This window comes from Pongo abelii, chromosome 4 (genome assembly GCF_028885655.2).
Source record: "Pongo abelii isolate AG06213 chromosome 4, NHGRI_mPonAbe1-v2.0_pri, whole genome shotgun sequence".
Lineage (NCBI taxonomy): Eukaryota > Metazoa > Chordata > Mammalia > Primates > Hominidae > Pongo > Pongo abelii.
In genome coordinates, this window is record NC_071989.2 from 77,356,423 (window position 1) to 77,500,601 (window position 144,179).

At 40.3% G+C, this 144,179-nt stretch overlaps 1 protein-coding gene across 4 annotated transcripts; it reads left to right on the top strand.

The window, feature by feature from the left end:
- Window positions 1–24,113: 24,113 nt before the first annotated feature.
- PIK3R1 (phosphoinositide-3-kinase regulatory subunit 1) lies at window positions 24,114–109,561 on the top strand. 4 transcript variants are annotated; one of them, NM_001133121.1, is given in 16 exon segments: window positions 24,114–24,291; window positions 34,586–35,305; window positions 81,487–81,579; window positions 82,024–82,098; window positions 87,735–87,866; window positions 88,669–88,870; window positions 89,068–89,147; window positions 100,396–100,498; window positions 101,246–101,344; window positions 101,448–101,628; window positions 101,854–101,979; window positions 102,680–102,822; window positions 103,047–103,223; window positions 103,319–103,387; window positions 104,070–104,240; window positions 105,306–106,644. In NM_001133121.1, coding segments are annotated over 15 exon segments (2,175 nt in total). In that variant the 5' UTR covers window positions 24,114–24,291; window positions 34,586–34,971; the 3' UTR covers window positions 105,496–106,644.
- Window positions 109,562–144,179: the final 34,618 nt, after the last annotated feature.

Here is a 144,179-nt window from a genome sequence, read left to right on the forward strand (position 1 = left end):
GGGAGGCAGGAGTCTATGCTTATCTTCCTGTATTTTTCCTCTGATCACCAGACCAGAAAGTGTTTCACTGTGGTTACAGTAAATAAAGACTCAGGATAACTTTTTTTTTCAAACAAAAACAAAAAATTCAGTTGTCCTGAAAAGCACTGATAATGTGAAATAAGACAACTGTAGCTGTTATTTAAAGGGTCATCTTGGTTTTATTTTTCTTAAATTGAATGTTGTTTTTTCAGAATACTCATGTTCCATGAATATATTTCTAGTTTGAAGAAACTTAAGCTACTTTTCAAGGTTATACTTAAAAAAAAAAAAAGTCATTTTAAACACTGCATGATCCAGTTTATGTGGTTCTTAGGTCAATTACACCATTGTTATCTTTCTCTTGAGCATAGTCTATAACCATTGGGGAAAATAATTAAATATAAATGTTTCTGTATTAACTTTGATTCTGGATGACTTATTTTTTTTTTTTTTTTGAGACAAGGTCTCACTCTGTTGCCCAGGCTGGAGTGCAGTGGCATGACCTCAGCTCACTGCAACCTCTGTCTCCCAGGTTTAAGCGATTCTCCTGCCTCAGCCTCCCAAGTAGCTGGGATTACAAGATGCCTGCCACCACACTGGGCTAATTTTTGTATTTTTAGTAGAGGTGGGGTTTCACCATGTTGGCCAGGCTGGCCTTGAACTCCTGACCTCAAGTGATCCGCCCTCCTTGGCCTCCCAAAGTGCTGGTATTACAGGCATGAGTCACCGCGCAGGGCCTGACTGAGTTATCTTAAGAATAATATCACTGAAGATACCGTACTGGTTAACAATTACTACATAATAAATTACTCCCCCAAAGCAGTAGCTCAAAACCTTCATTTTATTTTGTTCACGGTTTTCTGGGAATTCAGGAAGTACTCAGTCCAGGCAGCTCTCTGTTGGGTTCTCTCATGCAGTTGCAGTCAGATGTTGACTCTGGCTCCAGTGACATAAGGATCAACTGTCATAGGTCCAGCAGTTGAGGCCCAGCTCTGCCATAGGTCCAGCAGTTGACATGTCTGCTGTGAGCTTGGCAGAGGAAAATAAGGGTATCTACACCAGCATGGCTGTCTCAGGGTAATCAGACTTTCTACATGGTGGAAGACTTTCTCCAGAAAGGCTCAAGAGAATCAGACAAGGGCTTTTTCCAGCAAGCCTCAGACATCACACAGCATCACTACAAGATTCAACTGTATCCTATTGAGTCATTAAGATTGGACCCCTCTAGATGGGAGGAGTATCAAATAATTTGCAGATACATTTTTAAACTGCCATACATGTGCTTTTGTGTTTTTCTTCGCAGACAGCTCAGCATGTATTCTCTTTAGCTAAAGACCCCAGAAGTTTTTGAGTTCATTTGGTGCTTCCAGAACCTAGCACAGGGTATGTGTTACAGCAAATGCAGCCAAATACTTGTTAAACCGAACCAAAGGCTGACAAGCCATGAACTCCTGCCATCCACATGAAGGAGGGATTTTGTGGCTGCCAAATTTTTCCTTTGATAAGTTAGATGGCTTATCATGCTGATAATACCACTATATATATAGATAATAGAAAACCTTGGGTTTTTTTCCAAGGTAAAGGAGTCTCAGAAATCCTGTAGTCCCACCCTTTACCTTGTACCTCCCAGCCCTCCTCACCCCACCCCAGTTTCATAGCTGAAGCCCAGAGAACTTAAGTGACCTAACCAAGTGATAAAGGTATGGTCTCTAGTTGTATTATGTTGGTGCAAAGTATTTGCAGTTTTTGCTTTCAAAAGCAATTCCAGGCATTGTTTCTTGTCCATAACAAAATATTGTTTTCTCGCTTACTATTTGGGGTTATGACTTCATCAAAAATTGCAGGGACATTGTGGGGGTTAGGTCATTTTTATACATGAGGGTGAGGAAGTGATACTTCTGCCAACCTGTTGATCTCAGCAAGAATTCTTTTCCTCCCTGACCTTTCTATTTATTCCATCAGGCAGATAAAGAAAAGACCCAGAAAGATCTCACCAGGAGGCTGTGGGACTCCAAGTTGCTCTCTTCAGATATAGGTCAAAAAAACTAACTTCTGACCCTTTCTTCATGCCTTGCAATAAGATCTTGTAGTTTCTATGTCTGGGGCAGTGCTGAGTCTAGAAGGCTTCCTGTGATTTACAAAAAGCGTATGAGGAAATGGAGATGTCCCTGAGCCTGCCTAAACCTGTAACAGTGATCCATTGTATTTCCAGGGGGTGACCCATCATACTGTGATGTAAGACATCGTTCCAGCCCTTTGGGGTCAGGAATGCAAAATGCCAAGTCATCTATTTTGCATCACAATGATGCAGTTTTGTCAGGAAGGATAGTATTTTTAAAGTGATCACCCAGTTGATTAACAAAAGGAAAGAAATCACACCTTCTCCTTTGAAGTTTGCCAGGCTTCCCTCAACTAAGGAAGGCTCTTTCCTTAGCTTGTATCAGGACCATATTCAAGACTTTTTCAATTTAGAAAATTTCATATTTATTAGGAAAGGTGAATAATAGAGCTAGTATATGGAACTAATTTCTTAGGTCAGTCAACATTTCTTTAAGCCAATTCATTGAATTGATGTTTGTGTGAATGTCTGGCTTATAGTGAGCACTCAGTACATGCTAATTCCGCTTCTTTTCCCAACACCATTGTATGGGGAATGACTCAGGTTCACAATATTTAGTATTTCTCCAAAATACTCTGAGTCTTCATTACCAAAAAAAAAAAGTTCAATAACATTTGACTTTCTGTATTTACTAAGGCAGAAAAATCTTCTAAGCTCCTTGTATTAGTCAGTGTTCTCCAGAGAAACAGAACCAATAGGATGTGTGTGTGTGTGTGTGTGTGTGGTGTGTGGTGTGTGTGTAGGGGGCAAGAGAGTTATTTTAAGGAATTGACTCATGTGATTATGAAAGCTGGCACATTACAAGAGCTGCAGTGAGCAAGCTGGAGATCCAGGATACCTGATTGTATAGTTCCAGTCTGAGTCCAAAGCCTGAGAACCAGGAGAGCTGATGGTGTGTCTAGTCTAAATGCTGGCAGGCTGAAGACCCAGAAAGAGCCAGTGTTTCTGTTAGAACCTGAATGCAGTGGGGGAAAAAACTAATGTTCTAACTCTAGGTAGTCAACCAGAAGGAAATTCCCTCTTAAACATGGTAGCACCAGCCTTTTTGCTGTATTCAGCCTTCAACTGACTGGATGAGGCCCGTCCACGTTAAGGAGGGCAACCTACTTTACTGAGTCAACTGGTTCAAATGTTAATGTCATCCAAAAGAACCCTCATAGAAACACCCAGAATAATCTTTGGCCAAATACCTGGGCACCCCATGGTCAGTCAAATCAGCATATAAAGTTAACTATCACACTCCTTTTCCATTGAGCACTAGTGAAATTGAAATTTCATAGAATTTGTGTGTTTGTAATAGAAATGATTTTCTGGTTAACCCTGTTTTACCAAATATGTATGGTGTATCCAGTTCTCCTTAGGTTTTACTATTTGCTCAGACTATTTCATTTTGGGGCATGCAAATAAATGGGATGCCCCCCTTATCCCTGCCCCATTATCCCTTATCCCTGTCCCTGTATGGAATACAATGTACACTCATAACATGAAACCAAAGGGAGGATGTTCTATGTAACATTACTGATTCTGTGACCATCCTAGGAAGGAATGCTGGTGCGAGCTCTCCATCTTCACTTCACGAGTTAACAGACTTGTCATCGGAGGTATTACAGGGCTTGGAGTTACAGCAAAGCTTCACAGACATTCTCAGACATCAATCACATTTTGGTGTTTGCAGCTCAAAGGCAAATCATCTGCACAACTATGATTTATATGAAATTCAGGAATCATAAATGTGCTTCACTTTGGTCTTATTCAGAAACCAGTAGCCTTTACTCATGGATGGTAGCAAGTTTGGCTTGCACGGTGGAGGCTGTGTGCTGTTGAGGTTAATAGCATGCAATTACCTGGGCTCCAACTGCAGTTCTACCAACACAGAAGCAAAAGTGGAAAACATGGCAGAGTTCTTAGAGTAGAAATAAAACTATAAAAACAATGGTTGAAGAAGGATCTTTGTGCTTGTTTTAGATAGAAGTCATTAAATTTTTAATTGCTATGCCAAAGAGACTATATCTATATAATCTTTAGACATGCAGTGAGGTAGGTACTGTTATTATCCCCATGCTAGAATTTGAAAACAGAAACATAGAGAACATAAGTAACTTGTCCTGAGGTCACTTTGATTTGAAAGTAGGGAGTGTGGTTCCAAGGCTAACTACCAAACTAGGTGTTTCTTTGTTGGGTGAGTCCTCTCTCTGTCACCCAAACAAACACACAGCCTGGCCCAGTGATCCCATAGAGGTGCTGCCTTGCACTGCCAAGTCCTATGGGAATACTGGGCAAAGGTTCTTTTCTGCTTTCAGGCCATACCCCTTGTGTCTCAGGTAGAATACTACGTGGATAAATGGAAGACCAGATCCAGTTGGGTCAGAGGCCTCTCCTCCAGATCTTCCGCTCTCCAGAGCCTTTTTCCACCCTCTCCCCTACCCGTCAACCACATGTCCCTTAGAGTTTCGTACTGTCCATTCCACTCAAGACTTGGGTTTCCCTTTAACATTTTTATTGGTTTTGTAATAAACATCTTGGTACTGAATTTTTTTTTTTTTTTTACCGAGTTTCACTCTTTCACCCAGGCTGGAGTAAAGTGGCACAATCTCTGCTCACTGCAGCCTCTGCCCCTGCCAGGTTCAAGTGATTCTCCTGCCTCAGCCTCCCGAGTAGCTGGGATTACAGGTGCAGGCCACCACGCCCGGGTAATTTTTGTATTTTTAGGAGAGACGGGGTTTCTCCATGTTTACCAGGATGGTCCCGAACTCCTGACCTCAGGTGATCCACCCGCCTTGGCATCCCAAAGTGTTGTGATTACAGGCGTGAGCTACCACGCCTGGCTGGTGCTGAATTTTAATCCTGCAACCAGCTGGGCTACCCTCGGTAATACCCTCAGTAATCATTACCCTCCCCCTCACGAACTGCTCACTTGATCACTCAACACATAGAGAGAGTCTCCTTCATTCCCAATGTAGACTAGAGAGCAGAGATAACAGTGGAGAGCAAAGGCAACATGGTCCCTTCCCTCACGGAGTTTATAGTCTAGTGGGGAAGACAAACATTATTCAAAGAGTTACATGTAAATATAAAACTATACTGTGACAAATGCCACAAGGGAAAGGTGCAGAGTTTGATGACCCCAGGACCTGGAATTGACCTAGCCAGGGAGGTCAAGGAAGGCTTCCCTGAGGAAGTGGTGCAGAGCTGAGATCGGAAGAAGCAGGGTTGTGCTCCACAGGAAGAACATGCTCAGAAGCCCAGTCAGCAGCAGGAAGGAGTGTGGTGATTTTGAGGAACCGAAAGAAGACCAGCATGGCTGGAGAACAGAGGATAGGGCTGTGATATGTGACGAGCGAAGAGAAGTAAGCGGGGGCAAGATTGTGTAAGCCTGTGATCAGGATTTTGGCCTGTATGCCTAGAGCAGTTATTTTCAACTTCGGCTACATGTCAGAACCACCTACGAAGCATTTTAAAATACTGATTAAAGGATCCCATTCCAGAACCATCAAATCCAAATTTCTGGAAGTGAGAACCAGGCATAAGTATTTTTTTTAAAGCTTTCAGGTGATTTTATCGTGAAAACAAGGGTGAGAATCATTGACCTATAGCAATGAGAAGTCACTAAAACGTTTGAAGATAATATGTATGCTATGAATCTTTAGAGCGAGTTGGAAGCCATCTCCAGATTTACATTTCAAAAAGCATCCTCTGGCTAGAACCATGGAGTTATCAATGCTAGTGATTGAGAGTTCAAAAAGGAGACCAATTCAGTGACAACTATTTTTTTATTTTTATTTTTTTGAGATGGAGTTTCCCTCTTGTCATCCAGTCTGGAGTGCAATCTCGTGATCTCGGCTCACTGCAACCTCTGCCTCCTTGGTTCAAGTGATTCTCCTGCCTCAGCCTCCCAAGTAGCTGGGATTACAGGCGCCTGCCACCACGCCCAGCTAGTTTTCGCATTTTTAGTAGAGATGGAGTTTCGCCATATTGGCCAGGCTGGTCTCAAACTCCTGACCTCAGGTTATCCACCCGCCTCGGCCTCCCAAAGTGCTGGGATTATAGACATGAGCCACTGTGCCTAGCCAGCGACTACTATCGATAAATGGTGCAGGTGAGGATTAGGGTAGCATCAACGGAGATGAAAAACATACATATATTTACAAGATTTTTAGTTGGTTAAACCACCAAGACTGGCAGAATGATGAAATGATGGATTCCAAAGTGGGAAAAAAGAGAGCGAATGACTACCAGGATTCTGCTCACACAATAAGATGGATAATTGTGCCACTTGTTGATACAGGGACAAGGACTAGAACCAGAAATGTTTAGAGTGAGGGTGCATTTTCATTTGGGTATGTGAGGTTTGCTTTCATTTTGTCATGCATGTTCTTTACCTCTCTTTTCTATAGGTCATCCATACTTCATTTACCAGTCCTTGCTATGGATTATTCATTAAAACAAACAACAGCAACAATAACCACAAAAGCAATAATAAAAATACCTTTGAACTCACTCAATCTTGAACTATTGAACACGCTAAGTCCGTGTCATTGGCCTACTTAATCAGCCCTCGATTGTAACTTGAAGAAGCTTATTGATAAGAAAATAAACTTCTCATAAAGTGTAACTACTTTCTTAGCAAAACTATTTGTTTCATCTTCCTTTAAAATTTTTGATATTATGTATTTCCTTTTTTTTTGTTTTTTTGGAGACAGAGTCTTACTGGGCTGGAGTGCAGTGGTGTTATCTTGGCTCAATGCAACCTCCATCTCCTGGGTTCAAGTAATTCTCCTGCCTCAGCCTCCCGAGTTGCTGGAATTACAGGCACCCACCACAACCCCCGGCTAATTTTTTATATTTTTAGTGGAGACAGGGTTTCACCATGTTGGCCAGGCTGGTCTTAAATGCCTGACCTCAGGTGATCCATCCACCTCAGCCTTCCAAAGTGCTGGGATTACAGGCGTGAGCCACTGCACCCGGTCTATTATGTATTTCTTAAGTTATTTAATGCCAAGTAACAGAAACCACACTCCAATGAGCTTAAACAAAAACAACATTATTATAGGAATATAAAGGTATCTTATGGAATATAAGAATAAATCTGTGGCTACAGTTAAGGAAAAGCTAGAATCACAAACTCATGACTTCACAGTTCCCTCTCCCCAGCTCTTCTTCTCTTGTGCATCTGCTTTGTTTTTCTTTCTCTGTTCTCAGAAACTAGCTCCCATCACTTTTCTTCTTAACATGAAGAAAAATATGACAAGTGACAGCTCCTGAGGTTTAAGCCCTAGAGCTCAGACATCAGAGGGAAACAATCTTAACTCTTTCAGTACAAAATCTAAAATCCTGGGGTAGAAACTCAAGTAGACTAGCTGTCCTTCTCCAGACCAATCCACTGTAGCCAGGAAGTCGGAGCTGGGGAAAAAGCTGTGACTATCCCACTTTGATTCATATATGTTACTGAACTGTGGCCAAAATGGATACCCTCTTTGATAGTCTGAGGGGATTCCTTTAGGACTTGATTTGCAAGACCCAAAAGAGCAGGGGCTGAACAAAACACGCAAGTTTGCCGTTACATCCCAACTGAGTAAATTAACATATGTGATCCTCAAGACCTAACTGAAGACAATCCTAAAAAGGCTCATAGTTATGCAAAATATTTCATCTCCCTGAATTAGTGGTTGTTTTTTTTTATTATTATTATTAAGGCACCTGAAATTTCCAAAATTTTAAAAATTTTATATTTGATAATGATGTATGCCAAGAGATTTGCATTTGTCTATGATATGAACTATGATGTTTGAACTGATTCTTTCAACAAAGCAATGCACTAGTTCTGAAATTATCCTAATTTTAAATATCATTTGCATTTCTGTAGATGTAAAATTATATAACAATGCTAGTTCTTTTCATTTTCATTTGATTAACACTAAGACTCCAAAGCTCTAAAAGAAATAGCAGGAGTTGAAATTTCAATTGCATTTGAGAAAATATGTACTTTGTTCCTTTAGAAATAAAGGAGAACATGTGAGATGACAAGTCATAAAGAAGCTGGTCTCAATATGTATTCTTTTGAAGCTCTAAGATGAAATGAGGGCTATGCACATTACTGGTGATGAAAATGATCACAAATAAAAATCTCTTATGAGCCTTCTTGTGGAAGGACATTGAAAAATGTAAGGAAATAATCAGGCCAACACTTCCCTTCTGACTTCCCAGTGTACAGACTTCTCCTGCAGGAAAGAGAGACAGACTATACCCCATGTGGTCATGACTTACGGACTTTCCCTCAAGGAATTTATAATCTAGTTAGGACTGAACATATATATGGCTAATGACATTTATAAAATAATCCATTCTTAAGTGTCCAGTAGGCAACGCACATTAGTGTAAACAGAAGTCAGAGACTAGGAGTCCAAGCAGGCCTGAGTGGCCCTGCCAGGGCTGGCCCCTGACGAAGCTGTGAAGCAGATATAGTTTGTCTTGGGGGCTGTTGTGCCCCAGTTATCAGCACAGTCCCTGTTTCCTTCCTTTTGGCCCCTCTGTACTTAACTTTAACTTCATTCTTCATCCGCTGGATGGTATCTATCATTCTTTCCAGTTTTGCTCCTAACTCATTTTCGACAAATCCCTGCCATGGTACTAACTGAAACTTGAAACTGAAACATAACAGATCTGTGGGTTGCAGAATTGAGTCCTAGTCCTGGCCTGCACCTCTCATTCAGTGTAATCCGTCACTGTACCTAGCGAATTTTTGTATTTTTAGTAGAGATGGGGTTTTGCCACGTTGTCCAGGCTGGTCTTGAACTCCTGACTCAGGTGATCCACCCGCCTCAGCCTCCCAATGTGCTGGGGTTACAGGCATGAGCCACCACACCTGCTCTGCATTTGTATTTTTTAAAGTGGGAGAAGGACAGTCCCTATTATTTTCCGGTATAATTTACTGCAAGAGTCAGCAAACTTTTTCTGTAAAGAACCAGATAGTAAATATTTTAGGCTTTGTGGTTCATACAGTTTTTGTTGCAATTACTCAGTTCTGCCGTGGTAGCAGGAAAGCAGCCACGGACAACTTCAAAAGTCATTTAAAGGACAGGTGGTGGTCCAGAGTTGGCCTGCAGAGTGTAGTTTACAGACGCCAGGTTTAGAGGATGCTGTCTAGAGCCGATTTGCTTGAGTTCTAAGCTCAGTTCTACCTGCTTACTAATCTCTTTGTGCCACAATTTTCTTACCTGTAAAACACCTACCTCATAGGTTGTTTGTGGGGACTAAATGAATTACTATGTATAAAGCACTCCTCTATTCGTGAACTTTCTACCTGTAATCATAGATATTGTCAAATCTTTTTACCAGAGCAAAAACACACAAACTTGGCCTGCCTCAAACGATTGACTCTAGTGGCCACTTGCATGGTGTTACTTTGACTCTAAAGCCAAATGATTTTGCAGCCTTCTGCAAGGTAACTTGTTGATAAGCCAAGAAGTTTCTGAAGGAAGCATGAAAAAGAAAAACTTGGCGAAGTCACCTCTGCCGAAGTACTGAGCCTCATGTTAGGGAGAATGCTAGGTTTTGGATATTTATTTATTTATTTATTATTATTATTATTGTTATTATCATTTTTTGAGATGGAGTTTCACTCTTTCACCCAGGCTGGAGTGAAGTGGCGTGATCTCAGCTCACTGCAACCTCCGCCCCCACTAGGTTCAAGCGATTCTCCTGCCTCAGCCTCCCGAGTAGCTGGGATTATAGGCACCCACCACCATGCCTGGCTAATTTTTTATTTTTAATAGAGACAGGGTTTCGCCATGTTGGCCAGGCTGGTCTCAAACTCCTGACCTCAGGTGATCCACCCACCTCGGCCTCCCAAAGTGCCAGGATTACAAGTGTGAGCCACTGTGCCCAGCTGGTTTTGGCTATTTAGTATGTAGTAATACTAGGTTTATAGTATTACATGGAAATTGGTATGGGAATTAGGGAAATATTAAGATATCATTTTAATGGGACCCAATATGGATTGGAGAATGGAGGTGGTGATGGTGGTGGAAATGATGGTGTGTGCAAACATTCCCAGACAGGTAAAGGGCTTAGGAACAGATGTGTATTCTCTTTTCCCTCCAAATTCAGTGACTGAAAAAAAGAGCAGTAATTGCCAACTCCTCTGCCACAGTTGTATGGTAAAATTATGTGATAGAGTATTTTATAGCATTTCAGGTTTAAGTGAGTTTTGCCTTGGATTGCAACATCAACCTGCCTGGTTCCTCCTGTTTTTCATGTGGCGTGGTGCCCAAATTTTGTACAAGATTATTAATCTTTTACAAGGGTATTGTTGACAGTCCTGTAATCATGTATACAAGTCATAAATCTTTTCTTCAATAAGTCAATGGTGCCTGCCATATTTGGCAGGTATTTCCCAGGCATTAGCTAAACTGGAATGATAACAGTGAGGCTATGAGCTAGAACAATGAGGCCTGGATTTGTCTATTTATTTATTTTTTCGAGATGGAGTCTTGCTCGGTCACCCAGGCTGGAGTGCAGTGACGCAATCTCGGCTCAGTGCAACCTCTGCCTCCCAGGTTCAAGCAGTTCTCCTGCCTTAGCCTCCCGAGTAGCTGGGATTACAGCCATGCATCACCACGCCCAGCTAATTTTTTTGTATTTTTAGTAGAGACGGGGTTTCACCATATTGGTCAGGCTGGTCTCAAACTCCTGACCTTGTGGTTGCTCACCTCGGCCTCCAAAGTGCTGCTATTACAGAGATGAGCCATCATGCCAGGCCCTGGATTTATTTTTTATTTTGCTATATATATTTTTTTCAGATACAGGGTCTCACTCTGTCAGGCTAGAGTGCAGTGGTACAATCATAGCTCACTGCAGCCTTGAACTCCTAGACTCAAGCCATCCTCCTGCTTCAGCCTCCCAAGTAGCTGGGACTACAGGTGTATACCATGGACCTGGATTTAGACTTAGGTTCTTGTCATGGTTCTGTCACTAACTAGCTGTGTGACTTGAAGCATTAACTAACTTTGTATTATAGAGATAAGTATCTAGCTTCCCTGGGTCTTGGTTTTCTTATCTGAAAAACAGTTAAACTAGATGTATGTAGCACTTGCCAATTCTATAGTTCAATATTCCTGAAGTAGAGAGATTAGGTGATCCCAGAGGTCTGAAACTCCGTGTTAATTATCCCAGAGACTTTTTGGTCCCTTTCAAAATTTATTCTAGGTTTGTGGTAATGATAGATCAGTTAATAATTACAGAAGTTAGACTGAAAGTTGCCTGGAAGGGACACAACATGGATTTAGAATAAGGAGCACATTAACCCAAATGGAAGAATCATCAGACAGTGAGGCAGCACGTGCTGCTCTAAGAGTCAGAAGACCCAAGGGGAGATTTGGTTCTGTTGCTTCCCACCTATGGGACCTAGGCCAAATCATGGAGTTTTCCCAAGTCTTTTTCTTCATCTATAGAATGAAAATCATGATACATGCTCTGCTTACCACCCAGGGCTGGTGCGTCAAATAAAACAATTCATGTAAAAGCCCTCTTTCTTTTTTTTTCTTTTTTTTATTTTGAGATGGGGTTTCACTCTGTCATCCAGGCTGGAGTGAAGAGGTGCAATCTTGGCTCAATGCAACCTCTGCCTCCTATGCTCAAGTGATCCTCCCACCTCAGCCTCCCAAGTAGCTGGAACCACAGGCGCATGCCACCATGCCCAGCTAATTTTTTGTAGTTTTGGTAGAGATGGGGTTTTACCATGTTCCCAGACTGGTCTCAAACTCCTGAGCTCAAGCAATATGCCCACCTCAGCCTCCCAAAGTGCTGGGATTGCAGGCATGAGCCACCGCAACCAACCCGTAAAAGCCCTCTTTAAACATTAAAATTGAATACAACAACCATCGTAAGCATGGTGCCCTTCTTAAAACAGAAAACATAAGCTACCTTTTTCAAACACACTAGTATTTAAAGAATCTAATAACTTCTGAAACATACTAAATTATCCATAGTCACTCTTTCCAAAGTCATTCTTCCAAATAGAAAGTTGTTGCTTTCTATTTATAACAGAAAGGAAATCCTTATTAACATTGTGATGCATCTACCAACAACGAGTTTAAGTGTTTAAATGAAAAATTCTAACCCTTTTAAAAAAAATCAGTATTGTCAGAATACAGCCTTGCCTGATCTAAAGTGTTTTCTTTACACACAGCTTAGCAGGATTCAGAGAAAAGTCTATACGATAGGAGCTGGACTGGGGAGGCTGATGGGAATGTGTCTCTTTTATTCTGTGAGCTTGTCTGAATGCTAGGGGCCAGGTTCTGTCGGCAGCACTGACATCTCTGGGTCCCCTCCAGTGGAGGGAACAAAGGCTGGGGTTTCTTTTGAAAAATTCTTTCTGAGCAGTGAGATTGTCCAACACAGTTTCCTTGATAAAGGGCTCATTATCTATCAGTGTGACTTTGCCCTTAATTTTTACACCAGCAGTGCCAACATGAACATACTCAAGCAAATCCTGTTACCCAGACAGTTGTAACAGCACCCTGATAATTTGTGCCAGTGCTCAAGGCTTGGGTGTGGAATATAATCAACCATGGGCTAAATTTCCTATTAGTTGAATCTCCAAGAAATATAATTTATTAGCTTGCTCTTCACCATGTTTACGCTCCTTGTCACTTTTCAAACACAAGCTCATTCTCAGATAAGCATAGTAGAATGTTTCAGAATTGCATCTTTAGTTCAACTAATACATTCCTTATGGATCTAAGAGAGTTGCTTTTGTTGGAGAAAGGTAGGTCCAAAACTTTGGAAAAAGTGACCTTCTGAGAAAGAAATCAATACAACAATGAACACATGATGAATCAGTCTGACAGAGTCTTTAAATGGTGGAGAAAATCTGGTATCTCCCAAATCTGAACATAATGATTAAGTTTTAGTCTTTAAGAGGTGGGACTAGAATATTATGTTAACTGAAGAAGCTGAACGCTAAGTGTACTGTAAGTGTTGTAACACAGTTGTAATCTAATGGAGTGACTGTATAGAACCTACACAAAAGGAAGCCAGAGAATAAGAGTGAGTTCATGTTTATCAAGCAGTCCAGGGGAGAAGGTTCCTGGGATTGGGGATGAAACATTCTACTTACTAGGAAGATGGACTCGATTGAGTGACTGGGAGACTTCAAAAGGGTTTTCCAAAGCCAAGATGAAATATCCCTCAAGACCCTCCACCATCATTTACTCTGAATCTATGCTCTTTAAAAACAACTTATCAATGAATAATTCTGCTTCCAGGTTTTCCTAGTATTGGGAAGGGGGTTCTGTGAACATGATTTCAGGCTGCTATTCATGGAGGAACTGGCTGTGCACTGGACAAGAGCATCATATGAAAGGGATCATCAGTCACAAGACAAACCTTGTAGATTTGAATATTTCTTATGACACCTTTCTGGCAGATATTAGAAAATTCTCATTGTACTTAACAAAATCAGTATTTCCTAATAATTTTCTGACTTGATGAAGTTAGAACATCATGAGGAAGAAGAGCCTTATAGTTTTCTATTTTTCTTATGACTTCATTGAGATATAATTGATATATAATAAACTACACATATTTGAAGTGTACAATTTAATGAGTTTTGACATATGCAAATACTCAGGAAACTATAGCCTTCACCCCCAAAAGTCTCTGCGTGCCCTTTATAACTCAACCATCTTTTCACTCCTGCCTCATCCCTGCCAGGCATCAGAAACCCACTGGACTGCTTTCTGTTACAGATTAGTTTGGATTTTCTAGAATTTTATAAAAAATAAAACCAAGTTGTACATATACTGTTTTTCTTGTCTTGTTTCTTTGTATTAACATCATAATTTTGATATTCATCCATGTTGTGTGTATCAATAGTTTGGGGTTTTCAGGGCTGTGGTTGTGAAGAAGATCGAGACCCACGATGGGAAGCGGGTGTCCGAGTCCTCTGACGTCCTGCTCAAGTGAACAGCCACAGCAGCCTCTCCCAGCCTATCCTTCCTGCAGCTGCCTCAGAGCCCATGAGAAAGGCCACTGTGCAGGGGAGCATAGGGAACAGGAGACCCACCTGAGGCTCAGCCCTATCCCTAAGCACACATAGGGGAGTTTACTCCCTGGGGCCACCCCCCTTGCCCATGCCTCCAGCAACAAAACAATTCAATTGCTTTTTTTTTTTTTTTTTTTTTTTTTTTTTTGGTCCAAAATAAAACCTCTGCTAGCTCTGGGGAAAAAAAAAAAAAGTTTGGTGTTTTGTTTGTTTGTTTGTTTTGTTTTGCCAAGTAGCATTCCACTGTATGGGAATACCATAATTTGTTTATTCTTTCACCTGTTAATGGACATTTGGGTTATTTACAGTTTAGGACTACTAAAAATAAAATTCTCATGAATATTCACCCACAAAATTTTGTATGGACACATGTTTTTATTTTTCTTGGGCAAATACACAGAAGTGGAATCACTGGATCTTACAGTGGATGTATGTTCAACTTTTAAATAAACGGCCAAACTGTTTTCTTGATTATATCATTTTACATTACCATCACCAGAGTTATAGAGTTGCACCTGTTCCATATCCTTGGCAACACTTGGTATTATCAACCTTTATAATTTTAGCCATTCTAATGGATATGTGGTCATATTTCACTGTGTTTTCTTTTTTAATTCAGAAAGTATTTATTGGGTACCTAGAGAACACAAAATAATGTCCCTAATATGGTTTGGCTCTGTATCCCCCACCCAAATCTCATCTCAAATTGTAATCCCCGAATGTTGAGAAAGGGACCTGATGGGAGGGGATGGGTTCATGGAGGCAGTTTCTCTCATGCTGTTCTCATGATAGTGAGAGAGTTCTCACTAGATCTGACGGTTTAAAAGTGTGGCACTTCCCCTTCATTTATGCTCTCTCTCTCTCTCTCTCGCTGCCTTTTGAAGTTGTGCCTTGCTTCTCCTTCACCTTCCACCATGATTGTAAGTTTCCTGAGGTGAGGCCTCCCTAGCCATGTAGAACTGTGAGTCAATTAAACCTCTTTCCTTTGTAAATTACCCAGTCTCTGGTATTATCTTTATAGCAGTGTGAAAATAGGCTAATACATTCCCTTTATATATATTTGGCCTTTAATTATTTTTTAAATTTTTATTGAGTTAAAATATATAAGATAAAATTTGCCATTTTAACCATTTTAAGTGTACAATGTAGTGGTATTAATTACATTCACAATGCTTTTAAACATCACCACTATCTATCCCAAAATTGTTCATCTCAAACAGAAACTGTACCTATTAAGCAATAAGTTCCCATTCCCACCCCCCCAATCCCATAATCTCTATTTTCTGTCTCTATGAATTCATCTATTCTAGATATTTCACACAAGAAGACTCATACAATATCTGTCCTTTTAAGACTGGTTTATTTCATTTAGCATAATATGTTCAAAGTGTATCCATGTCGTAGCATGTGTAACAACTTTCTTCCTTTTTATGGCTGAATAATATTCCTCTGTATGGATACACCACACTTTGTTTATCCATTCATGTTAATAAATACTTGGATTGTTTCCAGCTTTTGTCCGTTGTTGAGTACTGCTGCTGTGAACATTGCCTTACAAGTATCTATTTGAGTCCCCTCTCATTATGATTTTAATTTGCATTTCCCTAATGACTAAAGATGTTGAGCTTCTATACATGAACTTGGTTGCCATCCATATATCTTTTTTTCTTTTTTCAGAGACAGGGTCTCAGTCTATGGCCTACGTTGGAGTGCAGTGGCTGAATCCTAGCTCACTGCAGTCTTGAACTCCTGGGCTGAAGCAATCCTCCTGCCTCAGCCTCCCAAGTAGCTAGGACTACAGGTGCATACCACCACACTCAGCTAATTCTTTCTTTCTTTTCTTTTTTTTTTTTTTTTGAGATGGAGTCTCGCTCTGTCACCCAGGCTGGAGTGCAGTGGCGCGATCTCGGCTCACTGCAAGCTCCACCTCCCAGGTTCATACCATTCTCCTGCCTCAGCCTCTCGAGTAGCTAGGACTACAGGTGCCCGTCACCACGCCTGGCTAATTTTTTGTATTTTTACTAGAGACGGGGTTTCACCGTGTTAGCCAGGATGGTCTCAATCTCCTGACCTCGTGATCCACCCTCCTCGGCCTCCCAAAGTGCTGGGATTACAGGCATGAGCCACCATGCCTGGCAGCTAATTCTTAAATTTATTTTATTTTTTGGAGATACAGGATCTTGCTATGTTGCCTAGGCTGGTGTTGAACTCCTGGCCTCAAGCAATCCTCCAGACTCTGCCTCCCAAAGCTCTAGGATTATAGGCTTGAGACACTGTTTTTGTTTGATTATTTGCTTTGTTTTTTTCCCCTGGACCTGGAGGGCAGTGGCAAGATCTCAGCTCACTGTAGCCTCTGCCTCCCTCACGCAATGCTCTTACCTCAGGCTCCTAAGTAGTGAGGACCACAGCCACATGCCACCACTCTCAGCTAAGTATTGTATTTTGTGTAAAGACAGGGTTTTGCCATGTTGGCCAGGTTGGTCCTAAACTCCCAGGCTCAAGCAATCTGCCCACCTTGTGTTCCCAAAGTGCTGGGATTACAGGCATGAGCCACCATACCCAGCCCTATATACCTTCTTTCACAAAGTATTGTGCAAGTCTTTTGCCCATTTAAAAAAACTGTAGTTTTTTTTAAAAATTAAGTTGTAAGAGTTCCTAATGTATTCTAAATACAAGTTCTTTGTTGCATATGTATTTTGAAAATATTTTCTCCCATTGGGCGCGGTAGCTCATGCCTGTAATCCCAGCACTTTGGGAGGCTGAAGTAGGCAGATCATGAGGTCAAGAGTTTGAGACCAGCCTGGCCAACATGGTGAAATCTTGTCTCTACTAAAAATACAAAAATTAGCCAGGCATGGTAGCACGTGCCTGTAGTCCCAGCTACTTGGGAGGCTGAGGCAGGAAGACTGCTTGAACCTGGGAGGCAGAGGTTGCAGTGAGCCAAGATCGTGCCACTGCATTCCAGCCTGGGTGACAGAGTGAGACTCTGTTTCAAAAAAAGAAAACATTTTCTCCCAAGATAGGGCTTTTCATTGTCATAACAGTGTCTTTTGAAGATCAAAATTCTCAATTTTAATGAAAGGCCAATTCACTGATTTTGTTTTTTTCTTAAGTTCAAGCGTTTTTGGTCCTGATATTTAAGAAATCTTTTCCAGACCTTTTTTTTTTAAATTTTTTGAAGTATTGTGTTAGCTCTTAAATTTAGGTCTATGATCCATTTTAAGTTAATTTTTTATATGGTAGGATATAAGGGTCAAGATTTATTTTGCCTTGCATATGGCTTTCCAGTTGTTTCATGCTCACAGATGTTTTGGCACCACTTGCAGACTGGCATAATGGGTGGTCCTGTTGATCTGTTTCCAGATCTGGCTCTGACTTACCAGACCCTCAGAAGGATAATCTAGACAGCATTTGCATTCTATTGTTTCAACTGCCACAAATGTAAGAAAATGGTGTCAAGTTTCCTTTCACCCTTCAGACCTTTCTTCCTTACTGAGTGCCCATGACGTACCAGGAAGTCTGTTAGCTGCTGTATTTTATACAAAAATAAAAATTAGCTCTTGCTTTCAAGAAAATAGCACAGAAATCTGCTTCTACATTTCATGTTTTATCAACTCAACTGGGATAATTGTATTTTAATTTTTTTAAGGGAGTTTTTTTTTGCAGGTGATTTTGGAATCAGATATTGAATAAAATTGATCTGAAACTATAACTCAGGTGGCTCATTTACTTCCATTCTATACTGGTTGACTTATCTTCAGAGTCTTATTCCTGAAGTATGAGGATTGAAGAGCTAAAAGAGACAAGAATCCCTAGAACATACATTATGATCAGAGACCTTTGAGTACAGGTGATTACAATCTGACTTGCTCTCTGGGATACATTAAAGTTCTCTCTCCTTCTAATGCTTCAACATGAATAACAGCTTGTAAAAGCTCAGAAACAACAGAATGGGAATTATAGTACTGTTGGTCTTCTGAATTCTTACTCTGGTAGTATATTAGTCCATTTTCATGCTGCTAATAAGGATGTACCCAAGACTGGGTAATTTATAAAGGAAAAGAGGCTTAATGGTGTCAGAGTTCCACATGGTTGGGGAGGCCTCACAATCATGGCAGAAGGTGAAAGGCACATCTTACATGGTGGCAGGTAAAGGTAGAATGAGAACCAAGCGAAAGGGGAAACCCCTTATAAAACCATCAAATCTTGTGAGACTTATTCACTACCACGAGAACAGTATGGGGGAAACCACCCCCATGATGTAATTATCTCCCACTGGGTCCCTCCCACAACACGTGGGAATTATAAGAGCTATAATTCAAGATGAGATTTGGATGGGGACACAGCCAAACCATATCATTCCACCCCTGGCCCTTCCCAAATCTTACATCCTCACATTTCAAAATCAACAGTGCCTTCCCAACAGTCCCCCAAAGTCTTAACTCATTTCAGTATTAACTCAAAAGTCCACAGTCCAAAGACTCATCTGAAAGAAGGCCAGTCCCTTCCGCCTATAAGCCTGTAAAACCAAAAGCAAGTTAGTTACTTCCTAGATTACAATGGAAGTACAGGCATTGGATAAATACATCCATACCAAATGGGAGAAATTGGTCAAAGCAAAGGAGCTAAAGGCCTCACACAAGTCTGAAATCCACCAGGGCAGTCAAATCTTAAAGCTCCAAAATTATCTCCTTTGACTCCGTGTCTCACATACAGGTCATGCCGATACAAGAGATGGGCTCTCATGGTATTGGGTAGCTCCACCCTTTTTGGCTTGGCAGGGTACAGCCTCCCACCTGGCTGATTTCATGGGCTGGCATTGAGTGTCTGTGGCTTTTCCAGGTGCATGGTGCAAGCTGTCGGTGGATCTACCATTCTGGGGTCTGGAGGACAGTGGCCCTCTTCTCACAGCTCCACTAGGTGGTGCCCCAGTAGGAACTCTGTGTGAGGTCTCGAACCCCACATTTCCCTTCTGTACTGCCTTAGCAGAGGTTCTTCATGAGGGCCCCACCCCTGCAGCAAACTTCTGCCTTGACATTCAGGCCTTTCCATACATCCTCTGAAATCTGGGCAGAGGTTTCCAAACCTCAATTCTTGACTTCTGTGCACCCACAGGCCCAACCATGTGGAAGTTGCCATGGGTTGGGGCTTGCACCCTCTGAAGCCACAGCCTAAGCTGTACCTTGGCCCCATTTAGCCACGGTTGGAGCAGCTGCGGAAAAGGTCTCTGGCAGGCCCTAGAGACATTTTCCCCATTATCTTGGTGATTAACATTTAGTGCCTTGTTACTTATGCAAATTTCTGCAGCCAGCTTGAATGTCTCCTCTGAAAATGGATTTTTCTTTTCTATCACATCAGGTTGCAAATTTTCTGAACTTTTATGCTGTGTTTCCCTTTTAAAACTGACTGCTTTTAACAGCACCCAAGTCACCTCTTGAATGGTTTGTTGCTTAAACATTTCTTCTGCCAGGTACCCTAAATCATCTCCCTCAAATTCGAAGTTCCATAAATCTCTAGGGCAGGGCCAAAATGCCACCAGTCTCTTTGCTAAAACATAGCAAGAGTCATCTTTACTCTAGTTCTCAAGTTCCTTGTCTACATCTGAGACCACCTCAACCTGGACCTTATTGTTAATATCACTATCAGCATTTTTGTCAAAGCCATTCAACAAGTCTCTAGAAAGTTCCAAACTTTCCCACATTTTCCTGTCTTCCTCTGAGCCCTCCAAGCTGTTCCAACCTCTGCCTGTTACCCAGTTTCAAAGTCACTTCCAAATTTTCAGGTATCTTTACAGCAGCACCCCACTGCTGCTGTAATAATTTACTGTACGAGTCTGTTTTCATGCTGCTGATAAAGACATACCTGAGACTGGGTCATTTATAAAGGAAAAGATGTTTAATGGACTTAAAGTTCCATGTGGTTGGGTAAGCTTCACAATCATGGCAGAAGGAGAAAGGCATGTCTTACACGGTGGCAGGCAAAGAGAGAATGAGCGCCAAGTGAAAGGGGAAACCCTTTATAAAACCATCAGATCTTGTGAGACTTACTCACTACCATGAGAACAGTATGGGGGAAATTGCCCTCATGATTCAGTTATCTCCCACCAGGCTTCTCTCACAACATGAAGGAATTATAGGAGCTACAACTCAAGATGAGATTTGGGTGGGGACACAGCCAAACCATATCAGGTAGTAAGTATTCCAGTCAATAATTTTTTCATGTTTCTCTTAATATGTAATTAACCTGCATAACTCACAATAGGTGCAGATTTTAATGTAAGTAATGCAAAGATTCATTACACTTTCCCACTCCCAACACATCAGTTAGCAGGCAGGAGAAAGAGAAAATAAAAATATTGCATAGAAGACCATAGTGTTTTGCCCCAGGGTTGCAAGCATTGATATCTCACCCATTACCAATTCCCAGTCATTGAATGCCTACAGTGTTTGGTTCTGTTAGAGAACAGAACATTTAAAACACTTGACTCTTCAGATCATGAGGCTTACATTCCAAGAAGCCAGTACTCTTCTTGGGTGAATTTTTTTTTCCCCACTTTATGATGTGCAGCACCATAACATCACACTAACCTAACTCACATTTCACAAAATCACACGAATGTGGCCTAACCTATATTTCAAAAAATGTTGAATTCATTGCCAGCATTCAATAATTGGAAAATTGTCCATAAAAATCTGGATTTCCAGCTTCTCTAGGAAAATTGGAAAATTTGGGCTCACATTCTGGTGTGGTAACAATTAGCTAAATCCTAGTTCAGCTGCCCCCTTTAAGACCAGCCATTTGTACTCTACTGTACCCAGAGGGCTTTCCTAATGGCGCCTTTAAGTGGCTCCTCCAAAGCAGTGGTTCCTAAAACCTGGCTTCCCACTGGAATAATGTGAGGAGATTTAAAATTTACTAATGCCTGCATTTCACCCCAGAGATTTTGATGTAATCCACCTGGGGTGCAGACCAGGTACTGAGATTTTTATAAGCTCCTCAGGTATCTGCAATGTGTAGAGAAAAGTGAGAACCCCTGTCTAAGATAGGGCTTCTCAAAGTTTAACTTGCGTAGGAATCACCTGAAAATCTTGTTAAACTGCAGATTGTGATTAAGTATGCCTGGGATAGGGCCTGGGATTCTGCCTTTCTAACAAGCTCTTACATAGTGCCAAAACTGCTGGTCTATGGGCCTCACTTGAGAAGTAAGGGTCTAAGCCATTTGTATTTCACATTGGCTTTGAACCCTAAGATATATTCTTAGGTTTCAAGTCTAATGAAAGCTAATTCTAGCACTCACAATATTGATGTAGCTGGAATGATAATGCCAAATGAGAGTATCCTACCACACTTCGGGGAGAATTCTTTCTCAGCCTGTGGCTACTCAGCCTTTCTTGACACTGGGGGGTCCTTGACTTCTTATGCCTTGTATGTGACACCGCTGTATCACCCCTTTTGTTGCAAATTGTACATCTTCTGCTATTTCGAGCTCCTTGCTGGTGTCGCTACCTGCCGGCCAACAGTTTGGCCATTACTGATTGAACCGTGGTGTTTGGGTACTTATGTGAGTATTTTATTGCAGATGTTTTCAATCAGTGTTTCCAGAAGCCCTAGAGTAATAGTTCTGAAACAATAGCATGCATCAGATCACTTGGAGAGCTTATTAAAACACAGAATGCTAGGCTCCACCCTCAGCATTCCTGATTCAGTGAGGACAATTTGAATTTCCAACAAATTCTCAGGAGATGCAGATGTTTCTAGTCCAAGGACCCAGAGGTTCTAGACAGAAGGAAGGGAGGTGGTGCAATGGGCCTCTTGGCCTTGTTACATGACTTCTTACCTTATAGTTGTATTTGGGGATTCTAGACTAGATTTTATTAAATAAAAAGATTTTTTTTAAAAAGCTTGAATACTGCTATTTTGTTGCCTTTGCTTTTGTTTCATAGAAATCAATTGAAGGTGAAAATAAATAAAAATGCTAATACTAGTGATATGGGGAGATATCATCAGTTTAAAACAAATGAAATACTGAATTTATTTAGTATATGAAAAGAGAGCCTTATTTTCTTCCCTTGGGATACTCTTTAGACTATGATGAAAAAACGTAAAGGAAATACAACGTATGCTGGAAATAAATTACTGAAGACTGTCTAAATGAGGAGGTGCATTTGGGAATTTTATTGTTTTTAGGTTTGCGGGTGAACAGAATCTCACTGTAATAGTGCATAAGACTCTTTCCAGCTATCTCCAGAAGAAGGAGATAACTAGCAAGGTTTTCACTGTTAGAGTTTGTTCAGAGCGGAACCTAAAGGAAATACTGGGAAGATCACAGCAGTTTCATCTCAGCTTATTGGATTGGATCAAAGTAATTCTACTGCAAGGCAAGGTACATCATTCCATTTACAGACAGAGAATGCATGAACTCCTTCGTTTCACACAGTAGGTGTGAAGAAGGTATCTTGGTAAATTTCACATTTGCTTTTAGATAAAGTGTATTGTTAAACATGATGTGGGTAGCTGCCTGTTTTTGTGTCGCCTCTTCAAGAGACATCTTGGAATAATAGAAACATCAGTGTCTGAATAGCCTAAAGTGGAGCTTACTTTTCTGTTAGGTGAGTCACCTTTAAAAATGATATTTTTTAAGGATAAGCGATGAATTTTATGACGTTCTTTCCTCTACTTCCAACGCCCACAAGAATAAACCACCAAATTCAATGTTTTACAGAGGCCAAGTACTTAGGTTTTGTGTGTTTGTTTTTAAAAGAGTTTTCTTGCAAGGAAACTGGGAGGGAACTATAAAAGGGCTTTAGGCAAACAGGGTGGGCGGGTGCAGGGCTTTAAGCTGCGGAAAGGAGAATCTGGAAAGAGCTTTTAGGAAGCAGATTCTCACATGTTTTAATATGAAATAGTGGCACACGCGGTGCTGGCATTCCATCTTACCATCAGTGGAGGTTTGAACCAACATCAAATTTTTCTGGAGCAACTTAGGTAATTATTACTTGAAGAATCTGCATTTCAAAACTAACACCTTTAAGGAACAATGTAATTCACCCGAGCTTCCCCCACCCCCGCCAACCCCGCCCCCCGACCCCGCGAACGCCGAGAGGCCCGTGGTCTGCCTGAGTGATCTCCATTTGCTCTGTCATCTCAGGACTAGAAGGCATCAGCCAGCGTACGCCCTCAGAAAACTCTCTTCCCTTCTCGCGGTTCCGCCTGGCTCCCGGAGGCGGCGGTGCCAGGCTGCCGGAGTTAGCCAGCGGCAGGCTGCGGGCGCCCGTCCCTCCTGTTCACCCTTTCACCCCTCCTTCACCCCCTGAGCGCCAGGCGGGTGCCGCGGGTTTTCCGCCCACTCGGAAGGCTGTGCTGGCGAGACCAGGAATTGCAGGGCCTCTCCGCTTTGGCGAGCTCTGGAATCCGAGTCTTCCCCACTCCAGCCACACTGCTGGGGCGCTAGGGGCTCGAAAAAGCCTGGGGTTGGCTGCAAGACACTCGGATTAGAGACGCAGCCAGCCTCCAGGGAGGTCTGAACTTGTCTTCGACCTCCCCGAACCCCTCCGCCTCTGCGCTGGGAGACGCCCAGCAGCCGGGCGGGCCCGGGACGCGCAGAGCCAGAGCCCTCCGCAGCGGAGGCAGCGCGCGGCACGGCCGCCCGGGGCATCCCCGCGGCTGGGGGCGGAAGGCGAGGGCGGTGGCAGGAAGGGTCTGCCAGGCCGGAGCTCGCTCCCCCACCGCCCGCCGCCGGCTCGGAGGCCGGAGCGGTGCGGGCGGAAAGGGGCGGAGCGGGGCGGAGCCGCGGGCGGAAAGGGGCGGAGCCGCGGGCTCTGGTTGGTGTGGGCTCGGGGGCGGGGCGCGCGGGGCCGGGCCGGAGGCGGGGCTAGCGCCGGGCGCTGGAGCTGCGGGCGCACGGAGAGGAGTCGCCAGCAGCTGGAGCGGAGTTGGAGGAAGCAGCGGCAGCGGCGAGGGCGGCAGGCTAGCTGTCGGAGACGGCAAGCACGGATCGGGCACAGCCGGCGGGTCGCAGCCGGGCTGGAGGAGCGTCGGAACCGAGCGGGCAGGAGGCCACCGCTGCAGCGCGGGCCCCGCAGAGGAAGGAAGCCGGCGGGCGGGGGAGGTAGGCAGCAGCGGCCCCGGGTGTGTGTGCTCGGGCGGGGGAGGCGGTGCATGTGTGCACGGCTGCCGCGGCTCTCTTCCTGTCACTGGCACCCGCTTCTCCTTCTGCAGAGCCCCGCCGGGGGGAAGCGGGCTGGCCACCGGCCCTCCCCGCCTCCGGCATCTCCTGGCCGCCGGGCAGCACTCACCCCGCGCGCGGCCGGCGTCCTGCGAGATCCCGGCCATCCTGACTCCGGTTTCCCCCGTTCTCCTGCGAGCTGGTCTTGCACGCCGCCGGTCGCATTTGCCCCCGGAGTTGCCGACGAGCTCGGGCTTCCTCCCACCCTCCGTCACCGCACACTTCCGAGGGTCCCCGCTGTCGCCTTGCTGCAGTTTTCCGGGGCCCCTCACCGGAGGAGAGCGCCCTGGCCGCTGCTTTCGTGTTGCGGGAAGGAGCGCTCCCTTCCCCCGTGGCCCTCCAGCTGCAGCCAGGGTCGCTGCCCGGGCCCTTCCCGGGGCGGGCGAGGCGGCGGTGGTCCCCGGAGCTCGTCCCCTAACCCCCGCCTTCCGAAGTTTGCCGCCCTCCTCTTCCGGGGTGGGGGAAGTGCGCCTCGGGGCGGTTGGTCGCTGGGGCCCTAACTCAGCGTCTAGTGCCAGCCAAGCTTGGGCAGGTTGTTGGAGGCATATTTAGTGGGGTCTTGGAACCGCCCGGAAATCCAGCTTTTTGGAACGTGGGGCGAGACGGGAGGGACCTGCCCAGCAATATGGAGCCGGCTGGGGAGAGCCAGGGAGCGTGCAACCCGGAGCTAAAATATCGTGGGCAATTCTCTGGAAACCACAGCTCTAACACTAGTGAGCTCTAACCACAGCTCTAACCTAAGCTCAGAAACTGCCCCTCAGATCACAAGACAAAGAGAACAGAAAACCTCTGGCCAGGCACTCCTGTACAGAAATACACTCTGGTAACCAGAATTGGAGCCTGAAATGCAAGGGTATATGCAGAATGGCTGTTACATGTTGAATGCAGAATGTGTGTCAACTGGGTTTGGGGGAATTCTTCTGTTTCCCAGGGCGCTATTAATATCGGAAAGGTCTCACTTCCACCGTTAATCCCTTGAGCTGCAGCGCTGTTGGTGTCCGAGTGTGAGTCTGCTCTTTATTTGGGGGTTTCATGATTTTAGGTGTTTTTTTTTTTTTCTGTTCTTTTCCCCTTTGTCAGCCAGTGCGAAGTACCAATGGATAAAGCAGTTCCGGGTTTTGAATGCAACATAAGATTGTCATTTTGGTGTGATGAGGCTCAAGTTTTAGTAATCGGGAGGGATATTCACAGAGCTTATTGGTCAAGGCTTGATGTGGAGTTATATTTTAATGCTTCATTAGTTCTGTTACGTTTTGGCAACCTTAAAGATGGTTAGATATTTGCCAGGAAGGGTTGGAGTGAGCAGACAGGTTCATTTCTTAAGCAGGCTATTAGAGTATTAGATCGTCACAGTTTGAATTACCAGGAATTTGGTGACTTCTGCACAGAAGGCCACAAGTATCTTTTAACATTGAAAAAGGAAGAAAAAGCAACCCACTAGCTATATAACTTTTTGACAGATTACACTGTTCTTGAAAAACCGTTTAGAAGAAAGCAGATAATAGTTTTCTTAGGTGCAAAAGTTGATTAAACTTTGGGAAGCAAGTGTTTTTGACCAGTATAAAGAAAATAAGAGTAATATGTGGGGGGGCGGGGGGGGGGGTGTGTGCGCGCGCGTGCGCGCGCCTGCGGCTAAAGTTTGGGAAGAAATGTTGGTTCAGAGTTAAGGTTTAAGTTGGAAAGGCCAGTGGAGGAGGCTCCCTGCCTTGCAGAACTGCTGGGTATTGTCACTGCTTGCCTCTTCGGCTTTTATATGCAGGTAGGTACTAGACAGTCATATTACTTTTTCCAGAGACGTGTATAGATTTTTATGATTGGGAGAAAGTTTAATGTATCTGATACTAGCTTGCAAAGTGTAATATGCATTTACTTTTAACTTTCATCTTGACTTGGGACCTGTTCTTAGTTGCATAACAGAACTCTGCAATGTACACACTGCTATTTGATGTTTTATCTGCTTTTTAAAAATGATGATATCAGTGAGTCTTTTCATATCCATGATGCTGTATAGTCAGTGTAAAAAGCATTTTGTTTCCCATTTATTAAATGTTTTTTCTTTAGCGATTTCTTGAGTTTAAATGTACTAAGCGCAGGAAATCCTCACAGAATAAAGTTGGTTTTGGGAAGCAGAAGTGGAACAATAAGTTACAGGAATACATATTTTGATTATAGACAGTGATGATGGAGGTGTGCGTTTATCTTCTGGTAATGTCAGTTTCACCTAAAGTGATTTTTGAAGGACTTTGAATTGTAAATGCAAACCTACTCAAACTAACCCAAATTTTGTACTGTTAAAAGTGTTGGCCATTTCTTTACATTTTTCCATGAATGTCATGTAATTTTTAGGTAGATATGTTGATTGAAATTTCCTTTTTTCTCTTAGGTCGTTCAGGAGAGTGTTGTAAAAAGGCATCTACTCTGAAAGATTGTTCACATGATCATTAAAATAGGAACGATTCTAGTTCAGCTTTTATTGTGTTTGCATTTTGTGATTTGCAAAATACATGTTTTATTGAATAAAGAGATGGTGAATGAGAAGGCTGAAAAAAAATTGATTTTTATGCTCAAGTAGAATATAGCCAGTTGAGATAATGTTTGTGTTGGGTTTTTAGAATTCTCTCACGTCAAGGCATACACAATGCAGAAGATATCGTATGTTTCATATGAGTTCCTCCAGCTCTCCCTCTTGCAGGGCACAGGGTTTGCATGTGAAGGCAAGAGAATGAAGCATTTTAATGAAGCCCTGGAAGACTAGAAAGTTAGTTATCAATGGAAGGAATTATCAAGTTAGTTTTTACTTTAGAAAGCCGAATATAAATTATATCACAGCTTTTTATCAAAAACCTAGGTTGTAATTAATTTTCAAAGTATTCATATCATTTACTGCATTTTTCCATGCCTCGTTTACGTACACCCTAATGCCCTAGTGTGATTACTTGCCGTGATTCTGCCAATACTTGCATGGAGTTACTTGCTTAAAAGAGTGGCAATTAACGACCATTTTATGTACACTAAGCCACATGAGCTGAAAAAATGGACTATATAGTTACTTATAAACTTGTCTGTTTGGCCTTTATTTATCCCCTAGGTGTTAGGTGTTTATTTTATATTTGAAAGGCTAGAGTGATTGTAGTATCGCGTTATTGGAAAAAATGTCTACTGTAGAAACATCTTGGGAGATTTTATTCTGCTAGCATTGTTTTCCTTAAAGTAAATCAAATACATATCCACAGGCACCTGTAGTCAAAATAGTTGTCAGGTTAATGATCATCCAAGAGAGTACTGAAGTCACAGGAGTCTGGCCAAAGTGTGAGGAGACTCAACCAGTGAGTGTAGTGAGTTAATAAAGCCAAGGCATCTGGACCAGCCGTTCCTTGCCTGTTGTCTTCCTCCCTGGATGTCCCAGTGTCCCAGCCTGGGCTTCTGCCCCAGGATCAAGGGCTGTACCATGAGGACACAGCTACTCATCTCTAAATCCTGGGGATGCACACACACATGTACACATCCCTTGGCCTCTCCCAGGCCTCCTTTGTCCTGACCTCTGTAGAGCCGTCCTCTACCTCAGGTAAGGAGAGAACTACATGGGCAAAGTCCACACTCAGCCTTTATCTATTTACTCCAAAAGAGGTTTAAGACAGCGGGAGTTTTATTTTAGCTAGATTCGGGATTCAGTTAGAACTGTTTGCAGAGTTAAGGCGCAATGAAGAAGAAAATTCCTCACAAATGTTTGTTCCTCTGTTAAATCTGAATTGTATAAATGACAGTAGGTGACATTCAATACTAATACAAATAATAGTAATATAATAGTTGCAATTTACTAGCTATGTAACTTTAGGCAAAATATTTAACTTTTATCTGCTTGTTTTCTCATCTGTAAAATAGGGATAATTGTTGTACTTAGAGTGGTTGTAACGGTTAAATGAGTTGATATATGTACAACTCTGAGAACTATGTGCCTGGCACATAGTAAGTACTATGCTGGCATTAATTATCCTAAGCTCCTATTATCAAGTATGGAGCTAAGTGCTTTATATATGTCATTTTGTTAATCCTCATAATGATTCTGTGGGGTATAGGTTTGCTTATATCTGTCTCACAGATGATAAAACCGTGCCACAGAGAGGTTTAAGTAACTTTCCTGAGATTACATACTTAGGCACAATCTGATTGGGGCAGCTGCTTGAATCTGAAGCTCAGTATTCATACTAACCTTGCCAAGAAGTTTACAGAATAGCATCTTTTTTTCAGAAGAAGAGAGACTTGAAATCATCCCCTTCAGTCCTCTCATTCCTGCCCCCTCAGGTCCTCTTCATTGTGATGATGCAGAGAACTGGAATGGTCAACCTCATGGCCTTTTCTGGGTGATAGGATCTGTCCCGCAGGTCCCAGAAGCTACGTCACCCTTTCTCCCAGCCTCCGCGTAGTGGCTACTGCGTGCCTAAGCGTTGCCGTCACCTGGGCCTGAGTCATTCCTCCGTGTCTCCTGCAGTACCTTCCCCTCATGTTGGCTGCTTTCTGAAGAGCCCTGTCTCCTTGTTGTGTTACCTGGGCTTGTGCTACCTGTTCTCCTCTCCCTCGCCCCACAAACATAACACCAAAAGGGCTTGTAGGCGAGAATTACAGCCTATACAGCCTATTTACCCACACCATGCACCCAGCCCTGAGCATGGCAGCATGCAACACATTCTATTTAGTTGGTTGGTATGGAAATGAATTTGATGTCTATTATTTGGGGTTAATCTGAGCCCATTATTTTCATTTTATTTTAATTGATATAAAATCCACATACCATAAAATTCACCCTAAATTCATCATTTCAAATTGAAGGCAATTTATTGTGTTTACTAGGTGCCATGGGTTGAATGTGTCCCCCAGAGTTTACATGTCAGAAATGTAATCCCTAATGCAACTGTGTTGGGAAGGGGGGCCTAATAGGAGGCTGTGCTCTCTTGAATGGATTCATGTCATTATGGCAAGAGTAGATTAGTTATCTTGGGAATGGGCTTGTTATAAACTTGACTTTGGCCCTGTCTTGCTGTCTTGCCCTTGCAAGAGGACATAGGATGAAGGCCTTCACCAGATGCCAGTGCCGTGCTCTTGGACTTTCCAGCCTCCAGAACCAGATATACTTCTGTTGTTTATAAATTACCCAGTCTCAGGAATTCCATTATAACAACACAAAATGGACTAAGACACTAGGATATTTTAATTTTGTTCATCTTGATTTTCATGATTTCTGAGACACCATGATTTGGAAGGTAAACCATTTTTAAATAATGATTTTTTTAAAGACTGTATGAATTTAGGTGAGGAGCTTGACCTAGACTCTGAACTAGCACACTGAAGTTAAAAAGATGGAATGTAGAGAGATATGGGCTGTGGGCCCAGGAACCCTTCCATACCCTCCTGCCTTGGTTGAAGACCCATTGCCATCCAATGCCAAACTGCTAATTTCACTGGGAGATAGAATCACATGACTTGGATATATTCTTGATTAATTTAATGTGATTTAAAAATATCCTGTATTCCTGCCTCTCCATCAAGTTTTCTAAATTCTTGTCATTTCTAAATGGGGAATGGAGTAACTCAACAAAGTCAGAGAGGGCTTTTTTGTTTGGCTCTTTGCCAAAATGCCTATAGGTTAGAGGGTTACACAGAAAATCTACTTTACAGCAGTTGTACGTTAAGTAGCTGTGGATTGCTATTTGTCAAACATCAGAAACAATTTTATTTTGGTGAATAGAAAGAGAATTGCTCTGTATCTTAGCAGGGACAGAAAATATGCTTCTGATTAATGGGATTGCAGGCAGTCATTAGAAGGATTGAAAGACTGGAGAAAAATTCCTTAAACAAAATTTTGAACTGTTGCATATGATGTTATATAAGAGTAAGTTAGTTTACTTGTTCGTAGGATTCTTTTATACCCTTTGTTACAATAACTTATGCATGCACTAGCTTGGAGCCTATATCACAAAACTGCCTTGGTTATTTGAAAATATTACATTGTAGATAATGTTATCTACATATAAAAAGCCTTTGCTATGTGAATAATCATGTCAGAACTGGGTGAAAATAGTTTAGTGGGCAGGTATATGTAGCGAAAGAGAATGGAGGCATGATAGAGTGAATCTGAGGAAAAATCCTGTTGATTTGGATAGTTTAGGCTCCAGGTCGATCTCGGTAGGGGGGAGGTGGTTACACAGGTATTGCCAAATACCTCAGGCTGCTGGGTCTTCTGCAGTACTGTGAAGAATTTGAGGATGAGAGAAAAGAGAACTTCTCAGTCCTCTAGATGTGACAGTCCTTGTGGCAGTGCCATATCCCCCCAAGGAGGAGCTGAGTTATTGGAAATTGTTCAGTGGAGGGGCCTGGGATAGTGGCAGGAGGCAGAGGTGCTAAGAAGGATACAGGTGGCAGAAGCTAAGCTCATAGAGCAGAAATAGGCAGGATTCCAGAAGTGGGCAGCCTTCCAGAAGTGGTGTGCCCAATATTCTTTTATTCACTAGTTTATGGACTTCTTTGGCAGGGACACATTTTAATGAAGTCTCTTTGGAAGAAAATTGCTGGGTTTTGGAGTTGATGGAACTGCGGAGTTAAAATAGCTATTTTGTGTGTGCAGGTAGTGTGAAAGAGCCACATACAGTATCAGTAAAGCCACTGTCTGAGAGAGTTAAAGAGGCAGACAGACAGTTAAGGTTAATTGAAGTGATCAGCTTGTGCAGGCCAGGAACCTGCATCATCGACACCAAAGCAAGTTGAGTTCAGGCAGTAGATACTAGAGGTGTTAAAAATGGGACTTATGGAGCCAGACTGCCTGGATCTGAATTCTAGTTCCTCTTCGCAATTGCTGAGTATTATCATGACAGAGATATTCTCTGTCCTATGTTAAGTGAGACTACTGATAGTACCTGTTTTTATATAGTTATCTACACACACACACATATACATATATGACTATATATATGACTATATATATATGACTATATATAACTATATATAGTCAGCATCATCATATTATCTAATACTAATTGGGAGCTATATGTGTACAAACTCAATCATCATCATCATCATCATCATCACCCAATACTTAACCGGAGTTTTATGTGTATTAACCCATTCAGTCCTCAAGAATGACAGACATCAAAATGGACATGGCAGTCAGGAGAAAGTGTACAATGTGCAAAAGAGTAGGGGTGGCTGCCTTCTCTGTCTAGCTAAGGGCTCTCTACATCTTATCACCATGCGGTCCAGTCCCCACCCCAATAACTTGACTGCTCTCCCTTTTTTTTTTTTTTTTTTTTACAACGTTGCCCTCAGACCACTTAATTGACGCTGACTAATGGCTGGCCTTGAATTAACGTCTGCATCAATGGATGGATGCCCTGTTTGTATCCATCTTCCTGGCCTTGCTTTGGGGTCTCAGAAGACAGAAATGGTGTGTTCTATTTACCATCCTAGAGTCATAGAAGATTTGTGGTTCTTTTTATCAGATGAGGACCCAGAGTTCTGCACAGGGTTCTTCTTACCCACAAAGTAAGGTTCTTCTTACTGGTGGCAAGGGAGAGAGAATTTGTAGAGACCTTTAGTTCTCTGTCACTTCAGACAGGGATTGCCTCTCTGGTGTCTGGCCTCTAAAAGTCATCATGTTCCTTAGGTTTCTATTTCCCTTTGCACAAATTTAGCCTCAGGCAGACTCAAGCACAGCTTTTAGGTTTGTAAAACCTTGAGAAGTCCTGGAGCCTTTTCTTAATACAGAGCTCCCTGGCAAGCAACAGCTTCAGCGGTAAGCTGTGAGCAAGGGCTTGCTTGATGCTTCCTGGAGGATTGAAGATGGGGAAGAGTTTGTTCATTATACTTCCCATTCTATTAAGAATCCCACCAAACTGGCCCACTGGGTGGCTGGAATAGAGGAAGTGTTAGGAAGCAGCTGGCATAAAGATCTACCCAGCCTACTGGTTGAGGATTTTTTTTCCCCCTAAAAGACATACATTGCCAGGAAAAGCTAACAAAAATTTCAAGGCAGATTTGGAGGAATTAAATTATTCTTAGGCATATTGCCTGGTTTCTAAGCATTTAGGGATATGTAAATGTTCGTGTTCTTTAGAGGTCTCTGTCTCTTTTGTACAGAGTACATTACTACTAAAAATGAGATTTGCTAGTTCTACATTTTCATGTGAATTTATGCAGTGAATATTCAATTTGATTCTGGATCTTTCAAAAGGAAAGGCTTTCTTTAAACAAATAATATAGCTTATTTTTCTGATATGCTCTATTGGTTGCTTTGATTTTTTTCTCCGACAACTGAAATGCAAAGTAGAGTACTATCCCCAATTAATATTCTTGCTCCACAAAGACTTCCAGTGTTTGTTTTTGCTTCTTTTAATATGTAACTCTCCTAAGTGTGTTATTGTATTACAGCTAAGAGGCTTTAACCATGTAAAGTTGAATACTTTACACTTCTGAATGCCAACATAACAATTAATCTATGATTAGATTTTGCTTCTTAAGATGCCTCCACTGACGAGTGCCTGTAATATTAAACTTCTAAAGTGTTCCACTCTTTAAAACTTATAAAAGCTCTCTTTGATATAGCCCACTGAAATTGTGTGGCTATTGTTTTTATTGCTTTATTGTGCAGCCAGCTTAACTGAAACCTCTGGGTGGCTTTTACTCTTTATAATAAAGATAACATTGAGAAATGCCTGGAGTACAAAGTGTATATGTGTACATGCCGTTCTCAGCCATCTACTCTGACTTAGCAACTCTCTAATTCCCTTGCCTCCACTATGTTTAAGAACAAAAAAGAAAAACACTTCCATTTCCCATTTCCTCCATCAAGCTCTCTTTATAGAGTGGTCTGCAGCAACCATTGCTACTTCCTCTCTGGTATTTTTTAACTCCTTAAGACGTTGTTGCTGTCCTCACTGCTGGACTGGAATCTGCGTGATGATTCCATCATGAGCGAAGCCCCAAATTATTTAGCCTTGACTCAGTCTCTCCTGTCTGGATGCCTTTGTAGGATTTAGTCTTAGGGATCACATTTTCCTATTTGAACTCTTCTTCCTTGTTTTTGGGACGTCTCTAAACCTTGACTTTCCTTCCTCAGTTACATACATTGAACTTCACTATTTGGCCCTTGGATCATTTTTTTTTTTTTTTTAACTTTTAATTTGTCCTTGTGAGCTCTTCCATTCCATTGAATTCAGCCTTGCCTAATTGTGGCTGATTGCCAAATCCCTAGCATGTTTCCTCTTCTGAATCACAGACCAGGGTTTCATCAGCCACTAGCATACTTGCACAGGGGTGCCCAGAATCACCGTCAGCCCATCAGGTCACCTGGCTTCTCTTTGCCTGATAGTGCTACAAACTCTCATTAATGCAGGATCAGGCACCCTTTGCTCCTCTCGTTCTCGCTGCACATTTAAGCATTTGCCACATCCCACATGTTCTTTCTCTGCAGTGTTTATTTCACTCCTCCCCTTTCCACACCTGCTGCTGCCACCCTGGTTTGTGTCCTCACTACCTCTTGGCCAGACCTCTGCAACGCACCTTTCTCACACATTGTGGTTAGATTGATATTCCTCAAGTGCAGCTCTGATCCTATTGGTCACTTTTCACCAAGCCCTTTCAGTGTTCCACATTATGGGCTGAATTACTCACAAACTCAGCATGGGCATGTGTGATGTCCTACAGCCCCTACCTAAATCTCTAACCCCAATCCCCCTGCTCCCTCTTTGGCTTCAGACAGATTGGACTGCCTGTTCTAGCTCTTCTCAGAATATGATATTTTCTTAGTCACTTCTGTAACTAGTGTCCCACCACACATTCCATTCTGTCTTCAGATTCCTGCACAGTTAGTGTGCTTTCTCCCTCATTTGAACCCTGTAGTGTTTAGTTTCTGCCTCTCTTATGACATGTACTAGTGTTGTGGCTCTGTGTACTAGTCTTATCACTGAGACATTGCCTCATGCCGACACTGCTCCCCTCTGCCCCCGCCCAGTGTTCTTAGAAGGCAGGGACTGCCTTTACTAATCTTTGTTGTGTCAAGCAATAGTACACTGGCCTGTGTCTGTCTGCCAAATCGATTAAGTACTTGTTGAATGGAAGTAGAAATTCCAATTAACACAGATGGCAAAGTGTGTTGTTCATTCTTAAGTCTCGTTTTCTTCATTCCTAGGTGAAGCTCGTGTGTGGAGTGCCACGGTACAATCAGTCGACAGATGGACAGTGTGACAAAAGTGTCAGAAAGGATTGGGCCTCGCTGTGAGAGTCAGCCTGGATTCAAAGTGTTGACAAGTTGCTGAAAAGGAAGCCAGTGAGAGGACTGTGGCACGCAGAGGAAGTGGAGCCCTGTCTTCGGTCACACCATTGATGGAGGACAGATGGACAGCCGTATGGCCAGTCACCTCTCCTCTTAAACCTTTGGAGAGTGGTCCTTTGTCCTCTGCTGGACACATAATAGGGATTCGAACACACTCTCTGAATTCACTTTTCATAAAAACGTAAAATCGGACTGCTCTGTACAACCAGGCTCAACTGTTGCATGGTAGCAGATTTGCAAACATGAGTGCTGAGGGGTACCAGTACAGAGCGCTGTATGATTATAAAAAGGAAAGAGAAGAAGATATTGACTTGCACTTGGGTGACATATTGACTGTGAATAAAGGGTCCTTAGTAGCTCTTGGATTCAGTGATGGACAGGAAGCCAGGCCTGAAGAAATTGGCTGGTTAAATGGCTATAATGAAACCACAGGGGAAAGGGGGGACTTTCCGGGAACTTATGTAGAATATATTGGAAGGAAAAAAATCTCGCCTCCCACACCAAAGCCCCGGCCACCTCGGCCTCTTCCTGTTGCACCAGGTTCTTCGAAAACTGAAGCAGATGTTGAACAACAAGGTCAGTATTGATAAGTGGTTGCTTAATGACTCCCTTTCTTTTTCTTTTTAAGGAAAAGTCTTAAGTTTGGGTTGAGTTGTTATGTTCTGGGCAGAAGTTATCTTGGCAACTGCACCTGAATTGATGTGTGGTGCATAAAAGCTTGGTCAATCATTACACAACTAGAAATTTGTGTTTGTGGGGTTGGAAGTTGTTATAAAAATAGGGACACAGTATCTGAGAACCTGTTTAGTGAGTGTCTTTGAACACTATTATTATAGTTGTCATTGAATTAAACATCTACTATATTTCTTATTTTTGTAATTGGCATTATAGGTGGAGTATTCCTAGTCTGAAAATATGAAATCTAAAATGCTGAAAAATCCAAAATTTTTTGACAGCCAAAGGAAATTCTCATTAGAGCATTTCAGAATTCAGATTTTCAGATTAAGAGTGGTCAAGGGGTATAACGCAAATATTCCAAAATCCAGAACAACATGAAATCTACAGCACTTCTGGTTCCAAGCATTTCAGATAAGGAATACTCAACCTGTGTATATCTAATAATAATTTTGGGAAAGTGGAGGGTAAGTCTAATATTAAGTATATTTAACATGATTTGTATGGAAAAATGTAGAGAGTAATAAAATGACCACGGAACTCGGCTGAGAAGAAACCATTGTTTTTATAACCCGGTATCTACCTCTTGGTTTCCTCTCCAGGATCGCTGTGGCCAAAGCTGAAACCCAATCCTATAGTTAGTATAAAAGTAAAGGGATTTCACTTCCTTTGTGGGTAGTGTCATTTGTAGCATTAATGCCTATAGTCTGGTTTGCCTTCATGAGGGGGAAGAAAAATTCACTGAATACTTTTCTTAAATGGAAACCACCTTCATTCAAAAACCACTTATTGCTTATTGGAGATGGTCCATACTTGCGCTTCAGGCACAGCTGTGTCTTTAAGGTTTATCTTCTGTTCGGTTTCACACAGAGACAAGCCTTATGCTCAGCTTTGCTGTTATCAGCTTTGTCAAATACCGGTTTCCTCACTAGTAAATCACACGCATTTTTCTTTTTTTCTCCTGTGTAGTCTTCTTTCTTAGGGTCTAAGAAGGGAATGGGAAGGAATGGTTTGAGATGGGTGGGCCTAACTGCAGTAGTTATATATTGAGGAGACCTGACTGGCATCACAGGATATTTCTGGAAGAGATTCTGATACCACTAGTAAGCTATTATACCTTCTTTAATGTTGCCTTTTTCTAACACAAGTGAATAAGACAATGAGAACAGAGAAACAGAATGCAAGCATAAGAGCTGCCTTTCAGTATTGAGTAATACTAGATTGGGAATATTGTGTTAAAGTCAAGGAATTTATTAATGATACCTGAAGGGAAGCCCTTTTCTTTCCCATACCCAGCCCAAAAGGGATACTTATTTCATAAATGTTATACTTTATAATGTTCAAATAATATCTTCTATTATATTGTTCAAAAGCCAAAGTTAATTTTTCTTTGCAGATCAATCAAAAAACCATGACTCTCCTCACATACATAAGTGATTTTGTCAACCATTGCAGCACTTAGCAGATTGAAGATACATACGTAATCGTTTTTCTCCACCAAGTTATGTATTTTCACCTTTTATTTTTTTAAGTTAAAAACACTTTCTTCAGCAGCCTAATTCCAAAGGAAAAGTGGTTTAATTTTTCCGAGAATACAGAGCTTTACAGAATCATAAAAATATCTCAGTTGAATTAGAGAAGATTATTTAAAGGGTGGAATAAGGGCACCTTGTCAAGATTAGTTACAAAACAATTGTATAAAAGCAGTTTCTAAACAAAATTCGCATTTGATAATTGCTATCAGGTGTAAGTTTCTTTGGCTCTGGTGTACAGAAAAGCAAGTCTTTCCTTATAGGAAAAGTCATTTTCTCTTTTTATATCCTAAACTATTTTATAATGCTTGCTTTCTCATGTAATGTGATGACAATTGAGATTTTTAGCAGCTTTTTCAGTTTTCTTTAATACATGGAAAGATGGAGTGAAATGAAAATTTTTAGCAGAATTCAAGAGAGAGACCCGTGATAATGTGCATAAAAGTATTAGAGCCTGAATATAAATGAGAAATTAGGAATAACTGAAAGGTTGAAAAGAGAGTGTGTGGGGGGGTCATGTGGGGAGTATAATACTAAACATTCAATTTTCTAGAAATGTTGGTCTTGTATTCTCCTTCAAATATTCCTATGAAGTGAGAATTCAATAGTTCCTATGAGTTGCATGTTGAATTGATATGGAAAGTAGTTATAAGGACAAATTTTATATGTTGGAACCTGTGAGACTGGTTTCTTTTGCCTCCGTTTGTATTTCTTTGAAAAGCTTTTGCAGTGACAAATTGTGTGAAGGCAAGAAATGATAGTTCTGTTCTATTCTTACTGTAATTGAATTCTTTAGTTCTTTTCTTTTTTTTTCCTTTTAACACCCTCCACCTCCACCTGACTTAGCCAGTTTTTCATGTTATGCTGTGTTTATTGCATTTAGAAGGTTATTCCTCACCAAGCCCCCGCCCCAGGTCTAGGAACCACATGCAGTTTTGTTTTGTGGACTTGGCACACCTCATTAATGGGCAGCAGGGCAGACAGAGGGTGCGAGGACAGCCTGCATGCCAATTGTGTGTCTGTGTCCTGCTGAGCCTTGCTACCCTCTCTGTTTTTAAAAGGAAATTGTCATTAGACTTTGGCCAAAAGTACATTCTGTGAGAGATTCCTCCCTGTATGATAGAGTCTTACTTTTCCATTTTGCTTGTATGTTCTTGGAAATAAAGCTGTGACATTTAACTTTTTGAGAGAAAGAGTCAAAAACCCTTTAGGAAATCTTATATACAGCACTGTACTTTCTTCCAATACACTTTGCATGCAGTTTTTTAGGAAGCCCTGGCATATAGATTGAATGAATTGTTTTAATTGGATAATCTTAGATGTTTTTGGACTTACATACATTCAGTAAGCATGGTCTGAGTCCTTATTTTGTGCTAGAAAGCAAAGATAAAAGATGAAATCAAGGCTTAAGAGCCAGCATGCCCTGAGATGCTCTCTCATGCCTCTCTTCCACCTTTGGAGCTGTGCTTTTTCTCCTCTGCTAGTACAGCTCTTCCCCTAGACATCTGCCTGACTGACCCACTCTCACTTCTCTGCTCAAATCTTTCTTCTCATGGAGTCAGGCTCTACTCACACTATTCTATGCTGGGATCTACCTCTCTGCTTTTGCAAATCATTGATTACTTAACCCACGATATCGTTTACTTATTACGTTTATTGTTCATTGACTGTTCCCTCTGTTAGATTTTAAGCTCCATAAGGGGAGAGATCTTTGTGGTCCCCCATTATCCTAAGTACCTAGGACAGTGTGGTAGTTTCCCAACATGCTGGTAAACATGTGCTGCTGCAGCTCATCATCCAGCTATTTCACTTTCTGCATTGCTTTTGAAATTGACCACGTGCTCTGAATGTCATGTGCAGTCATACAAAGCTTAATGGCCCATCTTGTTTTAGAAAATAACAGCTTATTTGTTATCCACATCCTCCATCTGAGGCATCCTGCCTTGGCCTTAACCATTGCCTGGTATGTCTCCAGAACTCTTTATTTTCTTCCCAGGGCCTGGGACAGGTAGTTCTGCTGGTGGGAAAGTGCATTAAGCTGATAGTGCCTTCAGTCACTTAAGCCAAGTGGGTAGAGGGTCTGTCATGGTCGGCGAATATCCTCAGGGCAAATTCCGTGCCCTTTCTCCCATCCTTTTATCTCCTTCCCTTTGCATGGGGGCTAAAATTGCCAATATGAGGATAACATTTTATTTCATTTTTCTACAAGCCAGTAGAGCCCTATGTTGTGTTCTTTGGAGAGAACCTCTTCCATGTTTTGTTTGGATAAAGAATGTGCTGGGTGTGCAAGGTGGGTGTTACATGCCCTTGGGTGAGGCAGCTATTGAAAGGCAATCTTATGGCTCTTTCTGCTTTAGCTTGCTCAGATCCTGGCATCCCATCCCCCTACACACAACCCCATTCAGCTAGGGTCCTGTATTTTCTCTTGTACACAACGAAATGAGTTGATTGAAAGTGGGGATATAGGGATATGGGAATAAAAATATATTCCTCTGTGATATGTAAGCCATCCAGTGGGGCTATTTCTCAAGACAGTGGTTTTAACTCATACTTTGAGATCCTTTAATTAAAGTCATGCTAATGCAGAATATTTGGACGGGTGAGAGTCTGTGCCCATGTTAGTTTGTGTAGTGCATTGAAACCTGCTAACACAAGAGATTACTTACTGCATACCTACCTCCATCCTGACCTACACAACCCTCCCTGGCTCCTCCTGCAGACTCTGACAGTGGATTTCAGCTGGTTTCAAACCTAAGACATAAAGCATGCATTTGGCATGGCTTATGTTAAATTTTGATCAAAATCCCTTTTAAACAGAAAGAAAAAGGCCGCCATTGGTGTTGGTTTTCATGGTTTCCCAAGGCATGTTATTGTTAAATTTTTCACGTTCAGCATTTGAGTGTCCCTTCATGGTTGTTGTTCCCTGTCCAGAAAGCAGGGCTGCAATAAATCACAAACATTGACTACACGGTACAGAGAGCACAGAAAATAGTGACCTGATCCCAAATTACACACCTCTGCTGAGCCCGTTGGTCATAATCTACGCTGTCTCCTTGAGGCAAATAGTGCTTGTGCAAGTCATTTGCTTTGCTTCACAAATTCCTGCCTTTGTGAATTCTGTTTTCTTTCAGAATATACTTTCTCATAACATTCTTCACCTTCCTTCCTACTGAAGCCTTTGCTGTGAACTTGGAGGTTTGTCTTGTTAAGCCCAACTGATGAGGAAAACCACCCAATTTATGGTGCTGACTGCTCATTCTGCATCTATCAACCACTCTGTTTTTGCGAGAAAGTTGGGTCAGTTACAGGATCTTAGAAGATAAGGGCCTTTGAGCTCGGTCTCTAACTTCTGACCATGAGAAAAGTTCATCAGGACATTATGGAGATTTTTACCCAGGCATGAAAATTTAAGTGTTTGCCCTCTGTGTTTCAGTAGGAAATGAAATATATTTCTACTGAAATATAATTGATTAAAGAGTGTGTCTGGAAAAAACAAATGTGCTAATTATTTTGAATAAAATCAGATTAGCCTAACCACTTAGGGTCACAGAATATGTCATTTGCATATTAAATTACTTATTGCAACACAGTTCACCCTCTCATGAGCATTTATATTCTCAATACATTCTTGATTTTTTAAAAACATTTTTTCTGTTAATTTTCTTTCCCTAAAAATGTATAAGAGAAAGGAAAGTAGCCCTAATTAACAATTTGTGTATCCGTGGTTTTTTGAAAATGAAATCGACAAAAAGAGACAGGATTCTCATTTTCACTGCTTTTTAGCAGGAGGGTTCTGACCCTGAGCTGGCCTGGCCACTTTAGGAATTCACAGGCACGCTCTGAGGGGCCTGTGAGTAGGGAGGCTCTCTTACCCAGAGAGGAGACGAAGGCATTTCTCCCTCCTTCCCCCAGTCTGTTATTTGAAGGGAATCACTTGAACTTCTCTCCTAGAGCTGCGGTGACAGTTAAGTCCAGGGTTGCAGAATAAGACAGTATTTGAGGAGAAGAAGCTTTCTGCCAGGTGTCCGTTTCTGCCTCTGTCCTTTAGAATCACAGGGTTATGGTAGGCAAGTTATATTTTCTTATTTAAGTGAAATGTTTGTTCGATGCTTTTGTTAAGGCTTCTGTTCTATACATTTCTTTCTGTGTTCGTTTTTCAAAAATGGGAAAAGGGTCCAGTGTCCTTATATGTACATCCTAAGTAAAGCCCTCACACACCTCTGATTCAACTAGGAGTTATTTAACTAGAGGGAGCATATTTTGTTTTCTGGCAACTAAGTTAATGTTGATATTCGAATACAGTTTTCTTTGTTATAAATATGGAACTCTCTATTTAACTTGTCAATAGACTCTTTGATAAATTTGATGTCAGTCTTCTCTGGTTTCTAGGTGAATGCATCTTTGTCTACAACAGGAGACATTCTGATTAGTAAGAATTTCTTCTCTGAGTTAGAAAAAAAATGAGAAATTCTGAAATTCAATGACAAATGCTGACTTACATCTGCTAAGTAGCACCCAAAAAGGGGAGAATTTTTTACCTATGGCAAATAAGAGTGCCAAATATGACATCATTTACATATCCATGTTTTGATTAGTAAAAACCAAACAGATGTTAGCAGTACAGCTGGCTCTTGCATATATGTGTATCTTTGTTGCTAACATTTCCATGGGGAAGGATGTAGCACTGGTCTGAAGACTCAGATAGGAGAAAATAACATGGTGTGATAGCTTGAAATGAGAAGCATAATTGCATGATGGATTATATCTGAATGTTTTGAGGTCTTGAGTTTACAGCATTCGATATCAAAGCGGTCCTTAGGCTTTCAATATAGGAGGACACATGGAGAGGGACAAAGTGAACTAGAAATGGGCTTTATTTCAATTACTTGGGTATAGTGTACCTAAAATGTCAAGTTGTTTAACAGAATATCAGACTACTTTATAAATGTGTTATTCCTTCTTACCAATTTATGTAATATTTTATTTTTACTATGAAAATTCCGTGCAGTATACAGTGTGTGGAATTATTGTAGTAGAAACATTGTTAAAATATAACTTTGAATTAAAAACAAAACTTGGTATACATTGTTATATAATGGATAACATAGTGTATACTTTGTTAAAATATATCCTTGCAATTAAAAACAAAACAAATCAGCTGCAAACCTTTGTTTAATTATGTATGCAGAACTTTCTCCCAATGGCTTTATACCACCTAAGGCATGGCTGTGATTTTCAGGAATACCCTCTCTGGGCTGTTTCTTGCTTGGAGGTGTTTGCGATGTATTTGTATTCATCTATCTATCTATTCTCATTTGGTAGATTATGTAATGCCTGTAGATTATTCTGTTCTGTCACAGTTTGATTCATATTGAAGTTATAACTGTGAATTTATTATACCGTATTGCAGGAGACGTAATTTGATGATCAAATCTGATATCCAAGATCGTAAAGAATATAGATATAAATGAAATATAAATCTGTGATATATTATTTGAATCAGAAATTGCACATTGCTTTGCTTTCTATAAATTCCTTAACCTTCTAGTTCCAGTGTTCTCTAATTGTAAGATGAAAAGCTAAATGCTGTCTCTTTTGAGTTTTGGCAGTTTTTGTTTTAATCCTTCTCTTCCTAATCAGAAGAATTGTCAGAGAAATAAGACCCAGAAAAATTGGTTCTCACTAGTAGTGTTTCCCCAATAATGCAACCCAGAAGCCCTGTATATGAGAATAAGGGAATGTAGTGAGAGGATTTATTCAGAGAAACAACCTAGGATGGTTGGAAAGATGTACTTACATGACCTCATTGCACGATCTGATTGGAGACTGGTTCATGGATTGTATGGGATTATTGCTTATGAAAGTGCCCACCTGGTATCCAGTTTTTGCAAATGCACGTGGTGTATGGTTTTAAGACATGTTTCACCAGTGTGAATATTTAGGCTCTACCTCTGTTGGTGGGCAGTTAGCAATTGCTGGTATCTAAACTGGTTTGAGACTTACTGCCTCCTTTGAACGGTATCTGTGCAGTAGCGCTAAACTCATTGACGTGATCTGTGCTGAGAGTTCCTACAGATTTGTTTCATACATATTTGTTAAATTTTCCAAGGTAAGTAGAGAGTGATGGTTATAACATTTGTTTATTCAGACCCCTCTAAATCTACCTAAGAGGTAACACGTTAGCATAGGCATTAGACAAGGCTGCATTGTGAAGTCAGAGTGACTGTCTCGGGTTGTCACTGTCATCTTCCAAGCTTTCTCCTAAAGAAGAAAATTGACATAATGCTCTCAGACTTGGCACATGGGACCAGTGCCACAGCAAGCACTGGTTCTAGCCTGCTACTGGTTTTTGGTAAAATGCAGTTTTCAGAACTACTCAAGGGTGTAATAAGATTAATTTTTATGATATTAGATATAATATGTTAACTTTTTAGCTATTGTTAATCTTAAACACTGATGGCTTTATTTTTATTCTATTTAAAAAAATAATTTTTGAGGCCAGGTGCAGTAGCTCACACCTGTAATCTCAGCATTTTGGGAGGCCAAGGTGGGCAGATCACTTGAGGTCAGGAGATCAAAACCAGCATGGCCAATATAGTGAAACCCCATCTCTACTAAAAATACAAAAGTTAGCTGGGTGTGATGGTGCATGCCTGTAATCCCAGCTACTAGGGAGGCTGAGGCAGGAGAATCGCTTGAAACTGGGAGGCAGATGTTGCAGTGAGCTGAGATTGTGCCACTGCACTTCAGTCTGGGTGACAGAGTGAGACTGTCTCAAAATAAATAAATAAATAAATAATTTTCAATGCTTAAGAATTTTTTATCAGTAAACAGTTCATTTGAATTTTTTTTTGCATTCTTGTGTCCCAACTATAGAAACATAGCTGAATATTTGTGGCATCATTAATGCATAATTTCAAAGCATTTTACACAATTAATTAAATCTTACCATGTTCTTTCAGGTAGCAAAAAGTAAGTTTATTTTTGATTCAGAAGTATTTGAAGAAGTTAGAACAAGATGATTTTATTGCTAAATAATAAGGAATATCTGTGGAGTACCAAGGACTGAGATATAATGAATTTGGTTAGAGTATATCAAAGTACATATTATAGTTTTTGTCTTACACTTCCCTGTGGGTCTGTTTAACTATTGAAAATGTCTTCTTCAAAATGAACCTTAAACATTTGCAAACTTACTCTTTGTTAATTATTCTGCCAAGCATTTTTTTTTTTTTTTTTTGAGTCTTGCTCTGTCGCCTAGGCTGGAGTGCAGTGGCTCAATCTTGGCTGACTGCAACCTCTGCCTCCTGGGTTCAAGCAGTTCTCCAGCCACAGCCTCCCAAGTAGCTGGGACTACAGGCACATGCTGCCATGCCTGGCTAATTTTTGTATTTTTAGTAGAGACAGGGTTTCAGGCTGGTCAGGCTGGTCTCGAACTCCTAACCTCAGGTGATCCACCCACCTCGGCCTCCTAAATTGGTGGGATTACCAGTGTGAGGTGCCACACCGGCCCTGCCAGGCATTTTATAGACATTTTTCATTTGATGCTCACAACCACCCTGCAAAGATGGCATATTATAACCGTTTTTTTTGTTGTTGTTTTTTTTTTTTTTTGAGATGGAGTCTCGCTCTGTCGCCCAGGCTGGAGAGCAGTGGCGCAATCTCGGCTCACTGCAAGTTCCGCCTCCCAGGTTCACACCATTCTCCTGTCTCAGCCTCCCGAGTAGCTGGGACTACAAGCGCCTGCCACCACGCCCGGCTAATTTTTTTGTGTTTTTAGTAGAGACGGGGTTTCACTGTGTTAGCCAGGATGGTCTTGATCTCTTGGCCTTGTGATCCGCCCGCCTCAGCCTCCCAAAGTGCTGGGATTACAGGCATGAGCCACCATGCCTGGCCCTATAACTGTTTTTGAGATTTAAAAACTGAAGGTCATGTGATTGTGTAAATATTTAAAAAGAAAGGGGACTTCATAGTGATGGTGCATTGACAAGATTCAAGAACATTTTGGGCAAGGCAGGCAATCGTGGGGATCTCCTTAAGTAGTCCCTTGGGAAGTGATTGGTAACTGAATTCTGCTTTTTGGGTGGTCTTCAATTATGTCTGCTTTATCTGTTAAGTTTCACTAGCTGTTACATTCATGCAACTTCAGAAATTTACCTCCAATTTATATGTGACTTACAACATTTTCTTATGTCTGGTAAGTATTTGAAATGATTGAATTACAAAGAGACGGATAAGGCCTTGAAGCTAAGACAAAGTTTTGGGTATGTGCATGTAAATGCAATTTTTCTCAGGAAGAAATACACCATGATCAGATAACTCAAAAGTTTTATAACCTTGATAAATAGATTTACCTTCATTTCTGTTGTTTTTGAAGAAGTCAAATGTCTGCTTTAAATGTTTCCCTGAGTTTCAAGTTTTCTTATTTCAGACTCATAATTATATCATTTTGATTAAAATGTAGCACAGACTGGAGTTATTACTTGCTTAAAAGCCAAAAACTTGAGGGTATCCAGCATAAGAATTATGTGTTTTGGTCTGTGGATAGCAGCTGCTTGAAGTCCATAAACACAAGAAACCTGAAGTTGACTCAGATGAATCTGAAGTCTTGTACCTGAATTGTGTCAAGGTTAGCAGTAAATGCCATTTAAAAAGACTGAGTACAAATTGCCAAATTCCTTTGAATGCCAAACCGTATTTCTCAGGAAAGTTGGCCACTGCCAAATTTATAACATTTGTGTTTCTGTTACCTGAATTCCAAGGGCAGAGGGGTGATTGAGGGGTAAGGGAAAGGCGCAGGTGAATTTTATTTTCAGATGTCTAATAGGACAGTGTGACATTGCCCAGAGATGGTCTCTCAAAGGTAGTGAGTGCCAGCAGAACTTCTCGAATGCATTTATTTTTGCTTATTTACTTATTTTCCCATAAAAAAAAAAAAAAAACTTTAAATGTTTTCTGAGTTAAAAAGGCCTCTGACTGGTAGTCCTGACACAGCTTCTTAAGAGTCTCCAAGAGAACCTCTTCTCAGTACAATTCCTAAGAAGATAGGAAGAAAAAAAAAATATTCTTAACACATAAAACTAGAATTAGTGGGAAGAAATGCCTACTGTAAACTCAACAGAACCAGGGTTAAAAAATATAGGATAAGTTTTGACTACCTAAAAGTAGCAGGGCAGACCCATCTCTTCCCTAACTCTGTCCATAATTCAGAAAGGGCCCAGGGAACTGTCCTCAGGAATGCTCTTCCCCCCTCTTCCTTGTTAGCCTTTCTATTAGCCTTTCTAATCAGTAGGAGGTCACAACTTAGAAAATAACCAGAGAGAGCTGGAATGGTAAGTTAGGGGCTATTACTGTTATATCCTGAGAATCCTAATCCATGAAAATAAAGTGCTGAAGGTGGGGTAGAGTTAGAAAGACCTGTGTTCACTGAGGGTTTTGAGTATTACAGGCTCTCCATCACTCAGAGCATCAGAAAGCCAGGCGGTGAACGCAGGAGATTTTTCTCTCAGGCTAACCAAAACCATGTTGAAATGAAAACCACTTTGAAATTGGCCTGTTTATCTCAGCCTGCCAACTAACTAGCACCCAAGTGGATCCCTTGGCTCAGAGCAGTTACCAGCCATGGGTAGATCTTTCCTTGTTTAGTGATAAACAGGAAAAACCTAACCGAGCCTACTGAACCATGTCCATCTATAAAAGAAAAAGGGAGGTCATATTGGAGATTTGAAAGAAGAGTAGACCTCCAGAACTGATTGATTATAATTTATTTCTGTTATAATATTTCTGCTTAGTATTATGATTTATTTCTGTCCCTCATGAAAGGGACAGAAAGTAGTCAGGCGGTTATGAGATGAAAAGACAGTAAGATAGGATGAAATCGGAGTGAAACAATAAAAAAAGACTAAGTTAAAAATGTAATAGCATATTAAAATTCATGTGTAAGGGAGTAATGAGCTGAAAATAAAGTCTGTGTTGTGAAGGAGAAACAAGATAAATCTCTTTGGAATCCAAAGGATAAAAACATAAAATGAGGGAGAACATATATAGAGAGAATATCTAACAGGAGAATTACAAGTGTTGATAAACAGGAAACCACTTCAAGTGAAATAGAACAACATCATTATAATAAGTTTCATGCACGTGTGCAGATTTGAAAGTGTTGCCGTATTTTTCAGGTGAAATCAATGAAAAATATGTTTGGGCATTTCTTTTTAAGAATAATGTTAAAGTACCTTGCCAAAATATCTGGCAAGATATTAGCTACCAGGGAACAAAATTGTTTTTCTTCTCCTTTCTAGCAATAAATGCCAAAAAAAATAGTGCATTGATTTTAGTAGAGTTTTGAGGAGAAAAGATGGTGACTTAAGCTTCCTCCTTATATTTTATGTGGAAAGGCAATTGAGAGGTATTCACTGATAAGCAGGAGCTCAGGAAAGATACACTAAACCTCTTGTTCACGTGGGAGGACCAGGACCTAAAGGTTGCCTTTTTATTGTTAAGCTTTATAATTTAAAAAGGTGTAAATTTAAATAATTCATTTTAGTTAACTTAAGTAATTATCAAAATAATAAAACTATGAAGTATGTATCTTCTAAACACCTAGAAATATATATTCCAAAAGATAGGCAACAAAGAATAAAAATATTACAGGGAAAATGTTTACTATATATGAATACTTTAAAGAAATACAGACATAAACATATGTATGCATGTATAAACACATACATATATACATATAAAATTGACCATATATATATATTTGTGTGTTCAACACACACATTGTTTTTCAGGTACTGCACTAACCTTTTATTCCATTGACTTGTTACTTTTCCTAAGAACTCTATGACACTGGCCTTATTATACCTGTTTTAAAGATAAACAAGTTTAGTTAGATGATGGCCCAAGGTCACACAGCTAGTGGAGGAGCTGGGATTTGACTCCAAACAGTCCGACTGTTGACCCAATGCTCTTAAGCAACTGTGCAATACAGCAAAAGGGGCGGCGGGGGTTAATGTTCACACCGCTTGATGCTGCTGACTTCCGACCAGCCACAAGGCACCCCGGAGCCAAAGGCAGATGACTCCCTGGCTTGCCAGTGACGTATGATGCGGTCTGATATGACAAAGTGAGTTAAACAAGCAGATTTTTCCTCTCAGGAAACAGACCCAAGAACAACTGAAAAGAATAAAGCAGATGTGTGAGTTACTATCCCTTATAGCAAAAGAACCTCATCAGAACCACAGGCTGGAAAGAGGTGATTACTTTTAAAGGGCAGTTCATTCCTTCTGCATGTTGGAACCTGTGGCTCTTAACTGGCTAAAATTTTAACCTTCAGTGTAGCCCTCACTTGGCTTGTGCTTCTTAATGTTGTAGATAACATTACAGATTTATGTAATATTCAACTTTTATATATATATTACTTATATATAAATGTTTATGTATAAATATATATTTGTATATAATATGTATTCATATATGATATATAGTAAATGTTATATTTAAACCATCATATAGAAAAGCCATTATTGGGTACACTGTACAAATCTGCCTTTATAATTGAGTGTACTGTTTTACTAAAAGCAGCTTTAGAGAAAGGATTGAAAGCCAGCTCTAACTTGCTACTTCACTAGCCTTCATTGTTTGGATTGGCGTTACATGTACAGTTATATTGTAACTGTCACTTGTGGTCTAATCTTCCCCTTAGGGGAAACTTGAGAAACCTGGTCAGCTTAACATTTAGAGGAAGTTTAAACATATTGGAGCATAAAATTCACAGTTGTTTAACTGAAACTCCAATTCTTGTCAGACCACATCTCTCCAGCCCTTCTGTGATTGGAATCATCTAACTTTGGCCTTCACTAAGGAAAACTTTGACAAGATGCAAAAAATGTTTACTCTTGTTTCCTTTGCCAGGAACCTGTGTCTGTGCAACAGACTCTGAGACCTCTTTGCCTACCCCAAATAAGTGAATTGTCACTGTAACTGTTTTTTATCCCCATAACTGCTTTCGGTGAATGCCAACCTAGTTGTTACATCCCTTTAATATTTTGGGTAATTATGTTCTTTAAGAATGAAAATATTTTTTCCTTCCTTCCTTTCTTCTTTCCTTCCTGGTTTTGTTATAGTCTAGCTGTGAGACCAGTTGCCTTTCATATATTCTAGAAGAGAAGGATGAGGTGAGTTTCACAGTGATCTTTTTCCAAAATACAAAACCACTGTCACTCTTCACTTCCCAGGCAACCCCACTCATTCTGTTTTCTAGTGAGGGTTTTGCTTAGATGATGACGAGTCTCTTGATTCAGTGGACTCCTAAGGGACCATTTTTCACCAGCACCAAATGCTGTTTAGTTCACATATTGAAATGTTTTAAATTATAACTTAGCAATTGTAGTTAGTAATCTTCACATTATATTGTCTCACATTTAATGTATAATTTCCTAAGAGAAGGAAATGGTCCTGGTGGGGGTTAATAATTATAGTAACTATTAATAATACTGATGACTACTAGTTAATAGTAATTAAAGCCTCCTAAAATGAGAGGAAAAAAAATCTTTTGTTTATAAGGGTTAAAAAGAAGAGTTGATACTTAATATTTTTAGTAAAACCCCAGTGCATGTTCGATTAATTTTGTTACTTTATTTTGGGCATGTAGTTGAATAATTACCTGCATTTTTGATTTGCTGAAAAGGTGGTGGTTACAATGTTTTTTGGTGGTGGTGTTTGTTTGTTTGTTTTACATTACTGTTTTTAGTTCATTACATCGAGATGCTACATTTTCCTTTTCTTAAATACATGCAAGATGAAATGTTTTACCACTAAGATGAAAAATTTGAAATTTCTTTAATGTGACTCCTTACTAACACAATTGCAGGCAAGCATTGAGCATTTGCTTTGTTCCAGGCACCATGTGCTGTGTGCTCTATCTACCTACCTAATCTCACTTAGTCCACTTAGTCCTGTTTGCAGGTTGAGGCTTAGAAAGAAAAAGAAACTTGCCCAGAGTCCAACACTAGTAGCTGGTAAAGAGCTGGTCTTTGCATGCAGCCTCTCTCACTTCAGGATGGGTGCTTCCCAGCACCACACTGTACCACCCTCAAGACGAGTTGCAGGAGGAAAGGAACCTCTAGTGGTATTAACTAAATCTTAGCAAGTAGTTGCCTGTAAATTGTAGACTTTTAAATACAATCTCACATTTCTGTGATCTTTACCTATACACCAGTTACCTTCAAACTAATTTAAGAATCTTATAGATATTAAAAATGCTTGATTGGCCAATATCTCATTTCTGTCAAAATCATGTACTAGAAGCATGTATCAAATCAGAGACTTATTTGTGACAATTTGCACACACATTTGGACAAATGCATCAACTTCTTTCAAAGTTTACTTGAAATAAAAAGGGAAGAATATGAAGTATCACAGGTTAAAGCAATGCCCTCATTCCATTTAGGCAAAAGTATTGTGCTATTTGAATGTTGTTAGTTTGAGAATATGGAGTTGTACTCCTTATAGCAATTCCAGCCTAGAAAAATGTTTGTGTTTTAATTGATGGGTTAGGCAAAAAGTTAATCTTTGCATAGAGGAAAGAAACAGCTCTGACTTAAAGGTCTTGGGGCTAGAACATGGATCAAGTGTCTGAAGTTTTTCATGTGGCCTCAAGTTGAATCTTGGTCAGAGAATACACGGTGGTCAAACTTTACACCATAGTCATAATGTATGAAGCCAAAAGAAAAGTCCTAGTTGCTGGGTGGTTCCATTATATCATCAACATGGGTTTAATGATTTTATTGGAAGCACGACTTCCAGTGAGGCAAGGCAGCAGGCCCCGGAAGAGAGGTCTTCCATGGGTAGATAGGAACTCAAATGCTTTCCCAGGCTGGAGACAGGAGACTGTGTCAGCTACTGTGATATGGCTTGCCACCAGGACAGATCATTCTACCCGTCTAAGGAGTTAAGGTATCCCCAAGAGCTGTGATGGGAGGTGGAAATTTACACCTGTGAAATGGGAGGTATGCTGGGTTGAACGGGATAGCCCAAGGCCTGTCCATGAGCTGAGCCATGGCCAAGGATTTCTTAATTCTAGAGGCCTCCTTCTTGAGCTTGCCTTCTTTTGAACTTGGCCCTCAGTGTCTGGGTAAGTTGGAGCGTGACTATCCAGGGAAAGCCCCTGGTTTGTGTTTAGTCAAGTTGGCCAGAGAAAACTGGATCTAAGCGGGAATAAAATTTGCTGACCCCCATCTCAGAGGTTAACATTTTCATTTGTGTTTTGCATGACTCATTTTAAATTACAGTGCTCTACAAGTATAGAAAGAAGCCTTCCTCTTCCCACCCTCCCCCAGACACCACATAATGGAAAAAGCAAGAATTTTCTGCATAAGCAAGGCCTTAAAAAAAAAAAAAGCCAGCCTCTGATGGGACTTCTTTCCTGCCAGAAATCCCACTGGTCCACTGTCGCAATTTTTACAAAAGGCCACGATGAAAGAGTAAGGCCCGTTTTGAGCCCTTTGCTTCTGTATTATGTGAAACATAACTTGTATTTCTGTTCTTGGTATCAGAAGAATTGTTAGTTTTTGAACATGTAAAATCTACTAGGGTCTCTGACTGTTAAAGTATAATTTTGATTAAGAAAAGATTTGTTCCACTGCTTTGATTAGACACATAAAACTTTGAAAAGTTTTGATGTTTTGTTTCCTGTTTTAAAAAAAATATGTCCTCTCCTATGAACTCTAACTAGATGAGAGGATTTTCCTCAGAGAAAATTCAGCCCTGGGAAGAACCATCTATGGAGGTCATAACCTAGAAAATTCTTCAAGGGAAGTTGCAGTGAATTAAAAGAGGGCGGAGTTAGAAAGTCCTGTTCTACCAAATTTGTGCTAATAGTTGCACCTTTCTTTCTTTCCCAGAATGGTCACTGGAGAATGTGTAAACCAACTGCAAACAAGTATATCCATTGCAGCCTTTCTTTTCCTTTAGTGACAGTTCAATTTGTTAACCTGAAGAAGCTACTGTACTATCAAGGCTAGCTCTCAGCCCAGGGCTTCAGCATAAAGCAGCTGCTCAGTTAATTTTGGTGGATCACGGGTAGAAACAAGTTACCTTTGGGATGCAGATTCTGAATAGTCTGCCATGAAACGATTAAATGAATGAGAGTGATGAGGGGCTACTTAATTGGACTATGTAAAATGGCTCCTTAAGCTTCGTGGACAATTGAGTAATTTCAGTTTCCTCTCTTCACTCTTGTTTACTTCCTGCTCTTCTAGAATCAAGTGTTAGGTATTCTGTTCTCTTACAATGAGAAGATTAAACAGCTGTAGTTTAAATTAAAGCATTAATTTGGAGTGTTCTGTGGCTACATTAATTATATTTTCTACTAAGATTAAATTGCAGATGGATATAAGCAGCAATATATTTTTATCCAGGGCAAACCAAAATTCTGTTAACCAGCCATCCTTGGTGACTTTTTATATATAAAAACCTTTTTAAATGGAAATAATTTAACTTGATTTTTTCCCCCCAGTTAGGTAGAAGAAAAAATAATTGGATGCAGAAAACAGTTGTATGGAGCATATTTGCATAGGTACAGGACTTGAGTGACAGAAAATTCCTTTTTTTTTCCCCCAGTGGGATTTAGCAAAAAGCATGTGTTGAAAGTCTCTTGACTAAATGGGTCATAATTAAAGACTTTGGGATTTATTTATGGGTATTTTAATTAGAAACATTGAGTTCACTCAATGGTCCTTGTGAAAACTTTTTTCTAACTGCTTATTTTATATCAAGTAATAAATAAAATTTCTGTGGGTATGAAGATGAGTTTTAGGGCCGCCCATTTCTCTGGGATCCCCCTCTGCTTCAGAGAGCTTTTCTCTTTCTTTCGCCTATTAAACTTCTGCTCTGGACCTCAAAAATAAAATGAGTTTTAGCTGTAACCACATTGTAATTCGTGCTGAATATATGAATGCTGCTGTTCACTGAATAGTTAACTGGTTATATCCCTTGTTAATTTGAAGTTTTCTTCCTTCGTTTTGGAATGATACTTATAAGGCAACATGTATTTTAGAAAAATGCACTTGTTTGAACTTCTCAGATCTAATGTGACTCTGTGGGACTAGATGTTAAGAAACCATATCTTTAACTGAACATCATCTATGATATTCCATCTCATAACATGTTCCATGAGTTTTATGGACAATTTCTAAGAAATCCAAAGTAGCATGCAGTTTTATCAACCTCTCTGCATCCCTTGGCACAAGGAATAATTTTTCTGTTATTGAGGGGCAAAACAGAGGGGTAAAGGCACTCATACAGTTAGTTGCCAGATTAAGTCAGGCATCCAAGTCACTCTGCTTTGGGTTGATTCTCTGAGAGTCAGCTGCTGACTTCAAAAGGATGAAATAGATTTCAACATTGGAAAAGAATACAGTGTAGAATATATGATGGGTCTTGTTAGCTATCTCTTATTTTCTAATCCAAAGAGCCTCCTAGTTGGAGGAAAAATTTGAACTACATAAGTATATCAGCAAATCTTCATTATATTTTATAATTCTTTATTGCATTATACATGAATATATTTAGCAGTGGTTGTACATCTTGGAAAGTTTAAGAATTTAGACAAATATGCGTTTTTTTAAAAAAAAAAGCTAGTTGAGTTTTCAATATGCTGTTTGGGTCCTTATGAGCATGTGGGAGATACACAGGAGAAAGAGTTTGTTACTGATGTTATAGAATCACCAACGCAGCATTGCACTTTTGTTCTTTTCCATTCATTGTTCTTGCTTACATGGAGCACTTGCAAACAGGCTGGACGTCTCAGAGTTCTGAACAATGCCCTTGGCTAACCGTTCGTCCTAATTGCTGTGACTAATGTGCTGTGTGACCTAAAGACGGTAACATACTTAACCTTGGTTTTCTCATCTGTAAAATAGAATTGATGACCTCTACCAAGCCAAGGATTTCAGTGAGGCACTCAAAAATAAAAATTAAAAAATACATTTGGGACAAACATGAAAAAAATTACTTTTTAGACTTAAGCGATGCATTTAAACCTGACGAAAATGAAAGGAATTGAAATTGTTTAGCCACAGAAAATGAAGACCAAGGACCAATTTAAACAGTTGAAAATTATATGAAGCAGTGTTTTATGGAGAGTAGTAATGAACTCTTCTTTACCTTTTTTGAGGCTGCCCGAAGAAGAATGAAGTTAGATTATTGCAGAATTACATAAGTTAGTAAGCATGGACTGACCAATTCTTTTTAAGACACATATTTGAGTATTCTCTTCAGTTGCAGTGAAGGTGACAGTGAATTTGCTGAACAGCTGTACATGTTTCCCCAAACAGACCACTAGAATAAAGTTTTGTTTCTTGGGACAGAGTTTCCATTGCATTTATAAGTCTTGTCCTTTGAAGGATGTATGCTGGTAAACACCTGTATTCTTTTTACATTATATATCTTCATTACTTGTACAAGTTGGTTGTGAGCCATTCCAAAGTCTTTAGTGTGCTGTATGGGTGTATTCTATACTTTATGTCAAAACCATGCCTAGCCATCCCCTCCCCTGCGGAGTCTCTTTTGCTTTGTCCACTTGGTATCTTTTTGAGACAGTTTCACTCGTCGCCCAGGCTTCAGTGCAGTGGCGCCATCTCGGCTCACCGCAACTTCTGCCTCCCGGGCTCAAGCGATTCTCCTGCCTCAGCCCCCCAGGTAGCTGAGATTACCGGTGACCGCTACCACACCCAGCTAATTTTTGTATTTTTAGTAGAGACAGGGTTTCACCATGTTGGCCAGGCTGGTCTGGAACGCCTGACCTCAAACGATCCATCCGCTTCCGCCCCTCAAAGTGCTGGCATTACAGGCGTGAGTCACTGCGCCCGGCCATGTGTGTCTTTTTTTTTTTTTTTTTTTTTTTAGACGGAGTCTCGCTGTGTCGCCCAGGCTGGAATGCAGTGGTGCGATCTCGGCTCACTGCAAGCTCCTCCTCCCGGTTTCACGCCATTCTCTTGCCTCAGCCTCCCGAGTAGCTGGGACTACAGGCGCCTGCCACCACGATGTGTGTCTTTTTAAAAGATTTCCGGGACTTCTTTTTCCTTTACAAATCCAAAATTGCAGTAGCTTAATAAATAACGAATATTTTGGTTTTATGATTACTGTCAAATAGCTCATTAGTAAGAAAAAAAAAATGCTGAGCCTTAAGGGGGAGAGGAAAGGCAGTCTTTCTGAAGCTGAATCCTTTGCCGAAATTGTCTTAGCGATAAAGCTTGCCACCTATTGGTAAAAAGGAAGAACTAAAACTAAAAGGTGTTTGCCGTTCTTACAGGTAGTTAGTAGTGTGATCGAAATAGAATTCTTTCAGTGGTGCTCTTGGATAAGGGACTTGGAAATATGTGATTTGATAAGGAACTTTTCCCTGTGCTTTGAATTTATCATGGCTCATCTCTAAGTCATAATAGTTTTTTGAGTAGAGGAGGTATGCTGCTCTCATGGTCTCTTTTAAAATTATATTTTTTGAGCTAGAATTCCATTTTAATGGATAAGTGGATTTTAATTGGACACATTTTAGAGGCTTGATTGATTTTGAAATCATTTTTCCTTTTTCTTTCTTTCTGTCTTTCTGCCTTTCTTTCCACCACGGCTCACTGCAGTCTGAACCTCCTGTGCTCAGTTGATCCTCCCGCCTCAGCCTCCTGAGTAGCTGGGACTATAGGCGTGCGCCACCATGCCTGGCTAATTTTGCTGTACAGATGGGGTTTCACCATGTTGCCTAGGCTGGTCTCAAGTGATCTGTCTGCCTCAGCCTCCTAAAGGGCTAAAATTATAGGTGTGAGCCACTGCACATGGCTTTTTTTTTTTTTTTTTTTTTTTTTTTTTGCTTGAGACAGGGTCTTGCTCTGTCACCCAGGCTGGAGTATAGTGGCATCAACATGGCTCATTGTAGCCTTGACATCTTGGGGTCAAGTGATCCTTCTACCTCAGCCTCTGGTGTAGCTGGGACTACAGGCTGAAAACATTTTTCTAACTCTGTTGTTAGTTTGGGCTTTCCTTCATTCCAGCCTCTGAAATCCATTATTTCCTGCCCAACTGAAATGGGACAGGCCAGTGGTGACATTGGCCTTTGGTGCCAGGGCCTGTTTTTCCAGATCATGGGCACCATACAAAGACGACTGCCCTAAACGGCATCATTGCCCCAGAGTCATTGAATGTCCTTAAGGTGCATTTGATAAAACAAAAAAAGTTTTTTGTTTTGAAAATTCTCAAGTATTTCCATACTGGGAAAATGTTCTTCTTCTTCTTCTTTTTTTTTTTTTTTTTTGACAGGGTCTTGCTCTGTTGCCCAGGCTGCAGTGCAGTGGCAGGATCTCAATTCACTGCAACCTCTGCCTCCTGGGTTCAAGCAATTCTCCTGCCTCAGCTGGGACCACCGGCCCATGCCACCAAGCCCGGCTAATTTTTGTATTTTTAGTAGAGATGGGGTTTTGCCATGTTGGCCAGACTGGTCTTGAACTCTTGACCTCAAGAGTGACCCATCTGTCTTGGCCTCCCAGAGTGCTGGGATTACAGGCATGAGCCACCATGCCTGGCCAAAAATGTTCTTTTTAATGGTGTTTTCCCCACTATTTGGATGGATATATAAATTCAATTACTAAGATGACTTAGATTTAAATATAAAACACCAGCATAGCAGTTTTTGATTCTTAATATTACCTTAAATCCACCTCCCCTCATTGTCCTCTGTATCTAAACACCCTTCAATTCTTGAGAAAATTAAGATTTCCATAGATTAGTATTCTATTTGTGATTGTGTGTGTTGGTGGACATCCTAACAAATTTATGAATAAAGCCAATACTGTTTTGTATGGTGTCTTTATTTTTTCTTTACATCTGTTCATATTTGGAATTCTAAGTTTTTTTATATGAGGCACTACCCAAATAATCATTTGATACCCTTTGTTGGCATGACATGTTTGGTCAGTTGTTTTGGCAAAAATTATTTATCCACCACTGAGAACTAAGCACTGTAACAACTAAAGAAAGAGGTCATACAAGGGAAATTGGAAGAACTATATGTTATTTGTTTCAATTTTTATGTAGTACACCTATATATGTGTGCAAAAAAATATAAACTGTTACAAAGCAACATATTGATGAATTTAAATGAGTAGAGCATAATAAAAGCAAAAACCAAGCAGAAGAGTGGTTGGAGTGAGGCCATAATAAACCAAGAGACATTTTCTGAAGGAAATGAACATGTTCGCATTTTCCAGCATACTGCTATGGATGTCAGCATTAGGCTCATACATAGTATTGCAGCATGATTCGAAAAGGTGAGATAGAGGGGAAATAAGATAACTTCATAAATATTACCAAGGAATTTAAGACATGAGCATTTTATGTAGGGAGGTTGAAATGCATTGTTATAATCAGGCTGTGTAGTAATTTCCTTCTGTCAAGACCTACCCATTTACCAGTAATGATACCTTGTTTCTCTTCTATTTTTGTCTCTTCCTTTAGGAAAAGGAATCTATGCTTACTCATTATTTAAAATTCAGAGTCATTTTCCTGTTCCAGTTGGTTTTGTTCCTAGAACTACCGAAGAAGAGTAGAATTAGGTGCATGTCAAACTTTTATTTCTGCTTTTTCTACTCAATCAACTTTCATCCCTTTTTAATTTTTACTCTCTCAACCATCACTTCTATATCATGGTATCTCTTGTTGGTCTTTTTGTGTTATATTTCCATAAAACCAGATGTATGGGGTTGTTAAAATACTGCTTGGACATATTATCTACCCTGCACTAAGTGGTCCTGTCACAAAATCCAGTTAAACACACATTGAAGTATTTAAATTGTTTCTTTTTAAAATAACATCATATTGGGCATTGGACTTCTTAACTAAACTATTTCTTTCACTAAATGACATTGGTTAATTCAACAAGCCATTGTAGGAATTCTGTTAACCCAGTAGCTTCTACTACTAAGCTACTATGGTAATGACTTAGCTTCCCATAAAGCTGCATTTTAATAGGTGTTTATAGTCACCGATTACCAGGTATTTCAAGTACTCTTTGAAAGGAGACTGCTTGTGGTGGGGTGGGGGGCGTTAACATAGATACTTTCTCAGTCAAGTAGCCATTTGAAGTTTTTCAGGTAGAAGACAGTTGATAGACTATTTGGCGAGCAAATGAATAACTGGATGAATCCCCATCTGGGAACCCCTAAAGAACTGAAGATAATTCCCTGGCCACCCCTGTTCACAGTCATCTATTATGTGCTTACTCTATGCCAAGTGTTGGGCTGGATTCTGGGGTCACCAAAGGGAAGAGAAAATTTTCACTGCCTTGAGGGTAGCTAAAAACTTAATGGAGGGAAGCTGAGAGCATGAGTGAGCGTGCCACCCCAGCTGGGTGAGCAGCACACCTTGGGAACAGCTGGGAGACACCCAGTGGTGTGTGTCTTCCTTCGCCCTTAGCACTTGCTCCTCTCCAGCTCACTATGTTTCTTTTCTCTCTGGGGTCTAAGGAGCTTAGGCTTCACTGCCTGCTCCTCAGATTGTTGGAGCAGGAGCAGGGAGTGGGTGCCTGCCATAGGGCATGGGGTCCTAGAGACAGGCCCCAGCATGGGAAGGCAGTGGAAACCCATGCATTGCTCTCTGGCATTGCCACACATCTTCTGCTGCCTGCCTTCCAGCCCTTTGCTTTTCCCCAGCTCCGTCAGCTCCTTGCCTCTGACATCAATGATGAAAGTCAGGGGTGGGGGGATTAGATTATTTCCATTGGCCTTGATAGACTTAGACATACAATAGAAGCTATAATAAGTGAGTTAGTTTTCCATGTTTGTTTACTGAAGTTTATATTACCCTTTATGTCACCGAAACATGCCCGTTTGCAGTCATCGCCAATGTAGTCATGCAAAATCACTTGAGTGAAATAGACTTTGGGGATCTAATCTCAGGACCTAACCACCATTTATAATGTTTTTTTGGGGAAAATGTGTTCTGGATTTCGCACAGCCAGCTTACAAATGAGCTTTGGAAACACAAGCCACATGTAAGTTGGAGACTTCCTATTATTAGCATTCAGCCCTGCGAGGAGAGCCCTTGCTTTGTTAGCAGGCCTATGTGTCCTCAGCCCTAAGTTCCAAAAACCAACACTACTTGAGGAGCTTGAACTGGTGCTCTTGGAGTTCTTTAGATTAGTTATGAGACTTCAGAACCTGCTTACCAGCAGTACTGAGCTCAAGGAAGCCTAATTCATATCCTTAAGAAGATTATTTTGAATCAAGAGAGTGTGTATGTTTTCCTTTTGTGAACATAGGAAAGTTAATCTAATCTGGTGCTCCGTGCCTGTTTTGTGACTCCCCAAGGGAGAAGGAAAGGGAGGGACATGATTGATTTCCAGATAGGATAAAAACCAGTCAGCACACAATGGGTTACTGCCACCGTTTTCTGATAAGGATCCTACTTCAACTATCTGAAGAGATTCTTCAAGGTGGCGGATACAGTGGTTATATTAGTTACTCTCACCCTTGTTATTATAGAAGGTAAAATTCCTGGATCCTAGATTTAATTTTAAAATAGTAATTTAATAATGTCTGGTGGAAACCTCTTAAAAAACACTTTGCAGCACATCTCTGGTAGCCCTGTGCTTGAGATGACTTTTAGGCTGCCAGTTCAGAAGGTGGAAGATGTAAACTGTGTTGATGAGTTGGTTTTTCAGTGTACCCTGTTAGGTTCCTTTTTTAAAAAAATAATAATTTTCATAATGAGTATGTCTTTGTGAGCCCTCACAGCCCTTGAAGTTTTTACTTGTTTGACAGAACTAAGGGCACTGGACGTTTGTAAGCCGTTCACTAACACTTACAGGAAGGGCATAAAAGGGTGCTCAAGTCAGTCTGTAGGTGGTGGGGGCGGGGTAGAAAGAGGGGATTCCTGTAGGCCTGGATGAATCAGCCACTGATTTCTGATGGTAGCCCCAGCTGCAAAAAAGTAGGAAGCTTTTTTTATGGACAGAACTACAACTCCTTTCTTTGAAGTTTTTCAGCCTTTTCACACTTTTCCATTCTTCAGACTTTGCAAGTTTTTAAACAAAATGTTTGTATTTCCACAAAAGAAAGCACACAGTTGACTGCATTATGAGAGGGAAAGGAGCAAACTCTGTCTTATCTGAGGAGGGGCTCAGATCAGGAGTTGTGTAGGGCCCTCGCCCGGTTGAGGGTGGTGGAGCCTTGGCTGTGTGCAGGAGTGACTGTTCTTGGAGATGTTCTGGTTGGATCATGAGTTTGGGCTTGGAAAGCACTGCCTCAAGTTCATCAGCAGGAATGAGGTAGAATTCACTACTTGCTGTCTTAAGACCTTTCTGTCTGCCAAGTGTTTGAGCAATCCCTCACATCTCCCCCTTGAACTAAAGAGCAACGACTGGTCAAGAGCCCAGCAGGGATGAAAAAGGTTGGCTCCTTGCATCCTTCATCTGCTGTTTAGACTAAGAGCCGCATTCTAGACCACTCTCGGCCATGCTGTCCTGAACCCGAGGATCAGCAGAATTACAGGCCCAATTTCAGGCAGACGTGAGCTTGCATCTGATGACAGGCAAGTACCTACATGTGTCTTTCTTTTTTTTTTTTTTTTTTTTTTTTTTTTTTTTTTTTTTTTTTTTTTTCCTACATGTGTCTTTCATTATTCCGTTGCCTTAGGAGATGCTGTTTAAGTTGGCAGATATACTTATTGAAAGCAAAGCTTGTTGCTGGTGAGATTACTGAATTTACAAAAAAAAAAAAAAAAAGAAAAGGGGGATCGGATGCCAAGGGAGAGGGAGGGGAGTGTGTAGCATTTAAAAGTGTGGTGAAGCCATCAACTTAACAAGAAAAAGTAGAATAAAATGTGGTTCCAATTTGTTGTACTGGGCTCAAGATGATAATATTGCAATAGCAAACTGTAGGGATGTGTGCGTGCAAATGTGAGCACATGTGTGCTTGCTTTCTGAATTTCAAAATCGTAGAAGTTATTAGAAGTTCTAATTTTAGTTCCCAATTTAATTTACTCTGATAGTAAATTAGTAATTTTCAAGGGATTTACTGATAATCAGAACAAAGGTTTGCAATTTCTAGGACAGATCCCCAATTTGGGGGGTGGGAAGGAGCTACTTTGTATTTCCCTGAAACCTTGAGTTACTGGGGCCGAACGTGTAGGGGAGATATTGAATGACCAATCCTAATGCTCTTAGCAACTTTGCTAAGTAAAACCCCGCTGCCATCCAGTGGCAATTGGCTATACGGCATGGTAGCTGTAAAATATGCCCTTTTCTGCCTTTTCTCCCTCAGATTCCACCTTTCTCAGATGCTCCCAGTTTTTTTCCCCAGATGGCACCTGACACAGTACTTGACAGGAAAAATTGACTTTATGTCTGGCTTAAGTAATTCAGGGCAAGTGTGCATTTATTTACCTTGTCTCTTTTCCTAGCAATACTAATTTTTATCTGCGTTGCATTTTTATTTTCTCCCCAGATTTGTCATAACACACATACTTTTTCCTTGAATATTTTTGTTACCTTAGCTAAAGAATTAATGCATGGTGGTATTTCTGCTTGTCATAGTTTTACTTTAGAGTAGATTTCGCTTATATCTTTGTATTTATGCTTTGAGCTGTGGTTTACCAATTTCCTAGCATGTTTCATGACACTTATCCTACATTTCAGACAAGGATTTATGTGTCCCATAGGATTCAAGCTGGACTTGGAGAAAGAGCCAGCTAGCAAATGGAATTATTCTGACTTGTGAAAGGTTCCAGCCTTTTAAAACAAGGCTCTGAGAAATAAAAAAACAAATATTCTTGGGAAGAAACTGGGTTTGTGAGTACTTGGCTAGAAATTTTAGGAAAGGAAAGAACATTTCCTCTGGCCTCAGGAGCACATTCGATGTGAAATATTGCTGCCTTTAAAAGAGCCAAACTTAAATTTCTATTTGGATCATTTATTTGACTTAAAAATAAAGGGATCTATTTTTTTTTTAAGGTTCAAAATCCTATTTTAAATAAAATGACATTCTAGTAAGTCAGGCAAGATGCCCCCAACATGAGCTATTAATTAAAAACAGCCGGAACTTCTGGAGGTGTTTGCAAGTATCTACCATGAGCTTGGGGATTGGCAAAATCTGGTACAAGTTAGTTCCAGCTGCGCACATTCGCCTTATTACAGTTCTTTATGATAAATTAACTGCATGCTTCATACATCCTTTGGTGTAGTCATATTCTCTCAGAACTTGACTAAGCAGGAGGAAAGCTTATTTAGTCAGAGGATGACTGAAAACAATGAACTGTAAACTCATCTGTATCCACTCCAAGAAAGAGCTAATAAATGTCATGTTTTTTATTTTCCCGTGGACCCCATTTTTTTTTTTTTTTAGTATTTTATAACCTTTCCAGAATCTTGAGTGATTTTTAAATGTTTGCTCTTTGGTCATAAATGCAGCAAGTAAATGTGAGTCTGCATACTGGAACGTTATATAAGTCAGTTGACCAGTCAGTGTTGGAGCAAACTTCTTAGGATTGCTCTATGAACTCCATGTTCTCTGGCACAGTCGCCAAATACAAAGATAAACCAGGAGAGACTTATTCCCAAGAAAAGAGTGATTCTGCATCCTTAACTTACATATAAACTGTTGAGATGTTTCATTGTTTTGTATGGTCAAGCCCCTTCTCTTGTTCTCTCTCTTCATCAATTAGTATGGAAAACTGGAAGTTTACTGAAAAGAGTTTCGAATCATGGGATTTTAGATTTGAAAAGGACCAGAGGGATCATCTACTCCAACTTGCCAACAAATAAAAAATAAAACCCCCTAAGGAATGAATGATCCATTGCTGGGACATTGGAATCTCTCTATAAAGGAGAAATCATATTAAGGTATTTTCATCTTAGGCCTCTAACCCCAAGGGTATCTTTACAAAGACTTTATTTTAGTGAAGCCTTCAATAAAAAGTGACCTCATGTCAAGAATTCTAAAGAGAGGGTTATGGAATATGGGTTTGATATTAAAGTCATTGTTATCTTGGAGCTGGCCTGAATGGACTGATAAGTGGTCCATCACCAGTTGTAACTTACTTTTACAATTTTAATGTGATTTAAGGGAAGACACTCGGAAATGCTTAGTTACGGTTCATACCCATAATTGTGTTTCTTTTCGGTCTTAAAATTTTATATAGTACAGGGGAGTAGATTGCATCAGTACAGTCTTTTTCTTTTTTTCTTTTTTTTATGATGCAAACAAAGCAGTATCTTAAATTAAATCAAGGTTTCTTAAGGTTCCAGATTCTTATTCCTAAATTTTCCACTGAGTAACCTCCAAATTCTTCTCCTGCCTTTGTCCCTAGTTGACACAAGTCAGGCCACATTTTTTTTTTTTCTGCAAATGGACGAGCTGCTGCTCAGAGGCTGCACTTACTGGTGAGAGATCCTTCAAGGGAAATGAATCTGGAATGGCCTGGAACATTTGTCTTTGGGTTGCTCCAGAGCTTTATTAGAGCTTCTGAGATTTCTAAGTAGGTGATGAAATTTAGCAGCATCTGATTTTCTAAAATTACCAAAGGAGAATTGTTTCAGTCCCTGATTTGCAAAGTACTCACTTTTTGGTCCTCTCAAAATTTTTGTCAGATAAAGATTTTTCCGTGCCATGGATGTAAGAAATAGCCCACTCTTACTGATAAAGGGAAGTTAGTGTTGTAAAGGAACAAATGGTGATTCAGGGCTCTTGGGAGACTTTGGAGGTATTCATTCTCCACTAAGCTATATCCCAATACCATCATTATCTGGGTCAGCCTCCGATTCAGCCTCATCCTGTGCTTCAGCAGTGGGGTAAAACAAATGTCACTTGTTAGCTGCTTCTTCATGACCTTTATAAACTATGCATTAATTTGAAGCCCTGCCCCCAAAAATAGTGCTTGGGGGGGAAATGAGTTAGTGATTTTATGAAGATAATGGGAGTTGAGGAAAACACTAAGTTTGCTTTTCTGAGCTCTAGCTTCATTTTACTTCTCAGTCTCACTATTTCATTGTCTCTACTGTTTTTTCTAACTTGGAAGGAAATCAGATGGCGAAAGTGAAACATATTGGCTATCAATGTGAAAAAGCTGCTCCCTATAGCGCTGGAATTCTCTTGTCATTAATAGCTCTTGTAATCGACAGATTATAATGTACAGAGTCATAAATGTTCTTGTTGTCATTTGGAAAATTACAAATTCCCAAAAAGTGGTGATTATTTGGGGCTTTGGGTCTGCAAGACGTTTCACATTAAAATGCTGATAATATCTTCAAAAACCACAGAGCCATGGGCCTTGCAGTCTTGGTAACTGACTGCCTTTGTGGTGTGGTTTTATTCTTTCTACTGAAGCACCTGGTTGAAAGGAGTGGGATGCTGAATTCATAGGGGCGTGTTCACAAAAATCTTTAACATCAAGTATCTGTTTATTCAAAATAGTGCATAGTTCAAAGCAACCTTGATTCCTTAAACTAGATGTTTTTCTGTTCTTTAATGAAAACAGCCTGAACGTGGTTGTTAATCTGGGTCTTTCTCCATTCTGACCACCCCACTCTGCTTTTCTCTTTCAGTATCAAAAAAAAAAGTATAAAAACATTTTGTAATTTTTTATTTATTTATTTTTGTTGAGACGGAGTCTCACTCTGTCGCACAGGCTGGAGTGCAGTGGCGCCATCTCGGCTTACTGCAAGCTCCACCTCTCGGGTTCACACCATTCTCCTGCCTCAGCCTTCCGAGTAGCTGGGACTACAGGTGCCCGCCACCACGCCCAGCTAATCTTTTTGTATTTTTAGTAGAGACGGGGTTTCACCGTGTTTGCCAGGATGGTCTCGATCTCCTGACCTCATGATCCGCCCGCCTCAGCCTCCCAAAGTGCTGGGATTACAGGCGTGAGCCACCACACCCGGCAACATTTTGTAATTTTTTAAAGTGCTACATAAATTCAAGGTATTATTGCTATACTTCTTTTCTGTTACCTTATGAAGTTGATTGTTGTTGAAGCACCAACAGTATGCATGCATGGGTATCCAGAATTACCATCTAGTCTCAGTAGTGCAAAATTCACTATTCATGCTGGGCACAGTGGCTCATGCCTGTAATCCCAGCACTTTGGGAGGCTGAGGCGGGCAGATCGCTTGAGCTCAGGAGTTTGAGACCAGCCTGGACAACATGGTGAAATTCGTTCTCTACAAAAATTAGCTGGGTATGGTGACACATGCCTGTAGTCTCAGCTACTTGGGAGGTTGAGGTGGGAGGATCACTTGAGCACAGGAAGTCGAGGCTACAGCGAGCCATGATCTCATCACTGCACTCCAGCCTGCGTGACAGAGCAAGACTCTGTCTCAAAAAAAAAAAAAAAAACCAGCAACAAAAACAACAAAATCCACTATTGACTGGAGCATTTTAATGATCTTAATTAGACCCATTCCAGTGATTTATTCATAGCAAAGTACTAAAGAGCTATGTTTTCAAGAAAAGATTGTGCCTGAAATTCTACAATTAGAATTTGGCTTGAGGCCCTGTTAAAATCAGCAATATCTTTGTGATATAACACATAAAGCTTCATTGGTCATTTTTCCATTTCATTTTTGTTTTTTCATTTCAGTGTGATTGAGTTTAACAGACTCTTCTCTAAGAGGCTAGCTTTTGAGTGGGGCAAGACTAGAGAAGACCATAATGCACTATGTAGTCTCATGGATTGAGAGGGGTAATTACCAAGAGTGTGAGATAGTGGAGAACAAAAAATAATGCCAAGCTGGGTTAAAAAAAATTTTTTTGGGAAAGAAAAAATAGGTGCTGAAGACAAGCCTCATATTTTTCAGTTTGGCCTAGCCCTAGCCCTATTGAAGAAGGTTAGTACATTCACCTGGCCAGTTTTAGCTAACTTGGTTATCTGGCAAGTGGCGGGGACGCAGTACATAGTACTTGTCCTGTGGTACAGAGCATGCGCCTCAGGGTGTGGCCACTCCAGGGAGAGGGAAGACGTGCTTTATGGGGCCTCTTCAGCCATCACTGTGATATGTGCCACCAGGAACCCAGGACCTTTCATGGTCCAGTCTGAGGTGGGAGCACCACAGAAGCAAGAGCTGCCTGGCCCAGCCAAGCCCAGATTACCCTAAAATCTTACTGCTTTTTTCCCTTCAGCATTTTAAATTATAGGAGCAAGTAAAAGTGTACATAACGCAAGACAATCTGAATAGGTGGCTGATAGCTGCTCCATCCAGAGGAAGAGCCATGAAGTTGCCCCTACCCACACGTCTCACCCTGGCTTGTCTACCAGAAATCGTGTGGAAATGCAGACATAACCATGGAATGCAGACATAACCCATGAACAAAGGGCTGGTAATTACAATTTAATGTTGTTCTTTTTACCCCTTTGGCTGGCTGGCTGTGCAAAGGCAGGCCCCTGGTAATTACAGTTCAGTGTTGTTCTTTTTATCCCTTTGGCTGGCTGGCTGTGCAAAAGCAGGCCCCACAGGGGAGTACCGTATTTGTGACAGCCAGTTGGGGTGGGGAGAGATGGGCTGTACTACACTTTGAATTTATTATGTTCTGCTAATACTTTTACTCCTATGCTGGAAAGTTATGTTTTCCTTCCTTTGTTAAACAATTTTTGCAGAGTAGTTTAACATTTTCAAACATTTACTATATATAGCACTTTTAAAATCCAGGAACTGTCATTTCCAAAGAAGATTCCATGTCTATAATATTAATTCCCTGTCCTGTCCTCATTGCCTTTTTCAGACATCCACTGTAGATAGCCTCTGTTCCCCAGGAACTAACATTTCCAAAGGAAACTCCCTTGCCTATAATTCCCTGTTCTCTTCTTGTTGCCTCTCCTGAATAATAATTTTTGATTCAGTACCTTTTAGCTATTTATAATGTTATCGTATAATCTGAGTTTGGGAACTGCTTGCCGCTTCCAGTTTCTGACACCCAAAACACATTTTATGCTTAGAGAAAACAATAGCATCCTGACTTTTTAGAAGACATAGTTTTCCCTTGGGGATCCAAACTGGAAGCAGATATTTGAGCTGTGAACACATTTTTTCTTAGAAGAGTCAATTAGGAGCTGGGTTGAAGCTTCACAGTCTGTGCACTTAGAGTCAGGTTTTAGGACTAAGAGCAAGCACTGTGGGCACCTGTTGTAAGAAAACATCTGACAGCACGAGGTGCTAAATTGCTTCAAAATCCTCCAGAGCTCGTGGGGATGCTACCTTTTTAGTAGGAGTTTGAAGCCCAGAATGCAGTTAATATTGTAACCAGCACAGTTGAAAAATAGGTTCCATGTTCTATAAGAATGGATTCATTAAACTGCATGTTCTGGAAAAAGGATGTATTAGAGACTTTGAATTTGAGGATCCTGTGTTATATACATCTCTGAGCCATCTTATCAGGAAGAAAAGCAGTGCCTTAAGGTGCCTGCCTCTTCTCTAATACTATGTACATATTTCGACCTCTGCCCTCTTTAAGTTATTTTCATTTGTCTTGTAGCCAGTATCGGACATGTTAATGACCACTAACTTTATAAATGAAATTATTGCACCTCATAATGTCAAGATGTGAACCTAAGCAGGCCTTAGGTTTTCTGACTTAATAGCCGAACTATACCAGTCTTTCCCTGATCATTGAACCTTCTGTCTTCTGCAGTCAGCAGACCGTCTCTAATGAGAGGTGCACAGACACTTTTGATGCTTATTTTAAGGGAAGTCAGTGGCAGATGGAGAGCCATCAGATGAAACTGTTATTAATCACGCCATTTCTGAAGATGTTCTGACTCCCCACCCTGCATTGTGACAAATGCCAGGATGCCAAGTTCCTAGTATTCCAGCAGGTTCTTAGTATATAACAAACACTATCAGTGCCCCCAGCTCCCCTGTCAACTTCGACTAAATGCCTTCCAATAGAGTTAAGCTGTTTTTATCTAATACATGCTAACAGTAAAAGGACACAGACCCTCTTATTTGACCCGCTTAGCATCTAAGGAATATGATACTTTTTTTCTTTATACTTAGCTGTGAATTCAAAGCTAACACATTCTCTAAGTAACCAAGTTCACACTAAAGAAAAATTGAAGGCCATCCTCTAGAGCCATGCTGCTCAGTGTAGGAGCCACCAGCCACATGGTCAAAGCCACACAGAGCCACTGAAAGGTGGCTGCTATAAATTGAGATGTGCTATGAGCATAAAACAAGAGAGAAATGAAGACTAACATATCTGCTTAATAATTTTTATATTGATTATATGTTGATTATATTTTGGATATATGGGGTTAAATAAAAGATTAAATTTCACCTTTTGTTTTTGCTTGTGATGTGGCTACTAGAAAATGTAAAATTACATGTGTGGCTTACAGCGAGACCCCACTATTTACAGAGCACTGAAAGTCATTCTTCTCTTAATTCCTCATCTAAACTCTACTCATTGACTATTTTGTGTATCTGCATCTTTTCTTCCAAAATGAATGATCAGCTGCTAGAAGGCATGACTATGGAAACAGTTTATCTTCTACTGTGATTTTTCAAGAGTGAGGAAGTTTGGTTGTCACCATGGGCTTGGGGGGAGGGGTTCTGTTCTCATTTGGTAAACATAGACCAGATATGCTAAACATCCCATAGAATATCTTAGACAAAGAAAATTACAGTGAGTAGAGAAATGGATCAAAGAGTGGCTATTCTTGAACTCTCTACTTTCCAGGTCTTTTTGGCTAGAGAACTCTTTTTCTAACTTTGTTGCCTGGCTCTTGGCAGTCGATGTCCAAAGTAGTGCACTGAGCTGCCCCCCAAAAGGGGCACAGTTTGTAAGGAAACCATATGCCCTGTGGGACCTCATGGGATGACACTCAGTTAGTACATAAGGATCTCTTGGAAGGGAGCTGCCTTTATGTCCTCTAAACTAGGTCATCTCTTATCAGTTAAATCCTGGTGCTGACTAGTACAGCTGTGTGAGCCTGGACAAATCACTTCTGAGCCTGTTTTTCCTCTCTGTACAATGACAATGATGATAGAGCCTTTCTTGTAATGCTGTGAAAGATTATATTTTCTGAGATAATTTTAGTAAAGCAACTTAGCATAGAGCCTGATACATGTTAAGTACGTTGTGTATATCGGCCATGATTATTATTGGCTTCTTGGTAATGAAAGCATCAAATACTAAGGGCAGCTTTTAGTATATTATTTCTGATCTTGTGTGATCAGAAACACCACATTTTTGAGAATGTATTATTTTCCAAAGAATTAAATGACTCTCAGAGGGGAATGGATAAACCCACAGAGGTTCTGGAAATGGAGCAGTTTCCTCTAAGTATCATGACTTCTAATTAAGCCCCTTTATCTGTTTTATCCCTGACATTTGTACTCACTGTGTAGATCATGAGCTAATTTTGCATGGACTCTCCCCTCCCGCCATCTCTTAGAGCCCAGCAGTGCTATGCATGCATTGGGTAAAAATTTCAAACTGTCCAAGTGAATTGCATTTATTGGCAATTTAATGCTGAAACTCAAAGAGGGAGAAGAGGAGAAAAAAAATCAAAGATGAAGTGGAAAGACAAGGGCCCTTGGATGCAGCCAGACAGAGGTTGTAATATCTGCTCTGCCAAACACTAGTTAAGTGATCTTGGTGTAGTCACCAAACCTCTTGAGTCTCTTTCCCACATGCAAAATGAGGATGTATTTCACAAGGCTGTTATCATGACTCAAGGAAATAACCTAAATGACTAGGGCAGTGACAGTTCACCTCTCTCTCTTCATGTTGCTCTGAATTTCATGATCTCCTCCTCCCGCAACCCCATGATTTATAGAAGCCAAGTTACATTCTCTGATTTATAGCTGCTGTAACTTTGGAATACATTGAAGAACATGGAATTAGTTGTCTTTTGTTAGATCCACATACAGAAGTCACAGAAATGTTTTCATCATTTTGAATTTTACTGTTCATTCTGGCAAAGTGAAAATGTATACCAAAACACTATTTTAAACCACCTATCCCCTGGGTTAGAAATTATAAGCTAGTGTAGCCCAGTGAAGTAGAATTAAATGTTGCCATTCTCCCATTTATTTAACTTCCTTCCCTCCATATTTGAAGTAATTTTCGCTTGGTGCCAACTCCAGTCATTCTCCAGATGCCTGTGATTTCTTCCAGATTTTCAACACACAGTGGCTAAAGATAATATAGAATTATTTTTTAAGTAATTTGTGATTAAATGTAAATTTAGTAATTTTATGTTGGGACATGTGATCTCCTTGACATTTTCTCCAAAACACAGAATTTAAGAACTAGAAATGATTTTAGAACATCTAGTTAAACCATTACCACTTCACTGTTATGACAGTGAGGCCCGAAGACATTAAATGTTTTGCCCAAAGTTACCAACATGTTGTTGGCAGAAAAATCTGGAACATATGGCCTCATCTATTGTTTAAATTTTTTCTACTAGTGCACAGTGCCTTTTCAATTGCTTTTTATATGATATAGTGACAATCATAAATAGGGGATTTAATCAATACTCTTTTTTTTAAAAAAAAGTCACAGAAAGCAATTGTATTGAAAACCCCTTTCTAGTTTTTCCAGTAGGTTACATTAAATGGCCCCAAAAAGTAATTTATGGGCTAAAATGAATGTCTTCAGAAGGCTAACATAAAAGATGACCAACAGGGGGAAACCTGAAACAGCCTTTTAGGTAATTTGCTTAACTTCTAGCCCTTTTTAAAAAATTACTCAAGCTCCTGTTAGAGCCAACAAAAAACATCTGTTGTTTTATTTATAGCCACAATTTCTAAGAAGCATATTCTATAGCAGATGAAAAAGTAGTGGACAGCTTATAATTCATAAAGTTACTGAGGCCTAATCTGATAGAACAAAATGTACAAACTCCCTCCCGTGTTTCAGACCCTATCACTTCCCTTTCGGCTGAAGGCAGAAATGGTGCAACAGAGAAGTGGAGCATAGGTTGTTAAGGAAGAGGCAACTCTGAGATGATAATGCAGAAAAGAGTACCCCGCAGTGATAAATGATTGCTTTCACCTCTGGGCCGTCCACCAGCCTGAGTCACTGCTACTTTTTCATTAACATTGTATGGACTTTCATTATAGGAAGCCAACATTTTGCTGTGTTCAATCTACAGATTGTTAACAACGTATTTCCATCAGGAATCTAAAGTGTTAATTAAAATGACTGATTGAATAGTTCCCTCTCTGAGGGAAGCTTTTAGTTTGCCCCTTCCTTTCACCAGTTAGCTCTAGTCTATATTGACATAACTTTCTCCCTGCTGACTCTTAAGCAATTATTAGAATTCACTCATTACTCAAATATCACCTGTCTGTATCTGTTGGCTTATTTCTGAGAATCTTTTTGAGAACATGACCAGGCTTCTTTCTATAATTTATATATATATATATTCTACATTTTAGTTCTGCTACATCTATAGGGCCTTCTGTATATCACAGTTTTGTGTGTTGTTGTTTTTTTTAAGTGCATTGGTTTGGCACAAATAACTATAGTACTATTTATTACCCTGAGCTTTTTTGAGAATGTAGTGATAGGGTTCAACATCTGCCCAAATTGACCCATCTAAAATTATAATTCTAAAACCATAACGAGAAGAAGCCCGTTAATTTCTTTAGCAGAGAGGTGAGTAGCCTCTTGTTTATTTCACTACTGATCATAGTCTTTTGTGAGATATGAAGATGTATTAGCCCACCAGAATTAATCACCTTTGTCTGAAGTAGTGAAAGTATATTGCTTCATTTTGTTAAACTCTGATTCCTTACACAATTGTTAATGATTGTGTTTACTTTTATCTCAAAATTGTTACCTTTTAATATATATAGTCTTAGGGATCTTTTCAAACTTTTAAAATGAAGTCTGAATAAATATTATCTTATTTTCTTATGCATTTCTTCTGCGCCAGCTGATAGGGAATTTTCTGTACAATATTTTCAGGCCTCTTGCCTTTCTTGCCTTTATTTTTTTTTGCAATTCCACACACAGGTCGTTGCTTTCCCTTTCTCTCCCTTTTTGATCATGGGTGCTTCAACTCCGTTCATATATTTGTTAAGCATATTTTACTAAGATTTCATTTTGGGATGCTTGCAAATATGCATTACAATATACAATAAAAATATTTTTAAAAAGTGATTTGCAGGGCCCTCTGTCCATCTGATGATTAACTAGAAGAGTCTTTTGTACCTTGCTAAAAGTGATAAGTTAGCCAGCTATATTTAGCTGGATAAAACCCATTACATCCTTGGGGAAGAATGTGCTTTGTTTAGCTTTATGAGAAAATATTTAATAAATGCTGTCTTGAAAATATTTAGCCTGGCTGAGTGGGCTGGCAAGGCTTCAATACTGATAAAGCAGAGGTGATGGTGAGAAGCTGGCCTGCCAGTCCAAGCTCAAGTTGAAAAAACGCACCTCTTGTCACTAAGGGTTGCAACTGTTGCCAAGTGCTTGTCCATCAGTGTCACGTAAAGGTTTTTTAACCTCACATATGGCGTCATGCAGTGTGTCTGCCTAAAAAGGCAACCTAGATTCACAGAGTGATTACAATTGGCTTTGAAGTCCCATCTGTTCTGTAAAATCCTAGCTTTATTTCTTACTGCTGGTATGACTTTAGGTAACTTGTTTAACTTTTCTTAATCTCAGTTTTCTCATCTGTAAAATGGGGACAATGATAACTCCTTAGAGCATTGTACAGATTAAATGAGATGAAACGCTGAGCAGAGTTTCTTACACTAAGTGTTCGCTACATGGGAATCATCAGCAGTAGTAGTGATTTGTAATCAGCCTAACATTTTCTGTCCCTCCCTAACTCCTCCCCTCCCACAGGAAATACAAAGAGCAAAGTCCTCTTGAATGTGGTGAGGTGGGAAAGGCTCTGGCATGGGCATCAGGAGGCCTGGGTCCTCGGCTTGAACTTCCTGTGGGACCTTGGGCAAGTGGTGGCTCACATTCATCTCTCCCCACTCATCAGTACACAATGCACAGGGCAGCAGAGCTCCCAGCTGCTAGTCTCTCTTTTGATACCTAATTCTTTGTGGTATCAGACCAAATTTGATATGATAGCTAGACCCTCCGGTCCGTCAGTATCATTTGAGGTCTGGTGTAAGATCAGCCTGCGAAACTCAGGCATGTAGGCAACAAGTTATCAGTAAGAAGGTCAATCATTGGGATTCTGTCTTTCACAGTGGTCCGGATTTTCTCTCTGTGGCTGGTGGGCTCAGCCCCAGTCCTTGCTGCTCAAAGTGTGATTGTGGTCTGAGGACTGACAGCATGGGCATCACTTGGGAGCCTGCTGGAGATGCAGAATCCCAGACTGCATCCCGACCTCCTGAATCAGGCTGTTAATATGTACATTAAAGTTGGGGAAGCACTGCCTCAAACTACTGCCCTTGGGCATATTCTGACACGCAGAGGATATTTATTTACTAAATACTTACAGAATTTGTGTTTGACATCGACATTTTCTAGACAAGGTTCCATTCCTCTCTTTGGGTGTAGTGTACTGATGTGTTAGGTCAGGATTACCATAACAAAACACCACAGACTGGTGTTTATGTCTGTGCCACCATAGACATTTAGAAATCTATTTCTCACAGGGTGCCAGTGTGGTTGGGTTCTGGTGAGGGCCTTCTCCCTAGCCTCCAGGCTGCGGCCTTGTCACTGTGATCTCACATGGGAAGGGTGGGGAGAAAGGTCTCTGGTGCTGCTTCTTATAAAGGCACTAATCCCATCGTGAGAGCACTTGCCCTCATGACTTCCTGTAAACTCAGCTGCCTCCCAAAGGCCCATCTCCAAATATTATCACATTGAGGGTCAGGGCGTCAACATGAATCTGGGGGGAAGGGACACAATTCAGTCCGTAGCAACTGACTTCCACATCTGACTTTAAAATGCATCTTTAAAAAAAAATGTGCTGGCAGATAAATATGTAAATAAAGCAAATATGATAAAATGTTAATCTTAGAATCTAGGTGAAAGATAATGCGGGCGTTCAGTAAACAATTCTTTCAACTTTTCAGAATATTTAAAAATGTCACAGAAAAAACCCCCTACTCTCTGTAGTTATTTAAAAGGAATCTGGTGCTGCTTTTTTCTCCTTATTTCCATCCAGGCTTTCTTAAGAGTGCTTGTTCGGTCTGGCTGGACAAACTTGCCTTTTTGGCAGTTTCTCTCTCTCTTCCCACTCACTTCTCCTTGGTCAGCCAGTGGCTTGCTTCTGCACTGTCAGTGAGGTCCCAGCCTGGATCCAAAGCTTCTTTCTGGTCTCTAGTCTGCCAGTAGCATCTTTCTGTCCAGTTCCTCTCTATCCCCCTGCCCTCTCCTAATACTAATCAGGGGATCCTTCAATTGCTTGTGACATCGCAGCTTCTCAAGTTACATTTTACAACTCTGCTTTATTATTTTTAAGCATTTCTAGCGTGACATTTTATAAGTTTGACTCTGAAATTTATCATCACATGTAAGTAGGAAAGAAGTGTCTCCACAAGTTTACCCTCAGCCAGAGATAGTGTGGTTTATCTGGAATGCCCCTGCCTTTCTCTGGTTATTAATAGGGACTCCTGTTGCTTTTACATTTACAGTGTTAATTATCTGCATTTCAAAGTAGTTCATAATGAGAGAGAATATATTAACTTGTTATTTGGGGAGGAAGTACAAAAACTGCTATTATCAAGATCATTTAACTTGAGCATAATCAGAAAGTATTAAGGTTATTCCCTTGTGGGATTGAACATCAGGTATCTGTGTGTTTCACAACACCCTTATTGCAGATACCTTTTAAAGAAGGGAGGCTTGCGGGAAGTGTTGGGAAACTTACTATAAGCTTCTTTCCTTGACTGGCACTTGTATACTCTGGCGCAGGGAAGACAAGCCCAAACTAAATACATAGGCACAACTTAAGAGCTTTGTGACATTGGCCAAATAGTTTCCTTGCCTTTAAATTGGGGATAATACAGACTATACACCTTTGAACTGCTATGAAAAATAAATGAAAATATTTCTGTAAAATACTTACTGTGGGAATGTGGCTCCTAGTTGATGTTCAGTACTAATCATTCATTCAGCAAACAGCCTACCGCCCACTGCATGGTATGGCCTGTGATTTGTCTTTTTTCTTTTTTGGGGCTTCTGGGTCATACTTCATATGAAATCTTTCTTAGCACACTGAAAGACCAACTTTCCTTGTAAATCGTTGGCTTCAAAAATCCTGTGGACTCAAGTGTAAATTATTTTTCTGGTGAGGAGAGGAGGAAGTCCCTTTCTTCCCCATTTACACCCTGCCTAGCATTTTAATTTGCTATACACTGTAAATTGTAATCTTAGAATCAAACTCCAATTTAGGTGATAAGGATCACAATTAATTAGACTAGCCTGTCAAAGATTAAATGTAATCTTGCATTTCAGTTACCTCTTAATTCTGAGGCTTTAGCTAAGGCCATCAGAAACAAAGCTGTTAGGTCTGCTTAGGTTTAATAAGATCTTTGCCTGCTGTTTGTTTTCTATACCAGTCTGTTGTCTAGAAATAAAACGAATGGACAGAGGATCTCAAATCCCTTTCGTTTGTTTTTAGCTGTGCAGCAGGAGAGATAAATGGGAGAAGATAAACTTAACGATATTAAAGACTAATCTGAGGAGATTTGCAAACTTCTAGTTTAAATCTGTTGGCAACTCTTTTAATTCCCTTCTGCTAGTTATCTCTGAAAATAATGTAGTTATCGCTGAAGATTTATTTCCACATCTACTCTTTGTACTCTCATTTTCAGTTGCGCATGCTTTTTTTCTCCTTCTTCCTCCAAAAAAAAAGTTCTTGTTTCAGCCACACTCAATATAATTTAGCACACAGTCATTCCAACTTCATTTTGTCTTCACATTCAGAAAACTAAAGTCTAATATCTCAAATATATTAGTATTGTGGTCCTTTTGGGGAAAAGTGTGATAAATTGAAAATATTTTGGTTTTGACTTCTGAAGATTTTGAGTATTGTTTATATATACAAAGGCAAAATGCAAATATATACAAGGCAAAATGCAAATATGCTTCCAGCTTGCTTCCTTAGAAAAGTATTGAGAAGAGTCTGTCTAAGTATGATAATTTCTGGTCTTAAAACCTGCAATTGCAATCGGGTATTTCCATAATCTAAACAATAATAAAGATTACATGACTAATTCTAACAATAATAACTACCTATTAGTTTGTGCTTTCTACATACTGGGCACGATGCCTGTCATGTTTATATATATACATTATTCATTTAATCCTTATTACTGCACATCATTACTCCCATTTTACAGGTGAATAAATGGGATTCAAGTTAATTAACTTGCCCAAGATTACTGAATTCAGTAAGTGCCAAAGCAAGGATTAAAACCTAAGCCTCTTTGGCTTTAAAGCTCTGCTTCTAATCACTTTTTTTACTACTGATTAAACAGATGTGTCCCAAAATTAAGGAAGTCATCGTTGGATTTTTTGCTTTGTTTTTGCTTAGTCAAAGAGCACAGGCCATCATTTGTTGTAGTGTCGCCTATAAAGATTAATAAGTTTAAAGTTCAGGGTGTTAATCATTACAAGCATCAAGTATGAATATGCTTTAAAGGTTTATTTAAGAAAAGAATTGGGATTAGATTTGTCCACCAGAATATACATTTTTCACTTGACGTCCTGAGATAGATTCAGACAGAAATAGCTTTGACTCAGCAGCAGGTAGCAGACAAACATCTTGATATAATATTGATCCACACTTTGCATATATACTTTCTTTTCTTTGTATTACATTTTTAGAGGTAAGTGGCAGTTTTTCACACACTTCCAAACTGCTTCCATCAGTAATGAAATATTTGACTTGGGCAGCCTCTGGAGTCCCAGTGTTTCAGCTTAAACTTTCCACTGGGCCCTGCCAGGCACTAACTTCAAAATATCTTTTTTTATGGTGAATGCCTCCCGAAGGTGCAGCTGTGTGGTGGTTTCATTTTGCACTTCATAACGGTGTTGGCACCACTTAATGCAAAGAATGCCACTGTCTCCCACACACCGCTGGTGCCCAAGGACTGTCGAGGCCTGTCCATGTTCGTGGTTTGGGAAGGGCTAAGTTTGGAGAGAAGGCTTTTTTTTCTATTCCATGTGATTGGCTGTCACCAGGGCAAAGGCGGAAAACTAGAACTAGTGGAAAATGCAGCATCGGATGTGTCATCAAAATTCTTCCTACAACCTGGGACACCTAGTTCATTGGTGTTCTGGTCAACATTGAAGGCTGAATCCTCCTTTCTTTTGAAATAATGCATGTCTTGGATTCACTACTTTTAAACCTTTCTGCTGATCTTTATCCTTTTCTTTCTAAGCAATACTAATTTCTTTCAATGAAAAATGATTTAGCTAGTGAAAAACTGGGATTGGATTGTAGTAAAGGAATCAACAAATTTGCCCAGATTCTTAAGAGTGGAGTTGGTTCTCCAGACTTATACACTGTGCTACAGCAAGCTTCACAACCAAAACCCATTACTTATTCAGGTATAAAAATCAAAAGCTGAACTGTAATGAGAATCTATATGTAAACTGTTGGAGGATGGTGCTCTGTTAATTTGTGTTTGCTCCATACCCCACCTTATATAATTGATAATATTTGCATCTTTTTGTTTTTAGTCCTATTATTTTTTGGTTTATCAAACTTTGTAACATGGTGCTTTATCGTGGACTTTTCAAAGAACAACTTGCCAAATTTGGTAATTCCTAGCAATTGTTATTTCCTGTTGGAATTTCTTAAAGTGGAATCTAATGGAAAAGTAATTCTTGACCTTGTGTATTTAGTAAAATTAAAGGCATAGTTGATTTTAGGATTGTCATAAAAATTAATATTTTGTTTTAAAAGACTTTTTAGACTTTCAATGGTAATTGATCCTATTGTTGGAAATAGATGATATAAACTTTAAAGCTTTTTGGGTAGAACTTTCACATTTCCTATGTCTAAATATTTTAAAGAGGAAATGGATTGACTCACAGACATTTTGTACTAAGGAATAGAAAATCTTTGAATTGCTATTTAAAAAAAAAATCCCTGTAAAATTTACCATTTTAAATTCCAGTTGCAAAATCCTGATCAGCTATGATGATTCATACATTTGAGCGATAAGGCTTTTTTCAATATTAAAAATTCAGTGGGGAGTCACTCAATACATTAGAAAAAGAGTACTTACACTTCCTAGTACCTATGTGTATTTTTTTTTCTTTTTAAAGCAATCTGGTGTGCATTTTGAGAAAAGTTCCAGTGTTCTCACAGATCCTGACTTGGTGTAGCACAGTGCTTTTCAGAAACTTCGTCCAACACCTGAATGAGTAATGTGTAAAACATCTAATGTTTTGTAGCTCAGGATACTGCAGATAAACTAACACTTTTTGCCGAAAACACATTGAAAAGACAAAGGAAAGCAAGGAAGTTTTGCTTTTTTAAAAAATTTTTTCAAGCTTAATGAAGAAAGAGAGCTGGAAACCCTTTTGTATGGAGCATTTGCCAGCCCAGCAATATAACAACTTTTAGGTGCATATTTCAATCACAATTAGATGAAATCTTTAATTATCATTTAATTTGACTTTCATATTTGCCTGCAGAAATGATTGTGTTGATAAGACTCTGGAATGAGACAAACCTTTATTAAGTAATTCCATTTTCAGAGCCAACATTAAAGTTTTTTTTAATTAAAAAAAATGCCTGTGTAATTTATGAGAAAAGGGGAAGAGGAATTGGCATGTTGGTTGCATGAGAGTTGCATGGATATGTATTTACTATTTAATCTTTAGCTTTTTGAGATTTGGGGTGTGCTAAGTCTTGTTAGTTTGAGAGGCCTAAGGAATGACACAATAATGGATCTTAATAAATAACACTTTTCTACATCATTTCTCTACCTTTATATTTCCCTTCTATTATATATGCTGATAGGATGATATTTCATTGTATTCAGTGTAGAAGGTGTTTGTGAGAGAGGATACTTTTGTGAGTTGATATTAAGGCAAAGGGAAGTGGTTTATAATTTATCAGAGGAAATGAAATGGTGTGCTCTTTCATTTTATAATATTTCTTTTAAAATTTTATAATGCTTTTAATAGGACTATGAAACCTTTAAGACATTTGTATTTGAAGTGCTTTTCAGATATATTTACATTTTAACATACAGGGATTTGAGAGATGTCATTGCTGGATTTTTTCATAGGATCACCCACACGAATTTTCCTATCAAAAGAGTATGTCCTAAAGCTTATTTCTAACCTCAAACAGATTACTAGCCCATTCCTGGATGTTCTGATTCTGAAGATTTAGGATGGTACCTGGGAATCAGTATTTCTAGCATGTCCTCCAGGTGGTGCTTAGCTCTGGCAGGTGTGGGAGACACTGGAGAGAGGTGAAGTTCCCACCCAGCCCTCTGCACAGTGATTGGAAAGTTAATGGCCAGTCGTTTGTGCTTTTATGAAACCTAAGATGTGTTATAGTGATGTTGCAGTAGGACAAAGTCACTCAGGAAATCGAGTGGTAAACATTGCAGGGCTTTGAGTTCAAATATTGATTAGCTCTATGTTAAGATGCCTTGTCTTCAGGGATAGCTTTAGAGTGGGATCTCTAACACAAAGCTGACTCAGGAATCTTTCATCTGCCATTGACAAAATTTGCCCTTGTGCAGGCAAGTAAGACTATACTCTCTAATTGTGTGGGCACTAGCCACCTATGGTTGTTTCCATTTAAATCAGTTAAAATAAAAAATTCAGTTCTTCACTGGGAATGGCTGCATTTTACTCAATAGCTGCTGTGGCTAGTCATTGCTTTATTGGAGAGCACAGCTGTAGAACATTTCTATCATCACAGAAAGCTCTAATAGTGCTACTGTAGGATTTTCTCTCATAATATAGCTCTTCTCTTTTTATCCTGGGTAGTTGCAATGGCTAATAGAATTAGGTGGAAAGATCATGCATCCATCTATGTCCTGCACATTGCATACTGCAATCTGAAAGAATGTTGTTGCAAAACGACTTAATCATACTTCTCTGAGATCAAAATTTAATAACATTACTTTCATAACGTGAATTTGTTCTATGTTGACTTTTAGTACTTGAAATACAGGCTTAATTAAAAATTTGTTGGCCAGGTGCAGTGGCTCACACCTATAATCCCAGCATTTTGAGAGATTGAGGTGGGTGGATTGCTTGAGTCCAGGAGTTCAAGACCAGCCTGGGCAATATGGCAAAACCCCGTCTCTACTAAAAATATACAAAACATTAGCTGGGAGTGATGCTGTGCACTGTAGTCGCAGCTACTCAGGAGGCTGGGGTGGGAGGATCACATGAACTCAGGAAGTTGAGGCTGCAGCGAGCCATGATCACGCCACTACACTCCAGCCTGGGTGACAGAGAGAGACCCTGTCTCAAAAAAAAAAAGAAAAAGAGAAAGGAAATTTGTTTACCATAGTATATGGCTTCTAATAAAGAGCTATACTGGTAAAATCTCACAGAAACAAAATTGCAAATATTTAGTCTTTCTCAGATTATATAAATTATTCCTAGAAAAGACTGCACGCGATGAGGCTAATAAACAGGTTGTACTTATATTTTCATAATGACTTTAATTTACCTTTATTTTGCAGTTTCACAAATTTAAGATGATATATTTAGCTCCCTCTTCTGGCATAATTTGAGAATTTTTTTGCTTACAGTGGTTTTATTTATTTTTTTTGGACTGAGAATAAGGTTATCAATATAATGTTGAAGAATGTTATTTATGAGCGTCATCCAGCTAGATTTTTTGGTATCATTGTAAATGGGTAAAACGCATGCAAAAAGTTTATGAAAACACCACATTTTAAAAACTACTAACTGACCAAAAAATAAACAAAGGCTTTGACAAAGTTACACATAAATTTAATTTGATATCAAGTGGGCAGTGATCATTCATATTAGCTTCCGGATCTGAGACTCAGCCCATACCTGGCATTTGTGAGGCTTGGGGCAAGAATGCAAAAAGAGGCCCAAGTACCCCGTACCTAAGTATTTTTGTTATAAATCATGTCAACAAACTGTTCAATAAAATCGTCCCATCCTTTCTGGGCAGTTATTTCTTCCTAATGACCAGGAGGAGAGATCTGAATTCAGATTTTTGGGCTCCTGAGAGTTCTGCCCTGGAGTGTGGTATTATGGGGAGAGCTGGATCCTGGTTCATCCCTGGCTTCTCCCTGCCTATCCAAACTCCCATCCATCCTGCCACTCCCCTCAACTTTGGTGCCCAGGGGTGTACCTAGACAGGGGGCTTTGCCCTGGGGAGGGTGGACCTGGGGGAAAGGCCATAAGAGGCCATTTAGCAGGAAATCCTGGAGCATTACTCTGAGTAGACCCTAGGTGAGAAGCAGTGGGCATATCACTTTGGCCTGGAAAGTGCAAAAGCCCAGAGCAGGGGTTCTTCTTGCTCGGGCCTGATGTAATTAAATTATTTTGTGCGTCCTTCATTGTGGTCTAATGCATTCAACTATCCAAATTAAATACAATGGTGGGATTTTGTTGTTTGCAGCTTTGACTCTCCCGGATCTTGCAGAGCAGTTTGCCCCTCCTGACATTGCCCCGCCTCTTCTTATCAAGCTCGTGGAAGCCATTGAAAAGAAAGGTAACCAGACTGCTAGAGGGCATCAGTTCCTTTGTTCTAACCTTGTTTCATGGCTGTTATTATTTGTCTCTTGTGCATTCATTAAGTAAATTTCCTACTACCAGCTATGTCCAGATACTCAAACTGTTTGGGGCTAAGTACTGGGAAAAATGTCTCAGTCTATAATTTCTAACTCCAGATTATCATGCAGTTTCCATATGGAAACTATTAAATTCTTCATAATTTAATAAATATGATTAACTTTCTTCTTAGAGGCCAGATGGTTTTGCCAAAATTATCGACATGCCAGATAAGATTAATAGTAGGAGTTGACTTCCAAGAATATTTGGTACACATCTAGAACAGATACTGGATGGAAACTGGAATGTCTCTGGCAGCAGCCTCACAGGTTCTCCAGAGAGCTGTGTTTTGCATACATGGTCTGTGGTCTGTTTTGTGTCCTAGGTCTGGAATGTTCAACTCTATACAGAACACAGAGCTCCAGCAACCTGGCAGAATTACGACAGCTTCTTGATTGTGGTGAGTGTCACAGAGCTGGAAATGCAAATGGGAAAGACAGGTCTTAGCTTTCTGTTTCAGGTAATGCACACGCACAAAATTGAATTTAATCTATGCAGTGTTCTAAATTTAAAGGGAACTCAAATCATGCACAGTTCTTCCTACCCTGTTATGGTAACAGTGCAAACCTTTGAAATTTTTCTCCTGAGTTGGGCTGCAAGTGTGTGCACGCCTCCCTGCAGGCATGTTGGTCATCATCATAGCCATCAGGCCCTGGGTCCTGCAGAGGAGAGAAACCACCTCTTGGTGTTTTTCTCGCTCTGTGTATCTACCATCTTTCCTTGACCCTGAATTTGGCTACATCTAATTCATCTGAATCAATTCAAAAATATTTTTAAGCCGATGTCACTTAAGAAATGTCTCTTCTGACATCCTTTTTCTTTTATTACCTTTCCCTTCCATTTTCCTTTTCCCTTTCCCTTTCTTTCTGGCTTGCCTTCTTTCTTTTTTTGTGTTGAGTACATTAAGTAACATCATGATATTGTTATGTTCAGTGGTGTGCTGGTAAACCAACTCTCTAGGAAGAAAAAGGCCCTGGTTTGTAGCATCTGCCCATTTTTGTGGCATGAATATTCCCACCGGGGCTTATTTCAAGCTAACCAACATGATGTCACTGGATGTGGAACTGGGAAGAATTGAGGACAGTTTGTTAAATAACACTAATTAATTTAGCCAAGAGGGCTTTAGTACCCCAAACACCCACTCCCTCCTTTGGCATAGAGGAAAAACTACAAATCAATTTACTTGCCAGCATTCCAGCAAGTCATCTTCTTATAAATCTCTCAAGATCCTTCATTCCCTCATAACACTCAAAAAAATATATATACTGCCTCACATCATTTTAACTGAAATTAGGTGTTTAAGCCAAAAAGAGTGAAACCCAGTTTTGGGACTCCTTCAGAGGTATAATGGTACAAAGAATGCCCACATGATAGTAAATGAGAATTTGAAGCATGAGGCAGTTTCAAAATGAGGCAACTTCTGAGACTTTTAGAAAAGAGGTTTTTTTGGAGAAAAGGAGGAGACTAGACCTTTATCAGTATCAGTAAATTCTTACACTTGAAATGTTCTGACCAGATGTTTTAAAAGTAAAAAAAAAATGTTTAACTTCATTTTTCCTTTGTACATGGAAATCAGTTGCATGCGAACAGAGCATATCCTCTTTGCTGCTCTGCCTCCTGCACTTCCCACAGAGCAGGTCATTAGAAGTTAACATGCAGAACACTCAAGGTGAAAAGGCTTGTTTTTTGGTATTTCTGACAGCTTTATCAGGGCGTTAAGGAAACGCTGAATTTTGTCCTTAGCCAATTGAAATGAAGACACATGTTTGGGTCAGAAAATTGGTCAAATTATGAACATGTTTAGTCACAGGAAGAGTTTAGACATCAGAGCCTGATGAAGTGGAAGTTATTTGAGAAATAGTGATTAGGTTTATAATGTGATCAACACAAAATGATGCAGTTTAGTTATTAAAAAAAAAAACTCTTCACACCACTCGTGAGATAGTCAACAACCAAGATTCACGTCAACGGTACATTTTGACCAACAGGTTTCCTTCCCCAGTGAGATCAAAACACATAGAAAACTGGTTTCATCTGGAGTCTGTGCTAAAAAAGTGAAATTTGTGCCCCACCCCCAAAAATATAAATAAATAAATGATATCCAAACTTGGGAGTGGATCTGCCAGATCTGTTTCCAACTCAAAGATTTTTCAGTACATAAAAATATTATATAATATCCTGGAGGAAGCTCCAAAATAGTCACTTACACCTAAAAAAAAAATTATGACTTTTAACTAACCTTGTGAATTACCAGTGTTTGAAAAAGACAGACATGGCAGACAATAGCCCACTTTTATTAGCACCTGTTATGCTAGTTCATCCACACATTAACCTTGTGATGTGTTACAAGGTTAACACCTTCACAAGGTAACTTTAACTCACCTAGTAACTTTAACTAGTAACTTTAACTAGTCCTAGTAACTTTAACTCACCAGAAAAGCAAGCTGACCCTCAGGTAAAGAATTTCTTTCACATTTTTCAGTGGCTGAGTGGCTAATTTTTCTGACTCCAAAAGTCCTTGATTTTTTTCTCTTTTTAAATTTTGCCCTAAAATGAATTGTTTCTTTGTCTCATGCGAGTTTTAATGATTCAGATTTTCACCTGACAGTTTTTGGTTTCATTTAACCTAATTCAGGCTTTCTTAGCCTTGGTACTGTTGACATGTTAGGCTGGATAATTCTTTGCTGGAAGAGTGGGAGCCTGTCCCGTGCGTTGTGGGATGCTTAGCCACATCCCTAACCTCTACCCATGAGGTGCCAGCAGCATTCTCCCCCACTTGTGACAATCGGAAATGTCTCCAGACATTGCCAGATGGCTCATGGCAGAGGTCAGGATCCCACTCCCACTGGGAACCACTAACCTAGGGAGAGACCTAAGGAAGAGGGGACTCCATTCCAGGGGGAAGGAGAGGGGAGTGAAGGGTTGGAGAGTTTACTGGGTACCTGTCATGAGTAGACTCAGTGAAAAGTGAGGTAGGAGAGAATGCAAACTCCTCCAACCCAGACCTAAAGATTATGTAGCTCTTCAAAAGTCATCGCATGACAGGTGGGAATAGCTAATGGAAGAGCACGTTAGGCCAGTTTCAATGCAGAAAAGGATTCTTAGATAGCAGAAATCAGATAAATAGAACAGACTTTGTCACTAGCTCTAGTAGAATTTGACATAAGATAAGGTTACCCAAAGACCTGCATAGGATAATTTTATTCATATACTATAAAAGTTCTTTTGATATACCTCATGTGTTAGAGAAGGGCTTTGACGAATTAACTTCACTCTAAGAGCCTTCTAGTTCAATCCACAAACATTTAACACGCTGTATGTGCTGGACACTGAGGGATGCCAGAAGAGCAGGTGACAGCCACAGTCCCTGCCCTTGACGTACCTCGGTCTAGTAGGGAGACACATAATCCCACACAATGATTATGCTCCTTGGGAAGTGTCTTGATAGAAGGATGGCTCATTAGCACTGCAGAAGCACAGAGGGAAACCTGCCTGAGGGAGGGATGTATGCATATTTATTATCTTAACATTTATACTGCATCACCAAATGTTTTATCACATATTATAGGATAAGCAAATTCGGTAATATTAATTTTCCGGGCAAAGAGATATTAGATGAAACACGTGGGGCAAAGTGTATGGGAAAGCAGAAGCACGGCCAAGAGTGGTGACCATAGAGAATTCCTATAGCGACACACACACAATTTTATTTGACAGTATTTAATTATGCTCACAATTGCATTACCTTCAACGTAGATCCTTTATGCAGAGCATCTACTACAATGGTATTGCCCCTCCCACACTTGTTAAACATGTGATATGTCTCTGGTTAGTTGTTTGTAGGACATTTAAGTGATTTAACACTTTGCTTCTTCACCTTTTAAATTTAATAATTCTTTTCCTCAAGTTGACCTATCCATATCCTATTCCAGACTGACTTTTCTTAGAGCTGTGTGGTTGTATGACTCACTTTCGGAACGTCGGCCTACTTAGTGGGGCAAGTTTGGTTTATGATGATATGTCCAAGGAATTTTTGTAGTCTTAGGCTCAACCTAGAATGATTTGTACTGTCATATTTCATTCAAGGTTATCTAGGATACCACCTTCTCCCACTCATTTACACTCAGACACTTTGCAGTAAACTTTCATACTTCCTCATTCTCTCCTAGGCCACAGCCCAATGCAATCACTGAGTTATATGAGGTCTTAATAATATTTTGTACATTTCTAACTGCATTAGAATTCAGATCCCCATCACCTTGATTCAGAGAACTAAAACTGGTAGTTTTACTTCTAGCAGCACTCCTTTCCAATTTATTCTTAACACTGTCATTAGTAAAGCTGTTACAAATGTAGTATCTTGCCCATCAGCCCACCTTTGCTCCACTGAGTACACAAGTCCCCAGATCACTTTCCTCAAGTTATCCTTCGCATTGCTAGTGTACATCCTTCAGCAGCAGCCAAAGTCCTCTCCTTTTCTAGAGGCCAATGGTCACCCCTGCCCCCAGATCTTTGTTTCTAGCATCGCTTTGTTCTGCTGGGCATTGTGTCTTTTCCCAACCCAAGTACTTAGAGTGCCATGCGTAGTGAGTGCCTGGAGGGTGGTTTTGATTAGTTTTACCCCCGTTATTGGATCGCTTGACCTGTTTCCCAGCTGAGGGATTTACTGGACAGGTATGCTCATCTTATTTTCTGAGATTGTCTGATGTCCACAGGTTAGATTAGTAATACTCATCCAGAATTAGGGAGGAACATTCTAAAAATGTTCAAATTATTTTCATGGATATTCTTGAGATTGGTTGCTAAAAGTCTGTAGTATCTTACTGTTGAATCCATCACTCTGTTGGTGACATTTACATGAATTCTGAGACATATCAACTCAAGTCTTAGGAAATCTGGGAATATGCATTTTTAAATTTTTCCTGTTGAGGTTTTAGGAAACATTTACTTATGACTAACCATTCCTAGTTAGAACCCTTTTCAGTCAGGGCAGAACCACCCTCAGAGGATGTTAGGAAATGTTTGGGTTCTGTATTCATTTGCTCAGGCAGTTATAACAAGTTACCACAGACTGCGTGGCTTAAAACGCAGAAACTTGGCCAGGCACAGTGGCTCACACCTGTAATCCCAGCACTTTGGGAGGCTGAGGCGGGTGGATCACGAGGTCAGGAGTTTGAAACCAGCCTGACCAACATGATGAAACCCCGTCTCTACTAAAAATACAAAAATTAGCCAGGCGTGGTGGTACACGCCTGTAATCCCACCTACTCAGGAGGCTGAGGCAGGAGAATCGCTTGAACCCGGGAGGTGAAGGTTGCAGTGAGCCGAGATCACACCAGAGATGCACTCCAGCCTCGGCAACAGAGTGAGACTCCATCTCAAAAAGCAGAAACTTACTTCTGGTGGTTCTGGAGGCTAGAAGTCCGAGACAAAAGCATGTTTGGTTTCCCCTGAGGCTTCTGTCCTTGGCTTGTAGGTGGTCGCCTGCTCACTGCATCCTCACAGCGTTTTTCCTCTGTGCCTGTGCATCCCTAGTGTGTCTCTCTCTGTGTCCTCATTTCCCCTCCTAGAAGGATATCAGTTACATTGGATTAGAGTCCACTCTAATGGCCTCATTTTAACTTACATGCAGTCACTTTCTGAGGCACTAGGAGTTTGGGCTTAGAGGGGTGGGACAGAGGATGGAGTAGGTAACCACTGAAGATGCAGCCCAATTCAGCCCATAACAAAGGCATTATTTTTTGTTGCCCCAAAGTGTGGAGGTCTGCTACTGGCATCATGGGCAGGGGGTCAGGCATCCTAAGTGCTTGCAATATGTCAGACAGACCTCCACAGGAAAAATTGTTCTACCCCAAATGCCTGGAGTAACCCCTACAAGAAGTACGGCTAATGAATACTTTGTGTCTTATATTTATCCTCATATTGCTTCCTTATTTTTTTTTTTTGTCACATGTGAGTCAAATTGTTCAGAAAATTAGCCCAACTGATGTACTCGATAAAATAAATGTCTGAAATATTTCTTAAATTGTTTCCTAGATACAGCCTCTGTGGACTTGGAAATGATTGATGTGCACGTTTTGGCCGACGCTTTCAAACGCTATCTCCTGGACTTACCAAATCCTGTCATTCCAGCAGCCGTTTACAGTGAAATGATTTCTTTAGCTCAAGGTTTGTTTTTTCTCTTCTGGGAACCTCATTGAACATACATGGAGATGTAGAGGTGCTTGTATATGTCTTGCATATACAGAGATAGTGGTTAGAAAATAGTAGTAGTAACCTGTCCCTCCCCCAACAATACCACCTCAAATTTCCTCCTCCACCCAAGCATCCAAGAGAAGACCCAGATTCTCATTTGCTTGGGAAGCCCATCTGCATGTCAGAATCAGAAATGGCTCATTGTTAACCTATTGGTCTTAACAAAGTTTGTATGTCAATGAAGGACGCGGTCTTCCAAGTTCTAGTGTCAGATTCAAGGAACTGGGACTAGAATCCAGTGATGGGGGATGTTCTTGTCATCTTCCCTGAGTGGCCATAACAGAATGTGTTGAGGGAAGAGGGCTCTCAGTTTTAGGAGCTAAGGTTCAGTTAAGTGCTTTGGGGACAGGAAACTGTGGTTCGTAACCTTCAAAGTTAAAACCTGTGATACTTATCTGATGCTCCTCTGAGTTAGCCAATCGCACTTGAAGCTGCTCAATACTGGGTAAGTTGCTGCCAGCACACCCTGAACAGCTTGTGGTTTTTTTACACACAGAGCTTCTTGCATTTCCATTTGACCTGCGATTTCTACTTTCTCATAATGCATTTTCTAATGAGAAGGACAAATGTACTGTGTGCTTCTCCCAACAACTTTTTAAATGACTCCTTTAGCTTGAAGAAAGAGCAGAACTTTTCTAGGTATTTATTCACTGATACCTGGAAGTAGTCGCTTACTCATTTCTCTTTCCTTTTCTTTTTTTTTTTAAACTTGTAGAAGTACAAAGCTCCGAAGAATATATTCAGCTATTGAAGAAGCTTATTAGGTCGCCTAGCATACCTCATCAGTATTGGCTTACACTTCAGTATTTGTTAAAACATTTCTTCAAGCTCTCTCAAACCTCCAGCAAAAATCTGTTGAATGCAAGAGTACTCTCTGAAATTTTCAGCCCTATGCTTTTCAGATTCTCAGCAGCCAGGTAAGTGAAAGGAGACAAACATGTATTTTGGGGTGATGAGGGTGGTCCTAAATGGATTGGTCATGAAAATGTATTCTGAATATACTGCTCCAGAGATGCATGTGCAGATGCTATCACACACATTCACTTGAGTGTATATAAATGAAAATGAGTTTGCTTTTAGGGAAAAGGTTTCTAATAAACTCTCTTTCTTACAGCTCTGATAATACTGAAAACCTCATAAAAGTTATAGAAATTTTAATCTCAACTGAATGGAATGAACGACAGCCTGCACCAGGTAATGCTTTTTGAACATTTAACATTCTCTCATTGTTCATTTTTTAGAGCCTTAAAAAATGGTGGCTATAAACCTCCTTTGAAGTAACACAGCTTCTTATGGAATTACAATTGGTAGTAATATGTTACCTTGTGATTTAAAGAAAAAATAGCTGAGTGGTAGTGTTATGTTAATTATTATCCGAGTTTCAACATTTGCAGATTTTAAATTATCTTGGTTTTAGGTGAGAGTTTGGAGAGTTCCCTGTACCCTTCAACATTTATGCTTCAGGTTGTTGAAGAAATTTATGGAGTTCATTTTAGTTGTTGACATATTTGTTTTTCTTTCTAATACTTACAAAGTAGGGGATTTATAATTACTATATAATTTAAAGTATTTCAGAATGTGTTTTTTGGAAGTGGGTATGCTGAGAAATGCCTGTCAAAATAAACATTTTCAATAATGCAAGCAGTATGAAACCAGAGTGTTCACTGCTGCAAGTTCGAGCAAGCCAGACACTTCTTTGAAAGCAGGCTGCTGTTCAGTTAGCCATTTAACAAAGCAGGAAATGTAGACCATGTTAGCAATGCATTTAATTTAAACTGATGTATTTTTCTTCTACCGTGGAAAGTCTGAACAACCTCATTTTGCTATATACTAGTTAAAAGTTAGCTAATCAACGCTGGTCATTCAGAATAGTGATTAGGGTCCTATACGTTTGAAGTTTCAGGACCAGTGAAAGGTGTTGCTTGTAGTCTTAATTTATGCCTGGAACTCAAAATGAAACTCCATGAATATATTTATTATAGGTAATATATGCAGATTACCATATTTATCTCTGTATGAGCAGGCATGGGGACTCAGTTTCATCTTCATGCAATGGAGAGTTAAGCTGTGCTTTTTCTTAATCGGGTATTGCACAGCCACGCTTAGTTACTTGCATCTGGATGGGGCAGCCTAAGAGAGGCCAGGGCCTAGACCGAAAACCCACCTGCAGGGGGTAGGATAGAGGATGGGGTAGGTAAACACTGAAGATGCGGGTATTGGGAAAGGTTTATGTGGACAGGCCCAAAATGTACCAAAGGTGACAGAGAGGTATCAGGTATAGTAGATAAGGCAAGCATGGGATGTTCCAAATCACAGCAAGCAGAATGTTTTAACAGGGGTGCCCAGAATTCTAGGTAAACTACGTCAAAGAAGACTGTCAACAGGTAGGGACTAGGACTTCAGTCCAGGGGTTGGCCAAAAGGCTTCATCTCGTGTGAGTACACAGGTCACTGTGAATGGATTTGAGAGCTCTGTGCTGGTGTTCAGAGGCTGCCTTTGGACTTAGTGGAAAAGAGTGGGGGTAGGGGTGTGGCACATGGCACTTAAGTTGAGGTTTATGTTAGAGACTAGGGGGAGCTGGACCCTGCTCTCAGTGAAGGGCTAGTGGGTAGTCCTGATCTTTTCAGCGGCCATTCCTCTAGAGAGAGGAGACACATGGAAGCCAAAGTCAGACAGATACCCACAAATGAATTTATCACATGGAATTTTGGAGAATTTCTACTACACAAGGTATAGTAGAATCAGTGGTAGAGTTTGATTAGCCTGACTGGTGTAAACTAGTTAAACGTCTTTGTTAGTTTCATCCTAATTCCACCAAAGTAAAAGTGGGTATCTGCACTATTTTCATAATGCCACCCGGAAAGCTGTTTGATATGTCAAAAGACCCTACATTTCTCTGCTGAGCAATTGGTGCGCCTGTTTCAAAGGAGGATTAGTTCCATCAGCTCTGCTAAAGAATGACAAAGCCTTGAACATTTGCTAGATCATCCCAGTATTTATGTGGCCTCTTAAAAAAAAATTAAATCCAAATCGGTTTTAAACTCTAGTTTGAGCCGTTTTCCCAGGAAGTTTGTGTAATTTGTGTAGGACCTTTGGGATTAAATGGCTGTTTTAGTATCTCTCATGTGTGCATACATTGTACTGCCCACTCCAGGAATAAAAACGTCACCATCCAGAACATCTTTGTATTCAGGAATGGCTCCAGTGCAAATGACTGCTATGGCAGCCTGGGTTGAAGAAATGATTCTTAGGCCTGGTTTAAAAAATGCAATAATTTCTTAGAGTCCTTCAGCATTGCCACAGCATGTGCTAGTACCAGACAGAACTTTGAAAGCACAGCACCTTACATCTCCAGCGAATGGCCATTTACAGTAACATTGTTGTGAACACAAATTAGTACCTGAATGATATTTAAGGCAGACAAAAGCAAGACTCTGTTATAGGGCAGATAGACAGCATTTCTAATTATTGCCAGATAGAACTTGAAATGACAAAGCTTATGATGTTTGAGGCAAAGTATCAGTTCAAATAAGACCCATTAGCACATAGTATCTAATTAAATGCTAGGTGGGAGTGCACATACTCTAAGTACAAAAAGAACTTTAGAAATGCAGCTGGTGACTTTCTAGGGTAATGGAGTAGACAGAAAAGGCTCATAGAAGAAATAGGGCTTGAAATGTGTCTTGAGGAATAGGTACAATTTGAATAGGCAAAGGAGAAATCGCATTTTGATGCATGGAGTTTAAAGACTTATTCAAAATAAATTACACAGTACAAAATAATGGCTTGGTATTTTACAAAAGCAGTACATCTTTTAAGTGATAGTATCACAAAAACATCATTTTAGAGTTGAAAGCATTGTCCAGCTTTACCAATTTGGACATGAAGAAACCGAGGCCCACAGATAGAGGTTCACTCTGTGCTACCCGGCCAGTATGGGCCCAAACCGGGTCTGCCCAGGAGCTGCCTCCTACACTCCAGCCCATTCTATCTACCATGCCCTGCTGCCTGGGTTTTTGGAACCTTCATGAGCAATGAGGCTGCTTTTAGTGTCCAATCAAAAACTCCTCTGAAGTTTCCAGCATGTAATAAACTAAAAATATGTGAAATTAGCCCCCATGGGTCACATATAGTAAACAAAGTGAGGGCAATGTTTATACTTTTCAGGATAAGGCTCCAAATCACTCCATGAGCCGGGCAGTGGAAAAAACAGTGGGCTTCTGACTCAAATAGATCTGGATTGGAATCTCCACTCTTTCGAGTAACTCAGCTTTTCCAAATTGTTTTCCAGACTGTGGAATTGGGTTAATGCCTCTCTCCTGGGGTTGGTATGAGATTTAATGAACTGATAATTTCTCTGCTATCTATCGCATCAACTCTAGCTTTTGAGGCCTTATGGGAGCTGTCCTCATTCAGCAGGTCTGATTCCTTCGTCCACCCATTAGTTGTGTGAATCCTATCAGGCCTTTTTCCTTACTGACGCCATGTTCCCAGCCAGCAGAGCTACGGCCTCTAGGAGCCTGTAGGGGCTAAAAGAGACACTTGGGAAGTTGCCACCCTGATGTGGGTACATTGCTTGGAGGGAGGAAGGTGCCTTTGTATGTAGCCCTTCCTCTATATGTGGCTTGGTGAATGGAGCAGCCTAGATTTCATCACCACTCCTCCATCTTGCCTAGGTGCCTTTGCACAGTGTACAAAATATGCAGCCATACGTCGCTGCCCCAAGCAGTGCCATCCACTTTATCTGCACTCAAGTAGGTCCTTCCCGTTTTATATGCAAGTTAAGTCGACCCATTCAATATGTTTATGCCTTTAAGCTTCCTGTCATCTTATGTTTAACTGTCTATAGTTTTTCCTATTAATCTACTTAATTATATTTCCAAAGGGCAGGGGTAAAGGCTTTTTCTCCTTTTGAGCTCTTCCTAGCATAGAACTAGGTACAGCATAATAATTATCTAAATTTATTCTTTGATAAACTTCCAACTTTCAAAGAATAGTCATATATCAACACATCTAATGCATCCAGCAATCCTGGGAAATAAGGATTCTCCTCATTTACAGAGGGAAGCTAAGATTTGGAAAAGGTAGGGCACAGAGTAAGCTCTCTAGACTTTGTCGATAGTTTGCTGTTCTATTTTGTCACTAAAAAGTCTTAAAAATATTGAAAGCCAAATGACAAGTTTTCTCGAATCATTGTGTTATCTTTACCCAATTAATGCTTAGGCAGGTAAAGTAGATTTCTGTAGGCAAACCAAGGTAAAAATAAGTCTATTTAACACAGGGTGCCTTTGAATGAAACCCATTATAAGTGTATTTACATATTTCAGATTTCATGGATTTATTCAGAAATATTAATGTAGTATAATTGAAGTCTAATATTGCACCCTCAAGCCCAGAGTGGAAAATAAATGACTCTTTCTCCCCCTTGCCCTTCTACACCTGTCAAAGTTAATTTTTAACCACTGGCACATTGCAAAACATTCATCCTGAAGAGCCTGATTCATAAATCTTGTTTTAAATGCTCTGGGCTTGGTTCTCAACCCAGACTAAAGGCAAGCACTAAGATAGAGGGAAATGACAAAGAGTTTTACTTGTCTCTGATTTAATTTTTATTGGTTTAAAATGTGGTCTGACATTAGAGGGTTGCTTCAAAGGTGAAAAATGAAACTTTGAAAAATTACATGTTTTTAGATGCGTAGAACTAAACAGGCAAGCCACACTAGGTTTTGTCAAACAATAGTTTTATTTGTGCCCTGAGTGACACAAGTATTTTGGTATGTATGTGTTTAGGAGGGGTATATAGGCAGTTTTAGTTTTGTTTTCACAGTGCAGATGTCTCTTTGTCTCAAGGGACAAAGATCTGAGGGAGAATTGCAGGGGGGGACTTCTTTATTCTGCTAAGCAGTGGGGATGCCTTTTCAGAAACCTGGTAGAATGTGTCAGATTTTATACATATGTAAACCTGGGCCTATTTATATACTTAAATGGATGTTTTCCTTAGCACAACATCAATTAAAACCAGTGGATATGGAGCAAATAATTTGAATTACCCTAAAAGGCCCTCTGTTCTAAGTTGTCTTAAGTTAAAATTATGAAGAGAGGTATTCATTTTACCCTTAGATGAAGATTTTTGTTAATTTTTGTTGTCTATTCTTTTTTTCATGGTCTTTGTTCATAAATGATGTCCAGAAAAAGAAGCAGTTTTCTAGGTTGAAAGCTGCTTGTGCAACATTTGCCACTTGATGGTGACTTGTACATATGAAATGTAATATTCAGTTTGTAACTTTTGAACAGTTTAAGGATCAAGAGACATTTTCCTGACTATATCTGCTGGGAAGTGAAACAATGGGCTGTATTTGCCTCTGAAATGAGTTTTACAAAACTTTGAGGAAAGGGAAAATGATACATATTGTTTTAAAGAATCCAGAAGGTAAAGTTAGTTTTCCAGTGTGTCTAGGCCTTTGAGGTCCCAGAGAAATGCTGACATTAAAATAAAAGCTTTCCTAAAACACTAGCAGCTTCGTGAAAACTGTACTTTTGATTTACTAATTAGTTAGTGAGTCATATAGATCAAGTGACAGTAATACAATTATATGCATTAGTTTGTGTCAAATTTGGACATACGAAATATACAGAAAGTTGATGGTTTTCTCCCAAAGCAGGAATTACTGATTCAGTTCTACCAGCAGAGGGCTCCCTTTTTTAAGCTAATAAAGAACATGTGTCTTGCAGATCACTTTTTAAACACTAAAATTCAACGGGAAAAAGATTCAGCTCACAGTTTCCTAATATAATAGGACCTCTCTGGTAGATGATTGTACATATTGTGAGAAATTTGTTTAAGGCAAAGTTTTTCCAATCTAGTTCAAGACTTTATACGTTGAGAGAATACTGCTTTCCAGTGGCTTATTTTCTTCTGAAACAGAAAATATACTGGTGGACTTAACAGAGCATTTTAATCTTAGAAGGTTTTGACATGAAACATCATGTGAATCCAGACAGGTATGCTTAGGAGACTGATGTTTCCAATGTTTCTAGCTTTAGAAAGGCTATTTTAAAAAGTAGGGCAAGATTATGCAGCTCAGGATGCAAGGGTATTCTCTGAACTAACCATATGTCCCTATGATCAGATGGCAGATTCACTTATAGACTGTTATTTCCATTGGGAAAGTTTTTCAATATTATATCAGTTGCACGAAAAGAAAGTTTGTAAAATCACTTTCATCGTGGGTTTAACAGCACTTGCCAGATATTTCAAGTAACACTGAAGCTAGTTCCTGCTGTTGGCCTGTGTGGACTTTATGTGACCACTGGATCACTTTCCCATGCAGAGTACGAGGGTATTATTGAAAGAACCTATGTCTTCAAAGGGAATGAAATGTTTTGTTTTAATTTAAGCAAGCTAAAAATAGAAAACAGAAAAAACCAGAGTTTTGTTGGGGGTGTGAAATTTTTTGCATGTGGCTTAAAAGATTAACTTCAGTTTTGTCCATTTTTTTACTTTCTCTAGCAAAGGGAAGTGAGGAGCAGGGACAATGGGTAGAGAAGGGCATTTGAAACCATCAGAAGATTGAGTTCTAGTCTTAGGGCTATAATCTTCTGCAAACCACTTCACCTCCCTGGGTCAGATTTTGTTTTCCCCTCTATGGCATGAAGGAATTGATTGAAGTGATCTCTAAATTACTTTCTGGCGTAAAGTTTGGTGATTTCCCTGGATAACCTTAAAGCTATCTATGCTCATGCAACTGAAAATTTTCTTAGATCAAATTTTAATTAAATAGTAGTCAATAATCCCAAGTCTGGTCCATTGCCACTTTCTCAAATAAAGGGCAAACATCTGCTAGAAAGGTATGCCCTTCTCTGCCCTTCTATCCTTTACCCCATTAGCTGGCACATAAACCTAATGCAGAGACACCTTTTAATTAGCAGGTCATATGGCCATTTAAATGCGAGTTGCAATCGACCTCATAAAAATAGCCGCAGTGTTGTTTTTTTCTGAATCGTCACATGATCGTGGAGTATAGTATGCATGTGGTGTGGGATTTAATATTCGTCCGAGGATGCCCTCCTACTACTTACTATTGAACATTTTTGTAATCTGCTCCCTGCCCGAGTTGCTCACAAGGGCTTTCCTGTTACACCTGCGGGGCTGTCTGTGCTGGTGTGTGGGAGGAGGTGCAAGAGGTGGACACGAACGAGGCACTGTGTTCTGGGTTGTTCCAAGAGGCTCAGGCCTTTACAAGTGAGGCTTTGATTCTATTTTTTGCTGAACTAGCTCAGCCACTTCCTGTGTTTGGCTGTGCATAGTGCCTCGCTTCACCGTCGGCTACTTGAGCCCCGCGAGCCAGCCAGTGCGCTCAGCAGCCAGTGAGACTATTTTAGGTCCCCTCACAATGGCCTTCTCATTTCCCAGGCGAAAATGAGCAAGTTGGTCTTGCATTGGCCACTTGTCAGCCGATGACAACTTTGACTTGGGCTCCCCTCCCCCTCCCGAAATCCCTAGCTCAGCAAATATTTGAACCTGCCCAAGTTAATCATGAAGCTGCGATCTTTATCTGAGGGAGACGTGCGAGCGCCTGGGCTCCTTTCCTCCCCGATACAGTAGCGAAATCCAGTTGGCTTCTCAATGAAGTGCCGGCAGTGAGCGGCGGTGGCCCGGACGCACTGCCGGGCGGGGCGTGGGGCGGAGGGACTAGCCGAGCCGAGTGGAGCTGGGCCACTGTGCACGCCTGGAGGGTCGTGGCGGCGCCCTCGCTCCTGCGCGCACTCTCGTCGCCGGACACGAGCACTGCCTGCCGGGAACAGGCTGGGGGGAGGTGCGGGGGCTTGGCCCACTTGGTGGAAGAACAGCTTTGGGGATTTTTTTTTTTTCATTGTCGGATACAGGCATTTCAAAGGGAAACCGTTGAAATGCATAACCTGCAAAGTAAGTTGCCTTGAATTTGTGCACTTCTCTGTTCCTTCCCTGTGGTTTATCTAAGCGGTGCCTTTCTGTAGTTTGTCTTGGAGTACGTGTGTGTGCGTGCGCCCCTGTAAGCGCTGCCTGGGGAGGACAGATGGGAGATTAGGGGAGACACTCCCTCTGTCCTCGAGGGGGACAGTGGCTGGGAAAGATAGGGTTTAGGTTGGAAGTTCAGTAAGAAGGTACTAATTACAACGTGCTTGGTTGGAAGTTGGTGCCAGGCCAGGGCTTGGACAGACCATGGGAAAATCACCTGTCTCCCTGCCTTCTCCCTGGGTTAGTTTGCCACAGAAGATCCAACAGCCAGACTGGTTTGCACCGACGGTTCCCAAATGCACGGACTGGCACTCTGGGCTGTTACACCGGCCACAGCTGCTCGGAGAACTTGTCTCCTTGCTTTGGGGGAGGGTCGACATTTTAATTAACTAAAAAAGAATGTTTTTCTGAATCTTATCTGAGGGCATACAGCCACTTTTACCATTTTTATTTGAATTTGAGTTCAGGTAAACTTAGGCAAATAGAAAAGTGGGAGAGGGTGGGAAGAGACAAGGTGAGCCTGCTTTTCCCAATAATGGGAAAATGAATTAAACTAGACGGGGGACGTCAGAGAACAGAATGCCTTGCCTTTGGTATGCTTTTTAATATATTTTATGATCCCAAATTTTACAGAAAGTCTCAAGGGTTTCTGTGTTTTTTAAATGGTCACACAAATATGTGACATACATGTGTACATAAGATCACAGAGCCCCACTGTAGTTTTTTAAATGAGCCACATTTACATGGGGGAAGAGCCCCTCCCCCCCCCCCGCCATCATAATATTCTGAATGTAAAGAGAGATTGGTTCACAATGAGAATGTACAGTAGGCTCCTATAAGGGTGACAGGATTATATGCAGAATGACTTTGAAGAACCAAAATTGATTTATTTATGTTAAGTAGTGCTAAGAAGGAATATTTGTCCCGGAGTGAGGCATTTGAGATAGAGGTGAAAAAGCAAAAAAAAAAAAGTGATTACATCATCTTCCCGTTCAAGCAGTATTAGTAGTGAAGATGGGTTCATCAGTGAAATATTTTGCAAAGATAAATATACCTCTACTCTGCATTCTGATCTATAGCCTCTTTCTTTTTGGAAGAAGCATTTTCTTTGCCCAGTTTTTTTAGGCAGTCACATTAAAATTCTCATTAATAATGTTGACAGACAATTACGTTTATTATTTCTGTTAATAGGCATCTGCATTCCTATTCAGAATTTTCATTGTTAGTCTATAAAGTCTAGTTTTAACTTTGGAATGTTTGGTAGAGGAGGACATTTTATCTATACATTAACTGTCCTTTCTAATGTGGTACATTTGTGACAGTGTTTGAATTCTGGGTTTTCAGTGAATTATGGAGAACTAAAATACCAGGAGTAGTCCGTACTGCTTCTCTTATACATGAGAGATATCTAAGGACTATAAAATATAGCTTAAGTATACCCTTTTAATGCCTTTGTAAGATTTTTAAACCAGGGAATGACTGGGCTATCTATAAACCCAGATGCACTAAGTGGGGAGAAAAGCTCGGAGCTGCAGCATATCAGCTTTTGTCAACCTGCCAACAGCAGAGCGTACCATGCTGCAAGGAGTAATAAACAAGGAATTAGAAAACTCGCTGCTGGAGAACAGTCAAATTAAACACCTTTTTGAAAGGATGAGCGTGTATATATTGCAGTTCTATTAAAGGTAGCTTCTCAGTGAGGTTGGCATTATGTTAAGGCTGGTATGGAAGAGAACTGATGAAGCAGGAGTGGTCTGGTGACATTTTTCTGACTTGATTGGCTGGGGTGTGTGATGTAATAGGTTTCAGTGCAGCCCCTTATAGGTTTTAAAATGAATTCCAAGACACCATTACAAAGAAAGCCGGACTCTTTTCTTATAACTGAGCTCAGCCAAGGAAACTCTTGCACAAATGTACAATACTGTTTGGAATATGGAAGACCTGGATTTAGAATATGCCAAGACAGATATAAATTGTGGCACAGACTTGATGTTTTATATAGAAATGGACCCACCAGGTAATACTGCGGTATTATTGTAGAGAGTTAGTTAATTTCGTGGCTTTTTAATTTTTTGAAAGCTACTGTAAAAGATCCTTTTTAGATTTCTGTTTTTATTAATTTGTTTCATTGATAAAAATTAGTTTGCTCATGGCTTAAAAATTAAACAGATTGTTTGACTGTCTGTGGAAGCAAGCAGCTCAGGCTGTGTGTGGTAAATGCTTATTCTTACTTGAATGGATATGAATTGAACTCCAGTTTTTCACTGGTGTCTTTTGTTAATCGAGATCCTTCCCTGGGTGAGTTATGTTGTGGGATATTGTCCCTGTAATTAAAATGATGCATCCTTTGTGCTGCTTTTCTGTTGCCAGTGGATGAGAACAGTGTGGCACTTTGCAGTGATAACACTTGGTACTTTAGAAAGCATGTAAAATGTAGCAGTGATTACAACTCAGTTCTCTAGATGTTGAGACTTTGCTTGCGTTCTCTTATATTAAGATATTATAATGAAAAAAGAAGTTGACTTTCCATTATTGTTAGTCTTTGTAAAATATTCTTGGTAGATACCTGAAATCATTTTTTGTATAAGTTAAAGTAGTAACAGTGCTTTAAAACTTATGACAGAATTTACCTAAAATCCTAGATTTATTTGGTTTCCTAAGTTGTTCTATTCCAATGTTAGCTCTCCCCCTGCCCCCATTTAAGGTATTCAGGAATATTGCAGTCTTTTATTTGTCACCGGTTGGCATATATGAATACTGATTTGACATTGAGGAAGGGGGATATCGTTTTTAACCAGACCTGGTATATAGAGCACAATTTATCCAACAGACTATTAACATAAATATTAAAGAGATTTAGGGCACAGATGAGAGTTTCTTAAAAAGTGGCTTTTGGCAGAACAGTGCCTGAAATACTAAGATTAGAGAAACCCAATTGCTGCTCTTAAAACATACTGCTGTAGATGAGCCTTTTTATTACTGCAACAGTGTTTGTGGAGGACAGAGACCAAATTTGTCTTTCATAATTAAATAAGAGGAAATTAAAGCCAACTCATGTTATTCCTGCTACTCATATGTTCATAGTTTCTTACTTTAGATGGATTTGACCAGGCATGAAACTTTAATATAACTAGAATCTAGAAATACAGAATGTCATGACTCTGGATTTACTTTGAAATTTATTCACATGGCCAGCCCAATTTATTTGTTAGTTTCTAAGGCTCTCTCTCTTTTCTCCTTTTCAGTTTCATTTCTTTTTGAGCCATGCTCTGAAAGATTTTTCTTTTAAGAAAATTATCTTCCATATTGCATGGAATTGTGAACTAATGCTATATATTTCAGTTATTCTAATTTTTTATTTTTTTAAAGTAAAAGTATTCATCCAAAGAAATTTAGTTCTAATGTAGTTGGGATTGTGAACAACTTTTTCTTTTTCATCTGCAGCACTGCCTCCTAAACCACCAAAACCCACTACTGTAGCCAACAACGGTATGAATAACAATATGTCCTTACAAGATGCTGAATGGTACTGGGGAGATATCTCGAGGTAAGGCTACAGAAACTTCATTTTCACTAGATACAGAGAGTTTTAGATTAAAAGAAAGAAAAGCACCAGCTTGCTAAGTTCCATTTTTAGGATATCATCCAACATAAGCATGAAGCATAGTTGGTTCTCTTCCAAAGACGACCAGAAAAAGTCACTGAGCGCTGGAGAACTGTGGGTGCTGGATGCCACAGGAAATTAAATACCCGGGAAGTTTCATTATTGACAGAGATGTCAGTGAAGCGCCAGAGTGAAGTGGCAGTGCCTAAGAACAGAATGTGAAGGCACTCTATCTGTTAAGCACAACTCTAAGAATTCTTGCCTTAAACACAATAAGAAAACAATGCCATTTTATATTAGCTTTGGGAAGGGGGAGTAAGGTTGGAGAAACCTTTTTGAGATCATGAGTTTCTGTGCTCATTTGTCAGAGAGATTGTAATGTTTGGTTGAAAAAATAAAAACTTAGTACCACAGATACACCAGTAGTGAAAGTGATATGCACCTGTTTGTGATGAGACTACAATTGCTAACATTTCTATTTAAACAAATTATTAGCTCTTATTAGTAAGCTCTGAAAATGCAATTCATTAATTTAAATCTATGTGGGCAGGAGGAATATGGCACTCACTGTACTTTCCACTTGATTTTGCTATGAACCTAAAACTGCTCTAAAAAATAGCCTATTTTAAAAAATATAAATCTGTGGTCACTAAACCTTAAGGTGAGCGTTGTTTTGTGTTTTCATTTCAGGGAAGAAGTGAATGAAAAACTTCGAGATACAGCAGACGGGACCTTTTTGGTACGAGATGCGTCTACTAAAATGCATGGTGATTATACTCTTACACTAAGGTAAGCCGGGGAATATAGCTGAAATTAGGGTTTTGGGCTGATATTAAAACATATTTCCTTATTCCAAAATGTTAATACCTTTATTTTTATATTGTTTTTACAGGAAAGGGGGTAATAACAAATTAATCAAAATATTTCATCGAGATGGGAAATATGGCTTCTCTGACCCATTAACCTTCAATTCTGTGGTTGAATTAATAAACCACTACCGGAATGAATCTCTAGCTCAGTATAATCCCAAATTGGATGTGAAATTACTTTACCCAGTATCCAAATACCAACAGGTAATAAAAACTGAATGAATTATCCAGTTACGATGTTTAGACAAGATCCTTTTAATACTTAGAAAACATTTGAAGCAGATGAATTACATGTAATCAAGTCTAAAAAACTTGACACTTGTAATTACATAATTGCAATTTTAAAGATGTTTCCATGTCAGCTATTTTGTTAAACAATTGTTATTTGATTAAATACCTTATCCATTGAATTTATTTTAATCTTTCTAGGATCAAGTTGTCAAAGAAGATAATATTGAAGCTGTAGGGAAAAAATTGCATGAATATAACACTCAGTTTCAAGAAAAAAGTCGAGAATATGATAGATTATATGAAGAATATACCCGTACATCCCAGGTGAGTTTTCTATGAAAATCAGATTAAAAACTAAGAGTTCTAAACTTTTAAAGACTAACATGGAAAAAGGAATTTAAAAGGTTGAGGTTTTACAAATGAAGTGGGGGTGAGATCATTTATTTGTGAATCATTGTTGATTATTCTAGCATAATATCTCTTAACCTTAAACCAAAAATTTTAAGTATCAGAATAATAAATTAAGTTCACGTGATAACTGAAGCAGTCACTGAGTTCCAAGTTGATTTAATTCGTGATAGAAGGATCCTGTTTAGATTGGAAGTTAGTAATAACTGGAAGTTTCACAGACTTGTCTAATCCCTGAAATGCAGATTTAGGCATTAATATATATCCTGCTATGAAAAGGAAGGGCTATATACCGCTGTGTTTTTCTAGACCCTTATTCTTCACTGGTCACTCATGTATCTGGGAATGCCAGACGGAATAGAAAACAACAGGGATGCTATAAACTACAATAGCTTTTAGGAAGATAAAAACTATAGGAAATTGCCAAGCAATCATTTTCCATAGATTGAGAAAATTCTCCAGAGGAAATACTTGTTTCTGGGATACTGTTTTAATGGGTTTTATGAATTTGAGTCCCACTCTGCTAATAATACAGATCAAATGTCCTGGTAGTGTCTTGCAGTAAGAAATTGTTCTATGAAAGGTATGACATTATCTTTTTAAAATTATGTTGCAGGAAATCCAGATGAAAAGGACAGCTATTGAAGCATTTAATGAAACCATAAAAATATTTGAAGAACAGTGCCAGACCCAAGAGCGGTACAGCAAAGAATACATAGAAAAGTTTAAACGTGAAGGCAATGAGAAAGAAATACAAAGGTTGGTGTTTCCCTTGTTCTTGTGCTAGAGATAACCAAAATCCTCTAAAACCGTTTAAAGATGATCTCGCTTTCTGTGCTTTGAATGATTTAAAAATGACAGGAAGAGAAGCCACACTTTACCTAAGGAAAACTGCTGGGATACCATAGTGAAACTTCTCATAAACTTTGGGGACCGTTCCAGATGTACCCAGATAATAACAAATGCATTTCTTTTGCCTGCAGGATTATGCATAATTATGATAAGTTGAAGTCTCGAATCAGTGAAATTATTGACAGTAGAAGAAGATTGGAAGAAGACTTGAAGAAGCAGGCAGCTGAGTATCGAGAAATTGACAAACGTATGAACAGCATTAAACCAGACCTTATCCAGCTGAGAAAGACAAGAGACCAATACTTGATGTAAGTATTTGAAATGGAATCCTATACGTGAATAATTGGTGATTGCTACAATTCAGGATGAGTAAATGCGTTCTCTTTTCAAAACTGTTTTTCAGGTGGTTGACTCAAAAAGGTGTTCGGCAAAAGAAGTTGAACGAGTGGTTGGGCAATGAAAACACTGAAGAGTAAGTAGTTACTAAAGATGGTGATAGCAGAAGATTTTTCTCATTTTAGGAAAATGCATAACTTGCTTTGTTTTTAGAACAAGTGAGGAATTTTACTGAGTTTGGAACATCTTGTAGGAGAAAATGTATAAACTCAGTGCCATTATCCAGAATTTTAAAAAAAGAAAGCTTAGCCAAGGAGGACTAGGATTTATTTTTACTCATAATGCCGTGAAACAACTCTCTGTGTCCATAATGATGTCCCTGAACATCTGAAAAATCCCAAAATATTTTTGGAACAGTCAGAGAAAAAATAATTATGCTTAATATATTTTAAAGCTTAACTATATACTTTGTTTGAATTATTCAAAAACTGGCAATCTGCCTAGTCAATTTCCTGATCTAAACTGGGTAAACAAGATTGTTTTAATACCTTCCACTCTGCCCAGGTACCTGAGTGTGGTTGCTTGAAAACAGAAATAGTACAGTTGATTGGTAATTCTTTGTCCTGGGAGGTTGCACTGGAGGCTGAATACCAGGAGAGGAAAACTCAGGTCAGACAGAGGCAGGCATGTGATGGCCAGTCTGACTGGCTTGGTAGGGGCCAGGAGAGAAGTGAGGGGGGTATGCCTAGGGAAGACAGCAAGGCAGGCTGATGGCTCCTGCACTCTTCATTTAGAAACTTTCTGTCCTGCCTGCCTAGCCAATATTCACTGGTGGAAGATGATGAAGATTTGCCCCATCATGATGAGAAGACGTGGAACGTTGGAAGCAGCAACCGAAACAAAGCTGAAAACCTGTTGCGAGGGAAGCGAGATGGCACTTTCCTTGTCCGGGAGAGCAGTAAACAGGGCTGCTACGCCTGCTCTGTAGTGTATGTATCTCCAGAAAATTTTTCTTTACAACATCTCATGAAGAGATGTTTCATTCATTCATTCATTGAGTTTTGGGGGCAAAGATTTGAAATAGTTTTAGTCTTGAATAAGCTTACAGTACAATGCAGAAGAGAAACCAAAGCAGATGTAATACCATTTTAAAGTCTAGCCAGAAGTGTATGTTAATAGTCTAATAGATACCTACTGTTTAGTTGGAAGACTAGGTTTGGATTCCCATTCAGTGCTAATTAATCATGAGAAGTCGCTAAGTCTTTTTTTCTCATCTTTAAAGTGGCAATGCCTGCCTTTTTTTTTTGCCTCTCAAGGCTACTATAGTTAGAATCTGAGGTAATTTGTGTGAGAACATCACCCATAGGAAAAATACTCATCAGGAACAGGTGAAAAAAGAGAAAGGATTCTGATCATTATCCTTGAGATAGGTACACCCACACTGGATCACTGACATCACCATTTCCAAGAAATTAATGTCCTCTAGTAGGGAATGGTTCTAAAAGTATGTTACACTCCATGATCACCTTTCATTTGATGAGATAAATATTCCTACAGCAAAGAAGGGTACTTTTGTCCTTACTCTGCATAAGGGCACATGCAGAGATGGAGAGTTGTGCAGACACCTCAAGGACAGCCAGAAAGAGGGAATCCTATGAATAATCATAATGGGAGTAATAGTAACACTGCTAGTCATGGAGCACTGCAGATAGTTGTCCTCATCATGATTGGAAGCTACCATTTGTTGCATGCTTACTGCATGTCAGGCATTCTATCTAGCATATTGCATGCATGATCTCATTTCATTTCTCAAAGTAACTGTATTACATACATTTTACTATTGTCTTCCCTTTAAACCATTTTAAAGATGAAAATAAAGTCAGTCAGTGAAGCTGGGTTACCTACCCAGGGCACTCGGCCAAGTGTCTGTTGTAACCTAGGACCCTTTCCCCAAGCTGAGACTGTACAATAATGCTTTTTATTAAAGATGCCCTGTAGAATTGTGAATTGTCTTGGACAAGCTCAAAAAACAGTTTTTCTTCTCTCTTCTCTAGGGTGGACGGCGAAGTAAAGCATTGTGTCATAAACAAAACAGCAACTGGCTATGGCTTTGCCGAGCCCTATAACTTGTACAGCTCTCTGAAAGAACTGGTGCTACATTACCAACACACCTCCCTCGTGCAGCACAACGACTCCCTCAATGTCACACTAGCCTACCCAGTATATGCACAGCAGAGGCGATGAAGCTCTTACTCTCTGATCCTTCTCCTGAAGTTCAGCCACCCTGAGGCCTCTGGAAAGCAAAGGGCTCCTCTCCAGTCTGATCTGTGAATTGAGCTGCAGAAACGAAGCCATCTGTCTTTGGATGGGACTAGAGCTTTCTTTCACAAAAAAGAAGTAGGGGAAGACATGCAGCCTAGGGCTGTATGATGACCACACGTTTCTAAGCTGGAGTGCTTATCCCTTCTTTCTTTTTCTTTTTTTCTTTGGTTTAATTTAAAGCCACAACCACATACAACACAAAGAGAAAAAGAAATGCAAAAATCTCTGCGTGCAGGGACAAAGAGGCCTTTAACCATGGTGCTTGTTAATGCTTTCTGAAGCTTTACCAGCTGAAAGTTGGGACTCTGTAGAGCGGAGGAGAGAGAGGCAGAAGAACCCTGGCCTGAGAAGGTTCGGTCCAGCCTGGTTTAGCCTGGATGTTGCTGTGCACGGTGGACCCAGACACATCGCACTGTGGATTATTTCATTTTGTAACAAATGAACGATATGTAGCAGAAAGGCACGTCCACTCACAAGGGACGCTTTGGGAGAATGTCAGTTCATGTATGTTCAGAAGAAATTCTGTCATAGAAAGTGCCAGAAAGTGTTTAACTTGTCAAAAAACAAAAACCCAGCAACAGAAATGGAGTTTGGAAAACAGGACTTAAAATGACATTCAGTATATAAAATATGTACATAATATTGAATGACTAACTATCAAATAGATGGATTTGTATCAATACCAAATAGCTTCTGTTTTGTTTTGCTGAAGGCTAAATTCACAGCGCTATGCAATTCTTAATTTTCATTAAGTTGTTATTTCAGTTTTAAATGTACCTTCAGAATAAGCTTCCCCACCCGTTTTTGTTGCTTGAAAATATTGTTGTCCCGGATTTTTGTTAATATTCATTTTTGTTATCCTTTTTTAAAAGTAAGTGTACAGGATGCCAGTAAAAAAAAAAAAAATGGCTTCAGAATTAAAACTATGAAATATTTTACAGTTCTTCTTGTACAGAGTACTTGGCTGTTAGCCCAAGGTTAAAAAGTTCATAACAGATTTTTTTTTGGACTGTTTTGTTGGGCAGTGCCTGATAAGCTTCAAAGCTGCTTTATTCAATAAAAAAAAGAAATGAAAAAGATATATGAATATGACAAAGTATTGCTGAGTCCAACAATGTTGTTTTAAGACTCTTAAAATACGGTACCTGGCAATGTTTATTTCATAAAGAATTGTGAACTTCTTGAATCTGGGGGGGGGGAATGTAGTGAAGGGATGTATCAGGTGGGGTGGTGGGAAGGGAAGGCAAGGTTATATGCACTTTCTCATGATTTACAGAGAAGTGAATAACTGCAAAGTGAAGTTGCTTCTACTTCAGTCTTCTCTCACTTTGATTTGCTAGTTGTTATCAATTAATGACAATTACAAACCTACTGTAACTCTAATACAGTGTGACTGGTCAGGTATTTCAGTTCTTAGGAAGGAAGTGCCAAGTTTGTTTTTGGGTTCCTGGAACAGTGCTCACCTTTGTTTAGAACACTGGTTTAAAGGGATAATCTCTGTCACATTAGACTATCCATCACGACCAGCAAATACTCATTTTAGGAAAAAAAAGCATGATCTGAAAAATCCTTTTGGTGGGATGTTGGTTACTCTCCTAGCTTTCCATTCGGTTTAGAACATAAAGCAAATAGACACAGTCATACTGTCACTGCTCTGGACTGTGTGGAGCTCGCTAAAGTCACGGCCATTGCAGGAATCCCAGTGGCAGTCCTCATTCATTGTAATCATTGCATGTGCTTCACTACAGGGCGGGGGAAAAGGAAGCGTTAGCATCATGTTTCCCATTTAGGGCAGGAGTGAGAGGTCTCTCTTCCTGATTTAGATATGCAAAAGCTGGTATGTTCAGTAGGAACTGTACATGTGTTGGGAGGAATAAAGACTAATTAGCAACCATAATATGGTCACTACCCTAATAGACTAAATGAAATCTTGCAATTTCAAATTGCTCTTTCTCCATATTAGATTTACCCACAGCTATATTTCTGTTTAAGTACTAGGGTGAGGGTTTTCCGTTACTTTGTTTTTTAATGTTCCTTTTGAAAGAATCAGTCTTACAGCTGAGTGAATCATCTGTAGAATGTATTATTTGTCCTCTTTACATGAAGCTACTCATACTTAAGCAAAAGTCAGTCTTATAGCAAGACTGGTAGTCCTCAAACTTGACTTTACTGATCTGACCATCTCCCTCTCATCGCCAGACAACTGACGATTTCCCTGGTTTTAGTCTGTCTCTGCTTTAAAGTTATTGTGATATCCTTCTAGATCACACACAAGTCTAACAAACAGTTAGTTAATAGTTTTTAAATTAGGTTTGTGGGTATTTTTTTGGTAGCACATGTATGCTATTACATATAAATTTTTATTTCTAAAATATAAGATCTGAGATTGAATATTTTCATTAAAAGCTACAGTTTTGTGAATTTTTGTGCTTCAACATTCTTTGCAAGATGATACGGTATTTAGGCATTTGCCTTATTTTTGCATCTCACAAACATAAGTGCAATAGATCTTTTCATTGAACAGCAAAGTAGGATTCATCATACCATATGACTGAGTTACACCAGACCTATTCTGCCCAATGCCTTTTTGATTGCAGTGTAGCTTGCCCACCGCATTTGTCTTTTTAGATACTTTGCTAGCCGGCCACTTTGGATTTCATCAGACAGTTCTAACAATATTGTCTGAATGGCTGAATATGAATAGATACAGCAGAGGCACTCCTGATACGTGATTTTTATCCATGCATCAGTTTTTCTCACCCAGTGTAGCATCCTAAAGATAAAGCCAGAAGCTAAGCTGCAGTGAGGCTGTGATTGGGCGTAGAAGCGGGAGCACTGGGACCTTACATTACACACACGAGAGATCATAACCACGTGAAAAGGCAAAAAGCATGTGTTCGCAACATCTGATAACTTCACGGCCTTTAATATATGTATATATGTATATGTGCATGGACTGTGTTTCCAGTACACCTTTCAGCCAAAACAGATCCACAGTAGTTGAGTTCAAGTACATAACAAGCGAACGTCTGGTACAATTCTTATTTATGTGTATGGGATTTTTCCCTTTGAGGTTGCTTTGTTTTGTCTTACAAAGGTGAAAATTGTTTGCAAGTGAAGTGAGAAGTTCATATTTCTTTGGCTTTTTTGTGTTTTTAAAAGTTACTCCTTTTAGGGAGCTGGTCTGATGACTTGCTTAGCTTGGAAATCCTTGTTTTCAGTGTGTCGAGTCAAAATGTGTTTATGTGAGCTGTCACTGTGGGGAATCAATTGCTTTGTCATATAGCTGGTTATGAACTAGTAACATGTTTGGGAAGTCCTACTGATGTTCCTTTGGAAGAAAAATTCTGCTGGTTTTAACAACTGTGCTTTTGCTGTGCATGGTATCCAAGTTAGTTGAAACGCAGACCCTGAGATCTGTTTGAGTTTAGGGTCATTTTTAGAAGGGGCAGTTTAAAGCACAATGTCTCACATGGGACAAAGTTCCAAAATGCCAAATTCTTATTTTTTAAAAAGCTAGTTCTATAAAATACTTGTATTATGGGTGAGGAGGAAACAGAATTGAGTCAATTGGAAAGACCATCCAACTTAACATGAAACTTGTCACCAGGAGATGATAGCATTAGCTGCCCAGGATGCTGCTATATATATATATATATGTGTGTGTATATATATATATATATTTAAAAAAATCAAAACAAACTCATTTATACCTGTGTATTTTTTAAAGCTACAATCTGTTCAATGTTTTTACAAATCTGTTTATATGACATTGTTAAAATAAAGTTGGTCTTTTGACGAGAGGGAGGATGTCACGGTCAGTTGTAATTTTGCCTTCACAAGGCAACTGGGGTGGGGGGTTGGGGGTAGTGTGCCTCCTTGACATTTCGTTCAAGTTATAGATTCAATGGAGCTATGTCTTGTTTTAAGTTGCTTTAATGCATTGTATTAGATCTTCAAACAGAATAAAGGTTGTTTTGAAACTTCAGTTTTGGGTTGAAATCTCACTTATCACCTAAGAAATCTTTCTAAAACAGCTGCCTTTTGGCTTATAAATGTTGCTGCTGTTTCCGTTGTCTCCCACCCACCCCCTTTTGATTGTTATCACAGTATCTCATTTTTGTAAAGTTGAGAAGGACACTGAGTGGTCACATGTAAGTAATACATATGAGCTTTCGTTCATAATTTCACTGTTTTTTTGAGACGGAGTCGGAGTCTCGCTCTGTCGCCCAGGCTGGAGTGCAGTGGCGCTATCTCGCCTCACTGCAAGCTCCGCCTCCTGGGTTCACGCCATTTTCCTGCCTCAGCCTCCCGAGTAGCTGGGTCTACAGGTGCCCGCCACCATGTCCAGCTAATTGTTTGTATTTTTAGTAGAGACGGGGTTTCACCACGTTAGCCAGGATGGTCTCGATCTCCTGACCTGTGATCCACTCACCTCGGCATCTCAAAGTGCTGGGATTACAGGCGTGAGCCACCGTGCCCGGCCAACCATCTTAAATGAGGAAATACCTCTTGGTGATGTCCTTTCAAGGCATGTTCTCGCTATAGGAAAACTAGAATGCCCATCATCCTTCAATTCTCGCCTCCTCCGCATTCATCCCCAAACCCTGAGAATCATCCTCTAAGAACCAAGTGTCCAGTTTTGTCTCTGTTGTGCAGTCTGCATATTTTGAACACTCACAGTGCAGGGATGACATGGGACTGTAGACAGGGAGCTAAGTTACACCTCAAATGCAGATTTTACATTGTATCACCTAGTCAAGATACACAAGTCTTACTGTAGATAACTTTCCCATTTGTTTTTATTGCTAAGTGGACTTAAGGCAATACCACTTTGCATGTGTATGGTGTTTACATGTAGGCACAGTGAGGGTCTAGACCTGAAGACATAGTCTAGTAGTAGAGGGGAGAGGGACGTACAAATAATTACTCTCAGGGCAACAATGACTAATATTTTTTGAGTATGGCAGTAGCTCCGAGACAGATGCTCTGCTTTCCCCCTGCTCTGTTTGGTATCACAGAGAACTATATTCACTGGATCTCTTGTCCTGGAGCTTCTAGGTGTCTCTTCCCCGGCTCTAGCTCCTGCCAGATAGACCCTCATTTTCAGGTCTGAGCAAACTCCCTCTGCTCTAGCTCTCAGGAGAAGGCTCTGGAAACATTGCCTACTCCCATTTTTACTCTAGCCCAAGAAGTGGTTGCAGCTTTATGCTGTTGCTAAACGTCTGGTTTCCCTCACCACCTCCATTTGGTTTCCAAACACTTCCCTCATCCAAGTAATTATCATTCAATTATTCCAGTAAGAGCTAGGGTAATTCCCCCCCACATACACACACTGGTCTCTGACATATCAAGTGATTATTATCTGTTAAACTCTTTGTTTTACTCTTTCCACAATTATCTGGGTAAGATGATTATATTCCCATTCCTTAGATGAGAAAACAAGCATAGATGTGAAATGACTTGCTCAAGATCATGCAGCATCTGAGAACAGAGTTGAATGCATAGGCTTCTCAAGCCAGAGCTCTTTGCCCCTATGCTGTAATGTAATAGCCTTTCAATGGAAAATGCACAAGAGAATGCAAAAAAAAAAAAAAAAAAAAAAGCTCACTGGTAACTTTTTGCTGGGGAGGTAACCATGTGGCTTTCAATTAGTAGACAGTGCACAGGTGGTCAATGATGAATCACAGGAAATAGCCTGGGCTTGCTTTAAACCAGTGGTTCCCAAAGTGTGGTTCCCAGACTAACAGCATTCACATCAGCATCACTTGGAAACCTGTTAGAAGTACAAATTCACAGGCCCTACCCCTGACCTACTAACTCTGACACTGGAGCCCAGCAATCTGTTTCAACAAGCTCTCTGAGTGATTTTAATGTACACTAAAGTTTGAAGATCACGACTTTAGATCACCTGCTTACTGAAATAGTACTTCTAGCATTTTAACTAAAAACCATTACCATTAATGAGTGATATGTTACTTTATAATTTATGTTCATAGTATAGGCCATAGAAAAAAGAAAATAGATTGATTTGCAGTTTAGGAGACCCAGCCTGGTCTTTTTATCTGTCTTTAACCAGCTGTGGGAAGTGGGCCAATTCAAGGCACCTTCCAGGCCTCCAACTCCTTATCTGTGACACAAAGGTATGGGCCTCTGGGACTCCTTCTAGAGCATATGCTGTGATTAAGTGAGCTGAATGAAGATCCCCAGTCCCCCAATTCTCCATTTACAACTTGACCCCCAATTTTAACCCACAACGAGTGGTCCTTTATGTTGCCAGTGACTACGGCCAAGTGAAAGCATGCCTAGAATTGGGGTATACTTTTCTTGCTGGCATCTTAAACGTGACACTTGAGGTGAATCTAAATTGGCAGCCAAGTTCTGGACAGTGTGGAGAGAGTGTATTTGGAAATGACACTCTGCCCATCTAGCTAAAGCATGAAGTGCTGAGAGAATGCGGCCTACCAAACCCTCTGGGGCATGGTGGGAGGCGGGGAAGTAGAGTCTGTTAAGACCTGATACAATGTCAGTCAACTTCAAAAACCTTTTTTTTTTCCCCCCGAACTTATCCCTTAAAAGGTCTATTTAAAAATAAAAATCAGTTGCAATATCTTAAATAGACAGAATTGATTATTCACTATCCAAACTTCAGATTATCTTCTCAAAAGATAGCACTTTGTAACCTCCAGTTTGGTATTGCTGTCATAAATCAACTCAACAGAAAACCACTGAGATGCTCTGGGGGAGGGAGGGTGTGGAGGATAAATGAGTAATCACCAACATGCTAATCTGCATTTTGCTTTCCAGAAGGAAACGAGAAATTCCCTTCTCTCTGCAGCACTCAATCATAACAGTCTGAAGCATAACCTCAGGCTTGTTAAATAAAATATTCTAAATCTATACCTGTCTTGACAGGTGTAAAGGTTTGGCCTATAATATGAGAACAGGACAGTCAACCTCTAACTACCACCACTAATCACATTAGGAAGAAAGTTAGGAGGGAGGTCTATTCATCACCAAGACTGCTCATTAGAATTATAGTTTTGACTGTGAAATATACCATACGTTGTAAGACTAACTCACTGGAACCAATTTATTTATGGAGCTCTCATTTCAGAACTCAGTGATTTATAGTCCAAGCCCTCACAAATCAAAAAATATAGATAACTTCATCACAATGGAGATGATGTGCTAGTCACTTTATGTCATATTTACTGTCCTCTAACAGAGGCCCAGTGCCATGTTTAAAACTATTTAAAACAGTTTTGTTGACAGTGGTGATGATGTGTTTCTTTGGACCTGCGAGGATAAGACATCCGACGAGATGTCTAATGTACTGATTCATTCAAAGCTTTATTGAGCACCTACTATTTGCTGGACACTATTTCCCTCTGAAGGTCCAGTGATAAGACAGGTGAAATCAAAGATTACAGTCTGCTGGTGAAAGCAAACTCAAACAACTGCCCTCTATCATGAGATACAGACAGGAATGAACACTAAGTCTCAAGCAGGCCTGCGTGAGCAGCTAGGCCAAGCTTCAGAGAGGAGTTGACATTTCAAATGTTTCCTACTCTAGTAAAATAGGCCTATGTACTCCTGGTGGTTGCTCCTTCCACCAGCCTTCACGGAAGCTGGTTCTATTGAGGCTAGACCATTGTACTTCTTTAATATAATCACTTTTCAGGTGACATGTTTGGTTTTTCAATACTGTCAAAGGCATTATCTCCATTATAAGTTCTCTAGAGTTCAATGTCCCAATCTGCAGTTCCCATGCTACAGGCGGTTCAGACAGCTGACATCACACACCTCAGCTTCAGGCAAGCCACTTTTCTCCCTGTCCAGGGACTGATGCCAGGGCCTCACATGGCTCTTTGCCTTGGCACATTAGACGTGATCTGCATGCAACTGTACCTTTTCCTTTTATTTTAGATGAGAAATTCTCAACCCTAGCTGAACATTAGCATCACCTGGGTATCCATTTAATAGAAAACCTGACTTATTGGAGTCTCTAGGGGTGAGCATTAAATAAGATGTACAGAATGCACCTGCAACATGGCTGGCACTTAATAAATGGAAGGCAATAAATATGGTTGTTAGTCAGTCTTGCCTATCAAGATTAGATTCCCCAAAACTATCGCTTTCGATTTCCTGTCATTTTTAGGATAGGGCTGGCTGGACACATGGTAAATCACCCAAAATCTGTAACTTTTAAGATATTTTATATAAGATATTTATATTTATTCATATCTGTACCTACTTCCAGGAAGTATTTTTCTTTTATTGGCTCTTAGGCACACAGCATTGATTTACTTATCATCCAATGGACTAAAAATCACCGATTTATGTGTGGCTGGCTGTTCTATTATTCTGAAATATTGTATAACATTAAATACATTCAATGTATTTATAACATTACATACATTCAATGTATTTATAACATTAAATACATTGTATACATTAATACGCGTTGTATAACGTTAAATACAAGTATGACAAAAAAGCCATGAAATAGACACAAAACAAGTAGTGAAGGAAGAAAGGAAGGGAGATGTTATTGAAAATAAAAACAAATTGTCTCTAAGGAAAGTTTCAATAATTGAAGGAAAACAAATCTTCCTATTAACCAGGCAAAAAAAAAAAACAAGGGGGTGCACAATGCTTTCATAGTTCCAGTGCTCTGGGAGAAGGAACTTGTCAGTTCAGTGTGAACTAAACGGTCCTCTTGCCCTGACACTTGAGAGGAATCTGTCAAAGGGATCTCTGTAAGTGGTAGTGCCTCTTACACAATGTTCGATTAGAAATGGTTCTTCAGATATATTCTCCATATGGTGCTTTCTTATTCAGTCTGTGGCAGAAGCAGAATATTGTTCTAGAAAGGAGGTTCTGTGACGTTGTCTCCAGATCTCTGCTAGAGGTGCATCTTGCCTGTTTCCTAGCACTGTTTGGGCTGCACCCACTTCAGCATGCTTGAGAAAGCTGCCCTGCAAGTTCTACAGAAGGAAAAGCCAACAAAATCAGGGCCGCTGCTTATTTGCTAGACTGTTCCAGGCCAGCAGCTCAGTGGTGAATCTCTCTTCAGGAAGTCTTTGTGACATCTCAGGCAGTGCCAAGTCTCAAAGCTGTGTGGGACTGGACACTCCACTCCTTTATCCAGACATCAGCTTCGTCTGGTCTAGAACTCAACTTCATGCAGCACTATGTTTCATTCATCATTTTCCCTATAGAAGATCCTAGTTCTAGTTCATTTTATTACTTTTAAAATTTTCTCTCTCAAAGATACATTCCAATGATACATTTTAATAACACCCCATAAAACTGGAAGTTCAAGTTTTCTGGCTTTTTCCCCAAGGAGAAGGGTCGTCATCAATATATGGAACTTTTGAGGAATTTCTGCACAATTCTGTAATCACAGTAGAATTAAGGAAGTTTTAACCAGCCTATAATATATAAGGGAAAGTGTCTCTGGCGAGTGGCTGTAAATCCTTAGCAGAACTGCACATTGTATTCTCCCACATCTCCCTAGTTTAGATAAATTGAGGCTAGAACTAAGAGTGAGCCAGCAAGAGTGCACCGGAAAACCTTCAATCATTAGCTCTTCCGCATGTCACTGAACACAGAGTTGGGAGGAGTTGCACAGTAGCACACCAGTATATAGTATTGCCATCATCCAGATGCAATCAATGAAAAGTAATCTCAAGAGTATTGATAATAAAGTAAAACAATTAGGAAGTGATGAGTTTTTAGTATTTGATTATAAGTTTATGATTTTTTAATGATGCCTGTAATTATAATTTATGTGATATTAAGCTTGTATCATTTAATGTTTAATAACAGCTGTGTATAACAGCCAGCTCACAAAATGCCCGAAAAGTGTAGCCATCAGCTCTCAGGGTTTGGTTTGAGTTGGCTCCAGCACACCCTGGCAGTTAGAAGGGGCAAAATCTTAAGTTTAAGGATGCTTTGGGAGATGCATTGGATGCCAGTGTACACCAATTGGCTGTAACCTCACATCCAGCTTCTGCTTGGAAAGATGGTTGCTAAGAAAATCAGAAGTAGCCCCATACCAGGTTCCTAACAAAATCAGTTAGGAGGAGCAGACTATGTCCTGGAATTTAGGTATATCACACTAAACACAAAAAAAAAATTTAGTGCAAGTTCTCCCTTATCCCCTTCACAGAAAAATTGTTTCCTATCTAGTCTAGAAAAATCAAACCTTTTGGAGTTTAAATATTTTAAAATTAAAAACTTTTATTAAAAACATACATGTAACTCCTCACCCCTTTCCAATATCTTGGATTAAAGGATTTGAACAGAGACCTGTATAATCTCAGGCAAAATTCCTATGGATTCTCATTACTCAGTCACACAGTAACCTCCTTCCTGCTGCAGAAGCTTTACAGACAATCACAGGGCATATGAAATGTTTTAGTAATTAAGATGAAGGGTTGGAGCAAATGTCTCCCATACAAAACAAATTGACTCTAGGAAAAAGAGGGGAAAAATCAAATCAATGTCTCTGAAACTTGAGAAACTTGTATTTATTAATAGGAAAAAAGTTTTGAGCTCAGGTCTAATTGCTACCACATGAAACACTATTAGCAAATTTAAAAATGGAGAGTTATCAGTAAAAAACAAATTGGATGCTACAGAGACAAATTAGTAAAATAGAATTTACAATTCAAGATATCCTCTCAGAATATAGACAGCAAGAAAAAAAAGATGACCATGATAAGTAAAGAGACGACTTAGAGAATAGATTGAAAAGATCTAATACATGCACAATAGGAATTCAGGAGACAACAGAGCAGGTTGAGAAGTACTAATCAAAGAACTGATAGAAGAAAATTTTCTTGAGTTAAATAAGGATTGAGCCTACACATATCGAGGACCCACTGAGTAGCCTAAAACAACAAGACTCAAATTGCTTGGTAACTTTTCTTAGGGTTCAAGAAGAAAAATTTATAAGTAACCAAACAAAAACAGGCTACTACTACAAAAAAAATTGTTTTAAGCCAAGTGCAGTTGTGGCACATGCCTATAGTCCCAGCTACTTGGGAGGCTGAGGTGGGTGGATCACTTGAGCCCAGGATTTCAAGTCTAGCCTGGGCAACAGAGCAAGACCCCATCTCTTAAATTTAAAACCTAAAAAAAAGGTTAATAATGACTATCCTTCATAGCACCTAATGACAGAAAAAAGACTGTGACAACAGCTATATAAGCCAAATAATTGTTTGTGTTTGGAGGCAACAAAAATTTAAGACATAATGCCAAAGAGTGACCACTTTTACCTTTTCAGAGAAAAAAACAACTAAAAGTCCTCCAGCCAAATGAAAAGCAAATAAAAAGAACACAAGTAAAAGGAAGTTGTCTTTTAAAAATAGTAGAGAACAATAATAGCAGTAACAGAATCAATATCCAAATAGTAGTTAACATATTTAAGAAAAATAATGAAAGACAAATTATTGAATGAGAATATATGTAAAGATAAATTAAGATTTAAAAAACTAGGATGGATGTAAAAGTTCAAATTGTTCCAATAATCCTGAGAGCTGGGAGACAGAATGAATAATCAGGCAAGTGTATAAATATTTAGAAGCAATGATGCTTATTGGTACATTTAATACTGAAATTAATCTAAATCACTTATTGAATAAATAATGCTATAGTGTAAGTCAGAAGGAAACCATCAGCAATTAAAAAGTTATACATTCATATCCTATTAATTGGCATGTAAATAAATCTATATGTATATATTCAAAATATATTTTTAAACAATGAAAAATTATCCCATTTTATTCAATGTGTGTATACATCTATATCTTATAGAGTATGTTTATGACAATTCTGGAAGTCTATTGGGTTTAGTTAATAAAATTACATGGTTGATTTTTTTTAATGTATGTTTCTCCTCAGCGAGCATGGAACACTCACAGAATTTGAAAAGTTAAAAGCAAATGTCTAAGAAAGCACAGGACAACTTTAATTGGGAGTGTCAGAAAGTCTTTGATGAGATACTGTAAATAAGTGAGGGAAAAGATTTTGAAAGGCAACCAGACTGCAGCAGGAAGAAATGTGTGGAGGGGTGTGTGTGTGTGTGTGTGTGTGTGTGTGTGTGTTTGCGCATGCACATGTGCAGCCTCAGAGATCCAATCACTTACCTGAAGAACCAGTAACTGGGTTACTGTGGGGAAATTTAAGAGTTCAAGAGCACATTCAGATGGTACCTTCCAGGTTTCTTCTTGACACTCCATCTTTGTCCTACCTCAAACTTCCCTTCTAGCCCCCATCATTTGCTGATGATAGAGACAGCACAACACAAAATGGTCTTACCAAAAAAGACAGTTTCCTCCCCTTGAGTTTTCCACAGTGTCCTTGAAGTCCAAACTTCTTTAGAACTTGCCAAAGTCCAAGCCAGTTTACTCCAGACAATGGCAATCCTGAACCCTTCACTGAGTCTAAAGGTCATTGTTTAAAGTTTTTATCTTCTTGCCTTACATAATTCTTGTATCTTCTGCTGGGGGTGGGGGGATGGGGGAGATCATAGTGATTTTTAGCTCAAAAATCTACTTAAAGGGCTTAAAAATAACAAAATGCTGGAAGTTATTTACACACTCCAGGCAAACTGGTTTCAAAGAAACTTTCTCAAGGTTCCTCCTTAGGAGGTAATACAGCTTTGAGAGATGACATTCCCTTCTGATAGATGTAACAATTGGATTCTAGAGTTAAGCAGGCATCCCTATGGTGGCATGTAAAGATGGATATAATAATATCTGATCACAATAATGATAGTAATAATTACCTCTCAGGCCAGTAAATGCTTACTATATACTAAGCACTTTGCATATGTCACCTTGTTAAATTTTTATTGCCCTCAACTTAAAGATGAGGAAGCTGAAGCTTAAGTAGGTTATGCAGCAGGCTCAAAGTTATGCAACTGGTTTGTGGCAGAGCTGGGCCTCAAACATAGGTCTACCTAGTGCAAGAGCCCTTGCTGTGACACATCATGTTGTGCTGCCCCAAATTATACAAAATGGCCCAGCCAAGTGTCACATCTTAGGGATCAGGGACATGCGACAATCTTGTCATTAGAGTTATGGATTCAGTGATAAATTCTTGCTGCGTCCACTCTGGAAGGCTATTCTTCATCCCATCTGCTACATTTCCGTCTATTCAAGCACTCCCCATTGACCTCAATTCCACCAACCAAGCCCTTCCACAACTTTCCAGCTCTTGCTGAATTGACCTCACTGATCTTTCAGTGCATTTACTCTCTAATGCTCTCATTTGGCCTTAGTCTTCAACAGGAATAATCAGCAAATATGAGAAAAGCCACCTAAAAGTGGCTTAAATGACTACTACTAAAAGTCTAGAGGTAGACAGTCGCTGGAATTGGTTTGGTAGTACAACAATGCCATCCAAGACTGTGGTTCCTTTTAGGTTTTGCTCTGTGCATGGGATTTTCAGCCAAATGTTTATTGTTTCATGACCACAAGGTGACTGCCCCACTCCAGCCATCACATTTGTATTCAGGCAGGAAGGAAAAGGAGCAGTGCCAGTGAGCTCTCCTTTCACGCTTTTCTCTTTTATAAGGGAAAGGAAACTTTCTGAACTGCCTCCAGCTGACTCTACACCTCACTGACCAGGACTGGGTTATGTAGTCACTTCTAGCTTCCGGTGAGGCCAGGAAAGCAAATAGCTCACTTCTTCTGCATCTATACTAGGAAGTGGGCAGGAGGAAGGTACTGAATGCCTCTGGGCCAGACTCTCAATAGTATCTGCCATTGTTGTATTTTTCAGCTCTTTTTCTTTAATGCTTTATCACCCCTAATAGGCTCTTCATTGTGCCGCTCTGATTCTCACCATTACCTCAGAGTTCTGGGGCACATTGTTGGTATTGTATAAATATCTGCAAAATTTAATTAAGTACAAAATACATATCCTAGAAATATAAGGAACATTCTTTTGACACTTTATTTGATAAAGTTTTGACTGAGACACAACCTTTGAGTTGTGAAAATATATTGAGAAAACCTGTGAGAGATTGCATCGTGACTTCATTGTATTTCCCCACTGCAGAAAAAAATACAATGAATGGTGTAGAAAGGAGGTTGCTGGGCCCAACACGTTTTGCTTTGGCCACCTTTTATATTAATTTCTGTGATGGCTGACCCCCTTATAGAGGCTGAGCAGGAAAAGGCACAAGAAATCAGGCTTACATTTGCTTTTCATTGGCAAGACTGATTACAGGTCTGCTGAGATGGAAATTTTAAACTATTGACCGTAACTACTTTTGTCTTATAACAAGCACAGTGAGGGCTGGCCATGAAGCTGCTGCCTTAGTGCACCTGAAGCTTTTCTGAGCTTCTTTGCTAAATCTTAACTCACTAAGTATTCACAGCATTTCTTTGCCTCCTCACACCTATTACCTGCGCTCATCCTGCTCTTCCAAATGGCCTTTGGAAAAATGCATTTTGGAGTCCTATATTCAGAGAACAGAGATACTGGGCTGAGAAACAGCCTGAATGTTAGCCAAAGTCTTTTGCTAAGACAGTAGTTCCAACTTACAGCAACATTCTCAGAACAATAAATCTAACGACACCTGCAGTAGCAGCTTATCAAATGGCCTCTAAGATGGCTCCTAATATTCTGATTTCTGGTATTCATGTTCCTATGTACTGTAAGGGACTGACTTACATGGCCAAGGGAAGGCCTGCTGAGGGAAGCCTACTATAAGTCATGAGAACACCAAAGCAGCTCTATGGAGAGGTCCACATGGTAAAGGACTGAGACCTTTTGCCAAAAGCTAGCATCTACCTGCCACATGAGTGCACCATCTTATAAGTGGATCTTCCAGCCCCTTCAGATGACAGCCCTGGAAATCATCTTGACTGCAACCTCATGAGAGTTCTCAAACTAAAGCACTCAGCTAAACTGCCCTCAAATTTCTGAACCAATGAACCTGTGTGAGATGACACATATTTGTTATTTTAAGCCACTAATATGCTCAGTATTCATTATGTCATTTGATCCTCATCACTGCCTAATATGAAGTAGAAAGAATCAGTGTAACTATCTACACTCCACTGATGAGAGCACACTGGCTCAGAGAGACGAAACAACATGGTCAAGATCGTATTGCTAATACATGTTGGGGTCTGGCCAAGTGCCCTGGTTACCTGATTTCTAGTTTGGAATGCTTTCTACTGTGGCCCTCTGCTATACCAGTGGGGCATAAGGAAAATGACAGAGTCTTCATTTAATTCCCTGCCCCAGAGTAATGGATCACTAGCTTAATAGACTGAGTTTTATTCAAGTTGACACCAGCTTGGATCTCTAGCCCCTCACTGGGATCAAAGAGATAGTCGTCTTCTGATCATCTTTGTTTCTGTCCAAAGAAGGTTTTGAAGTAACTAGGGGAAGATGACTACTCTAGATGCTTGGTCTCAGCCCATAGTTTCATTTGTGGTGTGTCACTCTCACGTGGTTCAAGACCTTCCCAGGTATTTGGAGTAAAGTTTTGGATAGGAAAGAAACTCCCACACTTTCCATAACTTCTTCTCCTATCCTTTCCCCATCATAGCTTTTTCTGAATACTACCCTCCACTTCCAGAAGATCTCTGGTTTCAGGAGATAAGAAATATTATGTGGCCACTAAATTATGTTCACACTTCAAATTCTCTGCTTACAGGGCAGCTCTCCAGGCTTTAAATGTTGACCATGCTTACTCAGCACAGACCACATCAAAGAAAGGACCATAGACATAAGAGCTTTAAGCAACCCCTTTCTTCAGGAAAATAAAACAGGAATTAAGCTGGGCATATCGGTGATAGCAAGCTATTCTGGCCACCTTTCTGCAGTTGAGATCTGCTATTGTGGTAGGGAATGTCCGGCCAAAGCCTGTTGGCCAATACCAAGTCAAATCCCCCACTGGTCCACTTTTCCAATCGGCAGGTTTCATTTCATATTCACACACAGGAGTGGAGCAAATACCTAGGGTCAAATGGGGCTTCAACTTATCTAATGCACATTGCCTTTGGATAATTACAAGCTGTCACAGTTGGAAAAGTTCTTAGTGGTATAGCTCAACCACTGCATTTTACAGGTTAAGAAACCCAGGACTAAAAGGTAAAAAGAAGCACCTACAGTTGATGACAAAGCAGGACTATAGCTTCCACACATTACATGGCCTCACCTGTAACCTACTCACCTTGCTAACACACAACTCAGAACACTTCCCCTTCTGCTATCCCTCTACCTAAAGCTCAGTTTGAAGACTGACTGCATCAGGGGTTTGGAGTAACCTGCCCTTGGTCTCTCCTTAATGGAAATCAGTGTATGGCAGATGCATCTGACCAATAACTTAATGTAAGCCTACCTCAAGAATGACCCTATAGTCAAGAAGAATTTGTGTTTGGAGTTCTAAGCCTAAGGAATCTAGGAGTGGCCAACCCAGAGATTCATTCCTTGTCTAGGAAGAACATCTGAACCTCTGGCCCATCCCATGGAATGCAGGCCATACAGGGAATTGAGGCTCTTTGTTTTAGGTCCAGTGAAGGTTATCAGGTGGAGTTTGCTAGGGTGAGGGTGCTAAGTGAAAATGCTATATAAACTACATGCTTTTTACAAAAGGTAGTGGTTCTCCTGTCCAGCCCACTGCCACTGCACCACCCTGTACATAAGTCCCCTCAACCTTATATCTTGTTCACTGGCTCCAGGTCTCTTCTTCAGTCTCTTGAACATGATGCCATCCCTATTGAAGTCAATAGGGATCTGGCACGAAGAATAGCTACAGTATTCTGGAGTAACACATACTACACATTTTTACATAACCCCTCTGTGACTCAGTTTCTTCATCTATAAAATGGGTACAATACTGTGTTGAGGTGTTAGAAGGATTAAATGAGAAAAAAATATGTGAAGAGCCTGATGCCAGAAAACTCCCAGTAAATGTTAGCCATCCATAAGAACAGTCACAAAGAAAACTTCCTAGAGAGTAGCAAATATTTACCATGAGGGCAGGTGGTCTTTTAGGAGGGCATTAGTCTTTCAGGGGGAACAGCAGTTCTCAAACTTTGACCAAGCAATGAGTCTCACCCTCAGAGTTTAAGGTTTGGTAGATCTCAGAGTCCAAGAATCTGACTTTCTAATAAGTTCCCAGGAAACTACATGCTGAGAACCTCTGGTGTAGAACATTAGGACACAGGGGAGAGGTGTTTTTGTTTTGTTTTGTTTTGAGACAAAATTTCACTCCTTTTGCCCAGGCTCAAATACAATGGCGCGATCTCAGTTCACTGCAACCTCCACCTCCTGGGTTCAAGCGATTCTCCTGCCTCAGCCTCCCGAGTAGCTGGGATTACAGGCACCTACCACCACACCCAGCTAATTTTTGTATTTTTAGTAGAGACAGGGTTTCACTGTGTTGGCCAGGCTGGTCTTGAACCCCTGACTTCAAGTGATCTGCCTGCCTTGGCCTCCCAAAGTGCTGGGGTTACAGGTGTGAGCCACTACGCCCAGCCCATGAGAGAGTTTTGAAGACGTATCAGTTCCTTCAGAGCAAACCATACCATACTGCCTTACAAGGGCTTCTGTCACTCAAAAATGAAGCCCTCATCAAAAGTTGAGCTGGCCGTGTGATATTACCAGATGGCTGGATCAGGCCAAGGGGAGAAGAGTCAAGTCATTTTTAGGGGAGGATAGGAGGAAGCAGCCAACAAGTGGGAGAAGGTGGGTGGACAGAATGAGCAAGATGAAAAAAGGAAAAGGAGAACTAGACCAACGTGTTACATTGAATTCTCCTGCACAGCTGGAAGAAAGCCTTTACCTTCCCAAGCCCCCAGAGAAAGTAGTCCTACCTAGGTCAGCTCCTTGACAACAAGGCAAACATGAAGGAAACAGAGATCACAGGGTCAGTGAGCTCTTCGGGCTACCTGCCTATCACCAGCACTCCCTTCGAAGCAGGCACAGGGCTGGGGCAGGCCCTTAGGCCTTGGGATTTCCCCATCACTGTCTTCAGCCTTAGCCACACCCTCTTCCACAGGCCTGCTGTACTGCCTCCGGGTGTGGCACCTGCCTGGAAGAAAGGATGCGGGAACCTCCATTATTCCCCCATCCCCAACTGCAAGCCCCACCCCAGGCTTGCCCACCTCGACTTACCTCAGTAGCATTTTCTCCCAGGAGGACAGCTGAAGCAAGCTAGCCTGAACCCATGGCTTTTTGTTGAAAAGCCCTGGGGGTGTTTGTGGGTAGTGACCACGTCTTAGCACCAACTGGCTAAGTAACTTTGGCAGGTAGGCTAGCCTCAGATGCCACATCCATAAAGTGATGTGAATAAAACCCTCCCCTGCTGTTATCCCAGGGAGGGAGTATGGATCAGTGAACTCTTCAAAGAAATTGGCTCAGGATAACCGGTGTGAGTTAAATGCCAGCCATGAGTGATTTCATCTTGCACTCTCCAAGAGAAGTGAGAGAGAGGGAGAGGGGAAGGGAAAAAAAGAGAGAAGGAGGAGAAAGAAATAAAATAATTTTTTAAAAAGCTAAGTAACTCCACCTATAAGTGGACATCATTCCCACTCTCTCCAGCCTCAAAAATAAGGCTTTGGCTTGCTGTATGGCAGACACACCTGACAGGAGTCACTTAAGCATACCCTGAGAATGACCCTGCACAGCAGATGCATCTGAATGTGTGTTTGGAGTTCCAAGCTAAGGAATACAGGAGTGGCCAACTCAAAAAGTCATTCCTTATCTTTGAAGAACATCTGAGCTGTCTTGTCCCATGGAACGTGGGCCTCACAGAGGATCGAGGCCCTGTGTTTTGGGTTAAATGAAGATTGTCAGGTGAAAGTTGTTAGGGGAGGGTGCTAAGTGAAAATGGCATATAAACTGAATGCTTTCTTTTTAAAAATTATTTATCTTAGAGATAGTCTTGCTATGTCACCCAGGCTGGAGTGTAGTGCCATGATCATAGTGAACTGTAGCCTCAAACTCCTGGGCTCAAGCAATCCTCTTGCCTCAGCCTTTGAGTAGCTGAAACTACAGGTGTGTGCCATCACACCTGGCTAATTTTTGATTTTTATTTCTTAGATATGAGGTTTTTCTATGTTCCCCAGGGTGGTCTCATACTCCTGGCCTCGATCAATCTTCCTGCCTTGACCTCCTAAAATGCTGGGGTTACAGGCATAAGCCACTGTGCCCAGCCTCAACTGCATGCTTTCTGCAGGTGGCGGTGGTTCTCCTATCCAGCCCACCACCACTGGATTGCTCTATAAGTTCCCCTCCATAAACCCTATGTCTTACTCGCTGGGTCCAACTCTCTTCTTCAGCCTCTTGCACCTAGTGCCATCCCTAATGAAGTTAATAGGGGTCTGGCCCAAACCTTTTTGCTCCCAGGAAAGCCTTCCAAAGAGTGAGGGATCCTGAGGGATTTTAGAGGGACAGCCAACTTGATTCTGCCCAAGATGCATCTGCACATTCTTGCTCTCAAGACAATCTCCCTGTCTGGCTAAAAGCAACTATTTTTAGGATGGTGCTGAAGAGTTTTGGGTGTGTCAGTCCATTTGTTTTCTTAGAGGACCAACCAGCTCAGTGGAATAGATAAGCCAGCAGTATGGTGTAGTTGGCCCCGAAAGAACTGACTCTTTCTCAAAATTCTCTCACTCTCTAATGTTCTACACCAGTGGTTCTCAAAGTGTGGTTTCCTGGGAACTTGTAAGAAAGTCAAATTCTTGGAGTGTACTGAGACCTACCGAATCTGAAATTCTAACAAGCCTTCCAGGTGATTCTGATGCTTAGCCAAAGTTTGAGAAGCACTGTTCCACCTGAAAGCCTAGTGCCTTCCTGAAAGACCACCTGAAAGGCCCAGTGCTCCTCAAACTTTCACATGTACACAAAGCCCCTCAGATCTTGTTAATCTTCAAGATTCAATTCAGAAAGTCTAGGTGGGTCCTGGGACCTGATAGCTCTATCAAGCTCCAGGTGTTGTGCATGCTCCAGTCTCTTGACCTCGCTCTCAGGAGCAAGGTCCACAGCAGTGATTCCCATAAGAATTCACATGAGACTTATCTGGGGAGACCTTCAGAAGTGATCTAGAATTACATTCCGGCATTGGCAGGTTCCAAAAAGTTCCCAGGTGATTCTAAGGGGAGTAAAAACTGCCGCCTACAAGTTCAGCTTTATCGCACTCAGTTTACAAAGCTTTGATTCCTGCTTTTACAGCCACCCAGGAGTATATGCATTTTAAGTTGTTACCTGATCATTGTAAATGAATATCAATGAAGTAGCTACCTAGTGATGTAGGGGTGGAGAGAACGCAGGTGGTTAAGAAGGGTGGAAACTATTCTGAGATGGAAGGCTACAAAGGAGGGGCTCTGAGGATCAAAGGGATTTTTTTTTGTTGTAGAAGATATCAGGAAACATTTCAAAAGACTGAAAGGGGCAAAAACAATGACTGGAGTCTGGGATCGCAGGCTGGGTTATCTGTTTTTCAAGGAAACCACAGCTCTGTAAATGTAGAGTACTGATGATACTAATGCAAACTATTTTGTTCATAAAAATGTGAAATGTGTGATGTACTCAGTTAGTGTCCCATATTGACTAATGTACATCCGTCTGCAAATTCTGCCAGCATTCCTGAAAGTCTTTAGATGTGTGGGAATTTTCAATTTTCCTTTGAAACAGCTGTATCATTTTAACTGTTCCTTAATGAGTTAAACTAAATCTGTGATATGTTTATTTTATATTTATATGGAGATCGTGGCTTTAGTACTAAAACAAAGCCCTTAACAAAGAGCATGAAGTTCATTGGGTAGTTGTAGCAGGCTGCATAATGACCCCCCCAAAAAGATGTCCACAGTCATAATCCCTAGAACCTCTGAATATGGTACTTTTTTTGGTAAGAGCTTTTTGGATGTGATTAAATTAAGGATCTTTAAATAGAAAGAATATCCTGGATATTTGGTGGTAGGGGGAATGTAATCACAAGAGACCATGTAAGAAATAGGAGGACAATAGTCAGGAGATATGAGGACAAAAGCAGAGGGTAGAGTGATGAGCAGTGGGGCCACAAGCCAAGGGGTACAGGAGGCCTTGAGGAGCTTGAAAAAACAAGGACACATTCTCCCTGAGAGCCTCCCAGAGGAATGCTGCTCTACTAACACCTTGTGTTTAGCTCATAAGAACCATCTTGGACTTCTGCCCTTCAGACGTTAAGGTGATAAACTTGTATGGTTCTAATTGGTTGCAGCAGAAATAGAAAACTATAAGAGTAATCAGAAAGCTGCTTTCCATGCCCCCTGAAGGTGGTGAGTTTGCATGGGCATGTTTGCTATTGTCTTTTACATGGAACGATGCCTCAAGCTGTGCTCCTGCCTCAGGCTTTCAATGGCTGACAGAAGCTTTGATTTATCTGCTCTCTGACTTTCCCTCTGGCTTGGTGTTCCAGGTTCCAGACTGAACCAATAAATGCCAGCCCACCTCTGATGACCTTAAAGTTAATCACCTCTTCTTTCCCCTCTCAGTCACGCTTACCAAAGTGACACTATAGTACTGAGGTTTAAACTCTCAATTCTTGGAGGCTCTCTGAAGCATTCCTCAGTCTTCTCCCACCTCTGTAAAACTATTATTCTTGTCATTTTAAATAAGGAAATCAAAAGACCACAGTAGAAGTGACTCACCAAAGGTCAGCAAGTGAACCTCGCTCATCCTCCCAAGGAGTTCAGCAGCCTTGGACTCCTTATTTAATGAGTGACTCTCCACACAGACTTCAATCTTTGAAGGAATGCACTGCAAAATGCTGCTTGGTCCCTGAACTTGACCTTCTCATTCTCATGTCCAAATCCAGATATTTCTCTTACTTTTCCAAACACTACTGGGGCTTTAGAATCCTTCACTTCTTCCTCACTTATGAAAGCAGCTGCAGAAACGCCTACATGTTTAACAAAACACCTAGATCAGGTAACTTATAAACAGGATACATTTATTACTCACAATTCCGGGAACCGGCAAGTCCAAGAAAGAGGCACCAGCAGAGTCAGTGTCCGGTGATCTATTCCTCTTTCTACACGTCCTCACTTGACAGAAGGGGAAAACAGGCTTCCTCAAGCCTCTTTTATAAGGTCACTAATCCCATTCACAAGTGTGGACCCTATGACCTAATCACCTCCTAAAAGCTGCACCTCTTAATACTACCACAGTGGGGATTAAGTTTCAACGTGAATTTTGGAAATACATAAACATTCAAAACATAGTATTGCTGTATCAAACACTGCAACAAGAGAATTGCAAAGAAATGCAACCCTTAACCCTTGGGCGTTCACAATTTAAAACATGGACAAGATAGGTCACTGAGTCTAAAATAAACATTCAATGGTGAATAGACAGGAAAGAATTTACCCATTTAGGTCATGGATAAGTGCACAAAGGGCAAGTAGCCAGGCTAAGTGAATAGCTGGGGTGGAGAAGGAGGGAGGAGGACCTCAAAGTCCCAAGTCCAGATAAGAAGAAGTAAGGAACTAATCTCCAGTGGTCAGTGCTGGGTACAGTTTTGTGGAGGGAGTGGCATTTCAGGGACATCAATGAACACCTTCTGAGGGGGCAGTAAGTAAGAGAAGCTCTACTCCAGACACCTCGAATTCAGTGGGTCCCCAGGAGGACAGCCTAGAGTAGAGAGGTGCTGGCCTGAAAAGCTTCAGAGCAGAACAAGTCAGCAGATGCTATGTGCTGCTAATAGGAGCCCTACAGACAGCCCTCTCCAGGAGAAACACAATCAAGTTCCAGCTGTATCAGCTATTATGGCTGTTTTTCAACCAATTGCATCTAGAGTGAGCTGGAAAAGGTACCAATTAGCTATTTTGATTTGACAACACTCAGGAAAACAACCTGAGTGAACTCCGTGTATCTCCAATCCCAACTTGTCGTTTTCCTCATCTAGGTAAGTAGAGAGATGATAGGGCTACAGGAAGCGTCATCAACCTCAGGCCTGTAAATCCACACACTCTCACCACAAAGACGCTAAGAGGACCATGCCAAGACCTGAACAATTCATCAGAAGAAATCCACAGGCTGTCCTCTTGCCCACCTTCAAAGAAACAGGGCTAGAAGGGGGACTATTTCTGCATATTTGAACACAGGAAAGCTAATGAAAATATTATTGAAACAAACCTTTTTTTAATAGCAACATTAATCTGGAAGCTTCATTCTCTCTCTCTCTCTCTCTCTCTCTCTCACACACACACACACACACACACACACACACCCTTGTTCCCTCCCTCTTACTTCACAGGAACCACAACTCATTTAGTGTCTCCCGAAAGCTCCCTTGTCAGAGATCTCTCTTTGCCCTACCTGCTTGCTTGCTCTCCCTTCCTCCCTCCCTTCCTTCCTTCCTTCTTTCCTTCCTTCCTTCCTCCCTGTCTCTTTCCCTCTTTTCTTTCCTCCCCTACCTTCCCTTCCTTCCCTTTCTTTCTTTTTTTGAGACAGGGTTTTGCTCTGTTGCCCAGGCTGGAGTGCAGTGGTGTGATCATGGCTTACTGAAGTCTTGATTGACCTCCTGGCTCAAGTGATCCTCCTGCCTCAGCCTCCCAAGTAGCTGGGATTGCAGGCATGTACCACCGTGCTTCACTAATTTTTTACTTTTTTGTAGAGATGGGGTCTTCCTATGTTGCCTAGGCTGGTCTCAAACTCCTAGGTTCAAGTGATCCTCCTGCCTTGGCCTCCTAAAGTGCTGGGATTACAGGCATGAGCCACTGCTCCCAGCCCTGCTTTCTTTTAAATTACATTTTTTTCTTATCAAAGTAATACATGAACATAATTTAAAAAGTGAAATGATAATGGATAAGATGCGTCAAATGCTTCCTATGTGCCAGACACCAAACTAAATGTTTTACAAGGATAGTCTCAGTTAATTCTCAGCACACCCCATGAGTTGAGTACTATCTGCGTCATCCCCACTATATTGATGTTAAAACTGACTGAGGCACACAGAGAGCATCAGTAACTTTCTTAAGGTCACGAAGTTACTAAGTTAGTAAGTAGTGGCATTAGAATTTCAACTCTAGCAGTTTTTCTTGGGTGTGGCAGCACACACCAGTGGTTCTAGCTACTCGAGAGGCTGAGGTGGAAGGATCATCTGAGCCCAGGAGTTCTAGGTTGTAGTACACTAAGATCACATCTGCGAATAGCCACTGCACTCTAGCCTGGACAAAAAAGTGTAAACAAGTCTCTACCAAAAAAAAAAAAAAAAAAACACATGGTATTATGATATCCTCCTTCAAGAAAGTTTACAATAAAACTATGGATTCGAAGTGCACACATACATACACACACACACACACCCTTCACTGTCCCACTCTTCAGAGGCAGCTACTTTCAATTTTCTGAGGTGTGTCTTTGGTATGTACCACCCTAGTTCTAAACAATATTCATATACTAATATATCTTGGTTTATAATTTTGGCATAATCTATTTAATTCTTATTATGGTAAATGAGCATCTTAGCTCTCATATCCTTCACTATGATTATCACCACAACTTTTTGTTAAATTCGTAATCAGTATTTTTATTATTTTCGATGATGGCTCATTTCTAAGTTAATTGATGTATACTGTCTACATTTCCCATCTATAAGATTTTGTTTTTCCTGGACTTTTGTTACCTAATTTTGATTTGCTTAGGTTATTATTTTTTTAATCTATAGCATGTCTTCCTATCGCTATGTTCAATGGCTTTCAGTAGAACTTTTTACATCTTCAAACTCATCAGATAACTGTGTTTTAATATCTTTTTCTGAGGACATTCCTCCCAGAACCCTCTGTTCTGCTCCACTTGGGGCTGATAGGTCCTTTTCTGTTTTGAGACAGGGTCTCACTCTGTTGCCCAGGCTTCAGTGTAGTGGCACGACCTTGGCTCACTGCAGCCTTGACCTCTGGGCTCAAGAGGTCCTCTGATTGTTCTTTATTCTTATTGCACAGCTGTTGTTTGGGGACTTCCCTTTGCCATCATCCTGGGCTTTCCCTTTACCTCCTTCCTGTGTGATCTCCGGTTTCCTAAAATCCCTGTTTTCCTCTCTGTTAGGTTATTCCCTGTTTTGGTCAGTACATCATCCAAGAGTTTCCTAACAAAAGAAATGGGAAGGTAATTTGTTTCCTCCAGAAGTATATTTTTCTAACTGCAGGATGGGGGTGGAACTCAGGTGTTTAAGTAGTTTTTATGTAGCTTTTAACCACATCCTATCCCATTTTTTTTCCAGTATTCCCTGCCCCCAGTCTCCTCCTATATTTTACAATACGTGATGTTACCAATTTTGATGCCTTTCTAGCATCCCACAGATGAGTTTATTTAATTCAGTTCTTCCTCTATAGATTCCTAGTTTTTTTCTTGTACTGTTTAGCTAAGTCATTCAGCAATCTTCCGTTTGCTTTTTGTCTCTATATCTCATGTTTCAGGGTTTTATTTGGCTTCTAGTGTCATGAGAAAGAAAGTGATGCTGATTTTTGTAATTCTTGTTATTAAGGGAGTGAGTTTTGAGATGAAAGGGGGCTTTGCCATTGTTACTCTGCTGCTGGTAAACCCTATGCCCTTTGATCACCGGGTGTTCAACAGAGTTGATATCAGGCAAGGTTGATCCTAAAATGACAAATGTTCTTTACTCAATTTAAATGTCATACAAAGCCAGCCCATTATTATCTCTCCGGTCAATTGACGTCCTGAGGGCCTAGGAATTGGGATTGTCTTATCAAATCTCAACATGCAGGCCTCCTTTTGTCTAGCTGCAAGTCCACTTTGACCCTAGTGGGATGCTCTTTTTCAATCTTTGGATGGATGCAAATCAAACTTTCAAGTGCCTAACAATCACTTAGCATATCTATTCAAGAAGAAACCAAGGAAGGAAGGAAGGATGGAAGAGGAAGAGGAAGAAGAAGGAGAAGGAGAGAAAGAGGAAGAGGAAGTGGAAGCAGCAGCAGCAGAAGAAGCAGAAATGGATGACAGAAGAGGAAGAAGAAGAGGAGGAGGAGGAAGAGGAGAAGGAGGAAGAGGAGAAGGAGGAAGAGGAAGAGGAGGAAGAGGAAGAGGAGGAAGAGGAAGAGGAGGAGCAAGAGGAGGAAGAGGAGAAAGAAGAAGAAGAAGGAGAAAGAAGAAAGAAGAAGAAGAAGAAGGAGGAGAAAGAAGAAAGAAGAAGAAAAAGAAGAAATCAATTCCCAGGGCTTCTGAATCAGTAGGATTCAGGTATTTACATTTTTTAAAGTGCCCAAGCAAGTGGTCCTCAGACTTCACTTTGATCAACACTTCTGACAATTTTACTCACATGCAAATAATGGGGTGCTGTGCTTTCTCTCTGCAACCCTGTCAGTCCTCCCTTTTGCTTTACTTCCTATGTGATTAAAAAAAAAAAAAAACTAAAGTTATTGCTTAATGATAACATGGTGGTTTACTTGTAAAATAGTCACTTGCCAGGTGTGGTAGCTTATGCCTGTAATCCCAGCACTTTGGAAGGCTGAGGCAGGAGGATGACTTGAGGTCAGGAGTTTGAGACCAGCCTGGCTAACATGGTGAAACCCCATCTCTACTAAAAATACAAAAATTAGCTTGGTGTGGTGGTACACGCCTGTAATCCCAGCTAATTGGGAGGCTGAGGTACGAGAATCACTTGAACTTCGGAGGCAGAGGCTGCAGCGAGCTGAGACCGTACCACTGCACTCCAGCCTGGGAGAGAGAGCAAGACTCTGTCTCAAAAAAAAAAAAAAAAAAAAAAAAAATCACTTGTCAGTCTTGTTCTATAACCATGTTACAATTTGTTCTTATATACAATTATTATTTTTAATCTGTGGCTTGACTCTATTGCCCAATATTTCCAATGAACACTTGAGAAGTTCTGGGAACGGTAATAAATAAACATTGATTGAGCACTTACTATATGCCAGGCATTATTCTAAGTGCTTTAACATGACTCACTTAATTTCACAGCCCTACAAGGTAGGTACTATTATTATTCTGATTTTATAGGTAAGGAAATTGATGGTTAGAGGGTTAAACAACTTAGCCAGATCACACAGCTAGTAAGATGAAGAGCTGGAAGTGACTGAGTTATAAAGAGCTGCAGGACCTTTTGACAATGATCAAGGAGTGGAGGAAGGCACCAGATCCAAGCAGAAATGCCTCATCAACTTCTGCAGGCAGTCAGCTTCCTGACCACCACACAGGTGTTCCCTAGCAAAACAGGTGGCCAGGACTGGGGGCAATGCAGGAAGTGCTAGCAGCAGTGGCTGATAGAAATGCTGAAACAATACACGTAGATCAAATCTGGGACAATTATAATGGTGTGAGACACCCATTACTGAATCTGCACTGAGTGCCTCTGAGCTCCCTTTCAGTGGGAGTGTAAGGATCCTAGCAGTTGAAGCTACCTAAACATAAGACTATCAGTCTCAAAAGGGTGGTGGAAATGGCAACAAAAACAAAAGAAATGACAGGTCAGAGTCTAGTCATGGGACAGTAATAATGCTTCCAGCAAAGCCAATCTTTTGAGAAATAAAACAGCCTCTTTCCAAGCCTCTCTTTCCCCATTTGTAAAATGAAGATAATAGAGTGTACCTAATTAACAGCTTGTAAGGATTAAATAAGCTGATATGTAAATAGTGTTCCATAGTACCGGACACCAAATAAGTGTTCAAGGAATGTTAATTATTCTTAAATCTCTTTGCACGTTCAAGTCTAATGTGCATAAGAGCCAAAAATATAAATAACATTTTTGAATTTTATTTTTGTAAATTGGTCTCTACTTTAACCAACTACAGGATTTTTTCTCTCTAAAAATAAAAACATCTTAATTTATAATAAAACAAATAACCAAATCAGGTTCCTATAACCACTGCAGCCTGTAGGAATCTTTTTTGGCCTTCCAGTAGCATACTTTATCCACATTATTCACTGGAAACTTACTTAACAACGGGAGGCCACATACTTGGCCTTCTGAAAAAATGCCTCTTCCCAAACACTGCCTCTCCCTTCCCCTCATCTTGATTTTGAGATCCTTAGGGACCTTAGATAATTTTTTTTTAATTTCTTCTGAATGTCTCCAGCACAAGTAGGTATCAAATATTGTTTTGTGATGAATAAGTAGTGTCACTCTGAGAATATTCTTGTACAATAGAAAAAAGTAAGTGCAAGCACCAGTCATTTTATTAAGACCTCTCCTTTCTAGTAACCCAAGCTGGACCTCAGTCTCTGTCCTTCCCTGCGCACCAGAAGGTCCCTTGGGATCAGCTAGCACAAGTTGAGCAGAGTCCTCTCATATCAGGCTGAATCCACAGGAGACTTTCTCTTCTGGCTGCCTCCCGCTAGTCCAGACCCCCACACTTGACCTCTGTTGCAGTGCAAAAGGCTCAGTACAGTTGATCCTCATGGTCTAGGTCATCTTTCCTCTAGGCTGGCGGGTCCCTGCCCAATCTGCTTCCAAAGGCACAACTTACACCAATCCACGAGCTTATCCTAAAAACCGGAAGTGGCTAAAATCTAAGCTTATCACAAACCAACCCCAAACCACCTCTCCCACCTCTCTCCCACTTCTCTCCTGCATGAACCCAATGCTTCCGCCAGAAGGGCTTGTTTATTGCATCCCTTTCTCATATGAACATGAGACACTTGCATCCTGGCCTTCCTGAAATGCTCTTAACAAGCACCTCTCCTTCTCTCTCTATGTTAAGACTCTGGACAAACCCCACTGCCTTTAATTCACAGTGATCTTTCTTTCTGTAATTTGCCAGTTACCATTCATATTTATGATATGCTACCTGACTTGGGCAGTTGTGTTTTTATCTGCAGATCTATTGTTTCCTCCTAACTATAGTATTTGGGTGCTTTGCCACTCGCTTTGTAAATGCTTTATATGGATTAATTCTCACAACAAACCGATGAAGAAGGTCTTGTCATTAGTCCCACATTAAGTTGGGGAGCTAGGACAGTTGGGGACATTAGTCCCATCCCACATTAAGTTGGGGAGCTAGGTAAGTTGGTCGTTTGAGTGTAGTAAGTGGTGGAGCTGGTAGATATAATGCCCATATGTTCAACCACTTTGCTGTGCCCTGCACGTGGTAGCCCTGCAAGAAATATTTGTTCAACCGCTTCCACACTGTTGGTGGGAATGTAAATTAGTTCAACCTTTGCGGAAAACAACATGATGATTCCTCAAAGACCTAAAAACAGAATTACCATTTGACCCAGTAATCCCATTATTAGGTATATACCCAAAGGAATATAAATAATTTTATCATAAAGACACATGCACATGTATGTTCATTGCAGCACTATCCACAATGGCAAACACATGGAATCAACCTAAATGTCCATCAATGACAGATTTGATAAAGAAAATGTGGTACATATGCACCATGGAATACTCTGCAGCCATCAAAAATGAATGAGATCATGTCTTTTGTAGGAATATGGGTGGAGCTGGAGGCCATTATTCTTAGCAAACTAATGCGAGAACAGAAAACCAAATACCACATGTTCTCACTTATGAGTGGGAGCTAAATGATGAGAAACATGGGTACATAGAGGGGAACAACACACATTGGGACCTTTCAGAGGGTGGAGGGTAGGAGGAGGGAGGGGATTGGGAAAAATAACTAGTGGGTACTAGGCTTAACACCTGGGTGATGAAATAATCTGTACAACAAACCCCCATGGCATGAGTTTACCTATATAACAAACCTGCACATGTACCCCTGAACTAAAAATAAAAGCTAAATTAAAAAAGGAAATATTTGTTTATCAATTGTTGACTTCCCCACCCCTCTTTTGACCCAGTCTTGCCTATACTACCTTCTCAAAGAGAGCCCAGCTTGGGAAGATAATCAAACATCTTTATTATGTTGACCTCCTTGGGAGGAAAGAGTTCAATAAAAACAGTTGAAACTGTTTAATTTTGATTCTGTGTTTTATCACTATGGTTTGTGATTCTATTCTGATATTCTTTGTTGACAGAACCCTCAGATATACAGCCTATTGCAAAGTTATTATTTTTGATATCAGAAGGGTTTCTATTTGAAACATTGTCTATTTACATTCTTTAGCTTAAAATAGTCTGAAGTGTCATTATTATGTCTTCCTGTTTCTAATACAATTTTATGATGTTATATCAATATTCACAAGTCCCCACGAAGTATTTTTGCCCTCTCTGGCTTTTGGGAAAGTGTATTATGATAATGACTAAGATCATATTTATAAATGATGCCTGTATATCTTTCCTCAATATGAGAAGGAAGATAGAGTGTGTATGAAATTAAGTGCTTGGCATTGTGCAAGAATAATCTGCCCACATTAGAGCAATAGTTCTCACGCTTTCTCCTCACAACTTTCTCATTGCAGTGTCATGGCTCAACCCACAACTTCTGATTTTATACTGGCCCCCAAAAGAAAACCATGCCCCTAGTCAAGGCCATTCCTGTGGGACTATAGGACCCAGAATATGTTATACTACACAAGCTCCTTCATTTTCTCCTCGCATTATTATTAAGATAAATCCTAGTTACAGTAAATAATATCAAGGACAATCTGCAGGAGGAAAGTCATAAAAACTCATTCTGACAATGTGTAAAAGGGAAGGAGAGTGGTTTGCTGCCAGTCATGGTCATATCACAACTCTATTGCCTGCTGTGTGTTCATGAATTTATAATAAAGCCAAGGAAAGTATAGAGGGTGGTTTATTTGAGTATTTTTGAAAGCAAACATATCTGAACTTATACATTTATATCAATGTGTTCTTAAAAGCAGTCACATTAACAACTTGAGCACTATCCCAAAATCCTGTCATTGCTTATATATTTGTTACCTCTTTTTCAAAATTGCCATCAGGATAGTGTATAATAATGTATCACGCACATTGGGGAATTTTGAGAAAAACAGTGGGTGTTACTAATACATTACATTGGGATAATCATAAAAAACCCAGACTGGGTGGCAAGGATGGGTGGACACTTTGCTCTACAGTCATGTAAGAAAATCAGTTTTCTTCCTTTTTTGACCAGAACTGTTGTGATTCAGTTGGTAGCTTCTTTTATGAGACTTGACTTGTAATTACCTTTGGTTATCTTCAAAATAAACCTTTTCTCAAAAGGTGATTTCCCTGCTCTGATGATAGTCAAAAGAATGTGCTTTTGGTTTTAATATAATTCCAGAAATATTTTCATCAAAAGCAGCATCTTTGTTATACATCAACTCCAAAGGGAAAGCATTCTGGCTGCACTTGGTCTATTGTACATGACTTACACACACACACACACACACACACACACACACACACACACACATACACATATGACACACATCCTGGGCTTGAACACCTCCAGGCTTATTTTGAGCCAGCTGTCAGGGCCACCTCCTTGCCCTCCAGCCAACTCTCCTCCCTGTAGTGATGGTTCTAATTTCCCTTATCCCAGAGACAGCTCCTCTTTTAGCACATAGCCTAGACATCACTGCTTCTAACTCCTCCCTGGACTTTTGCAGTGCTTTCTCGCCTTTCTCTAAGTTATCACTATAGGTCTTAAAGCTTTCAAACTATGAACTTGTGAGGGAGTACATACAAGGGCCAGGCGTTGCAGGCAGAAGCCAACTCCTCCATTCATATGCAACCTGAACAAAGCTGGGCTCCCTTAGGGTCAGTCTCAGCAAGGGTTGTATCCAAAATAAAGACAAATCTGACTCCAAAAAAGACCTCAAAGAGTAAAGGAGGAAAATAAAATTCTACTGTAGATGTATTGCCCAGAGAGCTCTCACATGAGAGCACCAATAGAAAGATGTATATATATGGATAACAACTGCAATATTGTTTTAGTAACTGTGATAGGCAAAATAATGGCTTCCCCAAAGAAGTTCATATTCTTATCCCCAGAACCTGTGAATGTGTTATGTTACATGACAAAGAGGAGATACAGCTGCTGGGGGAATGAAGCTTACCAAATCAGCTGACCTTAAAAGAGGAAGATTATCTGAGTCAGCCCAATGTAACCACAGTTGTCCAACTTAAAAGTGAACAAGGAAAGCAAAAGGGAAGGGTCAGAGAAAAAGATCTGATGATGGAAGTAAGGTCAGGGAGCTGTCATGATGTTGCCTTTGAAGATGGAGGAAGGGGAGCATAGGCCGAGGAATGAGAACAATCTCTAGAAGTTGGAAAAGACAAAATAAAAAGGATTTTTTCCTAGCACCTCGAGAAAGAAATGTAGCCCTGCCAATACCTTGATTTTAGCCTAGTGAGACCTGTATTGGACTTTGGAACTACAGAGCCACAACATAATAAATTTGTGCTGTTTAAGCCACTAAGGTTGTGATAATTTGTTCTGGCAGTAATAGAAAACAAATATAGTATCTGAGCCCAATAGAGGAATAGATAATATGTGTAGTATTTATTGAAGACATGCAGTATAGCAATTAAGAACGAATAAGCTAAGACGGAAAGTAAAATAGAGGTTACCAGGGGCTAGAGAAATGGAATAATAGGGAGTTACTTTTCAGTGGATACAGAATTTCTGTTTAGGGGAAGTGAAAGTTCTCAAAGTAGATAGTGGTGATGGTTACATAATGTGAATGCCTATAATGCCACTGAAATGTACACTTAAAATGATTAAAATGATAAACGTTATGTATCTTACACCATAATAAAAATGAGAAAAAAAATGTGCTAGAGCCGTATTTCTTGCTATGGATAAATATTAAAAGTATAAATTATAGAATGGTAATTGAGCTCCATGGTGTTGTTGACACTGCTGGCCCATGGACCATACTTGCAGTAAAGAGGCTTGACAAAGTGAGGGTTGGGTAAGTATGGGAAGGGCTCATAGGAGCCTAAAATTTCAATTTCCTATATTTTCCCTGTATTCCTTCTCACGCACATCATCTGCCACTCAGTGACCCGAACAAATACCCACTGTGGCCTCTCAGTCTCTGATTTTCATCACTTCCTTGAAACTTACTTTCTATACTTGCAAATTAAATCTAAACATAGTGTTAGGCTCTGTATCAAAGGGAAGCAGGTGTTATCAATAGAACATTTACCGTAATAAACTCAGGTTGTCAGGAGGTTAGATATTATATTCTGATGATATTTATAATGCTGCATCTAAAAAGAAAAGAATTGAAAAGGTGAAAATTACTGCATTAAATAGCATATTTATTAGTATTTTTATAACAGTTAACTGCCATTCATGTAGAGGTGTTATTAAAATAATCTATTTGCCCCATCACTGTTCTTTGCACTAAAGCTCTAAGAGAAGAATTTCTTGTTTCCGATGGTCTTAGTACTAAGCCAAAGCCAGGCCCAGAGGAAATGACTTACCAAGTGATTCAGGAAACCCCAGTAAATGGTAACTCATTTCCTCATCTCAACCAGCTGAGCTGCTGTGACCTGAAGCTGTTGGCCATTTCTGTCCAAAGGATGAAATTTACAGGATGACAGATTTCACCTCACCATAAGGAAAAGTTCTGAAACAATGGCTGCTATATTAATGTAGATACTATTATTATCCCCATTTTAGATATGAAAAAAACCAAGGCACAGAGAGGTTTAAGAAACTTGCCCAGGGCCACAGAGCTAGTGTCAGGAAGTGTATGTCCACAGTCCACATGCTTACTGACCACAATGGAATAGACTGTATTTTAGTTTGGGTTCCCTCAAAGTTAGAGGTAAGGACTTGAATGCAAGCCACTTATTTGGTAGGTGACCCCAAGTAATGAAAAAGAGGGGACAGGGGGAATAAGACAGGAAAAAAAGAGAAGCCACTGTAAGCATACATTATCCAGAGACCTCTGAGAATCTTGCAGGAAGCCTCCCAGAATCAATCCCCTGAGGGGAGGTAGACTGCCACACTGTCTCGAAGCCCACAGATGGACGGTTTAGTTCCGGGCTACACTTGCATAGTAAGCAGTTTGAGAGAAGGTCTTAGGCAGATGTAGACACAGTTGAGGCACCCAGTAGCTGATGTGAGACATTATCAGCTCAAAGTGAGTCTGGTCTCAGCTGTGATTGAAATCCAAGGTTCACTGAGGTTATGTGCTGGGGCACTAGCAATATCTGCTACAGATGGCCTCTGGAAGAGCAGCATTCAAGGGTGAAAGACAGTAGTGGAGAATGTTGCCAAGAAAATTGGAGCATGTAGGCTAGAGAATTTCTTCACGTAAAATTCTATAACTCTCTAAGTAAAAGTGCATAGGGACCATCGCAGCTTGTCAACTAATAAATATATTGTTAATATCATAATTATCAGGAATAATGAAAAATATAATTTAAGGAAATACTGTCAATAGCATCCTACTCTTTTCATCCAAGTTAGACATGAGCACAAGTTAGCAGTACTTAAAAGGAAGAACTGAATTCTTTTGAAATGAGTGTTAAGGTATTCCAGCTTTGATCAGTTGCATGGGCAAAGCTGAAGACTCTTCACCAGAGGTTAGCATGACTAAGAAAGTGAGATTGGAAATCTTCTAATTACAATTTCCAGGTCAACAATACATATTCACACAGGAATATGTATATATGTTCCCTTGCTAAACAAAAGCAATCAGGTAATAATGGGTTTTTTGGAAACCTGAACCTAATATTCTGTGCCATCCATTTTAGAGATCTTGCTGAATCCCTGAGTTAATATTTGAGGGATACTTGGCAAAGACTCAGTTTTATCCACTGACTCACAGTTGTGGTCAAAGTTGAAGAAGGGTGTGAGTCTGCCGCCTACAGGCTACTAGCCATTTCTAAGTTTGGAGGTTCTGTTTGGTCAATTCAGGGCACTCTGAGGAAACATGTGTTAAGATGTGTGGGGAGTGGAGGTCAGCCCCCCACTGACCAGGGAGCTGGTCAGAATTTGGCACAGTTGGTTAAAACAAGGAGCTGAGGTCAACTTTGGTGGTTTGACTCCTCCATGGACCTTTTATCTTGTAATTCTCCCACCACAGACTCTAACCTCTTTCCAAGAAGTGGTCTCCTATATGCCTCCTTTTGGGTTCAGACAGGGAACAAGAGAGACACTGTGGATGAGTCAATGAACATTCATCATCCCTTCTGGGGGAAACCTCAAAACCTTTGATCTTTTTCCCAAAGGCCCAAACTAATGGTTGGAAAATGCCTAAAGGCAAATCAATGCCTAGAGAGAGTTTTATAGTGGAATAAGGGCAGCACCAGTTTCTCTGTATTGTTTTTCTTTTCTTTTTTTAGAGATGGGGTCTTGCCCTATCACCCACTCTGGAGGGCAGTGGTGTCATCATGACTCACTGCAGCCTCCCTCTCCCAGGCTCAAGCAATCCCCTGACCTCAGCCTCCTGAGTAGCTGGGACCGCAGGCACATGCCACCACGCCCACTACTTTTTAAAATTTTTTTGGTTTTGTTTTTTGGCAGAGATGAAGTCTCACTATGTTGCCCAGGCTGGCCTCCAACTCCTGAGCTCAAGGAATCCTCCTGCCCTGGCCTCCCAAAGTGTTCAGATTGCAGGTGTGAGCCACCACATCCAGCCTCTTTATTGTTTTTACTTGCAGGTCAAGATGATCAATATTCATTTTCCCTTTGTTTTATTTTTGATTACTGGTGAATTTTCCCTTGAGTGATTTGGTGATTAAAATAAAACAGGAGCAGCTTCAAGTCCCTGCTGCTGACTGTTAACACACTCTTCTGTCTCAGGAAATGGAAAAGGGGAATGTAATTATACTTCAATAGAGGAACACTCATAGAATATAGAAGAATTACAGCCTCTGGGGCAACCAAATGTGTTGAAGACCCCACTCTGATATGCAGGAGTCTTGCTTTCCATGGGAAGGAGTCCCTGAGAAGAAAAAAGATAATTCTAGATTGTCACATGAGTCTGCACAAAAGGCTATGATTATGAGGACCCTTAATATTGCAAAGGACAAAACATACTTCAAATTAGCTCAAAAAAAAAAATGGGAATATCTTTATGACATCAGTGAGAGGTTCAAAGGGTCATGCAGCGTTTGTGTTCAAATATATCCAAGGATTCAAATGAGGTCAATGGGATTCTGTTTTCTTTATCCCTTGGTTCTGCTTGCTTCTGAATGGCTTCATTTTCAGATAGGCCCTCTCCTCATGGAGGCAAGATGGCCACTGGAAGTTCCACGCTCAAAATATCTTTACTGCTTGCAGTGTCAGAGAACAAAAGAGGTGGAGTCTTTCCTGAGAGCTCTGGAAAGTCTCAGGAAGCCCTCTTATTGGGCTGGTATGTTAGTCAGAGTCACTGGTTATGTTGTGGGTACAATGAATCCCAAATCCAAGGCTTACCACTCCAGCCTATTTCTCACTCATGTGACATGCCCAATGTGTCCTTGGTCATTAGGGACCCGGGATGATGAACACTCCACCATTTATAGTTCCACCATCTGGAACTTAATATTTTATTTATTGCTGTAGTAGAGGAAGAAAAAGACTGTAGAATTAGGCATGGATTTTCACTGCTTCAGTCCAGAAGTGATCCATAGCACTTCCTCTTACATTTTATTGGCCACAGCTGGCGATACGGCAAGATGACTAGGAATGGGAGGGAGGATTTAGAATGTTAGACGAGGACTACTGTCTCTGCCACAGCTGACTTGGGTCATACGTTCATCTTTAGGTGAGGACTGTGGCCAGAGGATTGAATGCTTTGATTGTAGGTCCTAAGTCATTTGCTATCCCTAGGACTGGTGGGGGAAGCACAGCTTAACCACTTTAGACTTACCAATAGCCCCAGGACTAGACCTAAGGCTGATAATATTTTTGGAGCAAACTAAGCAATCAGATGTTTAAAGCCTCAGAAAAAGTTGTTCAGCCATGTTTCCCCCAAGTGAAATTTCCATCTAAGGTAGAGTTTGGTGAACTGGTCACAGAGTGATTACTGAGGACACAGAGCATGTGTCAGCTGAAAGGGAAAGGACATTAGGATCCCTGGAAGCTGATTTAGACTACATGCCTGGGAAGGCTGCCAAGGGAGGCTGATCACCATCATTTATCAATGACCAGGAGGAGACAGTTCAAGGGTGGGGCTGCCCTAAGTCCAGCATGTGACCAGGACTACTTTCAGCAATGGTCCTATACAACCTCTGCCTCATGGAAAAAGGATAAATGTGTATGGTATACAAAATAATGGCCCCCAAATGTGTCTACCATCTAATCTCCAGGACCTATGAATATGTTAGGTTACATGGCAAGATGAATTAAGGTTGCAGATGGAATTAGGGCTGCTAATCTGCTGATCTTGAGATGGAAAGAGTATCCTGGACTAACCAGGTGAAATCAACGTAATCACAAGGTTCTTTACAAATGGAAGAGAGAGAATAAGAGAGATGGCAGCATAGGGCCTCAGCCTCATCTTGCTAGCTTTGAAACGGAGGAAGAGGGCCATGAGCTATGGAATGTAGCTGGTCTTTAGAAGCTAGAAAAGACAAGAAACTAGATTCTTCCTTAGAGCCTCCAGAAGGAATGCAACTCTGCCGAAGCCTTGATTTTAGCTGAATCTTTTGTGAGGCTTCTGATCTCCAGAAATATAAGATAATAAATCTATGTTTTATTAGCCACTAAAGCTAATAAAGCCACTAAAGTTATTTTAATTTTCACTACAGCAATAGGAAATTAACACACTGTGGCTCAGGCTTCTAGCACCCTTGCCCCAGGAAGCACAGGCACCGAGGTGTTTAGATATGACTGAGCCCTTCAGGATGAGGACTGGGCTGGAGAGACCTCCCAGAGATGAAAGGGGACACTGGCCACACAAGGCAGGCAGATGTCATGGTTCCTGTGACAGGGGAGTAGACAAAACATGAAGAAGGTGCCAGAGAAAAAGGCCTTCTTGATCCCTTGTGTCCTTCCTGGAGTCAAGGCAGCCCAGAGTTTGTGTATCATTTGATTGCCATTCTCGCCTGAAACATAGATGTTGAATTAGAACATACTAAAACCAAAGCAAAACACAGACAAATAACTGGATATTTTTTCACCAGGACAAGTTGTGTGGGGCATTGCAAGAACTCAAACTTTACAGGTCGAGAAGTCAGGGCCAAACCCACAGACCTAGTAAATGAGCCCAAGTTGAGAGGCATGCACACAGCCTGGACTTGAGAACAGAGATTTTTCTAACAATCTTCACAGGTGTTGACTCACGGTATGCTCCATATCATGGTCATATAGAAGGAGACAATTATGAGAACAGTACTCCTTTAAGGATAATTTATGAGCTTGCATAAATACCCATATACACACGGACAGAGAAAGCCAAAACTTTCTAATGTCTTCAATTACCTTGTCTGCCAAGAAGAAGGGCACACTAGCAGGAAAGGCTTGCCTCCTTAGAATCAAATGGATTCCCCACTCCCATCTTTGGTGTAATGCTACACATGTGCAGGTAGCATACCAATAGGGTCAGAAGAATGAGGCTTCAATCATTGGTAATGGGACCCACAACTTGCCATTGCTCTCAGAAGCATAGCAAGTGAATGCTGTGATCCTTTCATAGAGACTTGTAGCCCTCATACTGTGAGCTAATGGTCCCAGTCTTGTTCTTAGGTGACCATATGTTCACATTAAGCTTGAACTTTAGTGCTCCCACATCTATTAGTTATCAGCATCCAAGTCACTCAGAGCAGACAA

Coding starts and splice junctions, on each gene's coding strand:
- PIK3R1 (XM_054555142.2), top strand. CDS start 34,972: ATGAGTGCTGAGGGGTACCAGTACAGAGCGCTGTATGATTATAAAAAG. Junction 89,148..100,395: donor TGAACGACAGCCTGCACCAG/GTAATGCTTTTT, acceptor TTTCATCTGCAG/CACTGCCTCCTAAACCACCA. Junction 101,629..101,853: donor CAGTATCCAAATACCAACAG/GTAATAAAAACT, acceptor TAATCTTTCTAG/GATCAAGTTGTCAAAGAAGA.